General features: G+C 41.1%; 2 protein-coding genes and 1 long non-coding RNA gene across 3 annotated transcripts; 2 read left to right on the forward strand and 1 right to left on the reverse strand.

Annotated features, from left to right (window-relative positions):
- The first annotated feature begins 50,277 nt into the window (after positions 1-50,277).
- LOC126046157 (uncharacterized) lies at positions 50,278-77,149 on the forward strand. The gene is made up of 6 exons (XR_007508237.1): positions 50,278-50,545; positions 55,211-55,336; positions 66,203-66,325; positions 73,381-73,450; positions 75,072-75,151; positions 76,619-77,149. It is a non-coding gene; the product is annotated as an uncharacterized LOC126046157 (long non-coding RNA).
- Positions 77,150-80,799: 3,650 nt separating this feature from the next.
- HSF2 (heat shock transcription factor 2) lies at positions 80,800-97,733 on the forward strand. Its single transcript, XM_049818164.1, has 13 exons — positions 80,800-81,078; positions 84,641-84,749; positions 84,968-85,095; positions 85,903-86,027; positions 89,376-89,451; positions 90,617-90,678; positions 90,789-90,873; positions 91,718-91,866; positions 93,125-93,394; positions 93,931-94,036; positions 95,632-95,685; positions 96,306-96,390; positions 96,771-97,733. The coding sequence occupies exons 1-13, from the start codon at positions 80,902-80,904 to the stop codon at positions 97,058-97,060; spliced, it is 1,716 nt and encodes a 571-aa protein (XP_049674121.1). The 5' UTR covers positions 80,800-80,901; the 3' UTR covers positions 97,061-97,733.
- Positions 97,734-98,830: 1,097 nt separating this feature from the next.
- On the reverse strand, positions 98,831-116,835 carry SERINC1 (serine incorporator 1). The gene is made up of 10 exons (XM_049818166.1): positions 116,699-116,835; positions 110,736-110,897; positions 109,229-109,422; positions 105,319-105,398; positions 104,986-105,123; positions 103,839-104,008; positions 103,624-103,714; positions 102,345-102,486; positions 102,004-102,234; positions 98,831-100,438 (listed from the first exon to the last, which is right to left on the reverse strand). Exons 1-10 carry the CDS (start codon positions 116,735-116,737, stop codon positions 100,300-100,302), a joined length of 1,386 nt encoding a protein of 461 aa, XP_049674123.1. The 5' UTR covers positions 116,738-116,835; the 3' UTR covers positions 98,831-100,299.
- Between the last annotated feature and the right edge of the window lie 12,901 nt (positions 116,836-129,736).

A 129,736-nucleotide genomic window follows, 5' to 3' on the forward strand; every position in this document is an offset into this window, starting at 1 on the left:
AGACGTGAAACTAAAGATGAAAACCAGAGTAGACAAGGAATTTTTCTATTTCAGGCTCAGCTCATCCCCCAGAAAAATCAAAAAAACTCACCACAGGAACTTTGGTTTTCTATTTCCTACAAGTCTTGCATGGGAGCAATTAGCTTAAAGCATGTGACTCTGTACAGCACAATTCAAACAGCACAAAATATTGAAACTGAGAGCTAGCTTGCCATTCAGAAGACATATTCCAAAACCTTGTAGTTATAGTTTCTTGATATTTTTTTCCTTGTGTGAGGAGAAGGTGAGCTGCAGGAAGAATTGTGTTCAGATATTGTATTATTGTTAAAGTAGGTTTTCAGAACGACAGAGAATAGGAGAAGTAGCAAGGAGCGCACTTTCAGGAGTAAGCCAGACACATCCAGGGTACAGGGTTAATCTAAGAGACAATCTGTAAATGAAATTGTATTCATTTTCATCCAGGCAAGGGTAACGCAGGACTGTGCTGTTTCAAACAAAAATTAGAAATCTCTCAAGTAGGGAAATATTCTACAAATCCTATGTCATACACTTTTAGGACATCTGGAGATTCTTTGTTCTTTGCAATTCCCACTTCTCTCCTAAAGATCATTGTTAAAGTGTCAAATAAAAACTGCTGGCAAGCCCTAACCATTTCATAACAGATTGTGCTATCTTATATGATAATATCTTGTTAGGGTGTGAGACGACAAAAAACAATATGTGGAAAAACATTCAAATCAGAAAAGTCAATACAAAGCAGAATAAAAGTAGGAAAAGTACTCTCTTTGCTCATTTTCAGTGTCCAGACAAGTTCACGAGTTCCCAAAGGAAATGGCAGGAGCCTCCTTGTGCTGAACAAAGCACTGAAGAATACCCTGGGAGGAAGGAACAATCATGAACTGAAGGGAAGATAAACAGATGCCCAACAAAAAAATAAGTCCAGACCTTATTTTCTGCAACTTTTACAGCAACTCCCAAAATATAAGCATCCATGTCTTGGAATGAATAATAAAATAATTTAAAAAAAAAAAAAAAAGCTGCCAATCAACTTTCCAGATTTGGTAAGTTTTTTATATAATCTATATGTTTCAGCTGCTATGTTTCACTCACTGGTCCTTTAAATCATTTTGACACCAGCATGACTCTATTGAAACCAGCAGGGTTACAGCATAACAGAGCAGAGAATTAGGCCCACTAGTGTGATCGCTGGTTGCTAGACTGAAGTAAAAACAACTTTCTTTGAGCTTCACATAAGTTCTTTTAATCACTACACGGGCTGAACTAATCCAAGAGATGTCAGGCAATTCCTGCGCTTGGAGGACATCAAGTGAGCTGGATTTCTTTTTTTCCCCAGTCTGGGACATTACTGAACTAGCACGACAAATAGTCTGGACATCGTAATTCTCTGAAGACGCTTCTCATTCCACAGATGCGATTAGCAAACTAACAGAACGGTAAGCCAGGAAGAACCAGCCGGTCATCTAGTCTGCCCTTTCGCCAGCAAATTTCATCCAGTCTTTGAAGCTAGTAACTTGTATGTCTGATTAAAGCATTCCCTGTGTTTCAGTTAAAGCAGATTTTCCCAAATGATAAACAGATCTGAAGATTTTGAAAGAAATTCACTATTTCCCCAGTGGTTAACTTCATGTTTTAAATAATTATTTTTTTTTAAAAAAAAAAAAGGCTTTCCAGGAACATCAGTGCAAAGGGTAAATATAAATCTGGAAAATATGCCACATCCCAGATAACAGTTGCATCTGCCATTAATAGGCATTCAAGACGGCAACATCTAGAAAACTTAACTAATGGCTTTTACCCTTAGCGAGGAATGTTCTGCTGGAGTTGGGGCTCGAGATGCCTTCTTAGGACAGCACCAGGAGGCTTCACAGGACTGCAACTGCAAAAATCACAATTCTAATACAATCCCTGAAGAAACTTCTCACTTCCAGACTAAGTAATTCTCTGCAGCTGCTTGGGCTTCATGACACCAAAGAGTAACTTGCAGTTCCCAGAATTAAGTAGTTTGCTACAGCTGCTAACAGTCATTTGCAGGAATAGCCAGGGCTGAGAGATCCCCGACATTAAAATCTGTGTGTAGAGGTCATATCATTACACTGCTTGACTCAACTGTTCGGAAAAATGAGCATTTACTGTGCTATTTAACCCACTATTTCTCTGTAGATATCTAAAGACACTAAGCTGTTCCCGTTACAAAATGACAATGGACTTTTGTGCTTTTTACTTTTTCCAGGCAGTCTGTCTCCAGATGGCAGAAAGTGCAGCTAAAGACACTGAGTTTATTTGATTGCCAACGTGCTTCCAGTGCCCTGAAAATCTTTTGAAGGGGCGGGGGGGTTTGTGTCTTTTTTTTTCTTTAGGATAGAGACTGTAAAAAAGTGTTTACCTTTTTGACAAAACTGTTTTCATTTCATAAACTCAGCTATAGGAAAGCTGGGTTGCTAACAAAGAATATGTGATAGAAGGGAGATTGCCGCCCCTCACAATTGATCTGAACACTCACTATTACTGAACACAAGCAGGTTTCTCTTCTTCAGTTTGCATTTAATTATTGTGTAAAGTAATACCACAATATCCTTTGCAGTACCCCAGAACTCACTGGAGACTCACTAGCTCTACAAGCAGACCTGAGGATTTGTGGCTATGGGAGTGGTGACAAGTGGTTTAATGGGACTCCTATCACTAAACTGCTTAGCAAATCCCACTCCTTAAATTCTGGCCGTAGCCGTGATGTTGCTATGCTCTGTTTTGATTAAGGTGTAGCAGGCTACGTAAAAGCTAGGCTAAGGTTTTGCCAGGATTAAAGCAAAAATTCTGAAAAAGGTCCTAAGTCACCAAAGCACACAGCACTTTGTAGGGACTGATGTACCGCATTGATTTAAAGTCCCATAAAAGAAATTCAACCCAAATTTGCCATATTTACCTTGTTAAATAATGTGGGTTTAGGAGGGTCTACAGGAAAACTGCCACCAAAAAACCAGCTCAGGTTATACTGGTATTTCACAAATCACTGCAGTGCTGGTGCGTGTACTCACTTTTGGTGCCTCCGACAGAACGGTGTGAGCAGACGCAGATCGTCTACAGCACCAGATTTAAGAGCTGGGCCCTGGCTTGTTACCCTCAGAGAGAAACCCCACATATACAACCACGGCCAGCTTCTCCTGTGAGTCAAGGATGGAGCCAGCAGTGGCTGCCCATTCCGAGGCCCCAAGGCATGACCTTTCTGTTTGGCAGATCTGGGAATGGTGAAGGTCTTCGGGATCTTTTCCTGCTTTTCCCCTGCCGCACAGCTGTGAAAACAGCTGTAGTTGGGAAGGAGAAGCTCCGTCTCCTGGAAGATGGCTAATCGTAGTGTCTTTTGGAAGCCAGTTATGAAGAAACCGATGACATTGTTCAACTATACTTAGGGCCTTTTTATATTTTTGAAAGCTGAGGAGCTTTGGGGAGCAGCATGGCTTAGATGAGGCTTGCTGGGGCAGAAAATGGGTGACAGTGGGAGCTTGCTGGATTTGCAGCAGCAAGAGGCAGCAGCTTCCACCTGGGAAGGAGGGAAGGCCACCCCTGCCCTTGCCTCGCAGTGTAGAGCCCAAATCCCTTCTTGACTCTGCCACAGTCCTTCCTTCTCAGCTCCCACGGCCATTTCCAGTCTGAATTTTGGAGGATCATGGAATCACAGAATGGTTGAGGTTGGAAGGGACCTTCAGAGGTCATCTGGTCCAACCCCTGTGCTCAAGCAGGGCCACCTACAGCCGGTTGCCCAAGACCATGTCCCGGTGGCTTCCAAGGATGGAGACTCCACAACCTCCCTGGGCAACCTGTGCCAGTGCTCAGTCACCCTTACAATGAAAACGTGTTTCCCGATGCTCAGAGGGAACCTCCCGTGCTTCAGTTTGTGCCCAGTGCCTCTGGTCTCACTGGGCACCGCTGAAAAGAGCCCCTTTGCTGGACTCTCTCCAGTATGTCCATGTCTCTCCTGTACTGGGGAGCCCAGGACTGGACCCAGCACTCCAGGTGTGTCTCACCAGCGCCGAGCAGAAGGGAAGGATCATCTCTCCCTCGACCTGCTGGTGACACCCCTCCTAATGCAGGGTAAGAAAGGAAATGCCAAAGGGCCTTATCTTCACGCACAGAGAAACACTGATGAGCACAACATTGTTCAAAAGTCCTCCGGATTCTTCCTGCGCCTTTCGGCACATGTTTCATCATAATATCTTACAAAGGACTGCAGTCAAGAGCCTAAACTTCACAAAGCTGGGGCACCTTTTGTGTTCAAAAGATGACTCTCACTCTGCAAAATTAGCAACATGAATTTACTTTACTGGTAGCTGACTGACTCATAGGGCTGATAGTATCAGTCTCACTGATAATGCCACCCTACAGCTCAGTTTGAATATGGATTTTTTTAAATTTTTTTTTTTTTTTTTTTTTGCTTAGTTCTGTTTTAAAAAATTCTAAAGAACTGGGAAAAAATGGAAGTTATATGAAAAAAATTAATAACAATTATGGAAAAAGTCATCCTTACTTAAATCTTAAAAAGTCTCTGTTCTGATTTCGGACAGTGACTCAATTAATTTGAAATGCTGCATAATTTTTCTATTTGTCAAGACTTCAGGAAAAGAAGTGACATTTAAGCACCTTTCTAAAAGTATGGGGTTATATTGCAAACATTTACCTGCTAATATCATTACACGTCATCTGAGGATGATAAACAGACATATTTTACTAAGGAACCTTGACAAAATCATCATAATGTAATCCATAATATTCTCTAAAGGATGCTTTTATCTTTGCCCTTTGATTAACAGTAGGAGATTAGTGACTAATCTAATTTCAGAGTGAAATCAATATTCCTTTGCTTACAAAAGAGTCTCTGAAGGTTTTGTGGGGTTTCAGTCAATGAAGACCTTGCAATGGAAAAATATGGGCATCCGATAAAGAGGGGGGCCTGAGGTCCTTGCAACTGGCATGGAGAGCAAAGGGCCCCATGATAACCATTAGAAAAATCAGGAAAAGCAGAAAGAAAAAGAGATACCTTAGAGCCTTAAATACTTTTGGAAATTAGGTACTCGGACTCTGGATGAATTAACATGCCTAAACTTTCTGGATTTAGAAATTCCAAGATTTTCGAGATCAGCATTGAATATCGGTTTTCTAAGTAAAAATGAGCTTAGATTGCAATCTCAAAAAGAAACAAATTTGTAGAAGGCTGCTAGCCAGGTGAATGTGTTTGCACTGGTTCCTGTGATACATGTTACATTTTATACCAAAGATTAGAAAGAAACCACAGACAGATTGTGGCATGTGTAGTATCAGTTCACAGCAGGAACTAAAGATGAAAATCTCTAGAGTCAAAGTTCATGACGAGCTCTAAGGATCCTTCCAGGTGTTTTCATGGAAATTGATACAATAGAGCACAGAGATGAAAGAGCAAATATATATTATTTTAAATCATAGCTTCAGGGCTTAAAGCTAAGCTCAGCAGGTACTAGGAGACCCAGCATGGATTTCAAAGCAAACATACATCTAAAGAAAGCAATTTTTCATTAGAGTCATATTTTACACTTCATTCACTTTTTGTTTTCTTTTTTCTCACAGCTTTCTCTTCATACACTATCACAATCTTTTATACTCCTACTTCTTGTTTAAAAAAAATGTTACAGAAAATGACAAAATGTATTTTTGCTTGTGTTTGTGGCCTTCTCATTTATTGTTTCCTCACTATGTGCAGAGTTCAGGCATAATTCCACTCACAACTAGGCAAGCCAACAGCTCACACTCTGCATTTACAAAAGTAATAGTGATGTAACAGTAACAATTAATGCAAAATTTCCTATGATGTCAGATGCATTCTATGAAAAAGAGAGCGAAGAGACAAGTCCCACTTACACTTAAGTCCTGCCATGGCATTCTAGAGAAAACAGCATTTTGAACACTCTAGTTCAGTGGTGATAAGAGGACAGGAGTTCTGTCATATTCTGATAGCCATATGTGCAAAAATAATGCATTCATCAGGAACTTTGAGAGAATATATACTTAATCTTTTCTGTGATGGCCTGCTCCCTACTATCTGAAAAAAGCAAGTGGAATCTGAGAGCCACTTGCACCATTTCTCACACTTCTAGACACACAACCAGATTTATATATGAAAAATTCTCCAAAAGCACAATATGCACTTTACATGGTCGGGGAGATGACTGTCACGTTTGGGTTGGTAAGCTCTTGCTTGTGTGTGCAGGCAAAGATTTTATAGACAATATCTGGAGAAATGTAATTATGGTTCAATTCGCTTTCAGAGAGCACTTTATTGATACTTTTGGATAACCCACTCCATGTCTTAGATCACTGTAAATGACTTCCAAGATACTTGATGGTTTTCATATGCATGGGTAGTATCTGTGTATCATTTGTGTTACAGACCTTTGTATTACATAGAAGAGACACACAGCCTGTAGCACTGTTTACAAATAAATATACAAAGTAGATTTTTAAAAAAAAATATATCAGCTCTTTCTTTTTCTGTTATCAAAAAGGGAACAAATAACATTCATTTCACCTGAATACTTTAATACAATCCAGTCCTTTGTTCAGTTACCAGCAAAACCACTTTACAACAGTTCCCTGGAATTTATAGATTTTTCCATTCGCAAGTAAACTTTTAAAAGTTGTTAAAAAAACTTCAAATAATTAGGAATTGAATGCCTAAGAGAAAAACTTCTTTGAAAACACACTGAGGACAGAAACTATGATTTTATCAGACTCTCCCCTGGGTTTCTGCTACCCTGGATGCCAGAACTACAGCCACAGAAAGAGTAATATCAGGAAACATCAACTTTGCAATAGGGAACATAGAGCAGTCCTTTCCAATTCCAGTTTTATATGAATAGAGCACCAATATGGGGAATTTTTATTCACGCACAGGACTCAATATAGAATTAACTTTTTGTGCTCTAGTTGAATTCCAAGGGTGCTTCCACTACCATATTCTGCTTCAAATAATTGCAAAGCAATGATACACATAAAAGATTACTTGGATGTAAGCAAAGAAATGTATAGAAACACATTGGCAAAGAAATTTATAGAAACACATTGATTGCCCCCAGATGGATGCTAACTCTGTTGTGGCATACCATAATACTGCACACTGATTAGCAAATGCATCTATCTACCGGGTGAATTCCATATAGGACTATATGAGAAATCATGGAATAAAAGTAGAATGCATGCTTTACTTCTAACAGCAATAGAGCTAGTGGTATTTTGGATGAGAGGGAGCAAGACAGATTTTGAGGAGAAAGGAAGAGGGAAAAATATGAAAATTATTTGGTTTAGGTTCAGAAAGCAAGCAAGAAATCAAAAACAGATACACAAGCATGAACTAGATATTTATCGTCATTATTATTGCATACTACAATGCTCCACATTTCTTAAAACCTTTCAGACACAGATTCTGAAGCGTTAACAGCCTTTCAGGAATTAATGAAGGTGAAAGGCAAGGCCACTGGAAGGAAAATTGAGTTGTACAGCAGTTATGGGATTTATCAAAGGTCAGGCACTGAATTGGTGACATGTGGAAATAAAAGCATGAAATTTCCATTCCAGCACCCTCATCTCACTACTATACTTCATATAAAAGTTTTGCTGCTTCTCATGGACATTCTGGCAGAAGCTGAGGGACTTAATAGAGCAAAGCAGTACAATCTGCTGGGTTTTTTTTAAATTGTATTTGCCTGCCTCACCATTATTTTTTTTTTAGGAAACAAGATTGAGTAAAATTCCCTGTAAAAATGTTCTTGCTTCAATGTCAGCTGGACAACTATACACTATGGATCCTTTAGCCATGCAATCAGTATGACCAAGCAAAGTAGAATCTATCAAAATAAGAGATACCCAAAACAACTTTTGTCCCCCCTTGTGAAACTATCTTCAATATACATACACATAAACTTAGATACAGATTTAGATAGCTATAGATCTGTTTTTAAGTTCAACGTTGGTTAAATTATTGTCTGTCTCCACTAAGCCTGTCTGTCTCACTGGTCATTCTCCCACTAATGACCCCCTTTAAGGTCCTGAGCTGAATTTGAAAAATAAAAACAAGTTTAAGTAAGTCACACAAATTGAGCTACTCGTGATGCCATGTAACATGAGCACCGTCGCAGCCATATTTAACACAATAAACAAGGTCTGTTGGGATATAGTGCTGAGCAATCCAACCACATTAGCCATTTCTGCTGACTGCTGCTGACTGGGAGCACTGGACCACAGAGTTACCCCACGGGTCTGCATGTGAGCAAGAGAAGCTGCATTCATACGCTGAGAACAGTGGATAGCTGTAGCTGGCAGGAAGACAGTCAATGGTAAGGGTCAGGAATAAAAACCTCAAAATGCGCCACGTGTCTCGGAGGTTCACAGAATCATCAAAACTTTTTCATGATTAAGTGAGCCAGATCAGTCCCCTAATTGCCTGTGGTTTGTCTGGCATCATTTTCACATGTGCCATGATTGCTTTGTAAGAAGTTACCCATTTGAAAAGCTAACCCCTTTATTAGGGGGCAAGCCTACACCACATATTATAAAAGCACACGGAACAAACAGAATCAATTTTCATCCTTTCAATGAAGTCTAAATGGCCTTCCCCTCTTGAACTGTTCACATTAAACAGCAAGCACAAGGGATTGTCATTTGCTCTCTGTATGTTGCCAGGGCAATCTCCAGGAATTTCTTGCTGTATATCAAAGACCTATGTTGCATGCACTAACATGTGTCTGAATTTTTTAAAAAATGTAAAAAGGTTAATTGTCTGCAAGACTAATGCATTGTGGTTAATTTAAACACCCAGTGCCTGCTGGGTCCCCATTAGAGGGTATGCCACAATCGTGATAGATAATATTGACTGCAATTTCCACACCCAGGATTCTGGCTGAATCTAATTTGCTGTGTGCTTCTACAGCAATGAACTGCCAAATTGTAGTGAGAGACTTAGTGGCATATCTATCAGGTGTATCACAAGCAGTCTTGCATTCAGCTGCCAGTAATGTATGTCAGCAGACGTCATATTCTCAGTCTACTGTGCCTTATTGCCATTTAAATAGGTCTTGTATGTGTCATTATAATGCTTAACTGCCTTCATACAGCGTTTGGAGATCCACAGGAGGAAAGGCCATGTGTCTTCAGGAGCGCTCTGCACAAGCAAAAGGCCCATTGCGTGGTCACCCGTGATTGCAGGGGATGAGTTCTATGACCCGAAGCATCCCTGGGACTTCCACACACTTCTGGAAAAATGTAATCTTTACTGTTAGCTTCACCAGGGAATCTGGGGATGCTGTTACTAAAAGGTAATGCAAAGCGGTGGTGGATGGCTTAGCCACAGTCCTAGATTTTTAGAAAAAGCAGCTAATGCTGTAAAATGATGCTTCAGAAATCAGTAATGGTTAGTCAGCTGAATTCTGAGCTCACTGATACTCCAAGTAACTCCAGTAAATTAATGAATTTACACTTGTCCCAGCAAATGAGACCAGCACCAGGCCCCTTTAACAGCGCAGGTCCCCAGCTGGTGTTATTGTCGTAGCTCTGTAATTATCAGTATCGGTTGATGTTCTGACTGTCTGTAGCTCGAGTCATAATGCTAGTGTGTTGACAACTCTTTATCATCCAAATAATTTAGCTGATCAAGACAAACTATTGATCCACTCATACTCGTCTTTATTGCTTCTTAGGGTGCAATCTTTATTTTGACTGGTGAGTGGAAATCAGTGGCATATTCCGATTAGTGACATCGCCACTGATGTCAATAATGACATCAGTGGCGATGTCGCTGATAGGGATACACGTGGTATGCCACATACTCTTAGCTCAGCAAAGAACTGCTTCTTATAAACACACATCTTTACCTTGCGCCTTCTCTCAGTTGGATTTTCAAGTTGTAACGATGGAGCTTCACGCAATCAGGAATATTTACTGTGGTCTGTCATCCCTGCAAGCTTACAGGCAAGGTGTTCTGCTTCAAAAAAAAAAAGAAAAAAAAATTTATTTTGGTTACTTGGATTACTGCCTGGACAGGAAAGGATGAAACTGATGTCAGGGAACCGGATGAGTAATAGAATAATTTTGAACAGTGATCTGAGCTGCTAAGAGGATGACACTTGAGAGGTCAGAGGCACAAAACATTTTCCACTTTCTTTCCTTCTGAACTCAGAGCTTCAAGCGTAAGCTGCGTGTGATTCAGTCTTGTCGAGCTGGCATGGTCAGCGCAGCTATTGTTTAGATCTATTCAGCCATTATGAAGGTCTTCAGCACTGCCATTTCAAGGGGAAAAAAAAAAAAAATTAAAGATCAAAAAAGCAAACGCGGAGAGATGTATTACAGCTAGAGAAACTCTTTCATATACCATGGTGCTGTTACAGACACAGATTTACCAGACAGGCTAAGAAACCATTAGCTCCCCAGCCTGCCCGCAGCAGCGCAGCCTGCACCGCACAGCTCCCCCCTCCCTTGCATGCAGCGAAGAGCTGCAGTCAGGGCTGTCCCAGCGTGACGTGGATGTTGAATCATTATTTATGCTACGGTGATAATGACAGTCCTTCTCGGTGCGGATGGGGAACCGTCCCCCCCGCCCCCGTGTTAGTCCCCGGCCAAATGATGGTGAGACGCTTCCTGTCCACGAAGTCTACAGCCGAACTGGTAGGGCAGAAAAAAAGGTTTGTGGGTGACCCTGTTGTTTTCTTTCCTCCAAACCGGGAAACTGGGGCACCCAGCCCTGAAAGAGGTGGCCTGAATTCACAAGAGAAGTCTATGAGAGGAGGGAGAGCCAGTGGCATCTCAGTCCCCAGGCACTTTGATCACAAACCCATCTTCAAACAGAAGTTTGTAAAATTGACGACTCTTTACCCAAGTAGAGCTGGCCGAGGTAATAACTCTATCCAGGATAACGAGGGCATATACAGACCCCTCCACCCTCGACAATGCTGAGCAGCCAAAATCCAAAGAGCACTAGAGAGTACAGCACAGCTGAAAGGGGACCCCAAATGTACAGAAAACGAGTGTCCCCCCAGAGGGTTTGTCACAGCAGGCATGCCATAACACGGGACCAGGGGCAAGAGGACTTCTCTAACAGTATTACCACGGCATGAAAATGCAAATAGCAAAAGCGTTCAGTTACTCTGCTTCTATTACAGCACATTGCAAGTTAACTGTAGACAACAATTAGTAGACTTTCTGGGGATGCTGCATCTCACATTGAAAGCTCTTTGCTCCAGAAAGCAAGCCCAGCATACGTCTTCATTTGCTTAGCTCAAAGTGTGTCTAATGTAGAAAACCTAGACAACGTCAGGATTAAGCCACAACGCAGGCAAACGGGACTGAAACTTTCTATTGAAGTAAGATGCTGCCACCTTCGGACCAAACTGAGGATTAGCAGAAGCCCCATGGAAGTAAAATGCACTCTGGAAAACTGCAAATCAGAAGAAAAAGCAAGAAACAATGAACGTGTCGATGCCATGTCAATAATACCCTGAGGTTTTTCTGATAAAACATATACCTTTGAATTGTAAGAAAGAGATTAAAATAAATTATGACCGTGCTTACTCGAGAGCTTAACGCACATATTAGTTTTTACTATTTTGTACAACGCTCTTTTCTTATAAATAAAGGCTTATAAAATGCTTTAGAATAAGCATGTGTAGGTTCTGCGCGTTGCTACTTGGCATTGAGAGGTCTTTCTCTTGCAGTGAAAGACAATAGAAATGAGACAGGGAATTACAGAAAACTAGAAATTAGCTGTTCAGATCAGATTTGGGCTAACACATGGTGCTCGGTGTGTTTTATTGCTCATTACAAAGACAGCATGGATTTCTTAAGAGCTGTAACTTACATGAGCAAGATAAAGGAGAAGAAAAATTTAAAATAATTCTTTCCTCAAATCAACCATGGGAAAAGGTGGTTTTTTCTTTTCACCCTCACCTCTGAGAAAATCCCTGGTATCTGTGCAAATTTTAGGGATCTGGCAGAAACTTGGAACTATCCATGAGAAAGCAAGCCTTTTCCCTCAGCTTTGAGATTTTAGTGCCCTTCTCTGCCAGCTTCTTGGCAGTGTGACTACACTGGAGTCAGGATCTCAGCAGCTCACCAGCCAAAACCTTACAGAGCCATCTGTGAGATGAGCTTCTGAAAAGTGGAGAGGGCATACAGCAAACTTAAGGAAGCCTCCGGATATATTTACTTTGTTAAGTATTTGCACAGATGTGGGATGTCTGTGTGCACTCTCTACATGGTAGCCTAGAGAACTCTTGCAGTTCAGGACAGCAGAAAGATGATCGTGCCACAGGTAAGGCTGTCACCCTGTGCAAACCAAGCAAAAAATAAGCAATCAAGGTGGTGGTGGTGTATATCGACAGAGGCCAGCTGAATGCTACAGGTGGTCAGGACCTCAGAGTCCACAAGATGGTACTCACAGCACTGTCCAAAAAGGACCTGCTGCATAAATCCCAAGCGCTGCTGCTTCCCAACAGCAGTCAGGGCATGGTTCTTGGCTGTAAGATCAAAGCATGCCGTTCTGTGGTTCAGCACAGAGGGCAGTCTGCGCCTTCCGAAGAAACACAGCCAAGTTCCAATACAGGATTTCTTTCTGAAAATCAGAAAAATATCTGCAGCCTCACAGGCAAGGCTTTGAGAAAAAAAAAAAAAATATGCTTTTATTATAAATATATTTTTAAAATACAGTATTTCTTGTTAGCAGGATTTCTTAATGATGACTCTAACTTGTTCTCAGACTTCAGTTATGCTGAAAAAAAAGTTAGCATAGCAAAGATCAGGCTGCATGAAAGTCTGCACCAGTCTTTTTATGTGCAGAAACACATCAAAGGGCTTCAAGGGGTTTAATAATGGAACTATGACAGCCTGAAGAATAAACAGAATTTGAGTGGACAGATGCACAGGACTTAGAGCTTAATCTAGGAGTCTGCAACTTGCTGAAAAGAGCCAATGTTAAAGTAATTATGCATTTAAAACAATTACTATTTATTCTTCAAAGAGTCATACTCAAGTGAAGTAACCCATTTTAAATTATTTCTGGTAATCGCATTGCATCCCCAAATTATATGTCTACATACTCTTTGAACTAGGCTTTCCAAAAAAAACCCCACCCCTGTATTTTTGCTTAAAGTTTACCCCCCATCTTGAATACTTCCCCTCTAGCTTATCATTTCCTGCAAGTGTAATATAGACTGTTAAGCCTGAGTAAATACCACCGATTTTAGTTTCTGCATCTAGGACAGAAGCCAGTTTAACAATGAACAATTGCAAATGCCCAGATTGTTCACTTACCATTGACTTTTGATAATCTGGGAAATTCTATAAAAGCATCAAGGCATTTCTACTAAAATTGCGGTAGCTCACCAACACATAATTGCACATAGCAAAATGACTGAACACAAACTTATGAGGGATCATTGTTCTGCTTCAGACAGCATACAATAGCTTTCCATTCGGGAACCTCCACATACAAAATCTGATTTAAAATAACCCCCAGAGCATCCACCGTTTCTACTGAGATGCAATCACATAATTCTTGTGTTGCAGAACCTAGGGAGCAAACTCCATCATCTATACCTTGTACTCACTAGCTGGGACAGTAGTGAAAATTTTACTTCCAAGTGTAATTGACACAGTTAATGATCAGTTTGTGGGGAAATTTCCAGTGCTACACTTAAAAATACAACCTGCTCACATCTCTATACAGAGGCTAATTTTAAACTAGCAAGCTGTAATATTGCTGGCAGTGTAACTGCGGCAGAGCAGGCTCAGTACAGACTCTCCTCCATGGAACTAGGGTCATTTTGGGCAGCTGATTTACGCCAGGATCCAGCTTAATTGCCACCTATGCTGCTCGCAGTACCCACTGCTAGCTAGTTGGCAGCTGGCTCAAATGAGGCTACATGAGCTGCAGTCCCGCTAGGAGTTTCATATTCGCAGTGAACGCAGTGCGGACTCTAAATTCAATGGTTCGGTTTGCTGCAGACAGGACACCGCTCCTCCAGGACTGCCTTGCGTCCACCAGACCTACTCGTTCTACCCACAGAGTAACTCCTCTCCCTCTCCACGCCTTGTCACACTGCCCGTCCTCTTTTGTTCCACCTTGAGACTATGTCTGAGGCTAGATTTATCTCACACGGGCATGTGCTAGCTAAACTAGTTGTCTCTTCTACCTATGTCTTCTACCATATCAAAAGAGAAACATCCACAACTCCAGAGAGGGAATGTTGCATCCACCTCAGACCCTATCTCAGGGGAGGAAGACCTCCCCGTTGAAGAGTAGCTTCCACAACACAGAAGGGCTCTGAAGCAAGATTAAAGAGACTTACTTTTGTATCATTTTTATTATTGCTTCCTGAAGTAAGGACAGAATTCCCTTGCCTGTAGAGAGACCACAGATGAGTTGCTTAGACTAGTTCTCTGGAGCTGAACTCAGTTGCCTAAATATCGGCATCCAGCGAGATTTGAGTTGCTGCGGGGTATCTGTCTAACACATCCTATGGCTTTGGCAGATATGACAGAAGACATGCAAGAAGCCTGCTCCATTCTGGTTTGGTAGCCAGCAGCCACGCTGGATACCATCACAAATTGCTCAGAAGCCTACACTTATGCAACTGAAGGGAGTCTCTGCTGTTTAGGCATCTAGAGTTAGTTATGACTACTCCCACGCTTATTTTCTAAGAGCACGTCTTCACTATTGAAAGAGTGTGTGATTTCCATTTTCTGGGTAACTAAAGCCTGTGAACTATCTATCCTACAGCAAAACCACAGTCAGAAATGCGTACTTCCATTTTAGTGTGGGTAAGCCTGCTGTGTCGTGGACCTCACAGTAAAACCAGAATTACTGGGTTTTGCTTGTTGCAACCTCTGAATAGGTAGATAAGATACTTTATTTACCTTGGGTAAAAAACATGGAAATGAGCTTTAAGTATTTACTGGACATCTTATGAGCTACTTGTATGTTAGTTTGTGGTCTGTTACAGACTTTAATTAGCATGGGCATAAAGCTTAAATATCTGAAGACCTGACAGCACATAGACCTCTTTAGGAGCTGGTAACCCTTATTAGAAGTGATTTCCTTAAGTAATTTCCTAATTTGAAATACTTCAAGGTCAACCTATTTCCTAAGTTCCTTAAAATTTCCTCATAAATGTTGTGGGTGGCATCTCAAGCCATGTGCAGCTTTTTAAGTAAGGGAAGTTCAAGCAGTCCTTTACTACATTCCGTAACACTATCAGCCATGCAATATTTAGGGGCCTTTTCTGTGAATAAGGAAATACTATTTTAGTACATTTTCCCATCAGTCTACTACTTTAATTCACTCCTCCTCTTGAAAGCACCTAGAAATAACTCAGCATCACCCCTGTCTTTATCCTGCGGTAAAAATATATGATACATACTGCCTGAGGAATTATGGACGGGATAGACGGCTATTCTAATTCTTCTTGTACAGCCGGCTCCTTTTCTTGGCCACTCGATTTTCTCTCAAGAAGAAGTCATCCATCTTCCAGGTCTTCCCTGGGTTAAAAAGCTCAGTCTGACCGAGCTGCTCCTGCAGTCACCCCAAGCGTGGTCAGTCGCCAGCACCCCAGTCCAGGACGAAGGGATCTCCCCAGCACCTGGACGTCTTGGTGTCCCATTCCAGCTTCAGGTGTCCAGCGAGCTCGGTGGGTCATACTAGCAAACGTGTCCTCCTGCCTGAAGCCACCTCTGACCCTGGAACAACATGGCTTTGCCAACACTTCAGGCAAGCGGGCTGTGGCTTTTCTAGTTCTTTATAACTCAGATTCCTCTCTCTCAACAACTCCTTGAGATGATCCTTCCTGTGCTGTTTATAATTCTTTTTTTTCCGTTCTGTCTTTTCCTTCTGCCTTCTGGAAAAGGATGCAAGAAAACAGGCATTTTTCTCTCGCTTTTTCTTTCAGCAATACTGGTTTTTATTAGTATGATTTTTTTTTTCTGTTAGTCAGCCAGTACCCATTAACATAGCCTAAACTCTCTGCTTCCACATCCTAGTTTTATGCGGAGTCCAGAGCTAACCCACTCTGTGGAAAAGGTGTGAAGGGTCTGTCCAGGTCCTGAGGACACCCCCAGGCGGGCCTGTCCCTGCTCAGCCCCCCAGGGCTCCCCCATCCTGCCCACAGCCCAGAACCCCATTTTAGCCCCCACGCCATCCACTTTTGCCCCAGTGATGCTGCAGCAGGGCTGGTCTCCAGCTCTCCACTGCCCTGGCCGGTGGTGAGCCCACCGATGGGCCACCCCCTCCTTCTTCCTCAGGGTGATGGTGAGAGTTGAGCATCTCGGAGGTAGGGGCTGGCCCAGGAGACCCTGCAGGTGAGGGTGCCAGCAAACACCTTCCAGGCAAGCAGTGCAAACACAACTGCTTCTTCTCCTTTGGTACCATGTCACACCAGGGTTTTTTCCATACTTTCCAGCTTTTGACTGACGGACCAGGAATTGAGCGGAATTTCCTTTTCTCTAGTAAACTACTATCATTGACATTCTCCAGACAATCGAGGTCCACCATGTAGACTGTTATTTAAGGGGATGTTTGGAACACGCACAGTTAGTTGTATCTCAAATAAAGGTGGCTATATTGGTCTACCTAGACACAGCCTAGCTCAGTGTAGCTCCGTGTCCCACCTCTAACTGATCAATGATGAAATCTAGGAAAGGGCTACAAGGAAGAAGTATTCAGAGATACTTATCTTGCAGCTTGTGAAAACAGGTACCTTAGGACACCATAAGCCAGAAGTTGTACGCACATCTTTGCCCCTAACACCTCTAGGGGAATTTTTTTTACATTAATTCATCCAGTTGGTTTCTGAATCCATTTGTATTTTTGTCCTCCACAATATTCTGAGTTCCAAGATATGACTGTACATTGCAAGAAGCACTTTTGCCTGCCTTTAAGCTAGGTCTAGTGGTTCACTGTTGTCCTAGGAACTCATAGCTAGGATGCAAACTGCCTCCAGTTCTTCTCAGCTTGGTCTACATCAAGGACCGATGCTATTTATGCTGTGTTTGAGACTCAGCACCTAATATAGCATCCCACTTCAGAGGAACTCTGTTCTTGCTAAAGCAAAAAATACTGAATTTTCAGATTGAAACATCAATTTTACATTATACTGTCTTCCTGTCAGAGGCATGAGTTCATATCTACTGCCATGGAAACATGTAGAAACTGGGACATGATAAGCAACAAACACGACTTCTGTCCTCAAAAATTAGTCTCTCCCATAACATCTCATGTATTAACACACTGTACGTACATTGGAGAAGGGAGTAAAGGAAGAGCCCTAAAATCACATACATGTAGAAAACCTCTTATTCAAATACATAAGCAGATGCAGACCAAAATTAATTCATAAATACAGACTGAAAACCTGCAGACAAGGAAGGCTATAAGGATGAGTAATATGCAAACACACTCTGTGAAAATATTACTAAAACTGCTATCTCTACCGCAAATAAATGAAGTCCTTATTGTCCCAAGAAATAAGTAACATGCTAATTCAACGATTTCCAAAAAATGTAATGTTAGGATTGCAGTTTAAGAACAGTTGTTCCTGTTGCATCTATGATTTTGGACATGAAAGGACTTTTTTCTCCTAGTATGAAAATGTGCAATGATGTGGTACTCTAGAGCACCTGTTTATAATTCAGCTTCTCTCCAACAGTGCTCACTTAGCAAGGATATTGTGCTCTTATTATCACTATTTCAGCCCTGTTATTTAGTCATTGATTAAGCATCTTTTGGGCTCATTTCCATAATTGTATAACAAGAAGAAATCTGTACAAGTATCAATACCATGTCAAGTGAAGCTAAAAGTTTTTGCAGAGCATACCAATATCCTTTGCACAAAACCAAGAAATCTGCACTTGACTGTCAGCTGAAGCAAACATTATGGCTTCTGCAGACTTGTCTCCTCTCGCCGCCTAAAGGAAAGCAGTCTTGAGTTGCTCAGTTCAGCATTTCTGCTAATATCTTGTTTTGTCTCAACAAAAAGTGTGCATGAGGGTTCAGCCAAGCTTATTTCATATGGCAAGTGAAGTTCAGAACAATCCATGTACAAAAAACCCTTTGCTCCAAGCCCAGTAAGTGGTGCAGGTCAGTTCCTGTCATTATATCTAAAATATTTTAAAGGACGACAAATAATCTTGCTCTGTGAGACAGATAACAAAATCTTCATCTGTCTGACATCCACAAGACATATACTATACCCTTTGAAGTGGTGAGAAGGACGAACTCCTGGAATAGTTCACAAATGGGACTGGGTAATGGTTCCATAGGGTACCACTGTGAGATTAGGTTGGGAGGCTGGGAATGCCATTGCATCCTCAGAGTGCCCAGAGTGCTGGCTGAATAGCACTTGATGCCTCATTTCCTCCCTTGGTAAAAAGAGAGATGCCTTGGAGGTGCACCTGAACTAGGTATAAAACGTGCTGCAGTTCAAAAAAACGCAAGCGCACAACCTCTATTTTAAACTAAGGGAAAGACTGGGGTTTACAGTCAACTTTTCAGGGCTTAGAAAACTCTTTTAGAAGTTTAACTATAAACAACTTTCCTTTTGTAAAAAACAACTTTTTAAATCCAAACCATCTCAATTCCCATTTAATAAAGTTATTTTTCTGCAGAATTCTTCTGGAAAAAAATATTTTAATGGACATATATTAAGAGACAAAAACATGCATTCTAGTCACTTTACAGTCAGCTTTTAGACAAGGCAATTTCCATGTTTTTACAAGCACAGACTTTTGAAACAAATGCATTGTGATGACTCTAAGAATGGAATATAGCTGTATCAGTTATACAATATGTATTGTGAAAGGTGCTTTAACCAGAAGGTTAGAGGTTCCTGTTGCCCATACCGAGTGATCTTCTTTTGCTTGGATTTATAAGGCAGATGAATGAGAATGATTTATGAACAGAACCTTTTCTTTTTTTCTACTCCCGTCTGCTTGTATGCTCGTGCTTGTGTCACACCCAGCTTGACACGCCGAGTCATCCCAGGCCAGAATTAGCTTTTCAGGGTTTCTTAGCAAAAATTGAACCCCGTCATCTGAAGCTGAGTTGCTTGGAATAGCACCTTGAGCCTTGGCAGGTGAGAGGTGAAACAAGTTTGTCAGGGAACTCTAAGAAACTGGGCTCGTGATCCTGCCGTTACCGGTTGGAGAATAATGAATGTTCCCCCAAAGCAGCTGACACCGTTGGCTGACATGAGCAAGTTTGATTCTCCCTGTCTCTCACACAGATAAGCTCAGTTAGGGATCCACAGCCGTCTTGTCAAGACCCTGCTGTCGTAGGTGATTGACTGCTTTGCCTCCATCCAGAGCTGGCCCTGCCTCTTGCTCCCATAGGAGGTAGCCAAAGAGCTACCACTCCCTAAACGCCAAGCGGTGCCCTCTGTCCCTTATCCATTCTTATAGTAAAAGCAAAACGAAACAAAACCATTGCCTGTCTCTTTACAAGAAGTTTTTTTTACTGTAAACAATAATAAAAAAACATCAGTTTGTAGATACTGTGCTTGTTAGCGTATACTCTGCCACATTTTACTGCCATACTGCCATACTATACTTTGGTGCCATACACCAAACCTGTTTATTGGCTATTCCTTTTGGGGGGGATCAAAGCAGTTTCAGAGTAAGAAAAAGGCTCCAGGTCATTAATTTGAACATGGGAACAATTATTTATTCTTAAACACATTTCAGAACCACTCACTTCAAGCTGATTGTTCCATCACAATGCAGACATTCAAAATAGCATATACCATATCAGACATGCCAGAAGCATCTTCACTCAACTTCTTTATGGAAGACAGAGAAATCAGCTGCCCTGATGGTTTAAAACTCAGCAGAAGGAAGATACACTTGAGGGACCTGGAGAACAGGTGGGCCTCCCTGTGATTTCAGCTTGAGCAAGTTGGTGTGAAGTGCACAACATCTGCCCGACTGACCTTGAATGAAATACTTGGATAAACCGCCAAAAGCTTGGAGATACCATTTTCTACTTTGTCTGTAAAAATATTCCAAATGCCAAGAGAGAAGCTGTCAATAACACCACCTTTCTCTGGGCCACTGTTTATGAAGTCGGTGAAAAAAACACAAAGCAGTTTTTATGCACAGTAGCTGTGGTGCAAGCATATTCCAGTCTCCTGTCAATAATAGCACCTGCACAGCCACCACAAGCAGAGGTGACATTGAGAATTTGGGTAGATTATAGATGTATAATTAAATGCAATGTAAATAAAACAGTCCTTCGGCTGCATGGCCAGCTGTATCCATTCACACACTCAAGCATACTGAAATCACAACTCACAGGAGTTTTCCAAAGTCACAAGCATGTTGCTCTGGAAGGAGAAGATTGTAACTGGGTTCTGCTGCACATGCAATGAAAGAACCAAATGACAGAAATAACCAAACTGTTAAGTAAAAAAAATAACTAAAGTTCTTCAACACTATCTCGTTGTTCCATAAAACTTTTAAACTATATTATGAACTAAAGAACATAATTTAGGAAACATCTTAAATTTTTCCTTGCAGTTTGCTTTCCGAGAACATAAGCTTTACAAAATTACTCCACGGGATTTGAGAGAGAAGAATGAATACCAACATTATCAGGAACAGTATTGATTTTTTTCTCTATAGTCAAATAGTAAGCACAAGTGATTGTATTAATTATAAACTGATATTATGCTGTTATCTCGGCTGAACAGATCAGAGCTCAGCCCATGAGCATATATCTACCAACCTGGTAGATATACAGTTACTGAAAGCACATTCTAGATCAATTACTTTGATCAACGATCCAAAACCTGAGTAATTAAATCATTATCTACCTGAAGCCGCAGTCATACAGCAGTCTGGGAGAGCAATCTCATCTCTGTGAGAAGCATCAGCAAGGAAACAGCTACAGGTGATACCTCTGGATCCCCTTCTACACCTGGATCAAAACACTCCACTCAGAGGCACTGCTTGTCACTTGAATTAATCTCACACACTCAGAACTGGAGTTACACACACGATAATTAGAATTAGAGTCCTTCAGAGGATGCATGCATTTGATGACTGCTCTAACATTATTTTTTTTAGAGCAATTAAACGTCTGACTTTTAAAGTGGATTCTCGGTTTTATTTCCATTTCCTACAACAAATGAATCAAATCACTGACAAGTTAACAACTCTCTTTACTCCTCGTTGTGCTTTGTTTGACTTACTGTGTTTTAATTGCTCTGACTAAGCGAAAGGACCTTTTGATTTTGTTTCAGCCCAGCAAAACTAAAAATTAACCGCCATTGGTTTCTTTTGCTTACACCAGCTTTAACTCTGTAGTCAATATGTGCTTAAAAAGTGAAGTAGGTGGGCCAGATGCTTTCCTCCAAACACTTTTCAGGAGTGCCACACTGCTGTTGTAGGAATGCCAGATGAATGCTCTTTGAAAGTTTTTGTTCTGAATCTGTAACAAGGCACAGCAATGGCTCCTTTCCAGCAACTCCCTATCGTATTCCATTCTGACAGCCATCTTCCAGCTATATCTACAGCTAGGATCTATAACTTGAATGAGAGGAAAAGAACAAAAAATATGCTAAAAGATTAATGATCTTTGGAACTATATGACTGCAATCCCAGCTTCAGTCACCATAAACAGAAACACATGAACACAATCAATATATCATGTTGGCCCAGTCACTGAATATGCTTTCTATAAACTTCAGAAGAATAGCATTCGGCTAACTTGGGCCTATAAAGCACCACCCTGAAAATCAACTACAGCATACCCAAGAATCTTCTCAGAAATGCCCCTTATGATGCAGAACTTCACCCCCAGTTATCTGCTCCCAGAAAAAGTGTAGTAAATGTTCTTCGCTTGAGCAAAGAATTATTGCAAACTCAGTTTTGCAAGTATGACTGCACTGGCTGACATGTCTGAGGGATGCACGCTTGTCCCATTTTCCATACAGTCTGTCCTCACAGAGAAACTGTGTGCAGTACCTGATAATGCTGGATACCTGGAGCACCTCGGAGTAGCCCACAAACAACTTCCCAGATGTCTACATTGACCCCAGCGCCTGCGCTTTTGAGATGTCGAGTAAGTACCCAACCTAGAGTGCAATCTGAACCAGTAAAGGCATGATGCAGGGTAACCTGAGCTGCCTTTTATGCTAAAATTTAAATCTTTTGTATTCTTGGCACTTTAAGCTGTAGGTGAGATATCTGTCCCAGCTGGCACTTCATGTCTTCCCTCTTCTAGAACCAGTGAGTCCAGCAGGAAGGATTCAGCCAGTGTTGCCAAGATTTTTGTTCTGTCCAGACCGAAGCATGTGAGGAGCATGCATCAGCCTGGGCTGAGGATCTGAGAAGGACCTCAACTTTCATCCAGATTAGTCAGGAGTGAACGTGCTCCCCACAGACCATGGCTTCACAGGTAGCAATGAGCCTATCTAAGGAGGCTGCAACCTTGTTCCTTTTCTGGGCTGTCTTCCTCCTCTCCTCTGCTCCCAGCCATGAAGACCCACTGTCCCCTGCACAGGCTGTGGCATCCACTGGACCCTGCCATGACGTGATCTAACTCATTAAGACAAACGGCCATGTTTATCTGCCATATTAGTAAGGTAAGTTGTCTCACATGAGACCCAGAGCTAGAACAAGGTAGGCAACGCGAGGCTAAAACAGAAAGCTACAAAAAAGGGAAGTAGGAGGGGAAGGAGACCTTTCCTATTTCAGTGGTGATGAGCTAGTAAATGAGTACAGTCTGTACAGCTGTAGCCGCTGAGTCCAAGTCTAGGTCCGCAACTCACAACTCTGAACTTGTAGTTAAAGCAGAGGCTTTTCTCCAAATTTCTGGTCTGTTGGGCTAAGAGATATGAATGGTGATGGAATTTAAACCCATTTATTAACATCCAACACTAAAAGATTTCCCAGGTAAGCCTTCTCTGTGCTTGATAAATGCCTGTGTTCATGCACCACAGATAAAACTAAGTTTCATCATGTAACTCCAAAATAAAAACCCAGTGGAGAGAGTATAGTGTTTATACTTCAGAGGCAGTTTAAAATACAAAAATGTACTTATTATGGAATACCCAAAGACCACCCCCATCTCAGGAAAAGAAAGTGGCAAATGAAGCTTCAGAGAGGGTGTTCAACAGTCTGAATCCGTCAAAACTGCACCACAAATGCATAAGCATCAGAGCTCATATTTAAAATTCAAAGCACACAAGTGCGTATGAAGCTCTATCATCCTCCCCAGTATACACCCAGACTACAGACCTTTTGTTAGTAAAAGCAATAAAATTGCCTTGCTGACATGAACATACTAGGAAATTCTGAAGTATGTTTTAGCAATCGGAGATTTTTTTTCTCATCAAAGTTCTCCCTGCATAAAAGGCTTCTGACATGCAAGAGAAAAAGAAAACCTAATTAAATTGTATGGGAAGTCAGAACAATAGCTGGCCTGATTATTTCCAGTTAATCCTGCCCAGGAACTCACAGGCAAGGTGAACATACACAAACAAATCCATGTTGTGGATAGCTGCTTTTACTTAAAACAGAGGCAAATAACACAATAGAATTAGGTGGCATTCTCATCCTGCTATGAAAACAAATAGTTATGCTGCATGCCCTTCAAACTTGCTCTTTCCCGTGACTCACCTTTTCTGTTAACTTAAACACTGAAACTCAAACTTTCTCCCAATGCTTGGTGGTTCCCATACCTCTCCTGTTAAGATTTCTCCACCACTGTGCTCGGTCCTCTTTGTCCTTGGACCCCTTTTAGCTCCAAAATGGGAGTTACACAAACACAGTGGTCTGATTTCATTCAGAAATAAAATCATGCGTCTTTATATCAACACATTCTAGGCAACTGTAACCTTACCAGATGCTAACTCTGCATTGTTCAAGATGAACCAAATTGCAAAGTCTTTTTAAATCAAGTTCCTAAAGAGATAGCTCAGTCAAGATATGCAAAATCAATAAGGCCACACATTCAGCCTTGCAACAGGTCAACTTCTGAGCTCCCTCCTCTTTTTTCCATATCTTGCTGAAAATGGACTAGTGTCCACCCAGGATGGGAAGCAGGGCTCTACACTGTTCCTTATCTGTCCAGGAAACAGGCATTTCTACCAAGTAAAGCTCATGACGACAGAGAATAAAATCCACCTAAAAGTGTATTGACATCTTGCCTTATACATCTTCCCAAAAGATTATAAATTACTCTTGTAATGGCACCCCACCCCAGGCTTCAGTAAGAATTAGCAACCTGAAAGAAAGGTGAGTTTGCTATGCTGCAGCAGAGCTTACCCCAGGGGAAGTATGTCCCTTTTTGCTGTGGGGTGATACCTCAATCCTGTCTGCTGCTGCTATTAGTGCAGAAAGAACATTAAGCACTCTGTACTTTACAGTAGAACATTTTTCTCTGGTAGTTGTTACCTGTTACATGGAAAAATCCTGTGTGATTTGAATTTGTACACAAAGCAATATGCCCAAGCTGTGTGGGCTTAGGTATCTTATTTTAGTTTCATGTGCATGAGACTAGGCAAATAGGAATTAAGCTAGGGGAAATTTCCACAGAGCTTTCTATCCTGCAAGTGCTGTCACCAAGAATACCTGACGAGTACTCAGCTGGGAACTGAACCTACAATTAGAAAGAGACATGAAGTAGTCATTTCTCAAAAAAATCAAATAGTATAGAAATATTTCTATAGTTTCTGTTAATCATGTTGCATTCACTTCCACACAACTGCTCACAATACCAATATAGTAGGCAGACCACATAAAAGAAAAGATAATTTGACTTTTCTTTCTTATTGGATTTAATTCTTAAACATTTTCAATGTTTCCACTGTAATCGATCTAAAGATTAAGCATTTCCAGCAGCGATAACTTTTAATACTTGTAAGAGCAGGTTGGATTGAATGCAGTTTAGAGATATATGTAGGGTTTATCAACACACCTGCTTGAGGAGTGATATGAAAAGCTTCGTATATTGTTCTCAGGTTTAGCTGCTCAGTGTGTTGAGTACGTTCTCCCTACCCTGGTGCATCTCGGATCACTGCCTGCTGAGGCTTTCCTTGAACACTCTCTGAACCAAGTTGTGAGAGACACATTGCTGGAGAGGAACTGCTCTGAAGAAGGTTTTTTCCCCTTGTTTATTGACTGGAAAATAAAGAGGGATACCGGTGACCTAACATCTTCATAGGACCACTTGCCTTCATTCTATTTTAAAATAAAATTACTGTAGACTGTAATTGACACACAGAGAAAAAAATGACAACCGTTTACAAAAGAGTTACTTCAGCGATTTTTTACCATTAGTGATTTTTAATAAAAGCAAGATCCTAGGGGTATGACTGAAATTACATGCAATGGCTCTGGTTTGCTCTTCTCTAGAGAACAGAGGATTGCTTCAAAGCAAAAGAAGGAAAGTATTTGGCCAGCATGCCAAAGGAAGGTGCTATGAGAAAAGTTAGTGAAAAGAATTTTTTAAAAAATCCTGGCAGCATTACCTGTGCTAAAACTTAAGGAAAAGCCATAGATACATACTGTTTGTAGGAACTGTATAGTGCTATTTTCCTGGGATATAATCATAGAGGTTTTTCCTTTTCTTATGATGATTTTGTCTCAATGGTTCCCCATATCTACAAACTCTTCTAGTTTTGCAAGTGTTTATGAGACTACTACCTTCAAATCCTGTTCATTTAAGTAAAATCATGACTGGAAAAGTCAAATACACAGTTTCAAGAAGACAGTCTGAACATCAAAATGAATACATTAATGAACAAATGAATGTAATCAAACTGACATTAGGAATATTTACTGTTTTCTTTCCATTATGAAAACTATGGCCCCAAATTCTTGTAACTAAAAATTAGAAATTAGTAGACTTGTTCCTATAACAATTAGAGTATTTTTTCTGTATACAAAATGATCATGACTTAAAATCTGTTAGCTTTTTCCTTTGTAGGCATGGTTTATCCCATTTGTAAAGAAACATTCATGGGTTTCTTGCATGTAGACCAACAAGGTTTCTTATATCAGACTTCTAAGCTGTCACATTTCCAAATATTAATGAATTATTCTGAGTTATATGAAGGGAATGAGGAGGAGGGCATATTATTGCCTTCAAATTTTTATATATGGAGTCATACTAACAAAGACATAGGTGAATCAGTCTTACAAAAAGTTTATAAACTGTTTCAAATACTCCTGCAATCATGTTTTGTATCTATCTGGTATATACTCAGAAGACGATTTTGTGGCAGAACTTAAAGAATTTATTGGGGTTTTTTAGGCTACCTGATCTAATTCAAATGTATATTTTTTTATTTCTGAGTAAGATGATAATATCTCACAGAAAACTGTGCCTAGTGCAATCAAAGGGTACCAACCAGGTACACTGACTTGGTCTTTTCAGCCTGTAAAGAGACAGTGGAGATAGAGATATGACAAATATCTGAATAATCCTGAAGCATGGCAGGAAGACAGTGAACAGGGAACAATTTTTCACTGTGCCTCATATGACAGGAACTAGTAAAGATCAAGCCACAGGTACAAACAAGTAAAGGGAGATCCTTTCTCTCACATAGTATAAAATTGTGAAATTCATTGTCACAGGATATTGTGGGTGGGAAGAAAAATCCATCAAGGGCTATTCAACACTAAGATATCTCCAGCACAGGAAACCTCTGAGCCATAGATCACTAGAACCTGAAAACTGGGAAGGAGGAATACAGTATCATAGGACTGTATAGCTGATTATTCTTCAATAGGCATCTGCTACAGCCACTGCCAAAAAGCAGATGCTCCTTGATAGGATAGACAGGTCCTTAATCTGAACAAGTGCAAACCCCTTTATGCCATCATATATAATGTAAATGAAAATACATTAACTATATCATCACATATTTCCCCTTTCTGCATATATATATACGCACATATATATGCACATGTATTTATGTATGTATATACGTATACACATTAATGCAAAAGTGATTGCCATGATTTTCTTTGGTTCCAGGTACCCTTTTAGCAGCAAATAATAATATAAACTGCTGCCTTGGGAAAGCCTTAGCAGTCTATTGGTATGAGGACACTGTAAACTCGTATGAACCGTGCCACTGAGACTCATGTTGCAGAGATTCACATTACAGAGACTCCTGAACTAGCAGAAACTGCAACTTCAATAATGTTTTTTGACAGTTTATTTTTGTGTAATGCCCCAGATTAAAAGCAAAGAAAAACAACACACCACAAACAAAAACTGAAAAGAAACCAGCCCAAATTCCAGCATGCAGTTCCATAATTAGACCCACATGTGCCTTTTGCAAGGCTGGAAACTCACTCTTCCCTACAGACATCCGTCACTAACCAGCTCCTTGAGGCATAATCTGGAGCATCCTTGTCATTACTGCTTCAGTTTCCTCAGGTCTCCCAATCCCTGTCTCTTTGTCCAGGGAGTCAGCTGGCTCTAAGCCTTGCTCGGTCACCTTGTTCCAAGAAGTGTGCCTTTTCCCAGTCCCTCTCCTTTGCTAAATGTCTTCTGGTCTGGATGTCATCTTACAGACTTCAGACTTCCACTTACAGACATCTTTCCCCAAGCTCCCAAACCCAGCACCTTTTTCCAAAATATGCCTTGCCTGCAATCTTACTTGCCCTTTCTCCTCCACTCCCAGCCTGTCCCAGTCAGTTTTGCTCTCCACTTCTTGTTAATCAGGCTTTTGCCTGATCCCATCAGTTTTATCTCTTCCTTGTCTCTTCCTTACACAAGATTTTTATCTCCATTTTGCATTTAAATCAGGTAACGTTCTTCTGCAGATTTCCTCAGTAGGTCTATGCAGCCACAGTTTCCCTCTTTTTGCTGTATGAACCAGCTGGGAAAATCCTTTTCTCCCCCAAAGCAAACTTCTGTTTAATGAGGAAATACTTATCCAAAATAATTAACAACATTAGTACACAGCAGTTTTATGACCCAACAGTGAACCTCTGGGTAGGATATAGCTTTTTGTTCTTTTTGTTGACGGTTTTTGGTCTCAGACTGTCTTTGTGCTCATTTTGCATGCGTAGCCAACCATGTGTCATCTTGGGCCACTGCTCAAGAGGCTTGTGTCTTCCACTTTTGTAAACTTCCTCAAATTCTCCTTCTGGTACTGACTGATAACAGCCATGGCTCTGGCCATGGATTTGGAGACCACATCTATCTTGGAGAGTTTGAAATCATTTTCCCTCAGGACCTTCACCACATGGCATTGAGCCTGTTCCAGCTGCTGGTCATCCAGTTGCACCAGCGGCTCCTCTTCATCCTTCCCTTGTAGATGTCAGGCCTTGATCTTTGCCGTGATGGTGGCAGCAACGTGGCTCCAAGCACAAGAAGCAGATGCCAAGCAAGAAGAGGACTCGTAGATCTGGGTTCATCCTCTCAAGCCCAGGCTGTTAGCTGGTGAGACCTGCTCACCACCCCAACAGAGGAAGAGAAGCAGTACAGTCAGTGACCACATAAACGTAGGGATTTTACATTGCTGCATATCTGAACAAAGGGTAAGCAAAGACTTCTGACTTCATTAAATACATTTTCCCCAACCACATTCTCAACAGTAGCTAAAATATTTTGATGGGATTTTCTACTCATGCACACACAGCATCAGCCTGTCATTGAAAATTAGTCTAGCAAAATTTTCCAGGTGACAGAGTTTTATCTGATGGGCAATTAATGGCTTTAGCAGTTGCACCTATAGTAAAATTAGCTGCTAATTTTTTTTTGCTTAACTTTTGCAAAAGATGTGCAATCTGCCACACACAACCCAAAGTTACACTGAAACGGACACTAGTAGACAGCTAACAGCTCTGCACACCCAATTAAATATTGAAAAATCATCAGCTTAGTCAAAGGTAAAGTGATGATAGCAAAGGGAAAGGTTTTCTGCATTGTTCTGCAGGGAGTACATCCATTAGACTTTCTGTATCATGAGATATTTACGTTTAATGTTGTATATCTCCATATTTTCTCCACCAGCTGCACACCTAAAAGAGATGATGCTTCCCTGCTTTCTCTGCAGGTCTCCCCCAGGCATGGAAAGGGATGAGGGAGGCCAAGAGGAGGAAGCAGTAATATGCAAGTCAGTCTAGGACAGCAGCCGGGACTAGATGAGTGCACGTCATCCCTTTTCCTGTTCTGGGGAGCTTCCCAGAACAGAAAAGATGCTCTATGACTCCAGAATGGACTTTTCAGCTAAAAGAGCATCTAAAGTTGGCTCTGCTGAGAAGAGTGACACGTACCACAGACTGCCAAAACTCCCACAGAGGACTCCTGTCTCCACTGTAGAGACAATTTGCTGTCCAAACTTTTTTCAGCTAAGAAAAAAAGAGGGTGGGGTTTTTTCCTTCTTTTCTTTGGGGGTGGGGGCAAGGGGTGTTTAATGAATTTTCTTAGTGACCAAATTTGCAGTACTAATGTCTCTCACCATGTTCTTAATCTAATGAAAACTAAATCAACTATTAATCTTTACATTATCTTACAGTTCAGATTTGCTAAAGGCCATGAACTATGCACAGCTAAAAAGCTTCACTGCAAGGGAAACTATCATCACAGATATTTCACAATAAGCTGGAGCATTTTCTTCTTCCTTATTTTCCTTTTACTCCAGGTTATTAGAAAATATGAAACTGTTAAGAGGAATGTAGTAAGAGCAGCCAGCACATTCTGTTCACTTGCCCTTTAATCTTTCTGCTGTAATGCTAGTGTGATAATTGATACCAATTATTTTCATAATTCTGTCTGCAATTCTGTATGTATTAAGCAGATTAATCTAGTCTGCAAGAGAAAATAGTGCTGTATCTGATAATCTCCAAGGTAGACTCTTCTTTATCAGCAGTGTTTTTGCAGATTTCTGTCCTTGCCTTGGTAGGCAAGTTAAAAACACTGTGAAAAAGTAGTGTCCTATCCAGAGAACATGAATTATACATAACAAAACTGAGCAACTAAAATGCATTTATTGAAATAACCATAGACACACTGAATTCTCATTTCCAACCTGGAACTCTGGAGTTCCAGAGTGGTATGCAGATATACAATTGCAGTCTTACAGGAATGCTCTCAGTTTCAGTCCCACATCACCTTTTTCAAAGTAAGCCTTTGTTTGCAAAGATGACCTGTAAAAATTGATTCCACAGCATTTTAAAGGATTAGCAACTTGCCTAAATGAATCATCTTTAAAATATTTAACAGATTCCAGTAACTAGAGAATGTTAAGAGGACACAACAAAGGAATACAAAATATATAAAATCAGTGTTGAACGTATGTCTTTACTCTTTTTTTACTTCTGCATATCATTCCTATCTTTAATTATAAGAGCATAGAACGATAGATCTGTGTTGCACTCTCTTGCAATTAGCCACACATGGATAATCTATTTTAGCACACATATTGCTTTGTATATGCCATGCTAGACCACAAAAGCTATTTATATGATATGTAAGTATAAATTGCATTTACACAATATGCTACAAATTAAGGATAACAATGAGAAAAGTAGTAAATATCTGCTAGCATATTAGGCCAACAAAATACTCAGCCAAGAGTTGTCTAGATGGAAAGTTATATGCTTTTATTTAAGGTTTGCATTTAATTTAGTTAAACTGATACAAAAAGCTATACAAAAGCTCATTTCAGTTTACACAAGGCTTATCTCTGTTTGGTTTCTAACATTTAGAAATAAGCTTAAAACTAAAGAGAGTTTGATCTTAAGCTAAAGAAAGTTTAGCTCTCACTTTTTTCTCTCCCTTATTTTAGAAAGTAAGCGCTGTGTAATGAGCTTTATAGCCATCCTCCTTGTTCTACAGAATAACTGTAAAGACTTTGCTAGATAGTGTGCTATAAACATGAGTGAGGACAGAAAAAAAAGCATGCATTTTACAATTACTGCCCAGTAAATACAGTGTAAGGCATGCAAAAAGGTGCACAAGAAGCACAGATCCTAAAGAGTTAATTTGATTTTAAAATTGCAGCACAGTTTACAATCCAAATTAGTTTTTGTAACATGGGTACAAGTTACAATTTATTTCATTTTTTCTTCTAAAACATGTTGACATCTAAGAGCACCAGATGACTACATACTACACACTGTATAATCCACTGTATAATTTTCAGCTACCTCAGATTTGAAAGTGTATTGAAACAATAAATACTGAAATCAAATCTTTTAAAATGTACTCAACCAACAAGAAAATAAGTGAAAGGGTTTAAGCTCATCTAAAATATGAACAGTCCATTACTAATTCCAATATTCACAGCTATTTACATTTTAAAATTAATCAACAAACACATATACATACACACCATATACACATAAAGCACGACAGAAGAATTCAAAAGGATGCTGTACGAACTTCCATCTACATACAAAAAGGGGGAGAAATGCTGTGCAAAGTTAAAATCTTCAAGTAGTTACCATTTTTTAAATGAAGATTTTAACTTAGTTAATCCTCAGCTTTATAATTTCTTTTGCCTGTTAAACAAAATACTGGCATCACATCATTTTATTTGTTAACCTTTTGAAAACCCCAGCTTCCAGGTGAGAAGAGACTTCCAGAGCGACAGTAGAAAAAGTTTAAGAGGAGGCTGGTTTAGAAAGTCTTGCAAATATTCTGATTTCTTCCTCTGTTAAGCATGCAAATACGCTGCCTAAAGCCTTCCCCTTCCAGCCCTGTTCCTCCTAGGAAAACATGTGAAGTCAAATATGTGCAGGCTAGTACAATCGGAAGATATAATTCCCAAGGGCCATTCTCACCTGCCAAGTACTGTGAAGCATTTTCTTAGAGAGAAACTTGTCTGGAGCAAGTAAAAAGGAAAACAAACATATTCTCAGAGGAGATCTATTTGCCTATTAACACTCGCTACTGCTCAAGATATTCTCTCAGCTGTTATTCCAAGCTTTCTGCCCACCCCGCCAGAGAGCTCTGCATTTCTGGGTTTGTGGCACCTGCCTCAGTAAGAATCAAAGTGAATCTGGTGGCACACAGTTGAAAATCAAAACTCTACTCAAGGTCCGGGACAGCAAGTCCACTGCCAGGGAGCCCTCAGTCTCACCTGAACTCACAAGGCACACTCCTGTGAGAACAAAGGGAATGGTCTGATCTTTAACAGGTCTTTCCAGCTTCAGCTCTGTGTTGTCAGACTTGGCCAAGGTCGCTGAGGTCTCATTCAGACTCAGATCTGAATGCAGAAGTCCCACGAGTTCAGCATTAATAGCCCTGAATGCTCAAGTTTTCCCACTGCTGATTTCTGAGGTACAAAGTAGATATCTAAATAAGGATCTACATACAAATCTCAGGCTGTATCTACAAAACAGCCAAATAAAGGTAATTTAATTGTAATGCAGGTGCAATGAGCTCAGTTGTAAAACATGAGAAAATTATATGCAAAGAAGTTATAAAAACCTGTGGGTGTATTAGCTCAGATTTCTTTCCTGTCAGATCTCAAAACTGAAATGGGATTGTCAAAGGAAACATTAGTGAAATCATCAGCAATCCTTTCCTCACATACTAAATAGAGAAATTAAGAACATGCTTTTCAGGCTAGGGCTCAGTGTTGCCTAGTGGATGAGGCATAGGACTGAAACAACTTCTGTTAGTGGTCATAAAAATATCCCACTGCAAAGATGTCAACTCTAGTGCCCTGGCAAGACTCAAGTTTGGATAATTATGGTATTCTGTTTTCCTAAAACTTTGTTTCCTTCACAGCGATACCGTGGATTTCCTATCCTACAGTGCTGTATAGTGTCACTCCAAGTCCCTTAGCATTTTTTTTAGCAGTATGTTCACTTTAATAATGTACAGAGTACTGCCAAAAATGTTTATAGATCTTAATAATGTTATACCAGCATGTTTTTTAATGAACTCCTGTATCCAGAGGCATCTTCCCACAGCACCAAAACCTATGACAAAAAATTCCAGGCTTGGACATTTCCTCTCCTGGGAAGGGGTTGGGGCTACAGTCATTCATCTCCTATGAGTCCCTCCCCCAAGCCCTGGGAACTCTGTTCATGAAAATCCAGCACAAGGTTGGTACTAGAATTTTCCAAGTATCTCGTGATCCTACTTGATGATAAGCACTATACACAGGATAATCTGTGCTATGGGATGTGGGGTTCAGGATAGACCAGAAGTTATAGGCTCCATTTTCTTCATTTTTACCTTTGATAGCAATGGCAGGAATGCAGATATTTTCTGTTGCAGTGTGAACAAACTTTTGCGGTGTTGTTTTAAAGGACACAGTCTTAAAAATATTCATGGCATGGGCAATCAGCCTGTGCTGGTGATTTCAGTGTTGCTGCCACCCACAGAGATGCTCTGGCTGTCGCACTACTCGGAGAGCAGGAATAACTACTCGGAGAGCAGGAATAACAGGTTGCGCAGCCAAGCTGCTTCTGCCAGATCCAAAGCCAGCCACAGACTTTGATAAGCATTCAGTCAGGATTTTAGTGTTTACATTGTATTTTCCTTCTGCTGCACTGTTGAGGGATAATTGTGTTTGTATTTATCCTAATGATGTGATTATGCGTTGCATTTGCCCTTTTCCTGTGATGTCAAAGGAGCTAATGGCATCCCCTCAGGATTAAACAAAGCAGTAAGCAAATCTCAAACCCGTATAGCTACTTCTCTGGGAATAAACATATCCAAAAGAGATGGGTAGAAAAATGCAAGAGGCCAAGCATCCTATTTCCTGTAGTGGAAATAAGGAAATTTTATGCATGTAGGGTTTGGTGAAGAGGGCTTTTGAGGGTGGAGGGGTTCCAATTTTACATAGAAATTTAAAATTAGTTTATATGTTTATATAGATAATAAAACAGTAATGTTTTTAAAGACCAAACATGTGTAATTTTTTAAAAATAAAACCACTATCACTAGCTATATTTGCAAATTCTAAAAGTTTATTGTGGATTTTCACCTGAAAAAGCACTACTTAAAAATCAACAGTCTTCCTTAGCTTGGAAGTCTTAAAATCAAATCTAAATCTGCACGAAGCTGACTAAATAACATCGACCGGACTCTCCTTTTTCTTTTCCATATCAAGTGAATCAGACTTAGTATTTTCATAATACAGGATAACAGGATTGCCTATTAAAAGGATTTTCATTGCCTTGCCTTCACATCAAGGCAGCACAGCATAACTGAACAGCTTCACAATTGAGGGTTTGGGGTTTTTTTAAATTAATGGCTATTCCATTTTTTTATTTTTTCAAGTGAACGGAAATTGACCTTCATTGTCTCTTTAGTCAATCCAGCTCAGAATCAAAGAGCAAGTTAATTATAACCATTTAAAACTTAACAGTTGAAGCCTTTTGATGTAATATCGCATTCATTTCTAATTAACTGTACATATGTCTTGCCAAGTTATCCAATAACTCTTGAGGTCTGTCAGCATAAAACCTTAATAAAAGCACGAACACTTCAGGATGAAGATTAGACAATCCTTATATAAGAAGGAACAGAAGGTGACAGGGAACAAGACTGAGTATATGAAGAAATCTCTGCCTAACTGCTTTCCCTGATGTTCTTTAAAATGTGGCTCCTGCTGCTGCTGCTGCATAGCGGCTCAGTGTCCTGGAAGTCTGGGTTGTCAATTTTAGTTTTATAACTAAAACCGAAATACAAGTAGCTGTATATTTCAGCCTTTTCAATGACCCATTGTGTAAAGTTTTAATTTGGTCAAGCATAAACATTTTCTTTCTGTGGCTATTTATGGCCCCTGTCCTGGAACCTGGTCATCAAAATCAGTGAAAGCCATCCCAGCAGCTCGGTGGAGTAAGCTGAAGTCAAGGAGAAGCTGTCCCTCTCCCAGTGAAACTCTTCTCTCCAGTGACCGGATTCACTGAGTGTGGAGTCTGAGTTGGGCTGTGGGCTTTGGAATAAGGATCCAGCAGTGTGCTAGGAGAGTTTGCAATCTTAATTTTGTTTCTCTGAAAATGAAGCCACGCTGTTTCTTAGTTCATTGAGTTTATCACTATCATCATTTATTTTTAACACCTTTACTGCCCAAAATAACTCCTCTCAAAAAAAGACTTCACAACATGGTCCTAAATATGATTTTCATTCCATATGGCTCTTAAGATGGCAACGTTCTAAACAGTAGGGCTCAGAAAAAGATCCAAAGTCACAGTGTGCCTGCTTTCTTCAGAGCTGCTTCTATCACCCAAGTGATAGATTTGTTTAGGGTTTTTTCACTTGGTGTGGGAAGGATAGGAGTGGTTCGATTCTCCACTCTGCTTCTTCAACTTTAAACCCACTATCAGGTAAGGTGGGCAGAATGAAACCAAACCAAGCACTGTCCTCGGAGCTCTGTTCACCCCGCTGGGCACACCCACCCACAGCTGAGGAATATAAAATGGAGTGTAATCTCTCTGCTCACAGTAGTGAAACTTGGGGGATAAAGGTTATCCATAAATCAGGGTAAGAGCGATTGTCATGTGGAGGAGTACAGAAACCAGAACCAAATGGCCGGAAACCCTTTGGAAAGAGTGGATGAAGATCTGGGGAAGGATGCTGGCAAGACCAAAACATCAAGATCAGGGGAGAAGCAGCTGTGCTGATTTTACTTAATTATAATTTAAATGTTATTTGGCAGTTACTCTGGGAGAAAAGTTTACAACACAGCCCTGAGGAAGGTCCAGGACAACTGAAAAAAAAGTTGTGAATCCACATTATTCTGAGGGATGTAATTTATTATGGGTTATTGTTACCTTGGGAAGGATGAACATTAATATGTACTGGATAACTAGAGGAGTCAGGAAAAGAAGCAAGACTGGGGAGACAGTAGGCACCACTGGAGGACATCCGTAAATTACATTTTCATTTATGAAAGTGTGACACATCATGAGTCACGCTACTGCACATTCTTCTCTGCTGAACTCCATTGAGATCAGTGAGGAGACAGGAGCAAAGAAATGTCAATCACACTCAAAGTATGTTTTCCATATTTTTCCCCAGAAAGAGGCTTCCCTTATTTTATTTATTGATAATCTGTTGAACTCAGTAGATAGGTGCAGTATTATATTTTTTTTCACTTCACTGGATTTTTTGCCCCACTGAAAATTTGTAACCAGTAAGCGTATTCCTGCCAAGGTCTGGGAAGAATCAGACAGAAGGACTTCTGTTGCATAATTCTGTATCCAGTTAGACTTAAAATAAAAGCATATAATTGACCACAAAAACTAGTTCTGTCCTCATAAAATCTTTCCAAAAAATACTGAAAGGAAATTATGTCACTGAGAAAATTTTGTATTCAAATGTTTTTGTTTAGCTTCACATCACAGCCAGCTAGCTGTCATGAAAGTGCTTTTATATTTACAATGTTTCTCAGCATGAATGATCCCAAAATGTTTTGTTGTTTTGGTTTTTTTTTTTCAATTGCGAAAATATTCACCACTGAAATGCAGCCCCTTTGGCTTGGAAGAAGGCAGGCAGCTAAACAAATGGGATATGAAAAGGCCATGCAACTATAAAATGAAGTAAATTATGGCCAGTGCTTACAAGCAAAGCTCTGCACCATAAAAGTGTGACCAAAACAATTTTAATATCCATACGCTGTTTCTATTTTGAGGGTCTCCACTGAGTGGGTTGTTCAGCCTGGAGAAGAGAAGGCTCCAGGGAGACCTTAGAGCAGCCTTCCAGTACTTGAAAAGGGGGTTACAAGAAAGCTGGAGAGGGACTCTTTTATCAGGGAGTGTAGTGATAGGATGAGGGGTGATGGTTTTAAACTCAATGAGGATAGATTTAGATTAGCTGTAAGGAAGAAGTTCTTCCCTGTGAGGGTGGTGAGGCACTGGGACAGGTTGCCCAGAGAGGCTGTGGCTGCCCCATCCCTGGCAGTGTTCAAGGCCAGGCTGGATGGGGTTTGGAGCAACCTGGTCTGGTGGAAGGTGTCCCTGCCCATGGCCGGGGGGGGGTGGAACTAGGTGATCTTTTAAGGTCTTGTCCAACCCAAACCTTTCTATGATTCTGTGATGATTCTATGATTCTATGAGTGAAGTCCTCACTGAAACAAAACTTAATATTCACCTGGGAAACTAGAAACTGTTGGTCTAGGGTTCTGGGATATAGGAAACCTAATTTATCAGCCTTTAACCTCTCATTGTTCTTGCCCTAACCAGATGTAAGCTGAATCTGGGATAAACTAAAATGTAATTCTCCAACTTGTACTACCTGTAGTACAAGAAATTATTATAATTCAGCAGCATGTTGGCCATTTCCTCTGTGTAACTATACTAGGTATCTGGCAAATGAATGGTATAGTTTAGCTCTCATGGGTCTGAGACACTAATGGCTGAATCTGTAGGACTTTTAGGTTCTTCCCACTCTTTCAGCTTGGACAACAGCATCCAACATACAAATGCTTCATGTATGACCTATAGCCCTTCAAAGACATATCTATATTAGTTTTGTTCTTGCTTCTAATAGATTTAAATCTCTACCAGAAATTGTCCTCTCAACATGAGTAGAAAAGCAGTGCCTATTATTTTCAATGTCCGGGTTTAGCCCAGTCTACCTTAAAGGACTGGCTATAGATACATCAATCACTTTTGAAATGTGATGGCCAGTTTACCAAGCAACTAAAAGCTCCTTCTAGTAAGCACTACATGAAATCCCACTCAGGGATTCACTACCAAAACCAAGCAGACGTCAGCAGCTTGCATGATCAGAAACTTTCTGCACGGAAACAAGCTCTACACAAAAATGCAACAGCTGCTCATTATGAAAACCTGAAAGATTCCGATGACAGGACTGAAAATCCAAAACAAAAGAAACTTGCATTGGAAAGGAGTTATCTAGACAGTCATTTATATTTAACGAATGTGAAAACTCCATTTTGTACCAAAATAGCTCTAGGATGCTCCTTTAAGTCCTAGTCTTTTTAAGCCAATAAAAGACAAAGCTGAGAAAGGAAGCCTGGGGTCCAAACATCTGCTATCACACCCTGCCATATTATTCATTTCAGAAATGCAATCTGAAGCAGTGTGGGTTTTGGTCTGTCTTACTTGTCCTAGCAGGTTATTCCAGAGCATCAGGCTCTGACGGTGGGAGGCCGCCTTCTCCGTTCCAGGACGAGTCTATCTGTGCTCCTCCACAGCCTTTGGCACTCATCTTACGCATTTTTTCCCCTTCTTAATATTTACTGCTCTATTGTCTTTATAGGCAATGTAAACATTCCCTCTTGCCCTTTTTCTGCCTGAGCAGTGATCCTCACTTTTTGTCTTTGGAGTTATTTCTGCTCCCACTTACACCAGTGCAAGTCACAGGCATCACCCCTGAAGAGAAGAGAACCATGACACTTCAAAACTGAGAGGAAACCCAAGTGTCTGGTCTTCCAAAAACCCATGTAGGGTTTTTTTGGAACAACCAAAAGAGGTACAATGGCATGAAATGGATGCTGTGATCTCCAAGGAGTCTGTTAACTAGAAAACAGCTTCCGTGACAGGACACGGCCCCATTTGGGACAGCATTCATCTCACCAACCTGTAAACACTGGCATTAGGCCCCTCAGTATCTAATACAATGTGTACACATGGTGTACACAGCAAGGTTTTGGTAGTGGGGGGCTGGAGGGGACCTCTGTGAGGAGATGCCAGGGCTGCCCTGTGCCGGACACGGCCGGTTCCAGCCGGTTCCATCCACAGGGCACGGCTGAGGCCCGCAGCCAAGATGGCGGCGCCTTAGGGAAAGCGTGTGTGAGGAAGGGCAGACACTGCTGGAGTGAGAGGAGGGAACATGAGGGAAATGGCAGACGAGGAGGAGACTGGGGGAAACAGCAGACAGAGCACTATGGTTAGGGGAGGAGAAGGCACTCCATGGCACGGCACATACTGCCAAAGGGGCTGCAGCCGGTGGGAGACCCACACCTGAGTGTAGCAGAAGAGCGAGGAGGAAGGAGCAGCAGAAGAAAACCACCATGTCCTGACCGCAACTGCCTCCTGCACCACTCGCTGCCTTGCTGAAAGGACTGAGTGTGACCTGAAGCAATAATGGGAGTCTGGACCGAAGCTGAGCCTGGGAACGAGGGAGGACAGGTCTTTTAAATGTCTTTTTTATGTGTTTCCCAATACCCAAATCAGTACTCAAATATTGAGATTAATCGGTAAATTATTGCCCTGCCTTTATTCCGACCCACACTCTTCTCACTATCTTGTTCTTCCTATTTTCTCTCCCCATCCTGCTGCTGGGACAGTGAGCACGCGGCTGTGTGGGTATTCGGCCACGTGCTGAGGCCAACCCTATACACATAAACAAGATGCGCTTCTGAGTTAAAACAAATTTCTCTGATCATCTTTCAGAAAGTCCAGTTGAAGATCTAAACATTTCATCTTTACCTACTTATTTGCATCTGCCTTTAAAGAGCCTGGAGGAGAACAGTTTCTGCCTTCTACAAAAGTAAATGAGAGGACCCCCAGCAACCAGGATTCATCAAAGTCTCTGTTTTGGGCACCGAGAGTTACACACCTAGCAAGGGAGTCTCCTTACCCAGGTAACAGAAAGAAAGGAAAGCTCAGAAAACAGAAGAACCTAAAGGTAATATTACTTATTCAAAATTGTAAGCAGAAAATGTCCAAGTTAGCAATACTGCTCCAGAATGACTCCCACTGAAGTGTCCATCAGATCAAAGACACCACAGATCAAAAAGATCTGGCAGATAAGATGAGAAAAGGCAAAGCTAGCAATCCCCAGAATAAGAAAGAGGAAGAAAAAAAAAAGGGGGGGGGGGAGGAAATACCCTTGAAATTATGTTCATGTAAGTTACATCTTTTCAAATCTGCTTGGCTTTATAGAATTGCTTCTAAGATGCCAGCAGAGCAGGCTGCTGCATCATGTCAGCAGTTATTCCTGAGAAGAAAATAAAAAATATATCTTTTGGAAAAATCTTTATGGAAAATAAAAAATGCCTGTCTTTAAGAAGGAGATAAAGGTTCAAGTCGACATAACTTCAGTTCTGTTTCAGAAATCAAACAAAATTTGATAATAAATAAGTACCTAGAAGAAAAGGAGGAGAGTGGCAGTTTGTCAAGACCACATTGTTTCAAATCATTCTAGTTTCCTTCTAGGGCAATGTAATAACTGACTTCAGCAAAGCCTCTGTTTCTTGCTTGCTCCTACCAAATATACTGTAGATGAAACGTCCATAGGATGGAAGAGCATTGGTAAATAACCATATCTAGTGTGGCACTGAGAGACTGGAAAGATGTAGCAACTAAAGTTCTGTAAGGGTCTTCCCTGGATGCAATACATTCAGTATTTAAATTAACCACCTGATTGATACAATACAGAGTACACTTAATACAATACTGGCAACACAAACTGGAAGGGATTGCAACCATGTTAGAGGACAAAATAACACTTAAAAAATTATCTTGTTCAGGCAAAGTAAAATGATTCTCAGGTATGAAAAATGCAAAAAAAAATTTCTTTGAAACAGAGAATAGGGAGCTGCTTGCTAAGTCGCAGTTCTGCTGAAACTGACTAGAAGGTTATAAAGAATTACAGGCTAAACAGGAGCCAACATCATGCTGTTGCCATAATAAATAAATAAAAAAAGGCAAACAACACACTAGACTTCTAATTAGGATTACAGATTCTAAGATTTATAAAGGGATCCTTCTGTTCTGTCCAACATCAATAAGAGCTTTGGTATAAAGTACAGCTCTTGACTATAATTCAAGGAAGATGCAGAACAACCAGACAAGTGTAGAGCAGAGCAACAAGAACAATGAGAGCTAGAAAACACCCTTGACTAGGGAAGATGGACAAAATTAGAAGAGAAACTGAGGGCAGACATAGTAAATCTTTCAAAAGCAGAATAAACTGAAATAAACAGAAAAGGATTAGGTTATTCTCTAAAGTCATTTTAGATGCCCTAACATATACCACTTAGCCTCAGCTGCCTGTCCAGGACAGCATCCTGTAGGACTTGTTCCAAACAGGCCAAGCCTCCAGAGATGCCATAGGGCATCTAAAATGTCACTAGGCACCTTTGACAACAATCTTTCCTATGTGAGAGAAGATGACTGGCATATAGATTATGCTGTAGGCAACAGACCTAAAGGCTAAGTTAATATCGGGCAGTGTGCCTTCTCCCTATGCTCCATTCACTTTGGGAATGACTCGTTTCATCCAAAAGTCTTATGTCTGAAAGAAATTAGATTACTTGCACTCTAGAAGTGTTTACCTGCCTCCATGCTCCACAAGGGGAGAGTGACTAAGGCAGGTGTAGGTGTGTGTACTGTAAATATCTACAGTTACATGAGATCAATTTCCTCTCATTGTACAAATATTAATTCCCAGGTCATTCAATATTTTCACTCCATCACAAGTAATGGTCTTGATTCAAGAAATACAGCCTGAAGTTCTATGACCTGTGCTAAAAAGGTCAGATCATAAATCCACTCTTTATTTTTATAACATACTCTGTATGAGCAACCCCTACCCTTCTGTACAGTGTTCCACTAAACTTCCTGAAGTCTGATAGGAATCACCATTGCATACTACAGAGGTCATAAATCATGAAAACAGCATGCTTGCTCCAAAGGTAATATAATTTCTCAAAACAAAAGAAAGGGAAATTTTAGCTGTTACTCATTCCACAGAGAAGTCAACAACTGCACTGTAATATGGTTATGCTTGGTATTTTATCTCTATATTGTGTTTTAAGCCTCGTTGTCAAACACTTTCAAGATCAAATGAAGACCATATATCAGCCTCAGTAAAAGGCAAAATGTTTTCTGTCTCTGAAAATGGACAAATTCATCCACAGTGATTGGCCATCCACCTAGCAAGAAATAATCCAAAGTATTCCCAATTGGTATCTTTTAGCTTCATCTTCGTCTTGACAGAGGGAAGAGAATATAGAAAAGAAAAAAACCCGTTGTTTCTCTGCAGAAATTTGTTTTCAGCTTTTCCATCTTGCTTGTTTACTCTGTATCAGACAGTGTATAAATGAAAGAATGGTGAGACAATTGCCGTGACTTTTTTCTCATCTTCTGGCAATTCCAGAAAATAAAGCCTGGTACAACTGGCAAACGCCAACTGCTACTGGCAACAACTTCTTCAACAAAGTTCTCAAAATAGTCTGTATAAAAAATTAGTTTTCTGTGACCCTGATTTGCTTAAATAGGACTTTGGTAATAAAATAATTGCCTTTATTTTCTGGAAACTTTCACTGTCTTTTAGCAGCACAATGCAATGCATCTCTGGAATGGACTTAACTATAGACTTGTCCTGGGTATGTGTTTGTAAGCTATCAACTGGCTTCGTTCTTTTATTCCTTGAGGAGTCTTTGGCAGACTTATTTATGAAGGAAATAAATTGCTGTTGAGCTTCCATCCTCAGTTTCTGACATGTTAAATGGGGAAGTTTACGATATTTTTGATGAACCTTGTAGCACAAATACAAGCAAAGGATGCAAGCAAAGAAATGAAGTGAAATTGAATGGATTATGCATGCAAACCCCTACCAAATGTGCAGTAAAGAGACTCAAGATCTTCTAGACCTTCAGACCCTAACTTGAATTTTGCATTTCCACTCTCTACGTGATCCTATAGGCAGTCTGATATTCTGAGATAACTTGTGTCTAACTCAGAAAGCATCTGAAATGTTCACACCATCATTTACAAAAGGTCACATCATATGATGGAAAAATTAATGTAAAAATAATTGTGTGTACTAGTTTCTGTTCTTCATTTATATCTCTTGGGTATCTACAGATCTGAGCACAGCCACAAACCAGGTAGAGTTTTTGCAATACTCTGGTTGAACAAAGCTCAGTGTGAAACTGTATAATAAGCAATGGTAACTGAAGCAAAACTGATTTCACTCACATGGATTCTCTCACACCCACAAGATCATGTCCTAGTAGTCTGGCCAGGGTCACTTCAGTGACAAGGAGGACAAGGGACACCAGCTATTCATCACATCACCTGTCTTCTTAGACTGGCAACCATGTGCTGGTTTTCTGATGTGCCTTTTGTACCTGTTAGGGCTTGACAGGAATGGTGATATTTTGCCTTTTCCATCCTGTAACACCTCTGCAAGTCATTAGGTAACACTGCCGATTTCCTCATTATTCTTTGGACTCCATTTCCACGTGTAGCCTGTCCTTTATTTTAGCCTGTCCTTCATTTTCCTTGTTGGGATGTCTTGAGAAGGTGGAAGTAAATGTGCTCTGTTCTTTACCAGCTGCTAATCTGGATGCCATCAACACATGCCATTCTTTTATCCCTTCTTCTTGTTTGTTTTTTAAATTAATTTTTCTGGTACGTTCATATCTAGACATTCTCACTCATGTCAGTCTTAACATTTCTATTATATACCTCTACATTCTTAACGTTGAAAAGCAGTAGGAAAAAGTAAAGACAAGTAATCTTATTAGCCCTTTCCCTGTTTATCCATGAAACAGCAGGCCAAAATCCTTTCCTCACCTGAATGCATAATTCAGAGAGCACACTACAGCATAAAAACAAATAAACAAAAAAAATTGAATGACAGGATCAAAATAAGAGCTAAAATGCAGTTCCATTTCATATACAGAAATTCTTTTGACACTAAGAAGAAAGCACAGAGGTGGTAATTCTGAAATTTTCATCACAATCACTAATTGAACAGCAATTCAAAATCTAGGATAAAGGAAAGCAATTTAAACAATAAAATATGAATTACATTGATCAGCATGTTTCTATAAAAGGCACTGCCACTCAATCAGCATGACTGTAACAAAACCACATTTAATATGAACCCCACCACTTGCCTGATATGCCAAAACAGCATAGGGCAAGCACATACATCCAACAAATTCAGGATACCTTGGCTAATTTTGGTACTTTTGATACTGCCACAGAAAATGTAATGAGCACAGAGTCTTGAAAGATGCTTTTTCTCCTTGTGGCTGGTAATTCACTGCATCTCACAATTGCCCAAGTGCATTATGATACGAGTGCCCCTACTCCTGCACATCAGAACAATAGCCATTTTCAAAGGCAACAAAAGAATGATGGACAAATGGTCTAGTATGAACTAACAAATCTTTAAAGGCTTTTGCCCTGTCCTCCATTCACTGTTTTGGAAAGGAGCTTTTGTGTTATCCCTGTGGCTTAGTTACAGTGCATGCACCACTTCAGCATCTAGAAATCTTCAAAGATATTCACAATCTGTCATTTAAGGGAAGGAATGGTGGTTTTTAAAGTAAGCTATTTTTCAAGCTGTGACATATTTGAGATAATTATGCCATCTATTTCATAAGCCTAACGGTGGAGGTTTCAAAACAGCCCATATTGTTAGTGTTCTTCCCCCTTCCCACTGAAATGGTAGAACAGGACTAGAGAAAGTTCTACATATTGGAGCAGCAGAGGGAGAAAAGGTGGTAATTCTGGGAAAGTAGGGGAAAATGTCTGCTGGGTTAGGGTGTCCTCTATCATAAAAAACCTACTGGGGAGCCTTGTTGCAAGTGTTTATATCCCAGCAGAGAGGAGAATAGGGATTGTTTGATGGAGAGAAACCTACCTCCTCTCAGGGTGAAGGAGGAAAATAAAGGCCCAGCAAGCCCTGTACCACTGTAAGCTGCTTTCTCCACCATAGTCTGAAGTCCTAAGAAAACAAGACCTGACTGCCCAAACAGCCTCAAAGGTCCCAGCACCCAGGAACATGGTGTAGCTTCCAATGCCTGGTGCAGCTCTTTACTCTTCTTGATCATTACTATAGAAGATTCAGGTATTGTCCATCATTTTTTGCACCCATATGCACCAAGAGTGCACTGATACGAGGCACATGGGTTAACCTTTGTAGAACATTATAAGCAAAAAATGACTAGAGAAAACACAAGCATTGAGAAACTCTCCTATTTTTAAAAAAGACTTGTTGAGGCATAAAACTGTAGAATCAGAATCTAAATTTCAGATGTTATCTAAAAATTAGATCTTATAAAAAATTTATTTGAATACCAAAACTCAAATCAGGAGCAGGCACGTGGTCTTCAAAGGCACACTCTTAGTACTCCTTTATTCCTCACATGGATGGGTATCTCTGGTTACTTGAAATGACAGCTGGCATTCACGTGGAAGGAAGGAGTTTCTTTTTTCACTATTACCTCATTGTATATACAAAAACGTTGTTCTGAGATATGATGTGATTTGACATGAAGTGAAGCAATGGTAAAAAGAATTTTTAAAGGTTTCTTTCAGCTTGGGTGATTCCTGTCAACTTACAAAACCGCCACAGAGCAAAAATGTTTTCTGAATAATTAGCAGGTTAATTACCCATAAGCAGTGAGTAATTTGTATTACCTATGTGGTTAGCTCACCACACTAAGACCCATGCTGATTGCACATGTCTGTGTTGCCTCACAAATTAAAAGATCAACCCTGCAAGGCACTGTCTGTCCTCCAGTCCTATTGTTCCAACAGTGCACAACACCTAATCCAAAAGAGATTCCTAAGGGATGACAAATGTGTGGTGCATTTCAGATTGGATGCCCTAGGACGATGTACTTCAGAAAATAAAACAGCCAAGAAAAGCACAGAACAGAAAGAGACAAATCTAAGGAAGTGAGCCCCACCAGAAATATTTGTTGTTCTGGTTATAATAATTTTCCTTTATTGTCTGTTCAGTATTCATCAAATGACAGGAATTATCTCCTGTTGGAGGAGCTGGGATAAACATTACTGCAGGACCAACTACTGCTGCTGATCGTACACACACCCACATGCCTTGTCTGCACCCACCCCATCCTGGGACTCTTGGAGAAATTTCTCGTTTTGCCCAGAAACACGTACCAAGGGTTGCCCTCAGCTTTCTTTCGTACATGCCTGTGGTTTTCAGTCATGCAAAGACTTCCACGTGCAATTTGCAGGTAAGCAGAGTTGGCTACTCCTTATTAAATAGACCTTTCTGATTAAATTTGGAGAAATTTGTGGAGTTTTACTCTGTTGACCACAGTGAAACCAAGCCTTCCCTTGACTTCACTGTATTCCCAAGCCCCAGGAGAATCCATGGGCCCATTTGGTGCTCACCCTGACCCAAAACAGACGCAGCACAGCACTGCACCGAGACACATGCCAGGAAGGGAGTGGGTCCACAGCCTGTCCCCGCTGCACCCAACCAGGCAGAGTACCAAGGACAAAGTGCCTCCCAGGGTGCTAGAATGTGGTGAGTTTGAGACCCGTCCTTACCACCCAGCCACCCCCTCTCACCAGGCTGTGCAGCCTACCCAGCATCTCACAAACGAGCCACTGCTTCAAATAGATTTCCTTTCAATTTAATAAAGTATTGAGGTGAGCTACAGGACAACCTGTCTCTGGACTTTGTCTCAACTGGAAATTGCAATGCTAAAAAAGAAAATTATCAGTCAGCCACAACGACTCAGAAGTGAGTTCCCACTTTTTGGTATCCAAAAGCTGTAAGTAAGCATCGGAATGCCAAGCAACCTTGGCTGCCAAGGGAACTATGTGTGAATGAGACAGGAAGAAGAAAAAGTATCCTGAACTATGTAGAAATTTTACACTACGGTCCAAAGGATACATGGCTGGATGAATAATCATCTTTTATTTAATATCAAGGAACAGATACTCTTTTACAGTAGGCATGAAATAACGCCAGCTCCTTCCATTTTCTGCAAACTGTGCACAAATCTCTTCCAGTAGAAAGTTTTGCTTTGTTGTCTCACCAAAATTCTGAAAGGCTTACAAGGGCTTGCTTTCCCAAAGGCCTTGATAACTGTTGGCAGACAGAGCTATGACTTTAGTGCTACAGATCCTACAACATGGCAATTACTATATGCTACATACAGGTAAAATAAAAATTATAAGCTGTGATAGAGTATAAACATAAGCTGTCATTAGATTAGTGCTTGCGTAAGATGGTGCTCCAGATAGTGAGCAAACCAATATCCAACATGCCGCAATTCTTTGAGTCAACAATTGCTTAAAGATGGGGTTTTAACTCCATTTCTGAACAGATTAGCTTCTGGGTGTTCCAACAAGACCTTTAAATGTTATTTGAACATAGATTTATGGGTGATTCATTTACCAGAAATTAAGCGTGTGAATTCTTCTTAGTTGCAAATCATCAATATGTGGTCTGTTGAATACATGTGCCTCCCTATACTCAAAAGCTGTGGGCAGAATGTTTTCACTGGTATTTGAAATGTTTCTTAAAAGCTGCGATTTTGACCACTGGAATAACGTTAGCACCACCTAGAGGCACACGTTAAAACCACGCTTACATTTTTCCCAAAAAGATTTTAATTTGAAAATGTCTGTAAATTATGCCTCTTCAGTTTAAGGAGTTTCCCTTCGGCCTACGGTTTTGAGGGCTATTTCTGATACAAAACTGTACTCCAACGTCTTCATCCAACATGAGATTTTTAATTGCAAAAAAGTATGTTTTCTTTCCTTATCTTCTGCTTTGAAAGAAAGAAACCTAGAAAGAAAATCAATTTAAATTTATTTTCACATAATTAAAATGGACAAAATCTCCTTCAGCAATGAAAGAACAGACAAAAAGCACAAATGGTTCTGGTTTATTGTCTTTAAACAAATTAACAAATTCCGTTAAAACTGCAATCTTAGTACATCTGATTTTGAGCACAGCTGATCAGATCTGCCTTTTAAGTGAGCTCACTCCCTCAGAATATTCCCACATATAATCAACTTCAGCATCTCCTTAAGGCTCAGAAATACTTTGCCTGTTTGCCACTATCTGTTTCTTGGCCCATATCATGTCAGCAACTCCCAGTCATCCTGTGTTAGTCTAGTATATCTAGGTCCTTCATCTCCTACCAATGAGTTCTGCATTTATAGGAGAGTTTTGCAGTTGATCCCTCAATACACGACTTTGCATTGCCTTTTTTTTTTTTTCCTCATGCCACGAAATGACAGGAATCATCTCCTGCTGGAGGAGCTGGGACAAACATTACTGCAGGAGCAGCCACTGCTGCTGACTGTACATATGCCTGCATGCCTCATCTGCACCCATCTCTTCCTAGGACTCTTGGGGAAACTTCTCATTTTGCCCAGAGACATGTTCCCAGAGTTCCCCACAGCTCTCTTTAGTACATGCCTGTGGTTTTCAGTCATGCAAAGACTTTCTATCACTCCATTTTTCAAAACTACCTAATTTTTCTAGTGCAATTTTTTCTCATTTTCTTGTACAATATTCCAGTTTATCCTCTCAAAAGTTTCTAAATTTTTTGTCAGAAATGTCATTAACAGATGCCTTACAAGTTTTTATTCTCATCTCTGAATAGTTTCCTACATTTCTTAAAACATACCCTTTTGAAGACAAAGCCTTGAATACTTGTCTGTTTCTTACTGTACTTTAATGGAATAAATTCATAGTTACTACATCCAGCTTTCCTACAGCACCCTAACTGCTTTTTTAAAAGCTTGTTTAATAAAATACACTATTCTTCTCAGATCAGAGACTCTTTGATGAAGTCTGTTAACTTTCACTAGGAACAACTGTGTTCTACTGTTATTAATATAATTTTGCCCTCCAGCCTATACAGGGAAATGAAATCCAGCCATCATGACTAAGCACTTCATAGAATTTATCTTTCTAATAATATTATGTACTCAAGACACACCTAACCAAATGAGAGGCAAAGTTTTCAGCAGATACCCAATATGATATGACAGAGCCTCTTTTATTATTTTTTTTTTCTGCAAGGAGAGTTTGAAGCGCCTCAGTTCTTTTTCTCTTCCTTTAAAGTCTGCCACCACTTCAGTATACAGTAGTATCTCACCATTACACAGCACCTTTATTCCTGACTTCCTTGAACAGCAAAACATTTTTGTGTCTCGTGATGTTATTCTCTGCCATGATTTAATATTTTACTATTGCTGTTCCACTGTTTTATTTCTTTGAGATCCAGGTTTATATCTTACTGTGATTGTTTCTAGTCCTTTGCATTAGTATGAAAACACATCAGTTTGGGTTTTTTTCTAATCTCATCCCACATCCCAACACTGCATTACGTATACATTCTTTCATTACACATATCACTGACTGCTGTTGTTGGAAGCCTCTGTCTCTGCCTTCGTGTGCTAGCACTTTCCTGAATTGACTTAAGCAGGAATACACATGTTAGATAGTTAAATATTTCTTCCAGGCCCCAGGAAATAGAGATTTTATTTAAATAAAGATGTGAATGTGATAGTAGGATTCTCGATGGGTGAAAAATTAATTCATAGAAGCATGGAGGTCATCCAGTCCAATCGCTCTCCTTACTTCACCGTCACTGTGGACACATCCACCAGCTGTGCTCTGCAAAAACAAAACCAGGTGCGTGCATCCTCACTTCCAGATAAAGCTTAAGGACTGAAATGCCTAGTTGCCATAGATGGGTGCTGTTTTCTGCCATACGCAAGCATTTAAATTCAGGAAAACGGTGGCACGGACAGTTTTCCCGCTGGCTGGATTGCATCTCTTTGCTTAGCACGGAGGTTGTGCCATTGTCACTCACAAACGTTTACTCTTTAACCTCGACAGGCGAGCCTTAGCTCCGCTGCATGGCAGGACGCTGACGGGTGACACCATCTGCCTGTCCACTTCTCCGTGCGACACCACCGAGCCGAAAGAAGAGCCAGGTGCTTCCCCCGGCCCCCGAACTCTCCGACAACCCGCCGGGAGCTGAGCCTCGGCAGTGAAGGTTGGAGGCCAGGCCTCAGGCCGGGGCTCCTTCTCCCCTCCTCACGGGCCTCAGGCCACCCCACGGCCAAGTGCCCCCTCGCCGACCGAGCCCAGCGTGGGGCCTGGCCGACAGCCTGCCTCGGGCAGCCGACAAGAGTGAAGCCTCGTGCCAGTCATCCTCCAGGATTCTCCTGCCTTGGCTTTTTTTTCCGCCGAGCGCTCACCGACAGCCAGGCGCCGAGATGGTACCGGCCTCTCAAGCAGCACACGCGGGCAGGCAGAAAAGGGGTAACCTGACGGGAGCGCAGTGGCAGGTGAGGGGAACAAGACAAACAGCCAGCTGGGAGAGGGCACAGTAAAGGCTTCTTTCAATGGGAAACTAAGGAAACCCCAGCACCTACATGCGCCTGCGGGCAGGCGGCGAGGCGGGAACGCCCGCCCGGGCCCTGAGGAGCGGCGGAGGTGTGTCCCGCCCCCCGCCCCGCCACGGGCGCTTTCCGCCATCTTGGTTAAGGGCAACGCCTGCCCTCTGCCGGGAATGAGCGAGGAGGCCGGTGTCACCGGACTTCCGCCCCGGGCCAAGATGTCCGCCTCCTCCCGCTCCTTTCCGTCGAGCTCTCGGAACCCTGCCCTGCTCCTCCGCCTGGCGGCGATGGTGCGGGAGGCCACCCAGGCGCGGCGTGGAGGCGGCGGGCGGTAGCGGCGTAGCCCTGCCCCAGCTCCTCGGCGGGCTGTGGGCTCTGCTGGGGGATCCCCAAGCCAGCGGGCTCAGCGCCGGGGCCGCAGCGAGCGGCGCCCCCCGCGCCGTGCCGCGGTGGTGCCGCCATCTCTTCCCGCCCCCGTGAGGTGAGGTGAGGTGAGGGGGGCTCGGCCGAGGCGGCGCCTCCTGGGTGAGGGGAGAGCTGGGGCTTCGGCCTCTCTGCCCCAAGTTAAACTGCTGTTTCTGCCAGCCTGTGGGGTCTCAATAACTCGAAACGCTGTCAGGTAGCGGCTGCCTTCTGCTTAGCTGCGGGGCAGCGGGGGGGGGGAGCTCGGCGCGGGTTCTCTGGTACCCCGGTGCTGGTGAGGAAGCCTTCGTCTGCCTTGCGCCTAGATTGCTGATGGCTGACAGGAGAGTGGTCCCCGGTGGTGACACCTGGCTGGGCTGGAACAGTCGGCGGAGTTTCACGGCGATTTGGGTACGTACGTAGGAGGGCCTGGTGTTAATCCTTAACCAGCCTGCTGTGAGGATCGGCTGTAGTTTAGGATGTGTTGCCCCAAATCAAGAAAGGAAGGCTGTGCAAGAATACCACAGTATTTAATAACACCTGTCCTCAGGTAACGCTATGGATTCTGTATATTCCTGTGTTTCAGAATAAATGAACGCTTTGAGGCATCACGGAGAGTAGCTAAAGCATCCCTAGCAATGACCTAGTGTTTCTGACTGAGGCTCACAAAAACAGCTTGGGAAAGATGTGTGCTGCCTTTTCTTGTCGATTTTATTCCACTCTTGAAACAGAATTGAAATAAATAAATTACTTTAATTAACATGGAAACAAGACAGCCTCTGCTGAGGCTGCTGCTTACTTTCAGGTGAAGTGTCGATTTAAGTAATAATGCCACATTGATTATTCTTTTTAAAAAAATTAAATACTGTTTTCTAATGCCTTAAATAGCTAAAGGGCTCTGTGTGTTCTTGTGTGATTTCTTTAGGTAAAAAAATGGAAGTGAGGCAATTTGGTGGGTGGTGGTAGGGAGCTGGTTGGTTTCAGCTGTGTCTTGACAAATCAACTATAATGCAGACATGGAGGCTTAAGTACTAGGGAAGATATGCAGCAATTGGTACTTTTTTAATGTAGATCTTTCTGTCTTTCTCAATCTGGTGGGGTTTTTTGGGGTTGGTTTTTTTTTTTTTGGAACTTCCCTAGGGTCAACAGTATTAAAGGCTTCTGTGGCTGATCTGTTCTGCTGGCAGTCATGGGAACGGCTGATCTGTAAAGGTCCTATGCCTTTATGAAGTCTATACAGTGTGTGTCTGTCTTCGCTCCCGTGACACCTGAAGAAGGCTAGGGTCCTCCAAATCTTATAAAATTTAGTGCCTTAAAGGAAGAGAAAGTCACAGGTTACTTGTACCACCCAAGAAAGGAATTCAGCTGCTTAACTGTTGCAAGAGGCAGTAGTCAATTGGGTGGTCATCCAGAGCACACTGGTCAGGCTTCCAGTGTCTCACTGCCTTCAAGTTGGGTGCAGCACATCTTGCCTGTAACCCAGGTGGATAGATAAGGAAAACCAGGGGCTGGGCAGCAATTGTGGCAAAGTACAGGGGACAGAGGAAGAGTAGGAACCTGCAGAGGAGCTCCTTGTAAGAAGCCTCATCAGGAAAAGCATGGAGTCCTCTTGATCTGTTCAATGCGTGGGTTGGCTCACTTGCGATACGGTGAAGAGGCTTCGTATGCTTGTGAGGCAAAGTTCTTTTTGCAGCACATATGACTTGAACGGCGGTACAGAATGGAAAGCCTCAGCTGACGGTCCTCTTGGGAAGGACTATAACCATCATGTTTTATTTACATGAAGCCTGTGACTTACAGGTTCGCATTATGCTTAGGTTGTTGAATGATAAACTGACAGTTGTGGCTGAAGACAACTTTTTAATCCATGCCTGGCAGGAATGTGACAACTGTTATCAGTAAATAATCTCACTGTGGTTTATCACTGGTTTGTTAATTAAATGCATTACATTGGGTTTGTGCATTTATTCTTTTAGGATAGTATTGGAATTTATGGTTCACTGAGCCAGACTTCACACAGAGCACTTGCTGCTCATGCTCCAAGAAACTTGATAGCTGCTTGTGAGAGCTTTTATGGTGCTTTAGATATCAGGGTTTAAGACTTTTGATTCTTCTCTGTATAATTAAAAAAATAGAAAACCTGTGAAGTATGAGAGATTCCTATTTGTTTGTCTTCTGAGACAGAGTGAGTGAGGAGTTGTATTGGGTTTGCATGGCAAGGTTTTGTTAGCAGGGGGGCTACAGGGGTGCCTTCTGTGAGAAGCTGCTAGAAACTTCCCCTACGTCCAACAGAGCCAATGCCAGCCGGCTCCAAGTCAGACCTGCTGCTGGCCAAGGCCAAGCCCATCAGTGACAGTGGTAGCACCTCTGGGAGAACAGATGTAAGAAGGAGGGGGAGAAACTGTGCAACAAACTGCACCCGGAGAGGAGTCAGAATATGTGAGAGAAATAACCCCGCAGACACCCAGGTCAGTGAAGAAGGAGGGGAGGAGGTTGTCATGGATGGAGTGACACACTTCACTTATAAGAGAGAATAGCAATATGTTTATTGATATAAAGCAACGATTTAACAAAGTTTGATAGTAAATGCAACAGTGCTTTAACAAGATTGGATGGCAGGGTTCACTTGTTAGTTCATAGAGGACAGGGTCAGACAAAACTGTCAGGGAGACCTTCCTGTTGAGTCATGAGGTTCAGAGCAGACCCCCTTGCATTCTAAACGCCTTCTCAGAGAGGAGTCTAGATGCAGCTGGATCCGGACTTAGTCCCAGACTTGGTCAACAATTTATGTCTAAAGATTATATGTGCACAATCAATCCTTTATATCACTTAGCTAAGATTTCAAAGTTTAGCATGCTACTAATCACCGAGAACCTGTTGCAGCAAGGAATCTCTCAACCTCAAGGAGTAACCTTGAGAGGCATCCCTACTCAAGGAGGCATCCTGGTGTGTGCAGCCCCCTGCCATGCGGGAGAGGTCAGGGGGCCCTGGGCTGTCCACTAATTTACCGAGTAAGACAACTGATTTGTATTTACATACTGACTACAGGTGTTAGTTTCTTCCAAATTCAACTTGAGTTGCACACTGACCAGCATTGTGGTTAGGTGGGCACATTGTTCAAATTAGCCCTTGGCTATTGTATTGTTATCTGTCTCCCCCAAATCCACTTTGAGCCGGATGCAGCCAGCATGACCAGGCACACCTGTTATGAGAGCTGCTTGTGGTTATTGCTTGAGCAGGGTTATGGGAAATACAGATCAGGTTTGGAGGGTAGTACACTGCCACAGAGGTGCTCCAGGCACTGGAGCAGAGATTCCCCTGCAGCCCGTGGTGATGAAGACCATGGTGAGGCAGGCTGTCCCCCTGCAGCCCATGGAGGTCCACAGTGGAGCAGATCTCCACCTGCAGCCTGTGGGAGGGACCCCACACCAGAGCAGATGGGTGCCCAAAGGAGGCTGTGACCCCGTGGGAAGCCCATGCTGGAGCAGGCTCCTGGCAGGACCTGCGGATCTGTGGAGAGAGGAGCCCACGCTGGAGCAGGTTTTCTGGCAGGACTTGTGACCCCGCAGGGGACCCGCGCTGGAGCAGTCTGTGCCTGAAGGACTGCAGCCTGGAAAAGGGACCCACGCTGGAGCAGTTTGTGAAGGACTGCAGCCTGTGGGAAGGATCCAAGTTGGAGAAGTTTGTGGAGGACTGTCTCCTGTTGGAGGGACCCCATGCTGGAGCAGGGGAAGAGTGTGATGAGTCCTGTTTCTGAGGAGTGAGCGAGCAGCTTCGTAGTGCTTTGTTGCTGGCTGGGCTTAAACCATGACAGGAGTGTATCTCTGTATATATGGCTAGATTGTGTGGGGTTTATTTGATTCAATAACTTTCAGAATTGTCACTTTGAACTCAAAAGTTAGGCTGGCTATTTCTGATCAGGTGATAGTTAAAAAATAAGGGCCAATCTTCTTTGTCTTTACAGACTTCTGTGTGCTGGAGGGGAATAGTCAAAAGTATTTAGATGTAATTTTTTTCATTTTTAAGAGGCTATTTAGTTGTACACTGCTGATGAAGGCTTCTCTGACGAACAGGTATTTCATAGAATGCTGCCATCGAGTTACTCTGATTCCAGAAACCATACCATGTGGTGGCAGAAGTATTGTGTAGGTTTAAATAATATTAACAGTTTTCCATTAAAATAAGTGAAATAAGGAATTTCAATTCTGAAAGAGCTGTGGAAAAGAATTTGTCATTCATTAATAAAATGCTAGAGTTGTGAAGTCCTGAGTCAGTAAAAGCTTTTTGGCTTTTAAAATGTTAATTTTATGGCTTATTCTGGAAATGAAATGTGTTTGGGGCCCCTCAGTGGATCTTTTAAGTAAGATGCCTGGTACAAGTTAGTGGTGTTTACAAGTTCTTGTCTGATGTGGTGTTGTGGTAGTTTCAGTGCAGCATGTAAATATGCAGCTAATATGACAAGTATAGAACATTATGATCTGTAACAGATCTGCTGGATAAATGTGAATCCTCTCTTTAAAGAGAGATGGACAAGTTGCCTAGAATGTCCTTTTATTGACATCTCTTCGAATCTTTATTCCATGACTCCTTTCTCTTTCATGCATGTATTTTTTTCTTCATTCGTAGTTTTGGGGTTGCAGTGTGTGTTTGTGGTGGTTTGGGGTTTTTTTTAGAACAGTGTCTCCCAAATGAGCTTCAGGGACCAGAGTTAACTTTCCTATCATTTCCCTATTTGTGATGACAGGATCAGTTAAAGCTTCATCTCTTAGACCTCTCAAGAACCTGCTTGGCTCCTCTTAGTGACAGAAGCAGCCCCTGAGAGCACTCTGACCTGCAGCCAGGTGCTGTTAATGAGCTGAGAAGCAGACAGGTGAGTCACAAGTGAAGTGACTTGATGTACATTTTCCTGACCCTGCACTGCCTTCCACGGTCTGCCAGCTGCGCAGGAAAGCTGCTTAGGGAGCTAAGAGTCAGTTATCACTCTTTGACTTTTTGAGTCAAATAGTCTGCTGTGAGAATATGCTTAAAAAGACAATACAATAAAAAAGGTTAGTGATGGTAGTAAGTACCTGTGTGAAGATTTGAAATGATCGAGCTGAATTACAAAATCATGGTAAATTTATACTGAAGTTCCTACAAAAGCCTTAACTGATATGCTTACTGACTTGATTTGTTCTTGAAGTACGTGCATCATGACTCTTGGTTGCGTTACTGATTAAGTTTAAAAAACAGATCTTCAATTTTGTGCACTCCTTCCACTTTCTGTACATAATAGTTCTAGAACAGTCGAAGACTCCCAGGATGCCCCAGTATTTATTGTCCGACTCCCTTGCATGGGAAGGAACATAGCCAAAGCACTCAGTGCTTCCACACCATCGTTCTCAATCGGAGCACTAAATCAAAGTAGAAGTGATCATCTAGAATTGGAGTATAGTGTCCAGAAGACTGAAAGCACAGCCTAGTAATTTAACACGCACATTGAAAAGGCGAGAATTAGTTTGCTTTTGTCTTTTAAGAAATCATGACCTGCCCCAAGAGAAATTTTTCATGGGAATGACTATTGGATTGAATGGTGATTGATACTTCTTTTTTTTTTTAAGAAACTAAAATGTACAAGCCTAAACCTGTTCTTGTGACTCAAAAGACTGAAAACAGAGTATGTTTGTTAAAACAGATCTCAAATAAAGGCTTAAATTGTTGGATTAGCGGTGTGCCATTCTGGGTATTTGTAATACTAGCTCAGCAATTCCACTGGCAGGAAGAGCAACATGTTGTTTGGAAAGCTGTGCTAAGCTTTCTGACAAGGGCAGAGCAAGAATGAAAATACATAATTTAGCTCAATTTTGTAAATTGCTTAGCATTATTTAAAAATTTATATTACTTCGGTATTTCAAATAATTTCTATTAATGAAGAGTTATTAAAATCTGTCTTCTCTGCCCTGCCTTCCATATATGTTAGTCTTAACCTAGCTACCTCCTCTGCTTCTCTCTGTTCCTCTGAGTTGGTTTGGGATTTTTTTCCCTGTGTAAAAATCAAGCTCATGCATGCTGAAATCTGGGATTTTGGAATTTGTAAAAGTCTGTCCCCATAGCCCTAAAAATACATTGGGTCGCCTTAGTTGCATTTCTATCAGATTTGCTGTAGTTGTATCTGCTTGACTGTCTTTTCTGATATAGTATCTCAGACCGCAGCCGCAGGGGGTGGTTAGAAGCAAAGGCAGGATTAATCTTTTTAGCTTCAAAGCCCAGTACTTAAAGCATACATACCCTTGGTTTGAGAAGTACTTGCTTTGGTCTTAAGGTTTGAGTTGTGAACCTGTCAATCAGATGATTGTTCCTCTTATTTTTCTGCAGGAAAATGTAGTCTTTCCTGACTTACAGTACACCATGTCTACTGTCTAATTTATTAATGCATTATAGGTCACTTTGCATCTGATGAGATCTGTCTTATCAATTCTCTGAATTTATTTTTATCTTGTTTTTTATCCTGGTGTTCCCCTTTTGAAAGATTGTAACTTCATCATTTTATGATCATTCATCAGAGTTTCCTTCCACTTTAGTCTTCCTAGCTAGTTTTTCTTTGTTGGTTAGAGTGAAATTTAGAAGCATCTCATAAATAATGTAAGCTGTAAGTCAACCCAGCAAAACTGTTTCACTAACTTTTTAATAGGTAAGTTCCAAGAACCTGCTGTCGTTCTGTTTTCTTTTTGCACAAATCGTCTGAGTAATCAGTCTGTCACATCCTAGTGAAAAAACCTGTTCCAAATATTATGACAAGTTTCATAAATATTTTTAGTTATCCTAAGACAGCAACAAAGTTTTAGTCTTTAGCTGTGTGTTTTTTGCACTCAACTACTCCTGCCCTTAATTCTTACATTCATCTTAGCTTAACAGGAAGAAAAAAATCATCGTTATGCTTGGTACTTCAGTGGCAGCCATCAGAAACAGCTATAAAAACTTTAAGATAAACTGAAAAAAAAATTGTACTTACTGAAAAATAAGATTTTGGGGGAGGAAGAAGGTGTGTGTATGTTTACATTACCCAATATAAGCTCTTCTGATTTTTGCAGAATACAATTCTCATCAATTCCTCTTTTAATTTCTTGAACTTTCTCCTCTTACTGTTTTCTGTTCCCAGATAATATTCTGTTAAGTTTTTTTTGCCATGAACTGCTGTCCTTTTCAGTTCCTCAGTTGCAAGTTTGTTGTTTTTTTTCTTGGCTGGAGGAAGGGTGTGTAGGGGAGTTGTTCTTTTCGAAGAATTGAGTTATTTAGTCATTAACTTGTATGTATTAGAGACTTTGTGTTTATAGTAGTTTCTCAGTGGGTATCTGCGTATGCGTAGTGCAGTTTACTTGAACTGAGCATCTGGGCAGTATCTACTTAGGGAAGCTGAGAATATAGCCCAAAGGTTTTACAGAGGCATGTTTTTGTTAGTTGGGAGGTGGATGGAGGGTGTTTGGTTTTTTCACGCGGGGGCTTTGTCCAAACTTGGAAACCTTAATTATCATTTAAACTTTAGAGTATTTGTAAAGGACCTTCAAATTATGAAGGCAAAAGATTTCTTTCTCTCCTTCCCCCTCTATCCCTACCTCCCAGTCCCATTTTGGGGAAAAACTTGAGTCTGTTTTTTTCACAGAAGGTCATAAGAACTTTGGTCACATCCATGTCCAGTTCTGGCAGCTGAACATACTGTTGTCCTTGCCAAATGCAAGTCTTAACTGTTTTGTTTTGCCTTCTTATTTAGACACAGAGATGTCACTTAACTCAAACTTTGTCTTTGTTTTTCATTTTAAATGACTTTCATAAAGCTACACAATATGAGTTGGGCTTTGCTAAGCAAGAACAATGTGGTTCTGGCAAGCACCAACATCCCTTTTTCAAAAAAGGACAGGAAAAGTTGCTGTGGAAGATAAAAAGGAAAGTAAGTAACTTTAAGTTTCTAGGTAAAAATATCCTGAGTTTGTTCATCAGTTTTAAATATTCTACTTAGTCAGGATATCTCACAGATCACTGATAAGGATGTGTTCTAGTCTTGGACTCTTGTTTGGTCATATTTATCCCATAAGGTATGAGAGCCTTTTATCAAATGTTGTTGGAGAGCATCAGTTAGTATTGCCACTATTAAGTTATTCTGGTTGCAGACAGTATGACTACAGCTTTGGCAGTCCTCAGTATTTGCACTGTGGTACAAGACAACTTTCCGTGGTGAGCAAGCTAATACATTATCTTCAATTAAAAAATGTCAAAAGACTCAAAGGCACAAACTGTACTGTCTCAGAAGGCACAATTGGGCATGATCCTGAAAAGCTGGCAGTTCTTACAAATCTCACATCTGTGTCTAAAGAGCTGTATAAGCAGCACTCTCATTTTGGAATTTAAATATCCCATTTCAGTTAATGTGAATGTTAGCAGTGCACAAGCTTGCTTGTTCTGGTTCTTCAGTCTCATTTTCCTTCTCCTATTCTGTCACCCGACGCGAAGGGGACAGAGATTCTTTTAGGGATCCTGGCCAGAATGATGATGGCACTAACCTGTAGTCCCAACTAAAACTCTATTTTCTCAACAGGGTATTATGATTAGTATAGCACAGAATTTATGATTGGAACGGCACAGGATTTCTGCAGGCAGAATCAGTGTAGTACAACTTACAAGTAGTGTCATACAGAATTCATAATACAACTTACAGTTTCTACTCGCCTCAACCCTCTTCAGGTTGGGTCCGATCTTAATACGTGGTTTGCCGTATCAACACAACAATCATAATCTAGGCCTGAAAACCGTACAAAAGAACTCAAGCCACTGCCTCAATCCCGGGAAGAAGCAGGCCACAGTGGAGGTGTCCCTGGTCCCCGGGGGGTCACAGGTCTCGCTGTCGAGCAGCAGTTCGGGTCCAAGTTCCCCACGTGGGACTTGTAACCACTTGATTTTACAGACAGTGCTCTGTGCACAGTTACGCTTGCCTCAGGGTCATCAACAGCACTTGGCTGGCCGCGTGCCCGGGACCTTCAAGGCCGGCGAGGCAGGGAGTAATCGGCCTGGGGCCCAGGAGCCTTGAGGCCGGTAGGGAGGGGAAGAAGAAATCTGTTTGGTTGGTCTATTTGGTTCACGGGACCTTCAGGGCCTGATAATGAGGAGAAAGGGAATGGATATGTGACCCGCTCAGTCACAGAGAATGGCTGCTTGCCGTGCTTGCCGTTAGTTATGCTGACCACATTACCAGCGGTCGGGAGCAGGGGGTACTGGTCACATACGCCTGCTTCTTTCCTTTTCATGAAGCTTTCGAGAATGTGTGGGAGATGCTAAATAAAAGAACTTCTTAAGCAGTCGTTTTGTCTCTTTCTCACTGCTTTTATTCAGTGTTCTATTTTGTTTGTTTTACCTTGTAACATTTACCTTGTATAGAAATTGGTAAGCATAATCCAGAGATCGGCAAGGTGTTAGCAATTGTTCATCAGGTTCAAGGAAAACAGGACGTAATGAATTCCACGCTTAAAACAGTATGTCGAATCCTTCTAAAGCTAGTATGTATCAAGACCCTGAGCATGTGGGTTCTTTCCTGGTTTGTGGGTGGGAGGTTTTTGTTTTGTTTTCTGTACCACCATCCTCAACAGTCAGAATCCTTCTTTGTTTGGGTACTGTTGGGAAACAGTCATTCCAGTTTTCCTCTTGATTGTGGAGAACTATCCCATTATGCAATTGTGTATCTGTCAGTTGCAACAGGGGCCTGCTTAATGGGTTGGACTGATCTGATGATGCAATGTGGTAGCCAACAGTCTGCTATGTGCTGCATTTCATAGGCTGGGCCACTGTATCTGTGTGATGTAAAGCATTGTCATTTTTTAACAGTGTTGAGCCGCATTCCCAAATAATGTCCTTAGGATCCCAGTGCTCACCAAATTAATAATAATTTTCTTTGTGTTCATGCATCTAGCAGGGTAGGCAGTTGAAGAAATAAGCTATCTGCTAAACTGAGGAACTCAAGTTTGAAAATTAAATCTCAAGTCACCTTCTAGCATGGGATAAATTACCTTTTGGTTGTGCGTGGCTTCCTGAATCTGGAATAATTAGCTTAGACATCATATTTTTAGATGCCTGAAGGTGGCTGAAATATAGTATGCCTGGAGCACCTTATGCTTGTTGCAGAGTTACTCAGTTACGTCTGATGCGCAGTTGTGTTACGAGAACACATTTAAATCCTGTATTGTAAAAGAAAGTTGGGAAACTTAAATTGCCTAACATGTTCTTGTGCAACTTGAGGCTTTTCTAATAGAACTCCTGGTGGTGAAAGCCAAGGAGCCAGCTGAAGACTGGTACCTCACTGAGACCTTTTCAGGGCTTTTGAGTACTTTCTTGAAGAGTTGACCTTTAAAGCTAATTCAGGAGGCTGTCAAGGCAAGTAGCTTGGATGCACGTAATCTTTGCTTCTCCAGGTGAAGTACTGTCTCTTTTCATCTGTTCAGGATGGATTTTTAGCTAACTTTTCTTTCTCACGTTGCTTGTTTTTTTCTAAGAGAAACAGCTCCTGTAATACAGGACCTCCTTTTAATAAATACCACTGTGATAACTAAGTTCTGCTCTGTTCCCAGGGATTGAATTTCCTCCTGCTGCCTTTTTCCATAGCATTGCATTACAGACTTAAAATAAGCAAGTAGGGTGCTGCTCCCTCAGTCTAGGGAGTTCCCTGAATGTACTGTCATCCTGTACATGAGGGCTTTTTGCTTGTTTGGTATTGCTTCTTTGCTGCTTATGACATTTTAATGAAGTGCTGTAACAGTCTTGAGAGATTATGTATTATGATGGTACATGACTCTTGCTAAACCAGTATCCTGATTTTTCACTATCATCTCTTTGCAGAGACTGCATGTGATATAATAATATATATCAGATGAGGCTTGTGGAGGAAGGTAATTATCTTTTATTAGACTCGCTTATAATGGGACAGGGTGCCACACAAGCTTTTGGTCACACAGTGACCTCAAAAGTCTTATGTGCCCAGATGCATGTCGGGTCTTTTTTTGAGCTATATGAGTCTAATAAAAGGTATTACCTCTCCAAAGAAACATTGCCTGACTTGCAGCCTTCACGATCTAAAGATGCACCAACACGGCAACCGTTACCGAGGCTGACCAGCATGCTCTTCTGTCTACTGTTTCCAGTTCCCCCCTCTCTTGTTTGCCATACGCACTTTTCTTTTCAGGTCTAGGGGTTTTATATTCAAGATGTGATGAAGTCCTCTTTAATCAATGTGGTCTTTTCTTTAAGTAAATTGTGAAACAAAATTTAATTTGTCTGAACTGAAATGGAAAAGTTCACTTTGCAGGTACTCTGGTATCTTTCAACATCACTGTAGAGCATGTTTTTAATAGATGAGACCCAGGTTTATAACTGTGGGAACCTAAAGATCATCCATGCTTCGGGTATAAGCATGTGTAATTTATCACTATGTCATATTTGTTTGCTTTAAAACTTACCTGTGTTCATGAGCAACTCAGTGCTTCATGGGATGACATTTATTGTTGCCTTTCAGTTACTAAGTGAAGGATACTAGAAACTTGTTTCTGATGCCTACTTTATGCAGGATGTATTTCCTGCTTGATATAATAACTGAACTTAAAAGCAGTTTAACTAATAAGGTGTTAGGATGTGTCACTAATGATCTCTTCACTTGCCGTTTTATCTCCATAGATCTTCTCTGTTTTCATGTAAATAGGTTTTACTTCATGATGAAGGAAGCATTTGATGATAGTTTTGAGGAGTTTAGTGTTACTTACAAAATCCCAGTTTCCCCTCACCCTTTTTCTGTCAACGTTGGGCTTTTTTAAGCTCTATTGAAATATTTCCCTTGAATTTTCTGGGGGTGCGGCGGGACCCTTTGGAAGGAAGTTATTGATCTTAAGCAAATGAGGCATCGACAGCCACTGAGTGATGCTAAAACATACAATTTTAGATAGTTTAAAATTGTGTGATTATGTCCAGCTTACTTATGTAGCTCTGACACTGAGGAGTGTACTGGTGTCCACCTGTCATTGCCAGCTGTATGGACTTCTAAGACCTATTTTGGTTTAAATAAATAAGAATATCTAGCAGTGGTTTATATCACTACTCTTTAGAATTCCTTACTTATACCTGGTTACTCTGAGGTATTTGAGATGGAATATTAAATGTCTTTCCTCCTCTCATAAATGAGTGTGTGTGTGTGTGTATATATAAATAGTATCAATATGACATATCTGTCTAGGCAGCTAAGTGATCAAGAGGATGGAGCCAGCAAGGCTCCTTTGCCAGGGGTGTTTGCTGTGATGGTTTTTATACTGCTAACGATCCCTGTATTACATCTGTTCCATTAGCAATAAAAAGTTTTGTGCTGGCAATGTAATGGCTAATGGCTTTCCAGAATGTACATTGATTTTTTTTTTTATTTTTTTTTTAATGTGGTCCAATTAGTTACTGAGAAAATTGCTTCTTTTTTTAAGAGCAGAAAACATAGCCATAGTGCCCCAACATGTATAAATTTGCATAAACTGTGTGCACTTACTTTTCTAGCAAAACATACAAACACTCCCCAAGTCTTCTAATCATTATATGAAGAAGCCGGATTTCAGCGTGCTTTCAATGTTATTGAAATTAAGAAACTTTAGCAATTAATAGAATAATGGGGAATTATTTGCTATCCTTCTAGCTGTAGCCTTCTCTAAATACTAGAGGTTTTTATTATGGCTCATTAATATCATATGATACATTAAATGAATTTTGGTCAGTTACCTGTAGATTATCCTTACCTTCACTGGGTATCAGTACTCTGACTCTTCCTTCACTGCACAACCTCTTCAAGTTATTTTTTTTATCCTTAACCTTAGGAAAGAGGAATTTAATAGAATTATTGCCACATCATAGTTCTGAGGTTTTTGTCTTACAATTATAAACAATAACTCTGATGTGTTGCTTGTATTGATTATAAATGAACATCTAGAGTTAGGCTGATGTCGGAAGGATTATTTTTGATTAACTTCTGAGTCCAAGTGATCTGTTCTCCAGTTCATGCTCTCCTCCCTCCCAAATGTTGCATTACAGTCTTACAGTGAAACTCGAGGCCTGCCACAAAAGCAGTAAGTGAAACAGATGGTAAAACTTAACTTTCTGAGAACAACTGACCAGGTGTTTTCCTGCATTGATCTGTGTCTTTAAAATGGTATCTCCTATAGGTTTCTCTCAGAATTTTAGTTTCTTTTTGTCAGATCCAGTCCAAGAAATGCTTTCTCTCTTGATATTGAAGTAATCTGAATGTGAGAGTAGTGGGGTTTTCTTCCCTTGGCAAAGTACACACATAACATGATAAGCAATTACTTGAAGAAAAGGCCTTTTGATTACAAATCATGAATTTGCTCCATAGCTATTTGAATGATTTAAATTTTATACTTCCATACAAAGGCTTGTAAATGAGGAAAACCTTTTTCGGAACTTTTTTAACATAATAAACTTTGTAGGTTTTGAAATCTATATCTGAATCTGTTTCTAGCCTCTTTCTGAATGGAACTCCTGGAAAATTCATGATGGCTGAGAATATACACATAGCACATTTGCAAAATTAGCAGATTTAGGTTTGTTTTTACCAGCTATCTTTTGCAGGTCTCTTAAAAGTAATTAATGATCCACGCACTTGAGACAGTGGTTGAAAACAGCCAGTCTCAAATTCCCATAAAATTTCTCATATCTCCCTCCTCCCCCCCCTCGCGCCATGTTCTTAGACAATAACTGTTCTACCACGAACCCTAAGAACTTACAGCTCTTCTCTAGAGTAACTGGTGGTATTCAGCACATATTTGCTCTGTCATGGATGGAGCTACGTTCAGTCTACACTTGAATTCATAGCTTATGGTGATGTTACAATGAGCATAGTAGTTAATTAGTATAGAGTCAGTACTAGTCAGCACTTTCTAAGGGTGTAGAGAAAAGAATTCCCTTAGAGATTTTTCATTTTCCCCTGAGCTCTAACTCTCACTAGTTTTTTAGCTTGGTAATAATCATCATCACTTTTCATGGTCTTAAAACAATACTAGTGCAGATAATGGAGTTTTTACAGTGTGTTTGTTTTTCTTATTACCAATGTGAAATGTAAATAATTTTATATGAATGAAGTAATGTATACAGCTGAAAAGTATGGAGTAACTTTTGGGACCTCACTGTAAGAGTGCTCTTGCCCCATTCTGCATAGTACCAGTGCAGTTTTTGGGTAGTCTTAATGTTTTGGGGGGGTTTAAATTTAAAATAAATAAATAAATAATCTTTAACTGGATCAGTTCTGATGTAGTCTGATGTGTATTTTTCAGGGTCAAATATCTGATTTAAAAAAGCATAATTCTTCATGGCATTCTGAAATTGTGCCTTAGGTGACAGTAATTCTTACTACTTACATATGGTCATTCTAAATTGCTGTTCTTGAGAATATGTTTATTTTTAAGCATTCAAGTTAATATCATGCAGCATTTCAATGGCATTTGTTCAGTCTTGAGACAAAGAACCTCGAAGTGGTAGAAAAATATTTTAGTACTCATACTATACTGTTAGCACAGCAATCTCAATATGTGGAAATTGAGGAGTTAGCTTTTTTTATTAGACTTATTTGGAAAATATTCACTTCCCAAAAGATATACTACACTAAGTATTGCTATGCTACTTAATGCTTTATGTGAAACATTGAGAAAGAATGTTGTGTAACTTGAGTTTAATTTTTTATATACTAGTTGTATAGGGCTGTAATTTAGCAAGCAAGGACAGAATGTACTTAAATGAAAACATCTTTTTTTATATATTCTTAGGATTGTTACCTGGGATTATTCGGTTCCCTAATGCATTTTAAAGTGCAAAATTTGTTTTCTGGATTAGTTTGAAAAGCTTTATTTACTCAAAACTTATGGTACAATTAAAGTATTGATTGAAATGGAGTTTGGAGCCTTCAGAGGTGAGAGGGGTTTGAGGGACTGTATAAAAATAGTGTGCCTTGCTGAAAGAGTAGAAAAATTAACTTGGTGGCCTCACAGCCCTAGTCATCAGAGGACCGTGTTCCTTTCCATGACAGCTGTTAAGCTGTTGCTGCTCAAGATGTTTGGATAATGAGGTTGACAGTTTGCCTACAAAGGTTCCCATAAAAACACTAAACAACTAAGAGGACAAAAATTATTGAGTTAAATGTAGTGATTATGATCAAAACGTCATGGAAAATTAACTTTTCTCTTGGAAAGGAAATTTGACAAATTCAATGTATCAGATTTCTGAATTTGAAAATACAGTGTTAGGAAGCCTATTTTTGATCCTTGGTGGTGGTGATCAACTAATCCATGTTATCAATGGCTGAAGTTCAAAGCCTTCATATACTGTGTAATATCTACACTTAGAATGAGCAAACTACTGGAGATCCATCTACTCTGTCCCTTTAGCAATGCTGAAGCAAAGGCATCTTAGAGGTTATTAATTACAGTCACTAGGTATCCTCATTTCCCTGTTTGTACCTCTAGCAGTCTTCTCCCTCACATTCTTTGAATAACCTAAACTTAACTTGGATAAGTTCTTGTGTAATAAATTAAATAGGATCATATAGTTTTATTTTTATTTTGTTTTACAGTGAATAAGGAGTTAATTATTTCAAAGAAAATGGCAGCTTGGTGTAGGGCAAAGGTTTTTTTGCCTACAAGCAACCACTAAGTTGCCTTTTTTTTTTCTTTTTTTTTTCTTTCAGAGTTTGGAAAAATCAGAGCGATGGGACAGGAAGCAGAAACAAAGTTGAAGCTGCAGATGGTGGCCTCAATCAATGAAGAGTTGGAGCAGATGCATCTTGGACATAGAAAAGGATGGTTGAAGAGTAAGAGCAGAGCATTTAATTTTAAGGGGAAAACAGTATCAGAATTCATAAATCTTATCTAAGCAAGGAAAAAGGCTGATCTTGGAGTTGAGCATTGTTCGTCTCTGTGTAATGAGGGGACAGCTTTGCTGTAAGCAAGTCAAACTACTATCTTTCCTTGTTGTTTCCCGTTTGCCTTCAGCTGTGTCTGAAGTTGTTCTGGTTCATGGCAGTTGGTTCAGCATGTTCTAGCTTGTGATCATAGCTGTTTTGTGTTAGCTGTTTTTGAACTAAAAAATGGGTCAAGTAGTAGGAGAATGAAGGAGTATTATGTGGGGCAGGAGGGTATGTTGGGAAGGGTTAGTAGGCATTCCATGTATTTGCATGTGGGAAAAGAGGAATGAGATTGCATGGAAAAAGTGTGCCACCCCATTTCCCTGTCTGGCCTACTCCTACTCGTGAGTTAAGAATGAATGGAGTTATTAAAAGCTCTATTCACATACAAGGGGGTTGGGAGCAGTCCCTTATGTTGACAGGAACAGGGGTGAGAAAAGGGACCCTTTTTCTGTCTCTGTGGAGACTTCTTCCTTACAGGCCTGCTGATTCCTTTTCACTTGGCAGGTTATGAGTTGAAAAGTGAGTCTTTGGGTTTTCTGTTTGTTTGGGTTTTTTGTTTGTGTTGGAAGTGGAGTTAAAGCAGAAGCAGGCAGTAGTGAGGGGAAAGTGTTCAGTGAATGTAAGCTATTGTCATCCAACAGTTGCTCCGAATGAGTTCAGACACGTGTATTTTAGTTCTTGCTGTTGACTGTGAATGGAGGTCTGCCATGCACAAAAGCAAAGGCTTCAGAATGGCAGCTTGGGTTCAGCATTGGTCTGAGGTGGGAACATTTTTGTTTCAGCTCCCTTTCTGATAAGAGGGCAAATGCCAATTCTTAGTGCAACTCCTCTGTTGCATTAAGAACAAATGTTCTAGTTAGGTTTTTAAAAGGGAATTGAAGTAATATTCAGCATCTGGGTATACCAGAATGAACACACACTGTGGACTCTGAAACTTTCATCTGGGATGCTAATGAAATATTTCTTCTGGAACAAAACAAAGACATATGAAGTCATTGTTTGCTGCTTTGAATCAACTGTAGTTCTTTCAGACAGTTCAGTAATACTTGAGACCTGTCAGGTAAAATCTAACAAACTTGAACCATGCATCTTTTGGTTTAAATATGCCTTTCTAGAATATGCTTAAGAGTGTTTTAATCCTTGACATATGTTTTTGCTGATGTCACATTACCTCACAGACTCAACTGCAGGATGGCAATTTACTGAAGGCTTTTAATATGGATTAAGTCTACTGCATTTCCCTCCATGTTTTCTGATGGGCTGGAGTTAGAGCTGTTGAGCAAAGATGCCCTGTTTTGACTCCATGCTTTAACTACTTTGCTACAAAGCAAAAGACCAACTAAGTCAGTAGGAAGACCTTGGTTGTGTTTTGACACCAAGAGAACAGAAAATCAAGAAAATGTAGTGATTGCCATCTGCATACTCCTGTAATTGGACCTGATTACCCTAACAGTATGAGTTACCACTTCAACAAGGCTGAGATTGAGAAGCTTGTCTGCCAGTGCTGAAGAATTGAGAGTGTAACTAACTGGTTTCACATCTCTGCTGCAGGGTATGTGAAGCTACCACCATTTTATAAACAAAGTTAAAATTAGATTAAGATTTGAACAAGGCTGTGGTGTCATTAAATTATGAGTTTTTCACCCAGTACCATGCTACAGTCAGTAGACCTTGTCTATCGTGTGGCAGTTTGAAGTGTTTATATTCCTTAAAAGACTTAGCTCTCCTAAGTCTCCTTAGGCTTCTCCCCAGTTCCAAGATCAATGACTCATTCTAAGAAATAATCTATTCATGGTTGCTATCTTCAGTTTAAAGTTATGGAAAAAATTGCTTGTTTGTTGACTATTCACTATGCGCACACACAGAGGCACCCATGTTCTTGCACCCATGTTGCCTGTGGCTTCCAAAAATGCTGAAAATGAACATTACGTGACTTGAAATTACATGGGTTTGTGATAACAAAGAATTTTACTTACAAGAAAATACTTTGCTTTAGTAAAGACCTTCTCCCTTTTTTACTGCTCTGCTCATACAGCTTGAGAGAGAATGTGCATCTGCATAGTAGTACTAATACAGAGATTAAAGCAGAACTTAGTCTGTAGAAAGAGACTACAACTGAGGTGCAAGACAAGTCAGTCATTTAGGAAAAAATAGTCATGGGCTATACACAAACCAAAATTTGCTTCACCACTTGTATTTCAACTCCTGTCTGTCATGGTTAGTAACTTTAACAAGGAAAACTTTAACTGGGTATATGTTATCCTAAGGTTTGTGTAAAATGAAAGAAACTACATTGCATAAAATACAAGTTTTATCTAACAGTGAAGCATGTGGCTTACTGAAGTCACCTTCAGGGTTTTTTTAGTAGGTCTGAACTTTTGCCATCATTAGCTTTTATTGGAACGCTTCTAAATAACACTATTTGCTCTTGCACAGCATATGGTGTGTTAATGCTTTCTTTTTATTTTTAGTATGCCAGAACTATGTGTTCCTCCCTACAGCATGAGCTGGCTTTCCTTGTTCACATTCCTTGCAGTCCATCTGCCTATAAATGTTTTTAGAGTACATTGAATGATGATGCTAAGATACTAATGTGTTAAGTCATTAACAATAAAAATCAAACATAAAATTTTGTGGTGTATTTGGCCCGAACACATTCCACTACCACCCCAAAATCAAGTAGCCTCTGTTTTTTAAGTAAAATCTTATTTGGAAGCTTTTAATCTGAAATCAGCATTTGTCACATTTGTTGAGAGCATCTTTGGGAGCAAATCTGAAATTTTCTCATGTAGAATGCCTAGTGTTTTGTGGAGAGGAAAGATCAAAAGATTACTTGTGATTAGGACAGGCAGTGTAAAACAAGTTATCTCAGATGTGGGGTGAATCTGAGTGTTTTTTCCAAGTCATTGTGAAATGAAGGAGCCTGAAAGAGGATACGTGCCTGTTAGACGCAATTCAACTAGTAAATTATGTTTTCTGAGAGGTGGGTGATTTTTTCATTGGATAATCCTCATCTAAAATAAAACTATTGTTTTGGGATGTTGTGGTATAAAACACTGTGTATTTGCAAAGCAGCAGAGGTTGCCACCTCTTCTTGCTTTACTTTAGTGGTTATTGATCTAAAAATACTAACAAACTTAGTTGCCTGTAGTTCACCAAGTTGTATTTTTCACAGTGGGCTCCTCAGGATTGTTGAGTGTACTTTAGAAGTAATGCTTCCTCTGGCAGAGCCTTGAATTTACACTGCTGTTAAGCAAGAGTCCCAGATCTTGTGATCCCACAGTGGAAAAAGGGAAAACAGGTGGTAGGGCTAGACCTAATGGTTCTTTCCATTTTCACCAGTGCTCTGACAGCTTGCCCTAGGAAGCTTTCTCTTTAGAAAAGAGATAAAATAGTAAATAGAACTGGCCAGGCATACACAGTGCCTGTCAGCCTCTGACTTCTGCCATCTGCAGAATAAATCCTTGGGTTTAAGAGTTGGTCCTTCCCTCCTCGTTTATGCATCAACAAACAATTTTATTCTTTGCTTAAAAAAAAAAAAAAATCTTATCAATATGTGGCATGCTTCATTCAGTAATGCTGTAGTTAAATGTGTTGTCTGTCAACGCCTATGTATAACTTGAAAAGAAAATCTTGAGTAAACAGTTGATTCATAGCAATACCTCTGTATTCTTCACCAGTTCCAGATCAGTATCTAAATAGTAGAGCAACATACACCCACAGTCTTGTATGTAGTAATACTTCTGTATTTAATATCAGCATTTTCTAACACAGTTCATTTTTTCCCCAGGGTACAAAAGGGTTTAAGGTGAGTTGGTATAGACAGCTTTGTACAAGTAAATGGCCATATTGTTCTCATTAACAGCTGCTCAGGGATGAGCAGAAACCACCATATCACTGGCACAAACCTAGATTGCATCAAGAAGGAAGGAACATGCAGAACTGATGCTGCTTCATCTGGATTAGCAAGGCAGATATGAAGTCAGAACCCGTCAACACTCAAATGAGCATTGTATCCAGGTTTGGATCTTCTTTGGCAATATGCTTGGGAAAGTAAGTCTTAAATACCTGCACATAACATGCCACTTCTGGAATGTCAGTATCCCAGATTTGGTGGGTTAACCAAACTCTTTTGTAAAAGCATGTCTGTCTACCCCCCTTTATATTAATTTCCTCTGTGATGCAGCCTTTTCTTCAAACCCTCGTGCTAGTGAATAAGTATAGTAGTGTCTAGCTTATATGACTTATCTCAAATGGGTACTTAAAGGGTTAGGCTCTGATTAAAATCCCACAGATTCTATACTTTAGGTAGTAGGGTGACTCAAAATGCCTTTGTCAGATGTCTTTAACCTCTCCAGCTGTCCTGTCAGTGAGGATGAGTCAGAAGCTGGAGTCCTACAACTAACGCTCACTAAATCTGGAAGGCTCAACTGTTAGCATAAATTATTTGGCAGCTTGGGGTAGGATGTGGATTGGTGCATTACTGAGGTGACAGCAGCCTTTCTGGAGTGCTGCCGCATCTTTCAGAGAGGAGAGGAAAGTCTCTTGGTCCTTTGTTTTATTCTACACTGACAGTGAAAACAGTATTTTCCAGGACAACTGAGCTGATTGTAGTATTCATGGGAACTTCTCAAGCTGGTTGTATGGTGAACACTTTGTTCACTTTCTCTGCAGAAACACTAAGTCTGGTACTGGAGTGAAGGTGCTGAACTTGCAGTGCATGTGTGATACAGGAGGTGACTGGTCTGCAGTCCCCCTGAGTCTGAAAGAAAGCAGGTGGCTAGCCCAGTCAGAAAGGTCTCCATTAAGACTTGAGCATCCCTCCTGTTTAGTAGAAATATATACGGTGTACATGCAAACTAAGTTCATGTGTTCAGTCCTGATGGACCCACACCTCTGTCACCCCACACGAAGGGGACAGAGAGGTTCTTTTAGGGATCCTGGCCAGAACGATGATGGCACTAACCTGTAGTCACAACTAAAACTCTATTTTCTCAACAGGGTATTATGATTAGTATAGCACAGAATTTATGATTGGAACGGCACAGGATTTCTGCAGGCAGAATCAGTGTAGTACAACTTACAAGTAGTGTCATACAGAATTCATAATACAACTTACAGTTTCTACTCCCCTCGACCCTCTTCAGGTTGGGTCCGATCTTAATACGTGATTTGCCGTATCAACACAACAATCATAATCTAGGCTTGAAAACCGTACAAAAGAACTCAAGCCACTGCCTCAATCCCGGGAAGAAGCAGGCCACAGTGGAGGTGTCCCTGGTCCCCGGGGGGTCACAGGTCTCGCTGTCGAGCAGCAGTTCGGGTCCAAGTTCCCCACGTGGGACTTGTAACCACTTGATTTTACAGACAGTGCTCTGTGCACAGTTACGCTTGCCTCAGGGTCATCAACAGCACTTGGCTGGCCGCGTGCCCGGGACCTTCAAGGCCGGCGAGGCAGGGAGTAATCGGCCTGGGGCCCAGAAGCCTTGAGGCCGGTAGGGAGGGGAAGAAGAAATCTGTTTGGTTGGTCTATTTGGTTCACGGGACCTTCAGGGCCTGATAATGAGGAGAAAGGGAATGGATATGTGACCCGCTCAGTCACAGAGAATGGCTGCTTGCCGTGCTTGCCGTTAGTTATGCTGACCACATTACCAGCGGTCGGGAGCAGGGGGTTCCAGCCATACACCTGATGCTGGTTTTGGTCACGCTGTTCTATGGATGTTAAGTAGAAACACCCCTCCTCACAATGATGATAAAAAAAGACTTCACAGAAAGTTATCCTGTGCAAACCATGGTTAGAGCCTGTATGTCATATTTGTGGCCTTCACTGCCTTTGAGCCTTCAAAAGGAGAGCTCTGTGCTGATCTGGCAACTGCATACACAGCACAAGAGAAGAGTGGTTTTTCTCTTTTTAAGTTACATCATCTTGATTTAGCCATAGTTACAAACTGCTACTGTCAGGTTATAGGTGGTTTGGGTTTCCTTTTTCTGGAGAAACTCCACAGATCTAACAGTAAGGTTTTGTAAATTTTAAATGAAATCTTGTCATTTTAGGTCTATAGGCATAGAGGAACATTGTTTTTCCTGTATTTTGTTGAATGGTTACCTTGGCTGCATGTTTGAGTACATTTGTGTTTTGGTTTTGCTTTTAGTATATTGTTAAAACTACTACACAAACAATGCTTTCATTTTACTTCCACAGTCTCTCCTACAGGCTTCAACAGAAGTGCAGACAGGAAACAAGATTTAGTCCTAGCCTTATAATGCCATTTTAGTTGTCCTCTTAAAAATACAGCTTTTACAGTGGTAATCATAAAATTTTCAACTGGTTTTGGAGATTTTTTTTTTTAACCTAGCTGGATTTGGAGTACTCTGCTGAATCGTTGTGAAAAGAAACTAGTCTGTATAATAAAGTTACTAAGCCTGAGATCTGCTTTAGTCACGGTCAGAATAAAACAAACTGCAATAATAATGTTCAAGTTTACTAACTAGGAAAGAGTATCTTAACAAAGCAAGATTTTGAAAAGTTAGGGAAACTGGCAAGCTAAAAGGGCAGAAAATCTTTTGAGTGTAAAGGCTTGCTAAGGAGACAGTTAATGGGATTGGATAAATCTCTTAAAAAATTAACCTTTCTTCTGGCCTCAGAACAGATGCAACTTTCCTGGAAATGGTAGGGGAGGCATGTAAGAAAGTGAAAGTAAGGCAGCACACCAGTGGTATTTTAGGACTGAGCAAGGGTACGCTCTATAGAAAGTATCCCTCATGTTTTCCGCAACTTAATGTGTTTTCTAAAATTAGTGGAAGAGTTGCTGTGTGTTTGGTTTTAATTCCTATGTTTGTTTTCACTGTTGGAAAAAACTTGAAGAAAACTGGTCTAAAAGTATGGGTTTTTCCTTGCCTGAAATTATGCACTGTGTTATCACACACAGCTTACACCCAGGTTTACCTTCTCTTTCCAGAATACAGCCATCTAATACAGATTGGGTACTCAGACATTGGAGTAGAAGCTGTGAAAATCAAGAACATGTAGTAAGAAAAAATACTGTATTCTTCTGCCTGCTGTTTATTTACATAGAGATTTCTTATAACCCAGGGCTGTTATTGTTTCTAATACTTTCGTTTTCTTGTTGACATAGATTTTGTTTTGGCACTTGTCTGTGTTGATCAGGAAAATACTAAACCACTTGGAATATGGTTTAACCTATGCTTCATCTGATGATTTCAAGTATTTGAAAACAGAATTGTCTTGCTTTTTATTGTACTTTACTCCTCTTCATAAATCCTTCACTGGGAGGAGAGAATCTCGAGCTATAATATGCCCTAACTCAAGATTCCTAGCTCTTCTTCCTAGCACTCCTAGACCATTCTTTCAGCTGGGATGATGCAACTGCTTTTGCAACTGAATTACCTGAGCTGGATTATAGAAGTGGTACAGCTTAAAAACTTACTTTCTCCCAAGTGTTTAAAGAATTTGTGTGTGTGTGTCTGTTTTTAGTTAATTTGGGGGTTTTTAACCCAATTTGCCTTGATCTCATAGTTATTGCAGCATAGTACTGGAGGTGGCACAGCAGGGAGGGAGTGGAAAGGATTGAATAACATGGCATTGTAGGGGAAGGGAGGGAGGGGAAAATGTTGCCAAACTAGAGCCTTTTATGCCCTGAGGTTGCTTGCAGTCTTCTCTCTGTATGTTTTTGAAGGAGCAGGACCTAGCTGAAGAGAACTAGAGGACAGCAGTTTCTGAACAGTAACATGGGGGAAAAAGCTTTGTTTCTTCGGGGGGGGGGGATGATTATGGTTATGGGGCTGCTTTAGTAATATAACTAGTAAATCTGCAAGTGGAATGTCCTAGTGGTCCTCTATGTGTGTGACTGGCTTGGTAAAAGAAGAATTAAGCATACAGCTTTAGAGTACAGATTCTGGTTCATGATACTTGTCACTAATACAGAGCACCATAGCCTAAGACCTGTTCCTCAGCACTGAGTGATAGACCTTAATGATGAGTAGGGAATTGAAAAAAATATTAATTTGTTATTTGTAATGTCCCTAAAGGAGGTGACTTTGGGATATGATCGTAGCTCTTACCTAGAGTAGGAGAGAGGAAGAAGTGGTACATTGCTGAGACTACATTAAAGTTTCAGGATAAGGCAGCAAACACTTGCAAACCACAGACAGAATCTGCCTGAACTGTGAAGTCCATATGCTCTGTCTGTATTTAGTTCTTAATCTGCAAAATACAGAAGACTACCAGTTGCAGCTTTGTCTTTTTTTTTTTTTTTTTTTCCCAAACGTACACCTTCCAGCATAATGGCCAATTTGTGTGGGAAACAATAAGCAGCCTAGCAAGGAAAAAACGTTGATGCAAATTCAAAAATAGCTTGATTACATTTTACTACTAAACAAAGGTGATGACAGCTGCAATTGCAATTGCAGCATAGATAGCATTTCAGTCGCTAGCTGTCCACTGAACTATGGTGTGTGGCTGCTACAGCAGTAGTTTTAACCAAACTGGGAAGAAAATAGCAGAATCCCATGAAAACTACAGCAAGTTGTTATTTTCCATAGTATCTCTCACAGTACAGGTAAACTAGTAATTTGTGTCACGTTTTTTGGAAATCAAGTGATTTTCTTTTCCTTTTATAAAAACTTACAGGAATCTGAACGAGCAATGAATGAACAACAGTGGATTAGACACAGACTTGGAGGGTAACAGTTTCACCTGTTCAGATTCAGGTAAATTAGACTGACATTAAGCAGTTTGGTTTGATCTATTTTCAGTCTGAGGGTTTTCCAGTTTAAACTGGCTGCAGAGAGTTGTTAAGTGGTCATTAGCGTGGGAACAGGTATGACACGACAGGCTCCACAACCACAGAGCAGGTGTGTTTTGTCCATTCATATCATATCTCTGAATGACCTTAAGAAGCAGACTAATGTAATCTAATTTATTCTTGAAAATAAACTTGATTTTAAAATTTAATAAGAACACCGATAATTCCACATGTCAAATATACGGTTAAAGCTGCTTATTGGTACTTTGTGAAGAATTTCTACTATGCTTTGTGCTTTTGATAAGAGTAAACCAATGCAAGGGATGTTCTTTGAAGAATTGCCAGAATTGAGCTGGCAGAACACTTATTTTATGGACATCCTAATGTTTGGAATGTGAAATAGCTTGAAATGGAGGCCTTTGAATAACTAAATCATGGATGTAGCATATGCTTGCTAAACTAGCTTCAGGTTAGATAAAAGCTTATTTTCATGCCTTACTTGGTTTGATTTATGAGCCCTTCATTGCCATAATGTTCATAACTCCTATGTTATGAAATCCTTCTTGAGAAACAAAATCTTGAGAAAATTGTGCTAACAGTTTGTTGTATCTACTTTTCATTTTGGAATAAAACAATGTTAAGTGTGGATGACCAAATGAACCCAAACGCTTAGGGTTTTTACCACAGGAATTGTTTTTCCACAGATACCAACACATGGCCACAGCAAACTGCTCTAAAGCTTCTATAAAGTTTTCTGCCAGGCATGCTGCCCATGAAGCCTCCTTGCCTTTTATCCCAAATCTACCATCCTTCCAAAAGCTTTAATAAAAAGATTAACTTTGCAGAAAGCCTGAAGATCAGATAAGAAATGGGTTTAGACTCAGGTTTATTGGGGGGGGGGGGGGGGCTCCTTTTTAAAGGCAGGGTAGGGGGTGGGTTACGGCTTCAAGCATTTAAAGACTGGATTTTTTTAATGAAACTGACTGCATTTAATTGAATTCTATCTTAGCTTGTTTAAAATACACATTTTCCAAGGTTGTAACTCTCTTCCTCATAGTATGAGAAAATAATCTTTTAAGATAACGCCAAGCATTTTCATGGAGCATAGAAGGTCTTGTCTAACTGGGAAAAGCCTAAATCAAGTATTCCTCATACATAAGCAAATAAGAAATGGATACCTCTTCCGTTCTGTTTCTATAGCAAGCTATCTTGAAGGGTTAGTAGTAAATATGAATGTAGGTCTGCGTTCTTCTTTCAAGAAAAAAGCTATTGATCATGAATGAAAGTGGGTTTCAGTTATCATTGCTTAATTTTAAATATGCTGTGGGGAACAGTTATCATAACTTAATTTCAAAACTTACTGCCAGTCTTTATTGTATCATTGTCTATTAGATATCCGGTGTGCTGACTGTGCCATCTGGTTTTCCTGCAGGGCATGTGGAGAAGAGAAGGAAAATTAATCACTTAGCCATCCAAAAAACTGAACAGGACTTGAATCAGATGCACAAGGACAGCGTAAAACTAACTGAAAGAATATTGGCTTTGGAAGAACAATCTCTTCAGAAGCTCTGTGAAATGTCGTCTACCTTGCCTACTCTAGCCAGTTTCATCATGGAACACAGCAATCTCAAAGGCTGTCCCTGGTTCAAGGAGGATTTCTTTAAAGCTAGGCCTCTTAGGGCCACTTTTAATTCAAGGAGATCCTAGTATGTGTGGAGTTGGGACTCCTAGGAACACTTCCAGTTATTTAAATGGCGTAACACCTTTCTTAAAGGTGGAAGGCTTGCATCAAATTCGGCTGTGAAGTGCTGTGCAGTGTTTGATACTACAGACATTCCAGGATGGTTTGTTTACTTGTGGCATTCTGTGCTTGTTCAGGGGCAACATATGTGCAAGCTCAGTGACTGATTTGTCTTTTGCTTTCATAGGGATCAATACAGACAAATCAATAAAGATAACTGGATCTGAAACGCAAATGAGAGTTTCAGGATGACTCTGTCATTCTTTACTACCTTATCATTGCCAGAACCTTCAAATGTCATGCATTTCAGTCAGGACAAATAGCGGTCACAAAGAGAGGAGAGTATTGCCTTGAAATCTGTCACCCTACCTTTGGCTCCCTTGTCATCTTCAGTTGCTTCTTTTGCATTGTGCTGTTTGTCTTAAGGAAAATCTGTAGACTGGTATCCCCTGGGGAGTTGACTTAGGCTTTACTTGGGGTCTGATGTGACAGGAATTCACGCAGACTGCACTTCAAACTTACAAGAGCCGTAGCAGCAGCCTGCAAGGAAAGCTTGACCTGTGCTGTATATTCCACTATGGTGGAAGAAAATAGGAAGTGAGGGAAGATAGGTGAAGTTCATATCCGAATAGTATTGTTACATGAGGGCTGTTTTGTGACCTCTGCAAGTATGCTGTAGAACAAAGAATCCCCATCCCAGATTATTTTTCTTAAACCACATCAAAGCTGGACTATCAGTGTCCGAAGCTCCTTGAAGAGAGCATGGGACTGCTGTGGGGCTTGCCTGCTGCTCTAGCATGAGAAGAAGAGACCAGTGGTGGTTGTGGTTCTAAGCATATGTGATGTCAAAATAAACAGGTAGTGATATGAACGGATACCTAGCTTTATTCCCTTGGCTTTCTGCCCATATTTGAGGTGCCGCTACCTATATAGCCTCTCTGTAAAGAAACCTGTAAGAAAGAGTACTGCGCTTGAGATGTTCTCTGTTGGTAGTGCTCTCTTAGTCCTCAAACACTAGATCCTAGTTGGAACTCCTGTATGTGGGAGGACTGTGGGTCCTAGGGAAGGGGAACGAGGCTGGGGAGGAACAGCATCTGCTGGGGCTCCAGGGCTTAGTTGAGGGATACGAGAAGACATCTATTCTTTCTGAATTCCCAACATTTCACAATACCCAAAAAGTTTTACAGTGTTATGGTTTTCTGGTGAGGGCAGGGTGAGGACTGTATTTTGAAAGATTTAAATAGCTTGACCTGTCTCAGAACTGATAATTACCAGATTTCTGCAAGCTGAATGGAGGAAAATTTCACTGCAGAGTGGAAAAAGATGATTTGATAGCACTGCTCATGAAGATACTGGGAAGTCAAATAGCCCCAGGTTAAAGACTGGCGAGTTCCACAATTGCTGACTTGTAAAATAACTTAACAGGAAGCTTTATGAACATGGGCAAGCAATTACCTTTTGCTCAGATCTTGTAGGATAATAAAAACTAATTGAAGGGTTACTTAAAATGTTAGTGATGTACAACTCATGTTAAGTATTAAATTCATAACTTCCAGTTCCTAAGCCTTAAGGCTTCAGAAGAAAATTTTTTCCCTAAACTGAGGTTAAGAAAGAAAATAAGGTTAAAAGACTTACCTCAACTCTGAGACTTTGGAAATCAAGTTATACGATGGTCTTTCTCACCAAGATGATGTTCAATCTACTAGCGAAATGGAAAAAAATTAAGTGCATGGTTCCACTTCTGTCTGAGCAAAAGATACCGATACAGCATTTTACCTTTTGAAATAAGTCGACATTTACAAGCACAATTTGAAATATTGTCCAGCTGTTCTGCAAATCAACTCCTATTTTCAAAGGTATGTTGTAAACAAGAAATGTAAGATGGAGAGCGGTACTGTGTCCGGACTAAATCACAACCATATTCTCTCTGCTTATCTAGCATTTGTAGCTAGATCAATGGAACCTGGTAGGAGCTTGCTGCATGCGCATCAGGATGAAAAATTACTTGGACAATTACTGTAAACTTGTGCTTAAATTTAAAAGACATTCTTTTAAGTTTTATCATTCCAAATACTGTCCCTGAAAAAATAAGCCATGAGCTTAGTAACCGTGACTTCTCCTCTCAGGAATGATCTAGTGAATGTCAGTCAGCGAGTTTGTTACAGGCCGTTGTAGCCTTCTAATGCAATGAGAAAAGAGAAGCTGTGTGATATACAGCTTGAAATGGAAATATTTAAATTCTTTTTCCTGCATGCTACCAGGCTAAAGGTTCTCAATTTATTTCCTGTGCCACTGTGCTTTATTCTCACTGCAAACTGAAGCAGATCAAGCTGACCTTGATTCTTTGAGACTTTTGTGAGAGCTCTCAACAAAACCTCAGTAACGCTGTCAATTGATGAGGATTTGTTGTGAAAATACTAGTTTTAGTTCCATAGAACAATTTATTAAAAAATATTTGTCATTAAGTTTGTGATTAAGTTTTGCAAAATACTGGGCAGAGTATGGAAAGAAATTATTTTTATTGCTTTTTACCATTTATTAGCCTGTTTTCCTAGAGATATCCTTTTGATTTAAATCAGTTTGTTTTCAGAGCCTCTGTAGCCAACAGGTCTGAAATCTAAACACAACTTGCCTTGGCGAGAGGTCTCCCCTGGGACTGCCTGACTTTTTTTTCTAGAGAGTTAGCTTGGATGCTTCTGTTGCACATATGCTTATGTTATTACATGTTTTCTTATATCATGTCTATAATGATTTACCATGCTATGTGTGCCCATGTTTTCCAGCTGCCTTGCTATTTCTTAACCTTTCTACCAGACCTTTCTGAAAACACAGGATTGGGTAGTCTTCAAAAAGGCACGTTCTCTGCACCTGTAAGTTGCTGCTGAGACCTTGCCGGCCTGTTCTGCTGCCCTCCCTGGATCCCAGTCACAGGCAAGAGCAGGCTGCTGAGAGAGAACTGGCAGCAGAAACTGACTCTTTCAACTGGCTTTGAAAAACCCGAACAATTTTGTACGTATTTTCATTGAAACCGTCATCAAACTCGGGAACTTGAAAATTCTTTTTTATTACAACCCTGAGAACCTTGAGGACGACATGGGGCAGCTCCAGCTTTGCCTACATTGGCAAGTAACTTTCTATTTTGGCAAGCAGTTCGTCAAAGGGAACGGTGCTGAGGCTTTTTGTTCGGTGGTGCTTCAGCTCTAGGCAGTCTCCCTCTCGCTACCGGTTTGACGCTCTCTAAAGGGAAGGCGTCACGTTATCTTTCTTCAGCTGAGGGGCTCCCCAAGGAAGCAATGCTGTCGGTAACGTTTCCTACAGCCGCCGTTAAGGAGGTGTTAATCCTGTCACGGCTGTAAGTGCTGGGCCGCGGCGGGGAGGAGGTTGAGGGACACCTCAGCCGGAGCGGTCGCAGCTGCTGCAGCCCTCTGCGTCCCCTGAGCAGCGGGCTTGATCCTGGGGTACCCAGTACCTGCAGTTACGGTGGCCTGCTCATCCCTGCGTGACTTCTGTGAGGAGGGAGGCGAGCCCTTCCCCGCCAACCCCCCCCTGCTCCCCTCACCCTCCGCCATCTCCCTCAGACTCCCGCCACGCGCCCGGCGCCCCGGCGGGAACCGGCGCCCCGCCCCGCCCCACCCCCTTGGCCCCGCCCGCAGGAGAGACTCGCGCTCCCATTGGCCCTGACCCCTCTATATTTGCATGGGCGGCACCCACCTCTCTCTCTCTCTCTCTCTCTCTCAATCCCCCCCCCCCAGGCACCGCCCCTGTTGTGACACGTGAGGGCGGCGCACGTGCGGCAAAAACGCTAGGGCTTGGGCTGGGCGGCGCGCAGGCGCACCCGCGGCGGGCCGCTGCGCATGCGCATGTGGGGGCGGGACAAGGCAAGGCCGGCCTGCTTCCTCCTCCTCCTCCTCCTCCTCCTCCCTCTTCTCCCTGCGCCCCTCCCCCGGCCAGACGGCGGAGGCTCCCGAGCGACAATGAAGCAGCAGCAGCAGCAACCGCAGCAGCAGCCCCAGCCGCCGCCGCAGCAGCAGCAGCAGCCCCCTCAGCCCCAACCGCCGCCTTCCGCCAGCGCGGGGGTCCCGGCTTTCCTCAGCAAACTGTGGGCGCTGGTGGGCGAAGCCCCCAGTAACCAGCTCATCACCTGGAGCCAGGTGCGAGGGGAGGGGGAAGGGGGGGAAGGGGGGGGGGGGCGCGCGCGAGCTCAGCCGTGGCGGTTGAGCCGCCCCGCCCGCGTGCGCGGGGTGGCGGGAGCTGCTGCTCTACCCCCCCCCCCCCCACACACACACAGACAGACGAAAACCGCCTTCCTCAGGGCAGCCGGGGCCTGCTAGGGGAAGAAGGCCGGGAAGGAGGGAGCCGTGGGCCTCGGCTACGCGTGGGGAGAACGGAAGAACCGGGCCCGGCCCCCTCGGTTTGGTCAGGTTTCCCCTCAGCCGTCCTCCCCCGGGGAGCGACACCCCCACCCCTTCTCAGCTACCGGGCCGTCGTAGCTCTCTACCCGCCCGGGTGAAGGGCTGCTGGGGAAAGGCCGGTTCGTTTATCCGGCCCTCAGCCGCCGCCTGCGTTTCTGGTTGTGGGGAGGTGGGCAGTGCGAGCGGCGGTGGTCGCGTCCCCTAGCTGGAGCTCCCGACCGAGCAGGCTGGGGGGTTCCCCGGGAGGCGGGCGTCCCTGAGCCGGGGGGGGGGTGGGGTGCTCTGACACGCAGTTTTTATTAAAGCCGAAGTATGGGGAACGCAGAGCTGCGGTGGGAGATTTTTTTTTTTTTTCCACCGCGGGTCGGCGAGTTCGTAAATAACAGGGCTCGCCGTCGGGGGAGCCGGCTGTGTGTGGGGGGGTGCTGCGCGACAGCGTCCTTCTCTGGGGTATAAAAGAAGATGGGGGAAGCCGGGGTGTTAGCATCTGCCGTACGCCAAACAAAGGGGACACCGGTCCGGATGGGGCGGCCTTGAATGGCGGGGCTGGCCGGGGTCGGGGGGGGGGGGGGGACCGGGCTCATGGGCAGGCGGCCACGTGGGGCGACAACTGTCGCGCTCGGGTGGCGTCGTTCCGGAGTGCGGGGGCAGCTGCTGGGGCGGGCACCCCCCACCCACCCACCCCCCGTGTCCCCATTAACACCCCCAACCCCGGGACCCCCACCCCCCCCCACCCCAGTGCTGTGCCTCTGGTAACCGAAGTCCTTGTCCTGGGAACTGCCGGTTAAAGGTGTGCAGTGGCCGTGTTGGTTTACATCTACTTTAATTGTTTGTTGTTGTTTTTTTAAATGGAAAACCGGAGTTGGGTGTCCTTTCATCTTGAATCCTTTATATTCAAATGCAGGCTGTTGTAGTGAAGAATGAAGAAGTGTTATCAGAGGACAAACTTTATAAGTATCTTAAAATACTGGAAGGCAGGGAGTAACCACCCCCTTACAATGTAATGAAGGGCTGGCACGTTTGCTTCAGTAAGCATCGCTAACTCCTGTGATCAATGCAGGGGGGGTTAATAATTTAATTTTTCTCTACATCTTAGATGTTTTAAAAATATATTTTAAAATTCCTGCTCTCAAACTGTATTGGCCTCTTCACGTGGTGTTGAGGTGGCAGCTCTCAGCTGATTCAATTTTAAATGCTCAAGCGATGATAAAATGTCTTCTTAAAGATTTTATTGATAATGAGTTACCAGTAACTTCAGCCAAAACTTCCTGAAGCAGGGAGCAAGTAGATTCAGCAGATTACAGCAGCTTTCCTACTAATTTTTTTTAGTTTTTACTTTTTTTTGTGGAAGAGAGATGAAGGGCTATGTGAAGACTCAGATGTTATGTTGTCTTGCTTAAGAAGCGCCATTTTTGCCACCTTATGCTTTTAATGGAGACTTTCAAATTCATCGCTTACGTTTATCTCGTAAGCACACCAAGGCTATTATTAGGTATCCTTGTATTATTTTCCTAATTAAAAATAAAGGCTAATTGTTTGAGATCCTGCAAGGCTGTTTGTGGAAGGAAGATCCACTGATCACCGTTGACGTTATCAGCATTCAGCAGTTCTTGTGTGGGGGAAGGTATTGTGATCACTTAGTACACAAGGGATGACATCTTTTAAAACTACGCTGTGTCAATATTATGGGGTACAGAAAGCGTACCAAGTGTAACAGGAGGAAGAGTACAGTTACTGTAACGTTTCACTTTCCTCCTGTACAAATCCATATCCTTACACTGTAAGGATAAAAACCATCTGAAACCAGACAGCCAAATTTTGACTCCCTGCTTACATACCTCAGCGAAGCCAAGGGTACGTGTTGTCTGAGGAAACGCGTACAAGGAGTGCCAAGTGAAGTCCTTGGGAGATTGCTGTGTGCTGCATTCAGTAACGCTAGGACTTGAAAACGGTATTTAGCTATGTAGTAATGCTCCAGTGAGTTCAGGCCAGGCCTTATCATCTGTACAGCTTTGCTGTAAACGACTGCCAGGGCAACAAGAACTGGTAGATGTGTTTCCCAGATTTTTCTGCGCTAGGCCTGTACAATGTCAAAGTGACAATAAAGTGAGGCGCTGCATGAAAGCTGTCTGTTGGCATCACAGGTCACTGTAGTGCTGCTTGTTTGAGTACCTTCAGCTGGTGAGTTTCATTAATGCATTGTCTACGATGATCTGTTCCTGCCCTTTCCTTTGCTTCCCCTTTCCCTTCCACTGACTGATTCTCAGCAGGATGTAGGTAGGCATTGCTGGCAAGTTTTCATCTTCTACCCTCCTCTCAGTCTTAAGCTTCTAACTCTTCCACTGGCGAGCCATTTATAAATCCTGTTTCTGACAATCCTTGCTAGTTTGTCGGAAACAGGTTCTTGGGCAAAGATCTTCACGTGGTCTCGTGGTTGGTTCTTCAAGCTTCTTGGGATCATAGAACTGTTGGCATTTGGGAGTAAGAAATAAACGCAACTTGTTGAACTAAAGGGCCTTGAAGAAGATGCAGTATCTGTGTTGATGTTCATCAAAGACGATAGGCTTCTCATTAAATACAGTGTGAGAGTACCGTGGATGTACAGACAAAACCTAAACCATTTTGAAGTAGCTAATTTGGATTCTGCCAATTGCTTGTCCTTTAGTTAATGGAGCACAGCCACTGAAGAACAAAGAGCTGAGCCTTCTATTTTTGTCAAAGCCTGTGGATGAAATAAAAGATCAGTCCTCCCTCACAATTGGCATCCCAGGAGGAGGATGTTGCCTTGGGTGGTTACCTTTTTGGTAACTCCAAAACCCAGTGGACACCCTCAGCTCTTTGACAGCTCCATCTGCTCTACAAGTCCTATCAAACTAATAATGCTTTTATACTGGAACGCAGAAGGGGCTCTTGGCTGGTTGTTGGGTTTATTTCCCTTGCACAGTCTCGTTCTTTGTTAGCTTCCTTCCCCATACTTTGAAGCTACATAGGAAATCAGTAGTATTGTCCTGTAGTGAAACTGTGGTAGTTGTTGTTGTTAAACAGCTCCTTTCTTGAGGAAGCACTGAGTAACCATAGAGGTGTTGCCCTTCAGACATGGATAGCGATGTAAATTGATGATACTCTGTTGCTTTGCGACCTCGGGGCCTGTATACTTTTTGTTGTGGAAAATTGTAGGCAAGCAGATCCGTTACATACTGCATGCACAAAGGAAACATTCCTATCTGGTGATTAATTCTAAAAGCCCAGCATGTTTCCTACAATGGTCTTTAAGTAGCTTAATGTGTCTCTTTCATTTTAGAATGGCCAGAGTTTCTTGGTGTTGGATGAACAGAGATTTGCAAAAGAGATTCTTCCCAAGTACTTCAAGCACAACAACATGGCAAGCTTTGTCAGACAGTTAAACATGTGTAAGTTCTTGGCTTTTTGCTTTCTAACATAGTTCTAGATCCTGTACATGTTTAGTTATAGACAATTTCTGTTGAGCAGTGGCCCTGTGTTCTCTGCAACTAGGATACTTTCTCATCCTCGAAACTGGTAACAGGATAGTTGGAACAGCGTAGCTTGAATTTCTTAATGTGGGTTTTGAGAGTTTGGTGGTTGTTTTTTTTTCTTTTTTTTTTTAAAGATGGCTTCCGTAAAGTTGTTCATGTTGAATCTGGGATTGTCAAACTGGAGCGAGATGGTCCCGTAGAGTTTCAGCACCCATATTTTAAGCAGGGCCGGGAGGACTTGTTGGAACACATTAAAAGGAAGGTTAGTGAAAACTCAGTATGTGGAAAACCTGTACTAGTAAGTATGAATGAATAGCAAAGTTCATGTCAAGTTTAATTGCAGGATTGCAAGTGCAAGTAAGTTTGGAGTTTGGGGAAGCAAACTGCACTGCTCTTGTATACATCTTGACTTGTTTAAAGATATTTTGGTGGATTTGACTAGGCTCCTTTATCTAACCTGCTTTGCTGGTATAGTAAGTTTCACAGGTGGCAAAAATGAGCGAGTTATGCAAATATGACACTTTGCAAATGGGCACTAGAAGAAGTGCAGAGTGTGCTTTGACTTTACCATCAGCATTATAACAGTCTGCTTGTTATATGTAGCTTGTTTCGGAAGAAAGCTACTGTAAGCATTAAACTTTCCACCAAAGAGAACAGGCGGCAAACCTATAAATGTATTTGTTATGCCACTAAAATGTGATTCCTAAATGTGCTCTGCTGTTACTGTGAGTCAGGTGAATACAGATATTGAATAGAAATGTGGCAAGCTAAACTGGTGAGAGGGATGTACTTAATAACATTGGGTTACTGTGAAGCAGTGATGAAGTAGAGCACTTAGGAGAATGCCTGAAGAATACGAATGTACACAAATGTTTCTAACAACTAAAGCTTATGTGATAACAGCTGTAAGAGGAAATTTCTATGTGTTTTTTATTCGATGCTTGGTTTATTATTAGCTTAAAGGCATAGTTTGTCAGCACTAGAAGAAAATACACTTGATCACCAAAAGAAAATAATAGTTAACAATGAGTAAAGGAAAGTGTTGTTTCTGGATTCTAATCTTTTAAAGGTTTCTTCTTCAAGACCTGAAGAAAACAAGATACGTCAGGAAGATATCTCCAAAATAATAAGTAGTGCTCAAAAGGTGCAAATTAAACAAGAGACTATTGAATCTCGATTGTCTGCTTTGAAGAGGTAAGTTGCTCCATCAGCAACTGATCCCTAAAATTGAGTAATTCTGATAATAGTTATTGGACAAAGACCTAATTTTAGGTGTCTCTTGATTTTTCTATTGCCTAACTTGAAATACTGCTTTAGGAAAATAAATTTCAATAAAAGGATTGCATTAAAAATTGAATATTCTGATATGGCTAAAAATAATAGGCAATGTTGGTGTTTGAAGAAGTGTCTTGTAGTGGGCAATTAAATAACACCTTTAATAATAGTTCCAAGACACTGCTGAGGCTGAATATTCAACTCGGCTCTTAGCATAAAGTATGCTGGTTTACATCTTCAAGTTTGACGTAGTTTACTGCATTTAGTTTGAGGTGGAGTTTGGTTTGTGCAAATTGCTTATAATACTTTCTTACTACAATTAATGTCTGTGCTCATTGCTTTTTATTTTCCTGTTGTTGTCGTCTTCATTTCCCTACTGCTAAAAATTGCAGGAGGGATAACGCCTATGAAAGTCTGTTTAGAAATCTAATTTGGAAATTCCTTAGCTTCCTCAGTGACAGAGGTACAGCATCTAAAATACAAATGTAAATAGAGTATTTTTAGAATTGCATTATTACCTAGTTAGTAATTGCAATTTATTCTCAACAATGAGAGATGTGTTTCACAAATTACTTAATCCTTTAGAGTATGTAGATACAGACAGGATATATGAGCATAAGCTCATGCACTGTAAGTCACAGCACCTCAGCAGTAACTCTGTCTCAGGACTCCTTATGTTGAGAATGTACCTCTGTGGCAGAGGCCACTGATTAGTTCAAGTTTTAAGAAGCAAATGCTGTCATTTCTAGTCTTTGGTTCTAATTACTTGAGTGGTAGAACATTCAGAGGTAAACTTACTTTGTCTAATAAGAGTCTTAATTAGAATCTAGCCAGTCTAGAGTAAAGATGTTCATATTCACTTTTTTCAAATCATAGACGAATTTGGGTTGGAAAGAACCTCAGAACACTGTCAGGTCTAAACCGCTGCCTGGAGCAGGGCTGACTTTGGCTGAAAGGATGTCTAGTTGCTAATGACCTGACAGTTCGTAGAGATGAGAAGATAGAATGGTTGGTCTTTGACATCCATATTGTTGTCGCATGAGTTTAAAATGATTGAGGTAGAAACTGGAGCTAAATCAGAAGACCTAGTCTTACAAAACATGTTAATAAAGCTGGTGAGAGAATTGAGAAAGTTCAGAATCTCTGATCTCAGTTGTTAAATTTGTGATGGAGCTGTACTCTTAAATTGTATGCGGGACGTAGAAGCAGTTTGAGGAATAAGTAACAAGCTTCGTCACACTGCATATAAACAGCTATTTCTGAAAGCTTAGCTTAAGGTTTCTTAAAAACCCAAACACCAGTGAAAAATATAAAGAAAGGCTTGTGGGTCGAGACAAGGACAGGGAGGGATCACTTGCCACTTATGGTTACGGGCAAAACCCAGAGAGTTAACCGGGGAGGGGGGGGGAGATCAATTTAACTTACTACCAATCAGATCAAAACAAGAATACTGAGAAGTAAAAACCAAACCTTAGAACCCCTTTCCCCACCCCTGTGTTCTTCCTGGGCTTAACTTTACTCCCAAATTGTCTACCTACCCTCCTCCAGCGGCACAGGGGGACAGGGAATGGGGGTTGGGGTCAGTTCATCACACCTTGTCTCTGCCGCTCCTTCCTCCTCAGGGGGAGGAATCCTCACTGTTCCCCTGCTCCACTGTGGGGTTCCTCTCATGGGAGACAGCCCTTCATGAACTTCTCCAATGTGAGTCCTTCCCACGGCTGCAGTCCTTCAGGCACAGACTGCTCCAGTGTGGGCTTTCCCATGGAGTCACTGCCATCCTGGGGGGCCTCTGCTCCCCCGCTCCCCTCCATGGGCTGGGGGGGGGGACAGCTATCTACCTCTTAATATGCTTTCTGATGCTCTTAATATGCTTTATGATGTTGGAAACAACGAGGTTCATGGATATGGTAGCAACGGCCACTTTACAGCAGTTTTTATACTGTCTCAGTAACTGAACTTCTGTGAGTACCAGAACAACCAGGGTTTGTAGAACAGTGTTTCATGAAAGCTGCCATCTCTGCTGTGCTCCTATTTTTTAGCATCTAACATTAGCTCCCTTTACTGGAGCTAATACAGGCAACTGTTAGGTTGACCTACAGCTGCGTGTGTGACTTGAGAGCTTGTTCTGTAAAGATGCTTTCAAGATGGATGTACTGTTGCTGACAGGTGGCTTGCATCTAGCAAGAGGTGTGTGAGGGAGGACAAACAGGCTTGATATAAATGAACAGCTCTGTTTTTTAGTGGTGAGAGGAAACTACATCTTATGCTGTTTGGTCCTTTGCTGCTACCAGAAACCAGTTGTATGCTTGATTTATTATTTTCTTTTATTATTTAATTCCTTAGGATTTAATTACTAGAAGGAAGAGGAGAAGGTAACTTTGTTATAGGAAAGGAAATAAAACAGTTAATTTTTAAATGCTGAGTGTATGTGCAATAAGTATGGCCAAATTTGATTCTGGTTTTTATTTTGTTATTTTTTTAAGGGGGCGGGAAATTCTCTGCAGGCTATTTGTTGTGTTTGGGTCTCCATTTTGTAATTATTTGCCAAAGCTGCTAAATGTGTGACTTTCTTTTTCTCTCTCCCCCACCTCCCCAGTCTAAAAACACATTTCAAAGAGCTTTAATGAAGCCAACTAGTCTTTAACAAAAGTGATTAATTGTCGTGTTTTAACCCCAGCCAGCAACTAAGCACCACGCAGCTGCTCACTCGTTCCTCCCCCCTCCCAGTGGGATGGGGAAGAGAATTGAAAAAAAGAAGTAAAATTCATGGGTTGAGATAAGAACAGTTTAGTAACTAAAGTAAAATAAAATAATATTATAATAATAATAATTGTAATGAAAAGGAATAAATAAAAAAAGAAAGATAACATCCAAGAAAAGACAAGTGATACACAGTGCAATTGCTCACCACCCGTTGACCGATGCCTGAGCAGCGATCCACCCCTCCTGGCCAACTCCCCCCAGTGTATATACTGAGTGTGACTCCTATTGTATGGAATATCCCTTTGGCTAGTTCAGGTCAGTGATCCTGGCCATGTTCTCTTCCAGCTTCCTGTGCACCTGCTTGCTGGCAGAGCATGGGAAACTGGAAAAGCCTCAACTTAGGATAAGCACTACTTAGCAACAACTAAAACATCAGTGTGTTATCAACATTGTTCTCACCTTAAATCCAAAACCCACTTTACCAGTTACTAAGAACCAGGACATTAATGTACATATTTTAAAACTTAGTTTTAGTTTGACTTTTAAATCATCCTTTTCAAACAGGGAGAATGAATCCCTTTGGAGGGAAGTGGCAGAACTGAGAGCAAAACACTTGCAACAACAGCAAGTTATTCGGAAGGTAAGGCTTCATTCAAGTGTCTTATGTGAATGAGTGAGTGAGTGCTTATGAATGAGGACTACTGTGCCACATGTTACCTTGCTTTGTCCTCGCTTTTTTTTTGTACTGTGTGAAATGTCTTTAATAGAACAAACAACAGGGTGGTGTATGGTGAATAAATCTTTGTGAAACATTCAGTGTATTTCACCTCATAAGCAGAAGGCCAAACTCTTGTAAACGTTTTCAAAGAAAGAGGTTCAAGAGCATTGTACATCATTCATTAAGGTACCCTTAAAATGGTCTATCCATTTTTTATTACTTCAGGAACCAGATGACTAATACTCTGTGTTGGATGATCTCAGGAGAAACTCTTTTCTCACTGCAAGAATTACAAAGTTCCGTATTGGAAATTCACTACTGTCCCACTCAACTGACCCACTGACTGTATATTTCTGAAGTTATTGGAAGGATAGATTATTGACTGGAACCCACTGATAATACGTTAACTTAGCTTGGTTTAACAGCTAGATTTATGATCTACCAAAACTGATGTAAATGCAAAGAGTTTACAGATTTTATTTTTTTTATGTATCAGAAATAGCAACACTGAAAGCAGCCTTGTAGCAGAGACTCTTACTGGTTGGTTTTTTTCAGTTTGTTCAAGGCAGATACAATACATTTACTCCTTAAATTAAAAAAGAAAGTCCAACATTTCAAAAGGAAAGGCAACTGATGAATACTGTTAAATGTACACGTCATTTTTTCTGAATCTGTCAAAAATATCTTTCACCAGAACCAGTATTTACAGGTACAGGTTATGTACAGAGTGAACATCCCTGTGTGCCTTCTGTTATAGCTTATTAGAATTCTTGTAACAGTTTGAGTTACTGGATGTTTTTCTGTGTACTGTATGATATAGTGTAGAAGTCTACTCTTACTGCCAGCTATGTGAAAAGCCTCTCCTAGACAACTGAATAGCTATTCTTTTTAGATATTACCAGCAGTGTTTTCTATTCTACCATGATTTTCTGAACAATTCTATATGAGATTTACTACGCGAAAATAAGTGTTCTGCTGTTTACGCGTAGATTTTATTATTGAAGTCTTCTGCTATAAGGTATCTTGGTACTCTGAGAGAAACAATTATGGAGTACAGTGACTAACAATAGTGTTCTTTTCCTTATAGATTGTACAATTTATCGTTACCTTGGTGCAGAATAACCAACTAGTGAGCCTAAAACGCAAGAGGTAAATATGGCCTTGAAGACTTGCTGGCCAGTCAATATACTGACATGTTTTGTTGACTAAAACCAAAGAATTAGTTTTGAGATGGCTTTCTTCCTTTATTTCTGATTTAGGCCTCTACTTCTGAACACTAATGGACCTCCAAAGTCGAATGTATTTCAACAAATTGTGAAAGAACCAGCTGACAGTAACCACCATGTAAGTTTTGTGTTATGTGTACTCTTTGTTATGATGAAGGAAGCAGTAGAGGGGGGCAGACAGATCAAGTAGCTTGTCATATGGGGAATAAAACACAGCTGTGTACGTAGAGCTATTAACTTTTAGAACTGATATGCCATGTTGTGTTTCCTTCAGAAGACAAGTGTGTTGATTGATAATCACCATTCACTTCTCAATATAAGCATGTATAAGCCAGTTACCTGTGTATTAAATACAGCTTGATGCGATCATACTGAAGGCAGTTTGCTTTTAATAGCCGTGCTGTTAGAAATAGCACGTGTGTTGTGTTATCTCTAGGAGTTAGGCACCCCTAGCCCCATACAGGGACATGCACCCAGCGTGCTGCTCTGCAAGGCAGCGTCCAACCCAGCAAAATCATGTCAAGTTGCCGTGCTGTTTGAATGTGTCATGCCACTGAAAGTTATTTTCTGCTGTCCAAGTAATGGTTGGTGGGGAAATTATTAGAATGAGTGCTGTAACATGGTACTAGAATTAATAGCTTTATAACAAAGTACTATTTAAACAGCAGTCGCTCTTTTACTATTTTTAGTTCTTGTGTAGTCCTTTTGTCACAGCTTTTTTGTTGATTTTGCTGACAGTGCTAGTATATTTTTATTTCTATGCCTGTAGTATTTGCCAAACTTTTTTTCTGTAGCTGCTCTTCTCATTTTTTCTATTAAATGTAGATCAATACAAACAGCTTATAATCTCTGAGGTGTAGGAAGGCTCTTGCACCTCTCTAGAATTGAAGTATTGTAAGATACAATGATAACTGTCAGAATGCTGGAGCTCCTTGTCCTTCTCTTTTTAAAATAATTTTCAGGTACCTCTCAACAGAAATGAGGGCTTAAAACAAAGGGAACAGATTTCAGATGACATCATTATTTATGATGTCACTGAGGATGTGGGTGATGAAGAAAATCTTCCCATTACACCAGAAGCAAATGAAGATACCACTTCAGATTCTTCCAAGTAAGAAGTCTCTAGAAGTCTATGTAGATAATTGGCTTTCAGTGTTGTGTAATATGCAATAATTCAGATGTCTTGGATAATTTTTTTAATGAAGCGGTCAGAATTATTCAGTACTCCTGCACATATAGAAGCTTCATCTGTGAATTCACACTAGGTTCTGATTTATTGACCTCTGGATTTGTTCCAAATAGTTAAATGGCTGTTGGAGTTTTAATATGCTGAGGATAGAAACTAGGGAGAAGTAATCAGTATTACTGCACTCTCGTTAAATACACTACTTGTCCAAAGACAGAGTAACTGATGTCATCTTGGTTATAAATACGGACAGGAATGACTTCCCTTGTTTTTACAGATTTTTATGGAGAATAATTTGCATGTGGTGTTTGTTGAGTGTTGGTGTGGTCTTTGAACTTTAAGCCAGTTAATTTTAGTGGATTTTTTTTTCAGTCCCAAGTGTTTTGTGACTATGTTCTTTCCTGTCTGTACTATAGAAGTAGTTCATCTTTCAGCCCTGAGCAGTTGAAACTTGGTCCAGGGATTGAGATGCAACTCTCTTCCTGAGTTGCATTGCATTAATAGGGCCTGTATTATGTCTCAAGGAATAAAACATAGATATTTCTAGCTTATACTTGAACTAGTACCGTTGTTCAGCTGAATATCTGGGAATGCATTCTCTAATAGAAAAGCTTCATGAAGATAAGGCTGTGATAGAGAGGCAGCACAACTAACAGCTACTAAGGGTTAAGAAAACCAGAATATGGATGAAATCAAATTATTTGAGACCCTTTCTTGGTTTTTAGGTTGCCTTCCTGGTATACATAACAAGGTTAAATAACTACAACGCTGTCAATGGAGATAGTTTGTTTTGGATGCTCCAGAGTTGATTCTGTTTGTGTATTGTCTGTCTAGTTTGATGACCTCCTATACTTTGGTCCACTTTGTACATACTTTACACTTATATGTGAGCTTATAGTTGTTCTAATGCAAGAAGTATCAGTGTTCACGTATCTCTTTAGTTGTTGTTATTGTGGTCTAGCACAACAGCATCTGCTAGCTGAGCTGCATTAACTGTGTTGAGCATTGCAGCACCATATCAATGGAACATAAAACATTTAGAGTATCTTGCTGTGTTTTGTATTAAAAAGCAGTAGGAAAGTTTATAGTAGCTTGACTAAAATGAGAAGTAACTAAACCTGTGGAATAGTACCGGTTCAAATGAGTGTATGAAATGCTGTAATTCATTTGTCTCCTATTAAAGCTGTAGCCATTCTCCTGATATTGTAATTGTGGAAGATGATAATGAAGAAGAATATGCCCCTGTCATTCAAGGGGATAAAATCACAGAATCGGTTGCTGTCCCAGTTGGTGATCCCATTGGCCCTGTTGGTGACAGTACAAGCCCACTCATGTCAAGTGCTGTACAGCTGAATAACCAGTCCACTTTGACTGCAGAAGATCCGGTCTCAATGATGGATTCCATACTCAATGAGAATGGAGTAATTTCACAGAATATAAATCTTCTTGGAAAGTGAGTAGCCCAGTCTTTTAGGTTTTTTTCAAGTATTGGAACGGATTGTTTGACTGAAGTAAAAAGAACTGAATAATAGTTTCTATTGAGGACTTTAAATTTATAGGTCACCTTTATTCTAGCCAATTTCTAAAGAGCCTTCTATTTTAAGTATTTTAAGCTGGGAGCTTTGATTTTTTTCACTGTGAAGCAAGTGAGTCAGGGTGCATAATCTGACAGTGTAATGTTGTGGATATCATTGTTTAAGCTGTCAGGATTTATCTGCGTAGCTTCTGCAGGTGGATGAGGCTCATTAGGGTTCCCTGGATGCAAGAATCGCTTCTCTGCTGATGTCGTGTCACAATGTTACGTTGATGTGATAAAAATGCTCTGTTTCGGAGCATTTTTTTCCAGAGGTTGTTTCTAATGAAAAACTTACTTCATTCTCGTTCTGGTAAAGATTTTTAGATGCACGTAGTACATCTGCATAGAGCTTAATTGTGGATTTCTCCACCTTTTGTTGAGGGATACAGTAATAAATACTGTTTGTCTTCTAGGGTTGAACTTCTGGATTATCTTGACAGTATTGACTGCAGTTTAGAGGACTTCCAAGCTATGTTATCAGGACGACAGTTCAGCATAGATCCAGATCTCCTGGTCGATGTAATTTTCACTGTTTATTTTAAGTATTTTTGGTAATAAGCTACAGAAGATATTTGTGAGGGTTGTTACTGTTTAAAATAGATTTAAAACACAACAGACTTTTTCTTTCTTTCCTTTAAAAAAGGAAAGTTATAAATATTTGTGAATGTTTTTCTGGGACACTGGTATAATTCTCAGTGCTACACCACTGCTCAAGCGAATGCTTAAGTTGTTGATTGAAGAATGGCTTTCTTAATGAAATAATGCTTATATTTGTTGTTACATGAACTCAGACACCAATTAGATTAATACTGTTTTTTTCTAATAGCCCAGCACGTCATGGGTGGTCATCTCAATGAACTGGGGTTAAGAAGGTTCTTGGCGTTTATTTTACAAGTTTCCCTGACATTTCAGGTTATTTCTTAAGATCATGTGTATGTTCTCAATTTCTCTTCAGATCTCTGTTGAGTAGAGTGGTCTAGGTTGGAACGGACCTGTGCAGGTCATCTAGTCCAGCCCCTTGCTCAAAGCAGGGCCAGCTTGAAAGTTGGATCATGTCACTCGGGACCTTGTTGACTCAAATTCTGAAATCTCCAAAGATGGGGGTTCCACAGCCTCTCGGGTGCCTGTTCCAGTGCTCGACTCTTCTTTGTTAAGAATTCCCTTATGTCAGTCACAGTTTTTCACTGCTGCAGCTTGTAGCTCTTGCCTCTTGTCCTTTGTCCACCTCTGTGGCTTTTGCCTTCTCCGCAACCAACACCTCTTTAGAAGCAGTGGAAGAGTGCAGTTATCCTCCCTTGTCTGCCCTCTCCAGACAAGACTAGCCAAGCTCCCTCAGCCTCTTGTACGTCCTAAGCCCCCAAACGTCTGTGGCCCTCCACACACCCTCTAGTTTGAACACTCTCATGCTGGGAAGCCTAAAACTGGACGCTTTTTTCCCAGGTGGCCTCAGGTGCTGTGTGGAGAAACGATCGCTTCCAGTGACCTCCTGGCTGTGCTTTGCCCGTAGCAGAGCGTGCCTCCCTGTAGCAAGGCCATGCTGCTGGCTGGTGGTAGGGTGTTGTCTACCATGACTCCCAGGTCCCTCTCTGAGGAGCTGCTCCCGATCCATGTGTTCCCTAACCTGGGCCAGTGTGTGAGGTAGTTGTGTCCTAAATGCGTATGGCTGTTGAACCAGAGTGCCAGTCGCCCTCTTCCACCTTGCTGAGATCCCTCTTAACAACAGCTCTGCTCTCCCACATACTGATGACTCCTTCCAGTTTGGTGTCACTTGCAAACTTGATCAGGGTGTGTTCTTCCTTACTGTACCCCGAATTCTCTGTGCAGCAACGTAAGAAGGAATCATTTCAAGACTGCGGCAAACTGTGTTAGTCTTAATTTAGACGTAATGCAGTTGTTTCCTTTGTGACCAAGGTTTGTGGAATTCCAAACCTTTACGCTCCTAAGCTAGGTTTTCTTTGCAGAAGTGGTAACTACCTGTCAATAAACTCTAATCCTGTTAGAGGGTGAAAACATGGAAGTACAGGAATAATTCTCTCACAGGCAGATGTGATGTTCTGGTATTCTTAATAGCACCATCGAGATACCTAAAACTTGATGTGTTTTGTCTTATTCAGCTTTTTACAAGCTCCGTGCAGATGAATCCCACAGATCATATCACTAATACCAAAGTAAGTCTTAAATCCATTGCTCAATGTACACAGTAGTGAGAGATGCAAACCTTATTCATCCTTTACTGTTTTCTTTTCTGGTGTAATAGCACTTTTTTCATGCTCTGGCTTTGAAGACTTCCATGAGAATAGAAAGGCTGCAGCTGAATTCATCCTGTTTGTTAGGTTTTAAACAGAAAAGGGAAAAGCACACTAATTAATTATGTCCTTTAAAACTCATATTACATTAAGGCCGATACCTTAACATTGTACCAGTCTCTTGATTTTTGTGTCCCCTAAGATTTTAGTACTTGCAAACATGGTGCACACGTTGTCAGAATGGTTTCATCTGTATTGTCTGGTGGGAAAAGAAACACGAGAATAAGCAGCAGAGCAAAGATCTAGCACTTTGAACTTGTCCTGTTCATTCATGAGCACTGCATTTGGTTCTTGCTTGAGTCAGCCTGTGTTTCCATTTCATGTTTTCTCAGCCAAGGTCTGTTAGTGTGGGTAACTGATACCACTGCATCCCTTCACAAATAAAAATTTGATATTTTTTTTTAATAGTTGGTCAGCTGTGTTCTGGTGGCATTGGAAAAGGCTTTAAGCATGTGTTTTTAAGATTTTGCTTTTGTTTCCAGATGGAGACAAAGGGAATAGAAACTACCAAGAATAATGCTGGTCCAGCGGCTTCACAGGAAACACAAGTTTTTAAGCCCAAATCAGGTTAGTTGTAGTGCTTTGTTGAAACAGTTTAACAGTTGAACAAGCCTTGTTCTAAAAACTATCTTAGTTATTTGCTCTTTGTCTGGTTTTGTGTCAAGCTAATAAGTATATAACCAAAAGAAAATACTTGACTGCGTTTCCCTTTCAGGTTTTTGGCACTGCACCAGGTGCAGAGAAACTGATGTTTTTGCAGGAGAATCTGAATAAACAATGTTATGTGTGAACATAACAATTCTTCACTCACTCATTTAAAACAAACAGCTATAATGTTTTTTATTAACTATTCTTTAAATAAATTCTGTGGGTTGGATTGTGTTTTTTCCATCTGCATGTAGAAAGGCCTGTGAACTGATGATGTTCTGGGAATTTTTTCCCCCCAGATAAGCAGCTCATCCAGTACACTGCGTTTCCACTCCTTGCATTCCTCGATGGGAACCCAGGCTCCATCCTCGAGAGCGGGAGCTTCGTGGCTGAAACTCCTTCCTCTGTTGACAAACCCCTGGAAGTGGACGAGCTCCTGGAGAGCAGCCTGGATCCTGAGCCCACCCAGAGCAAGCTGGTGCGGCTGGAGCCGCTGACAGAGGCGGAAGCGAGCGAAGCCACGCTGTTCTATCTATGTGAACTTGCCCCGGCACCCATGGACACAGACATGCCGTTCTTGGATAACTAACGTAATGGGGACTCTGTATATAGTCATGAAGATGAACTATTTATTTAGAATATTGTTTGGTATATGAGTTTTTTGTAAATCACTGTTTTATGTAACCAGATAATGTGGAATCTAAAATAACCTTTCCTATGCTACTCCCTACAAGCAGTCGTTTTAACTGCGTGGTGAGACAAGCTGTTAGGCAGGGTGGGCAATACCGAGTGGGACTGTTCGTGTAACAGTTACTGCTGTTAGATACTTGGTATTACACATATCGCTACTACCCCAGGTAATGGAACACTTGTTAATAGTAAGCTCTGATTTATGATTTCTTATACTTCTGGTCTTACATATGATGACGTAAACTAGTAGTGTATGGTTAGGGAGCACTGACTTTCTGTATCTTGGGTTTTTTCTATTTTTTACAACATTTTGTTTAACAAACATGAGGCTTTTTTGGGGTGGGGGGGACCAGGACCTGATGTAGGCTTTTTTTTTCCCTGCTTGAACTGGGAACAAAGTGCCTGTACCTTGCTCAATCTTGGTTCTGCCTTACTTTCACTTCAGTGGAAGTGCTCACACATAGCACAAACTTGGGGAAAAAAGTTCTTTACAGCCACCAGGCCCCTCGACTGCATGAGTGCTTTTAACTTGGACCATCTACTCTGATAAAATAAATGTTACTTAAGTGTGATACTTGTTGTCCCTTATTCCCTGTGCAAGGTGGGTGTGGAGCCAACAGCCCGTATTTTTCATGCCTGAGTAGCTGCCCAAGCAGGTCTGCTTCTATGCATGTTTATTGCAAACTAGTGTGGAGATAATGAAACTTGAAGGTTTATTTATAAGCCTCCAAAACAAGTGGCTAATGCAGCAAACCATGTTTTCCTTTAATAGCACACAAGGGAATATCTTCTCCTTTGTTTTCTTACTGAAAACTGTGGCAGATGCCTGTAGCTTTCCTTCCCCTGGCTGAGCTCTGCCCCTACTCAAAAGGTGCCTTTCTGTTATTGTGTTTACTGAAGTCTTCCCTGTTTATTCAGGTCAACATGCTGTTGCTGTAGCAGTGGGGTTACTGCCACACCAGGTGAAGGTGCAGCTGACACACTGTAAATCGTCTCGCCCTGAGCTGAGTCAATATAAACAAATGGTAAGGTAAGCTGTAACTGAAGATAAAAGCATTCTTCCCTCTCGGCCCTCAAAGCTGTAGCTGGGGAGTTCCAAGAAGCTCCAGTGTGCAAGATGTTCCAATGATGGGACAAAGTCGATTTTAGTAACTTCATGCATACAGCAGGAAAAACACCTTCCACAACTCTGGCACTGCATTCAAAATCAACTTTTCTTTTTTTTAAAGGCATAGTCTGGCCACTTGTACAACGAGCTGAAGCCGTAGACACAGCTGTCCGTTCATCTTCCCAATTCAGCACCTCGTCATTTCTTACAGGATTCAGGAACTGCTGTGTTAAAACTGGTGTTCAGGTTTCACCCAAACTTAAGCACAGGTGCAGTACAAGGTGGCAGCAGCAGTTGCTGAAGGAGGAGTGCAGTTCATGTTTTCAGAGAGCTGGGCGCAAAGGGCAGAGGGAGGAGAACTATCCAAAAACTTCTTCCAGGGGTTACGTGTGGTCTCCCATGGAGCCAGGAACCCCCTGCCTGCCTTGCAGGGGTGCACATGCTACTTCTCAGACAGCGAGTGCTATGAAACATCCCAGGAGCAGAAGATGAGCTGCAATATCAAACCCTGTGCTACCCACACGGGGCAGTAGTACAACACACCAAAAGTCATGGCACATCTTCATTCAAATTTATTTATTAGTAAGGTAATAACATGTTCCAAATTATTACAAGCCTTTACTAATCCTTCCATTACCATCTCAAGTTTGACTGACATGTCAGGCTTCTGGAGTAAATGTCAAGGTTTAGGTGCAGAATTAAAATAAAAGCTTAGAGAATAATTAGCAACAGGATAAACACCACAGTAACAGATCAGCCTGACATCTGCCGAAGGCTCTCGGGTCACTCCCAGTCAGGCTGCTCTAGTCTCAAGTTGTAGCAAGTAACAGAGAGATATAAATAATGCAGCTTACATACTTCAATTACAAAGCAGCAAGCACAAAAGCATTTAAGATTTCATAACTGCACAGGAACTATACTGTATTTTAATCAAACAGATTAATGTCCCGTCTCCGCCTAGAGTTAGACTTTCTAGGCTCAAGTCCATCTCTGGCCATGGACAACAAAGAAAATACCTAATATATTAAATGATTTCAAATTTAGAGCCCCAAATATATTAAACACTTTTGTGGAAGCCTCAGTTAATGCAAGCCTCCTTTAGTTACTGTAATTTTTCCTCTGCTGCTTTTTTAACCACAATACTCAAAAAATTCCTCTAAAGGGCTTACACAGTTTTCACCACTCGGCTCCTTGCAAACTCTGTGATTGTAGCTTAGCCAAGAAAGTGGCACACAAAACGGCAATAAATTACAGCACAGCTATCCCATTTAAACTACTTTAAACAAACAAAAAAATAATAATACATAGATGTAAGTTGTAAACAGGTGCCTTAAAAACATGCTTCTGAGCATCTGGTATGAGGATGTTTCTCCCCAGGGTGTCTGTCCTCCCGTCTGCCACAGGACACGTCAGACCCAACAGCACCAAGGAGGACATTGGCTCCTCTGCAGCTTCAGGTGCAGGTTTCCCCACTTAACATATGTGCTAAAGGTATTGCTGCCCTCGGTGCAGGAAAAGGGCGGGCTGCTGGTGCCAACATGCTGCAAGAGGTTCAGTGAACTCCAACAAGCAGAGTTTTAAGTCTAACAACGCTCACTCCAGACTTAATTTGGAATCAAGGCAACAGGGATCAAAGGCAGCCCCTCCTTTGCTTGCAAAGCCTGATCTAATACTGTTTTGTTACCCTAATTAACGCTTGCGCTTTCTTTCCTACAACTATTTAATACAATTGAGGGGAAAAAAACCTACTTCCAAAAGGTCCTGATCTTGCATCTAATGCTCCCGAAGCTCCTATGAAAACCACCATTACAGCAATTGTCACTGAGCTCAGCTAGAAAAAGTCATTAGTGAAATGACAAGAGACATGATTCAAGGTAATCATGCAGAATAAAGCAGGGTATATACTACATGGACAGCACACGCACACATGCGCGTGCACACACATATTTACAACTGCACTATTATCTGGAATACTGTTTGTTTCATGGACACGGTGAAGCTAACGCAGTCTCCCTAGAGCACAGCACAGCTTAGTCAAAGTCGCGGTTTGTGAGAACCAGCGGGGCAACCAGAGTCCACACGTAGAGCACGATGCCAATCCAGCTGGAAGATATCTTCACCCAGACAGATGGCCATTTGCTGGTCATTGTCTCGTAAGAAGAATCTGGACTGTTAAAGAAGGAAAAAATAAAAAGATAAATTTGCAATTTTTGTTTCAATATGACATACTCATCATAGTAAGCCACTCTTCAACAGTATTTTTACAGATCATTTTCACTTCTCCTCCACCCCTCAGAGGACATCTTTACCCTTCTTCCAGGCAGTTCACACCAATCTGTACAAGAACACCATTTGTAAGTTGGTGTCACAGGAAGGTGGAAAGCAACAGCAGCCCAGAAAAATAGTAAGAGAAGCTGTCAAGAAGCAGAAATAATTACAAGGAATCTCTAAGCAAATCTGTGGAAAGGCAGGAACTGGATAGCATTTATAGATGCAAATAATGCACTTTACCTTGCCAAAAGACAACACCTAGAAGAATTAACAATCTTGACCCATATTGACCCAAGCAGGGCCACAAATCAAATCCACAGCAGGACTATTAAGAATTACTTTTGAAGGAAACACCTTTCTAGTATTGCTATTTTGATACAAATTGTCCTTTAACGAATTATTAGAGACCCTAATGTGTATTTTTAAATTCTGAAGAATACCTGCTCAGGCTGTTAATAACAATTCACACACAGGAGAACTATTTTATTGTGAGGGTTTTTTCAGGGAGCAGACACCCTCATCTCCTTCCACCAGGCCCCATCACAGACTGGCTGAGGTCAGAAGGGACCTCTGAAGGTCATCTGGTCCAACCCCCCTGCTCAAGGCGGGACACCTACAGCCAGCTAACCAGGACTATGCCCAAACGGCTTCAGAATACCTCCACGGATGGAAGCTCCACAACCTCCCTGGGCAACCTGTGCCAGTGCTCAGTCACCCTTACAATGAAAACGTGTTTCCCGATGCTCAGAGGGAACCTCCCGTGCTTCAGTTCGTGCCCGTTGCCTCTGGTCCTGTCACTGGGCACCGCTGAAAGGAGCCTGCCTCCATCCTTTTTACATCCTCCCTTCAGGTATTTATTTATATGCATTGACGAGATCCCCCAGAGCCTTCTCGTCTCCAGGCTGACCAGTCCCAACTCTCTCAGCCTCTCCTCATGTAGCAGATGCTCCAGCCCCTTCACCATCTTTGTGGCCCTTTGCTGGACTCTCTCCAGTATGTCCATGTCTCTCCTGTACTGGGGAGCCCAGGACTGGACCCAGCACTCCAGGTGTGTCTCACCAGCACCGAGCAGAGGGGAAGGATCATCTCTCCCTCAACCTGCTGATACAACATGTCCTATCTCTCCTTTTTCCATCTCTCTGCACCAGACATGGGCCTGGTGTTTACTTATCTTTAATTACAGAATTTAAGACTCTATCCTGCTCGCTTCAGCAGGACATATTTCAGGAGTCCAGTAAATCATGAGACTTATCCTAGAAAACATGACAGGCACCTGTGAACGAGGTTGGCTAGTCCAATTTTCAAATACAATTCACTTAATACAGATCAAACAGTATACTTCCCTTAAGAAGTCCCACTGAAGACCTACATTCCTCACGGCACACAACTTATGCCTCCTTGTCCAGCAAAAGATAGCATCTTGTATGCTCGTCATTAGCACAATGTATCATCAAATGTAATACCTGTACCAGTTGGTAAGTGTCATCATGATATATAGCGATGCCAGGAAAAGCATGAAATGAAAGAAGGAGTAACTGTAAGTAACTCCATCCCTCTCATTATCTATGGCTCGGTGAACATCGTCTCCATCATCAAGGGAGCCGTCACTCCTGGGCATTCCATCCTCTATCAGTGTAGATTCATCACTGGTCAGCATCAGCTTGTTAACTTGGCTGTTGTTGGATGTTCGGATGCTGTATTTGACAGGAAAGGACACAGCATAGTTACCCAAATAAATACAATTTACTCTCTAACAATGAGAAGTAATATAAGTTAATAGGAAATTTTTTTAAAGGAATCTTACCTCGAATAGAGAACACACAGCAAAAACAAAACCAGTCCCACAATTCCTTGTGCATCCCACCACTGAACTACCTGACCTTGGGTTGGAACGGTGGTGCTATTGTAACCAATGATGCTCAGCAAACTTGGGTTACAGCGCCTATCTGTGGGAGAAGTTACATTAGAACTTACATAAAACAAGAACAGAACAAATATTTAATAGTACATTTCCATGCTGAATGCACAGTAATAGAAAGGAACTTTGTGACTGTGACAGTCATGAAGTAAAAAAGCTTTGAATCTAATTTTAGCCTATCAAGTCTCTCTAAAGCAGGGAACTGACAGTATGTGGCATAAAAATCTGTCTCTTTGACCACATAAAAGGATTTTAAACTTATATAAGATATGCATCAACTGCTTTACCGTTCCACCTCATATAAGATGATGCAACAAAATAAAAATGCTCTGCATATTAAGCCTTAGAAATTCTACCACTAGAAAACAAGTTTGACAAGCATATACTCTATAGATAGGGTACCAGCATCATCCCAGAGTTGGAAAAGAATGCTACAAAGTCACTTTTGTATTATCAATGGTTCCCAACCCACAGCATCCACTGGTAACAAAGATGAAACAGCTGAAAGTAGTAGACAATCTTACTTCCCCATAATTCCATAATCACTGCAGCAATTAAATATGACTCATACATATGCTGTTACACAGAAGCACAGAAGATTGTCTGTGATTAAGATTAAAAAGCCAGAGACCCAATTAAAACCACCAAAATCAATATTTGACAGTTTATTTCAATCGTGAGAATTACTGAATTTATTTTTTTTTAGAGATGCTCAGCTGTTTTCAAACACAAAAAACATTGAATACATTTATTAGTACTTTTTTTTAAATCCTCACTTTGGAAAAATATCATCAGTAGCATCTCAGTCACCAGGTAAGAAACTTGAAACTTGGTAGGGAGATGAACCTTCCAGACACCTTGGAAGAGTTGTGGTAATATGCAAAATCTAAGCTTTAGAATACTGGAATCCCGCCAATAATAGGTAGAAGTTCTTCCATACGATAGATATAAGAGAAAATGAAAACCACATTATCTTTGGAAGAACTATTTCTTTGGTATTATTACAGAAAGTTGGGGTGGGGGAAGAGAACACAAACTAATGAGTCCTGCCTCTAACTTGCATGCATTACAGCACCCCATTCTAATATTGCCTTGCAAAAAGGTGAAGATAGAATTTACTGCTGAACTGGTTACCCAAAAAGCCATATATTGCTACTATACTTACCTGGTTCATTGGTCATAGCTGACCAAGTCAAATACATTGTATAAACTGTGATCACAGAAGACTGCAGCAAACCAGATCTTGGCTGAGATTCCTATACAAAGTAGTCATAGAACAGCAAAGTTAAGGAAGTAAAAGTCTTGGGCACAATTATATTATAGGTTTCTGGGACTTATAACACAAGAAAACCCTAAAAGGTAATAGAATTAAAACTATACCTGAATCTTCGGCAGAATTGACATTACGGAAGCACCAATACACAGCAGCATGTTAACACTGATGAATGTCTTGTTTTCAGAACAACCTTCTGGATGAGTGTAATAAACATAAAACAAGACAATAGCTACTAGAGACAGTAGATAATTGACAGCTGTAGCTGACAGCAGAGCTGTGAAGAGAGACAAAAACAGAGTTTAAACCGGTTAATAATGGAGAGTATTAAAATTGAAGTAATATTGCATGATTATCAGCTTTTGGATACAGTATACAATGACCATTTGAGAGCAGCTCTGGGCACTGAAATGTAAAGGAAGAAAGTTCTTCTCAATACTCTGAGGTGTTAAAAAGAAAGAACACAATAAATGGGAAGCCTGAAGCCATACTTGATTCTCCAGTCCTCCCACAGCAACCAAGAACAAGTATGAAGGAATACAGTTATACTACATACACTTTGGCTAAAAGCTTAAAAAAGAAACTGAAGAACTACTTCTCCAACAGAAGGAAAAACAAAATCTCATTTCCAAATTCCTTCTTATTAAAAACATTGAAGAGTTAAGTGCCATTGCACGAAGACAGGCCGTGCTGTCTTTTGAAACGCTTAAAATATCACATCTGAAATGCTTTATTAACATTAGCATATCATTTCTCCAGTGTGATGACTTGTACTCTCCTTCACTATCTTGGCCTTTCACTCGCCATATACTTTCAAAGAATGACCAACCGGCAGACAGAAAGAAAACAATTACTGGGGATGCTTATGCTCAATATGAAGCAGTAACAGGCTAGTTAGTTTTTAGTCCGTGCTAAGGTGTAACAAAACCTGTGGATGAAAAAAAAAAAAAACAAAACCCCAACCCAAAACCCTACAATTGCCACTTCTCTGCTATCATAAACTGATGCCCTGCTCCCAGGGATTAGATCTTCTTACTCAGAGGCTGCTGCTCCCCTCCCTGCCCCCCTCCCCTTATTTAACTTGACATCAAAAGGACAGCAAGACAACAGAGCTGAACTACACCATCTGAGAAAAATTATACTCATGCACCAAGCAGCCCTTCTGCACTATGGTAAAATGCACTACTCAGTGAATAACTTATTTAACATAATGCACAATGAAACTGAAAACTTGATTGTAGTACAGTCCTTTACCTGCATACCAGCACCTTGAGTTTCCTTCCTCCATTTTTTCAACCCAAGATTCATTCCAGGAGTGAGCGAAGTCAATAAGCAAGACCAGCTGAATAAGAATAAAGCAGAATGCTCCAGCCATACCTACATAAAACCACACTAAAAAAGAAATAAAACAAAACCAGTTCAGAACCATAGATAGTTTACCACCCTGTCTTAATGTCCCCAGACACAGAAAAGTGCTATAGTTACACAGCTACAATTAAAACTGTAAGACAACAGCATGCACTTAAGTTTTGTTTTAAAACCAGTTATGATTGTACCATGATACAGTGGAAGACAATACTCCCTTACCAGTTGTAAATGGTCCCTCTGGTATGAAGAAAGCTCCAACACTAATTGCGAGTGCTGTTGCAAATTTAAAGAACCAGAATCTAAAGGGAAATAACAAAAAAAAAAAAAAAAAAAAAAAAAAAAGTCAGGCAACTGCTGAAGTCTGATCTAATTCACAGAACTTGAAAGTACAAAAAAAAATGCTCATCCTTAAGAGTTGTTTTTTTAATTCACTCAACTCACTTCCTTTGAAGTAGGATACAAATCTTACCTTATCTGCCCAAGATTTTTGTTCTCCAGAAAATTATGCTTAAACTGTGCTAGACTGACACAGAGTTTGATGCATTTCCTGGAGATAGCTCACTTGTGTTACAAATGAAGCCAGGGTGGAATATAATTGAGTTGTGGGGTTTGGGGAGTTTTTTAAGGTTTTTAACTAGAGCAGTGAGATTATTGAACTGCCCGGACATCAGAAAAAATGGTTTAAAAAAATCCCTACCTGTTTTTAGTACCAAAACCAAAAAGGTAGAAGATCTGGTTGGTGCCTACAATGACAGAAAACATTATGCTGGAGCTCCCTACCAATCTTGATTCTTTTCCTACAAGAGAGAGATGTACAAAAGCCTAGATTCTTCCCACCCTAACTTCAGACTCTTTAGGCCTACATCTGATGAGGATTTATCACAACAACAAAAGCCAAGGATTTATCCTTCACAGAAAGGACACAATCAAATTCTAAGTTCCTGTTCCAGTTCAGTAGCACTCTTGGTTTTTTTTCCAGTAAAAGATACACACTCATGGACAAACAAAACAGATCACACGTTTCCTAAAAATCAGACAAGGAAATATCTTCCACGAAAGATTCCCCAAACTCACCTCAAATACAGACTGTGTACAAATATACCCTGCATAGGGAACTTCACAGCAAGAAGTTATGCCAACAAAACTGTAAGAAGGTGAAGACTATTTTTTCCGATCACAGTGACAAGCAGCTCCAAATATAGGCACAGTACCATCTACATGTACTTCAAAACTGAATATAGCACAAAGGCATGTACCACAGCCCTGTGATGTCAAATACTTGCACGGTTTTCAAGTTTTATATCCCTTTCCATTTCTTTCCCATACTTTAAACAAGTTTAATTTCTCCTTCTGGCTGTTACAATCAGGTGATGGTGACCAGAGGAATGAATTCCAGTTCTATGGAGAGGAACTGTGTCAGATGACACAAGTGCAGAATATGGGAAAAATGGTCTAATTCACTGGGATATAGCGAAGTGTCTAAATGCACTTTGAAAGCTGAATTAACTTACAACACTTATGGTGTAACACATACCCCACTAAAACTAGTTTTTGAACCCACATGTGGGATTTTATATTTTTTTAATCAATGTCATTCTCAATTATAGAAATAAGAACAGATTCAAGTTTATATAAATTTCATCTCTAATTCCAGACTTTAAGGGATCTAAACACTCTACCCATATAATGTGCATGAGAGTCAAAAACAATTCTGAAGTAATACCTACAGTTGCTATGCATTCTGTGCAAGCCACGAGCAATCCTATGAATACAAGTTATTTTTTTTCTATTATTATTAACCTGAGGCAAGAAACCATTCTGACTGCTGTTACAAAAGCAAAGAAGGTGAACATTGGCAGTACACCACATTACTGGGCTTAATTTGCATGCAAGTATGAAAAAGTTAGTACACATACATGGCAAAACCTAATATTCTGAATATTTCAAACCACTGACAGGAAGATTACATTGCAAAGTATTACTGAGGATACATACAATTGCAAAAACCAAAAGCCATGGGTTTCATAAAGCTACCTGTAATGCATATTATTGAAGCAACTAGTTATTATAGAAGTGTTGGAAGTAACATTATTAAATATTTTACCACTAACAGGTAACAAGTATCATCTTTCCTTTTATACTAGTGCTGACACTAGATTGACTAAGAAGAGTAAACTGCAAGGGGTTGCATAAATAGTAATAAAATTTGTACTGGAGAGCACAACTCCAGATAATGGTATCAAGAAGATCCCAAACACTTAAGGAGTGGTTTTAGGTAAAAAGACTCTACGTCATATAAAAGGTGTCTTTTATTGTCAAAAAAAATCACCCCACAAAGCATTGATATAGAATGTACCTGAACCATTTTCTTCTTGCTTGTAAGAAGTATGCTCTCCTGAACAAAGCAGGGCAGAGCGAAAGGCTGAACTGAGTTACTGCTGTTAATGCATCCTAATACTGTAGCCAGACTCTTTTTCTTTAGACCAAACCAAACAAAAGTAGTCAACAAAGCAATATTCTGCTCAGTCTTAATTATTTTCTTTTCTCCTTGTCCTGGTTTCAGCTGGGATAGAGTTAATTTTCTTTCTAATAGCTGGTACCATGTTATGTTTTGGATTTAGGATGAGGATAATGCTGATAACACACTGATGTTTTCAGTTGTTGCTAAGCAGTGTTTAGACCAAGGGTTTTACAGCTTCTTGAGCCCTGCCAGCAAGAAGGCTGGAGGGGCACAGCAAGCTGAGAGGGGACACAGCCAGGGCAGCTGACCCCAACTGGCCAAAGGGGTATTCCACACCATGTGACATCATGCCCAGTATATAAACTGGGGGAAGTTGGCTGGGGCGGCAGATCACTGCTCAGGAACTAACTGGGTATCAGTTGGCGAGTGGTGAGCAATTGCATTGTGCATCGCTTGTTTTGTATACTCCAATCCTTTTTTTATTACTGTCATTTTATTATTGTTACTATTATCATTATTAGTTTCTTCCTTTCTGTTCTTCTAAACTGTTCGTATCTCAACCCACGAGTTTTACTTTTTTTCCCCCCCCCAATTCTCTCCCCCATGGTACTGGTTACAGGGGGAAGTGAGTGGGCAGCTGTGTGGTGCTTAGTTGCTGGCTGGGGTTAAACGACGACACCCCTAGAGAAATCAGTTGAAGTTTTTTCTCAGTTTATGCTAAACATGTTTAATGTTATTATACTGAATATGAAATAAAATTACTTCTTCATTTTTATAGCTTAGCTGTTCATAGCTTCCGTTAAATACAATCATCTTGAAAAAGTAGTTGTCTAAGCAATCAGTGTGACCAGCAAGACTAGGCACCATAAATGGTTTTATGTTTTTTAGTGCCATCCCTTATTACAAACATTTATATCTTCTTAGTTCAAGAAGCTACATTACACATAGGCTGAGCCTGGATGAAAACTACCAGTTGTACCAACCTGCAAGCTAAAATTTCACTATTATCTTCCATCTGATAAACCTAACTATAATGAAATGCCGAAGAAAAATTTACTGGGAAGCTCAGAAACTAAATACATAACTCACTCTTCTTTATGCAGGGAGGAGACTGAAGAAAACATAGCAGAGGGGGAAGAGATATGTTATGTATCTATATCAATATATAGATAACTGTGATAATCTTTAAAATAAAACTGTTCAGAAAAGAGCAAACCCTTACAAACATCAAAGCTAAGAGGAATGTAATACCTAGAGAACAGATGAGGCTTTTTAATATTTCTCTTTGTTGAAAAAAAAAAAAAAAAAAAAAATCTCAGTGCAGTGAAACTTAGTACCATTATCCAGCTCTGAATTTTGTCATCTTTGGACAAAAGCAGAACCTCTAATCTTGGGAAACCTCTGGAGAGGTTATGCATTGCCATAGTTCAGGCTCTGAAAAGTGACAGCCATGTGTATCTTTTCCTCTTATAAAAATTAATCTGCTGTGTCTAAGAACTTTAATAACTTCGAATACCCTCTACTGCAACAACGCTCCTCTAGCTACTATGAAAAGTGTTTGTGGAACAGTAAATTTGACCAGCATGCTCAGCCAGGGGCTTTATTTTCACAGTAGCTCTATCTCATATGCAGACACCACCCATCTCTGTTCTCGTTTCTGTATCTTACCCATTGTGTACCGCTGCTCTTGGGTCGTTGCTGCTCTTCACTTTGATCATCAATAAGGAGAAAAGAAGGAAGAACATTGCCATACCAAAGCACACACGGTACACAGCTTTGTAACCAACTAGTACGTCGCAATTCACGTGGCCATGCACACCAGGAATAGTTGTTCCCATTCCTCCATCACAAAATCCAGGAATCTGTGATAAATACAAGGCATACTTCAGTGATCTGTAAAGGGCTCCTGTGAGTAAATATGTATTAGCTATTTATTAATATACAACTCATTAATATTGTAACGTTATGCAACTATTAACATAGCTAGAATATATGATACTCAACAGCTGTATTGTTAGTTCTAGTCCAAGCAGAATATTAAACACACTCAAGGAAAAAAAACCCACAGGCAAATTCTAAACAAAGCCAAAAATAAATCTTATTAACAGTAGTGGGTTGTTGTTTTGTTGGGGTTTTTTTGATGTTGTTAGGAATTTCAGAACTTCTCAAAGAAATGCAATTTTCACTTGCTGATCTGAATCAGGAGATAAATTAAAAATAATGGGATTTGGTACATTTGACTTGACAGTTACTATCAAGTTCATGCAATAGCTAGGAGAAGGCAGCCTGCTTACATCTTTTTAAAACAGAAACAGCCTCCCCAAAAAAGTAACATCACAATCAATTACAAGTATCTGTAACTTCCATATGAAACAGCTGAGAATATCCTTTCCAGTTATTACCAGGACATGAGCAACACCTTTCCGAAGTCAAATCATACTCCAGAAGGCTGTAATTTTCTTTCCTAGGTGACTAACATGGCTCTCACTGAAGCTTTAATGTGGTTACCATACCACACTGAAATAAACATTTACAGATGAATGAATCATTTGGGGGGGGAGAAAAATCAAAAGCATGCCTAACAGAAGTTACTATCTACTAGAAAAAAAAAAATTAAAGATAGCACAACAAAGACTAACAGAACCAAAGCACATGCAAACCAACTTCAGTGAATCTATAAGCTCTTCTATAACTCAAATTATTATCCCATAATTTTACAGACTACCGTATCTTCATAACTAATAAACTGTAAAATCGTACAATTAATAAACTGTATGGAATTTTAACTAGGACAGCACAATGAAACTAGAAGTCACCTTAGATTGTGGTTATTTTTCACTCTTTTATTAACAACAATCAAAATCTATCAAGTGCCACAAATACAAGTATCTCAATGATACACAGTTTATAACTCCATATACGTACATTATATTTTCTGCTCTGAGCTATTAAAGAAGAGGCACAACTTTATTTCTAAATAGTGCTTTTCATCTATGCAGTGATTGTCCCAGGAGTTCTTTGTTTATTTGACCTACAGTCAAATTAATGGTGACTGTGAAGCACAGGTGGCAGCACAATTACAAATTTCCACACAAACCCCATGCTTTCAAGATGTCATTTACAATTTTCTGTGCCATTTGTTCTACCAAACATGTTAGCAAAGAAGTAACCTGACCTTCTTCAGCTGCTCTTCCATGCCTGGTATTAACATCACACAGGCAACACTCACGCCAAGAAGTAAAAAGAACGCATAAATCAGGCGAGTTATGGTGGAGTTGTTTCCACTGGGGCAGCATCGGCAGAGCAGGCACGGGGCACTTCCACATAAGCATGGTACCTGACAGAGACAGAAAATGAAACAGATTCTTTAAAAAGTTTTGCATTGCTAGGTTTCAGTATTTAATCAGGCTGTGTAGATCATCAGAAGTTATGATGGAAAATGACTCATCCTATGCATCCCATCACTAGTGTAGACTAAGCCACTGCAACATGTTACAGAGCCTGCCAACAATCTTAGCAGCGTTTCCTAACACACCACTGTACGGTGAAATTAGTGCTATGTCAAAAGTAATCATTTATCCATTCAGAGGAAATAAAGACTGGATTCAGGCTCATGTGTTCTCTCGGATTTAATTTAATTTCAGCTAAATGAGATGCAAGGATTGCTTTTAGTTAACAACTACATCCTCCTTTCCACAGCTGCAGAGATTAAATAAATATACCACAGAAAAAAAAAATATGAGCACAACTGCCATCTAGGTACACTTTCAGCATCTGGCAGAGTTGGACCACAATCCTCACTGGGGCCATGAACATTACTGGAGCACAAACAATACGTAAAATACCCTAAAGCTTAGGTTGCAAATTATTGCATATTTAGCAGCTACTCACATATCACATAACTCTGTTAGCTGGCAAAGACAACTTATGCAATGTAAAAGCTACAAATCTCAACAACAAAGCAAACACACAGTACACCTATTATCATTGCTACCAAATATCAACAGTAAAAGTGAATAGGAATGCTGTACAGTTGCAGTACTACAAGGGAAGAAAACAGGACAAAGTTTACCTGTATGTAATTCTTAAACAGAAAATTGTGGGAAGAAGGAAAGGGAGCAGATAGTGCCAATTCACCGGGGGGGGGGGGGGGGGGGGAAGGGGGGAGGGAGCAGGAAACTTACTTCACCCCTTTGCAATTTTCTGCTACTTGCCAAGTGACAACAATTCAGGAAGCGAAAGAAGGGCAAAGTTCCACATGTAAACATAAGCCAAAACAGGAAAGGTACAGTCAAAATGTTTTGGGTTGTTGTTTTGTTGTTTGTTTGTTTTTTTTAATTTACAAATAAATTATTCTGCCTAGAAGACATGGGAAATCCCAGTGAGCAGTGAACAGCTAGGTTTTGGAGGCCACATATTTTTCAGCTAAAGTAAAGTTACCAAGCGAGCGCTGCCTTATCTGAGCTACAACAGACCACGCAACCTCTGACAAAGATACTGAATGGCAGCAAAACCCAGCTTCTCCTTCAGCACCCACGCAGGGACACTTCCACCACCTGACGAAAGCCACAGGCGTTAATTACCGCAGGAAAGACACCCAGTCAGTCACATAAGAACATGACTAGTTACATGGCCACATGACCAGTGCATGTCAATCATCCAGTAGGACTGGCATGTGTCAAAGAGTTGTTTAAGTGTAGTCATATGACAAACTAAAATGGCACCAGTCTGCTGCTACCAGGAAGACCCCAGGGCTTGCAGGGAGGAGCAGACAGACTGCCACGACGCTCTCGGCAGCCTCCTGAGAAGCCCTCAGGAAAAGGCTCAGATTATCTGTTCTTACAGGTTCAGCCAGACCCACACACTGGACCCACAAACTGGGTCTTTTAAATAATTTCCTCGTGTTCTTTTTGTACTTTTGATCCTTTCCAACAACGGAGAAGCCAAGAATTTTCACTCTATGCTACAGTAAAAGATATTATATTGCCCTTTTTAACCTCCTCCTCCACTCAGTATCATTACAGCACAAGGAGTATGAAGGTGTTGATTCCCTGAGAGGTTTCACCTTGATATAAGAAGAAATTTTTCACAGTGAAAACAATCACTCACTGCAACAACCTCCCCAAGGGCATGGCAGAGCCCCCATCACCGGAGGTTTTCAAGACACGACTGGACAGGGTGCTAGATCATCTCATCTAGGCTCCCTTCCCACAAAAGGTTGGACCAGATGATTGTTCAAGGCTGTTCTATGGCTGCAAGCAACTACATTAGGGGCATCTACGCTTAGTAAGCAGGAAATGTATAGCAAATATTGGCTTAGAATGCATCAGGATTTTATAGTACTAATGCATTACATTATTTCCTCCACACATACAAATAACCCTTCTAGTGAAGAATATTTCTATTCTCTGTTCAAAAAAATTACTTTCTTGAACTAATTCTGTCTGCATTAATATTTTTAAAGGTACAGTTGAACAAAAGGTTGAATTCGGCAGAGTAGAACATAAGCCTAGGCTCATCTGCTGCAGCAAATCTGGTGCAAGGACCGTCTGGCACAAAAGTGACTTCTCTGGAGAATCCCAGTGTTAAATTGTTTGTTAAATACCTAAGTAATTCAAGCAGCCTCCTCCTGCGTGCATCAGGGAGAACACAGGAATGCGTGTTTCTAGAGACAGGGGAGGCTTGCAGTGGCTGAAATAAAGATGACTGTCTTCCCCCCACTGGGAAACAACGTGCCTCTATACCTCCTTTAAGTGTCTGAGCTCCAACACTAGCTTTTAAAACGTTTTGTCCCCAAACGGCTCATCCTTACAAGCTGTGCTCATGCGCATCTCTGAACAAGAGCCCTATTGATTGTTAATACTATTTATACAAGTCGGCCATTTCTACAAGGAATCACACTACAGTCTAATTCCCTCTTTCTTTTAGCAAGGCAGAATAAAATATATACCATTCCAATAAAATATTATTATTGTACTACAGGCAAAAACACTTCTAACAAGTAACAGACTTCAAAAAGAACAGAGAGCAAAGAACATTTGGCCCATGAAATCGAGTTTACCAGCAGAGGAGACAAGGACAGTTTGTGTCACTTTCTTCCTAAATTCAGAACTCGCCTCCTTCAAAAAAAATACTACAGGGCGAACAGTAAGTTACTACTACACAGATCAAAGCTTAACATTAACTCCCCAGGGGAAGCCCAGCTTAGTCAGAGATGCAGACAAAGAGTTACCCTGCAATGAGTTTTGAGCTTGCTTTCTTAAGGAAGCTGGGACAACAGTCACTAAGTCACAACCGCATAAACCTATTGCCATCCAGGAACTTTCGGACCTACCAACCAGCTCGCATCCCTGCACATTTTTGAGAAAAATGAACAACTCGGTGTTCACTGAGGCAACATAAGAAAAGATGACCCACACACCTATTCTGGGAGCAGCCAGCTGGGCAGACAAGTTAATTCATGCCTGCTAAACCAGTCATTTCATTCTCTAGGGCAGTGGAAATTGCAGGAGCAACACATAACAGGATGAGTATTGCAGGAGAGAGGATGGGAGGGAAAACCCCACAAAACCACTGAATGTCATGTGTTATTGCCCCTGATGCACACAGAACAAGTTTTTCGTATCAAATGTAATCTTCTTACTGGGCTAATGACTAAATAATTACATACTAAATTCAGTATTTGCAAAAACACTAAGCCCCCCGCTGGGCCTAGTCAGGTTTTAGCTACATCATCCCTACTCATATGCTTAAAGGAACCGATTCAATCAAGATCTTTGCCTTGATACAGAGTATTAAAGTGAGCAAAACAGCAGCTGAGCTATTTCAGAGAACAATGCAGTAGAGGCAAGACCCAGCAGAGTGAAAACGGCACTGCCTGACCTATCTAGGTCGTTAGGATCAGAAGACTTTTGGTGAGATGACAGTGCTCTTAAGGCCTTCCCCCACACCCCACCTCCCTCTACAACAGTCTCATCTTCGCTCTTAAAAACACTAAGCAGAAACACTGCCCGATCAGGGTAGAGTAGGGCAGAGCCACAACCAGCAAGTAACACCACACAAAAAATCCAGACGAAATAAAGGTACGAGGCCAGATGCCGAGGTCATTTACCCAGAGCAGCTCTGCATGGCACAACACGTGGCCTTGCAGAGAAGTTCCACAGCTAAAGCAACGCCTGCAGCAGCATCTTCCCTGACAAAAGGAGTATGTTTCCTGGCCATGGCACAGTCTGCGCTAGCACAAACTCTGCTACATCTGGCCCCCCCTGCTACCTCACCCTCACAGTTTGTTTCTCTTTTAGAGCCACAAACAGTGTTTATACTGACATAGCCTTAGAGACCAGCACAGACAAATTTCTCCGGTAAGAACTGTTGTATAGGCTTTAAGTGCTGATTAGCTGTGGTTTTAAATCTGGAAAGAAAATCAACACTTTAAAGCCATCAGGGGAAAAAAAACCCCACCCAAATACAAAAAACCTGATTTGTTGCGGCACTTTAAAGGAAGGGGTGGGGGTTAGTAACCCACAGTAAATCTGGCTTAATCATGATTACATGCTCATGTAAATCATTTTGTCTAAAAGACCATTAGCTGAATTTCTCTGTACAGAAACAAATACTCAAAACCAAGAGCAAGAATACAGGGATTCTTCATGCACTACAAACACCAGTCAGTCATCAGAAAGGCTGTTTATGCACTTGAAAACGCAGTATATATTAACTCAAATATTTGAATTAAAACCTATAGTTATACTGTCGCTTAGTATTTGACAATAATTTAAAATGTTAATGTTAACTATATTCACCTAGTAATTAAAGCCTAACTGGCTAATCCATTAAGTAGTGTTTAAAATGTTAATTAAAGCAAAATGAACGCTGACAGTACTTTGTTAACAGGATACTATCAGTGTTCTAGTCACTTATTTACATGAGTATCTGCCTGGAAGCTTAGCTCACACAAATTTACCAATTCTAGGATCACTTCCTAGAACTTGTACAGGAGATTAAGGATCATCTCTCTAATTAAATATCATTCTGTACTAGGGGAACCAAAGTCCATATATTTTGATAGCATAAAAAATAGGGGCTTAAATCAATATGAGGTTTTGTTAGACCACAACGTCGTGTGTATGAACTGCTTAAATATACGTAATTTCATTTAAACCAAGTATGGTACAATATTTTTGGTATAGAAAATTCAGGTTTTCACAATCCCACTGACATTTTTAAGGCAAATGTCTCAAGATTCACAATCCACCTGACTGCGTCTATTTGCATGGGGACTAAGCTTGGAAAGACATATCACCACTTAAGGATAAAACAACAATGCCTGAACCAAGGGACTGCCATGCAGGATCTCTACCAACTTCTCTGCGTAGTGCCAACAGTTTTCAAACCACCTCAAACTCCTCTTTCCCACTAAGGAAAAAAAAACAACAAAAAAAAAACACCTGACGATGCTCAGCATGGTGGTGACGCACTGCGCGGTGGGAAAACGATGGCTCGATAAGACAAAGATGCTACAAAGGGCGGAGCTGCTCAAGACAAAGCCGTAAGAAAGAGAAATTAAATACAATCATCAGGATCAGGGAAACACGCGAGGTTTGTTCCTCCCCCCCCGAAAAAAACGCCGAACTTCAAAGCATTTAATTAGGTTTTGACTCCTTTACAGGCTCGGGAGGGGGAATTTCGGCGGAGACAGCGTCACCTCCCACACCAGAACGCGGATTCAGCGGCGGCCAAGCAGCGCGACAGGCCGCCCTGCCTGAACGAGCACGAAGCTCCCCATCGCCCAGCGGATCCCTGGGGACCCCCGGAGAAGCCCGAGAAGGAGGGGGGGGGAGACACGACCGCGGCGGGGGAGCTCCCCAGGGCCGTCCTCCTCCTCCTCCTCTTTCTCCTCCGGCCCGGCGGGGAGCAGAGCCCTGTCCCGCAGGACCGGCGGCCCACTCGGGGAGGCGGCCTGCAGCCCCCCCGCGCTGGAGGAGGCGGGCAGGCAGCGCCACAGACGCCCCCCGGCAGACAAAAGGGCCCGGGGAGGCGACGGGCGAGGCCCGGGGAGGGGAGGGGTGGGGGAGAGTCCCGTCAGCGGCCTGCGACGGGCAAGGAGGGTCAGGGAACCGCCGGCCGTCCCCACCTTACCCAGCTCGCCATGGAGCAGAGGCCCAGGACGCTGCCCATGGTCCGCGGCGGGCCCCAGCTCCGGCTCCTCAAGATGGAAGCGCGGCGGCGGCAGCGGGCTCGCGGCGGGGTTGTTTACTGCTCCCGCCGCCGCTTCCGGCTTGCTCTGACGGCAGCGGGCGGCGTCACTTCCGGCGGCGGCCGCGGCCTAGGCCGGTTGTAGGGCTACGTAAAGCTGGGTGCAAATTTTCACCGCATCAAGTTTTCACCTCGGGTGCCCTGTTCGGTTTTGGGCCCCTCGCTGCAGGAAAGACGTTGAGGGGCTGGAGCGTGTCCGGAGAAGGGCGACCGAGCTGGTGAGGGGCCTGGAGCACAAGTCTTGTGAGGAGCGGCTGAGGGAACTGGGGCTGTTTAGTCTGGAGAAAAGGAGGCTGAGGGGAGACCTGATCGCTCTCTGCAACTGCCTGAAAGGAGGGTTGTAGCGAGATTAGTACTGGTCTGTTCTATCAAGTAACTAGTGATAGGACGAGAGGAAATGGCCTCAAGCTGCACCAGGGGAGGTTTAGGTTGCACATGAGGAAAAATTTCTACACCAAAAGGGTTGTCAGGCACTGGAACAGGCTGCCCAGGGAAGTGGCGGTGTCACCATCCCTGGAGGTGTTCAAAAAGCACGTAGATAAGACACTTCACGACATGTGTTAGTGGGCACGGTTGACAGTTGGACTCGATGATCTCAAGGTCTTTTCCAACCTAAACGATTCTATGGTTCTATAAATCTCGTTAGGGACAGCGTTTCTTACTAATGAAGAGGGTTGAGCCTGCAGGACCTTTTAGCTGTGGTGGTGGTGGTGGTGCTGCTGTGTAGAAGATGAACGTAGTCCGAAAAAGTCCAGAAAAGAGTCCAAAAAAGAAAAAGTATTGCTTAAAAAATCTTTATAAAACAGTGGGACAATCAAGGAACAGAAAACGTACATTTTAATAATAGAGACATCATAATACCAAGGGTACTGTCTCAGCTGAAAAATACAGCCATTTCATTTGTTAAATGTGTCTTGACCCAAAAGTAGGCACTTAAGAAGGATAAATAATTAAATTGAATTTTTAAATAAAATACTTAGCGGTGTGAGGCAGGGCATTTCCTATGCAGTTTTATATCATTTTACAAGTTAAGAAACATTTTTTACTCTCACAGGTTTGTTTTCTTACATAAGGCCGTGATTGCGGTACTACATAGTGAGCTACTGCTCAGATTGCACTCATCTATGAATGTTGCTAAACCTATCATTTATAATTGATTTTAAAGGCAGTCCTATTTTCAGAAATCAAACATGAAAAGAAAAGCCTAAGAAGGAACTTTGCAGGCTGAAGGTTTAAGGCTGCGATTTTTGTCCAGTGATAAAAAAGAGAATGGGAATAATTAACAAAATGGTTATGGCTATTAGTTTGAAAGGAAAGTACACAGAATTAGTGGACATTGAATGCTGAACTGAAACAAAATGCAGCATGCCCATCCTTACCAAAAGGTTAAGAAAGCTTTGGAAAGTCTCTATAAAAGTAAAAATGTTGCTTAAGTGAAAGTACTTGAGAGTGGGAGATGGGATCGACTGTTAGTTAGGGTGCCTGTGCTCCTTGGCTAAATAGCCTGCTCGCCAGTGGCCACCAGGCTCTCCTTGGTCTGTTGCCAATAAGCACGTCTTAGTCCTGCACTGAGACAGCGGTCGAAGTGCGGATGAGCTCTGATCTGAGCGTGGGGTCTGAGCCTGAGCCGTCTGGCCCCACAAGACTCTCTGTAGTGTAGTGGGACCTTCCTCCTGTGTTAGGCAGAGTAATGGAAGTGGATTTGCTTCTGTGGCAAGAAGGAGAAAAGACATGGGGAGAGGAAGGCAGCGAGCGCTCCTCTCTCCTGCTCCTTATCACTGGGGCACAAGGCTGGCAGGGGCAGTGAATGAGGATTTGGTACCTGTGTCCGATATCTCCTCAGAAGGGCAACGGGAGGGCAGGGGGTGGGGAAAAATGTTGGAGTCCTTTTAGTTCGGCCAGTAGATCCACAGCAGTAATTCTTAATGATCACTTTTGAGCCAGTAAAGTGTGCTGTGTTCATCTTCTACACAGCACCACCACGGTAGGTCCTGCAGGCTCACATCAGCTCACAGCTAACAGTGGCTTGCTTCATGTGATGAATTCACAGTCTTTCAGAACAGGAATCCATTCCGTCTCCTCTGTGAAGCCCTTACTCTTTTCCAAAGATGAGTTTTCGTTAGTTACTGATTTTTTTCTGCTTCACTATTCCTGCAGTCTTCACAGTGCGCTCTTTTTCCTTACAAAAACTTCTGACAGCCAAGGCAGACTATTTCTGTCCAGACCAACTTGATCTCTTTCAAAGTATTAAATCACATCATTGTTCTCTGATTCTTTCATTCTCTCTGCTGGCTCACATTCTCTCTGGAGCATCTACTGTGGAAAGACACTGAAGCATTATGTACACTTCACTGAACCAAGTCCTCCTCCTCCTTCATCACGCGTCTTTTCTAAGAAATTGTAAGAGAGAAACTGTCTGTTACAGGAATTTCTCTTCTGGAGTTTTATTTCACTTTCAAGTCATACAGCTTGCCTGACAGCTTCAAATCATATTGTGAAATCTCGGTTGAGTAGAAACTAGCAGTTCCTCAAAATTGTTCTTTGGGAATTTGGAGGTCTGTTTTGGCTGTTCATACACTGCTGTGGAAATGTTTAGGTCTTTGCTTACCTTTGGCCATCATAGTAAATACTTTCCTTTGTACTGGAGTTTCTTTTAACTATTTGTTGTCAGTCCACTTGCCACTGGAAAAGCCTCTTGCAGCATTGCTGGGTTTGAGTCCATCCTTTATTTTCATTGCAGTGCTTCAGTTTTATTCAGTTTGAAGGGGGGTGGAATCCTTCATACCCAGATATGTTTCTCAGGTAGCTTCCCCACTGTGATCTTCTTCCCTGTAAGCCTCTTGAGTTTGTACAGATGTGAAAATCATACTTGTCCATTATTTGAGTAGCTCTCTGAATTTGTTTTAGAAAATAACAGGACCCAAATAGCTGAAGTAACTTTCTGGGTTTTTTTCTCCTTTGTGTTAGGGAGCTTCTTGCTAAAAACTGCCTTTTTGTCAGATGTGTATTGGAAAGTGAGGCTTTTCCAGACTAGAGACTTATGGTCTGCATAAGCAACTTCCATCAGCTCCTTCACTGAACACCAGGTCTGCAGAGAGCCCAGAGCTGCATTGTGGGAGATCCCAAACACAGCTACACACATTTTAACCTGCAGCAGAAAAGCCCTGGTGACCATTTTGTCTCTTGAGGTCGTGTCCTCAGACCACTGAGAGAAAGGGTGAGCTAGACAGAACAAGATACATTAAACAGGCTTATGATTTAGGCAAGGCTTTTCGAAATCCATAGTTTTCTGTTAGTGGTTCAACACACTGGTAAACAGCATGAGAAGGAAAATCCTGAAAATCGCTCTGGATGGTGTTGTGGTTTAACCCCAGCCGGCAACTAAGCACCATGCAGCCACCCAGTAATTGAGTTACTGTTCATTGCATTTGTTGTTTGAAGGAACAAGCAAGTAGGAGGCTGGGAACACAGTGCAAATACTATACTGCCTGGCGTACACAGAATAAACCCTATGGCTTGCAGGAAACACCAGGTACACATACGGTGAGCATGCGTGTAGCATGTGCACCGTACACCCAGCAGTTCTCCATGTAGTTAGGCAGTGCATGTGTATGTGTTAGGAATGTGCACCACGTAAGCAGAATTTAAAACGTTTTGTGAAAAGTGTTGAGTCTGACGTTTTATGTCCGCCTCCAGTTGCGCAGAAGCCCTGAGCGTGTTTCTCCGGGACCAAGGCATTGCTTTTTGAAGCATTGAGCCCTAGGGTATAGCAGCACAGACTTTTCACCATGGATAGACTACCTTACATCCACAAATCTCAGAAAAATATAACAGCACCTCCAGGCCTTCCCAGACAAGATTCCCAAGCACACATACAAAAAAAGAGAACACATGTAAGGGAATAAAAGAGCAAATAAAAGGTGGCTGCAATGGAGCCTCTCTCATCTTTGTGCTATGATGCCAAAATCATACCAAGCATCGGCATGAAATTCGGAGGAAGCAAAATGTTCAGCTTTCAAAACTGAAGGAGGTAACCGAAGAAGGCTTTTGTTCTCTCAACATGGCGATGTATCTGAAGATCATCTCCCCCAGAGGGCAGTGCAACTTAAAGAATGGAAATGTCTCCCAGGCGGCATTTAAATGGAAATTGGCAATTTGAAGATGTGTTTTTTTATCTCAAGAGTTAACAGAAAAATAGTCTACAGGGATGTATTTTCTGGAATAAATCTGTGTACACAGTACGACTCTACCTTTCACTCACTTTAAGCCATATTTAAGTGAAACCTACAAAAATCCCTTTTTTTGCCCCTGATCCTCTAAATGAAAAGTAATATTGAAATAATGTCTGTGATAACAGATTACGATATCCAGGGTTATAGCTCTATTGTGAGAGAGAAGTGGAGTACAAAAGAATAAAATTCTTGTTTCTGATGGACTGTGCAAAGACTCGTAATAGAGATATCTGAAATTAAATGGAATTCAGAGGCCATATATTTTAAGGACTGACCTCGACACAAATCTAATACCGATTCAGATAAATAGATAGGACTATAGAATAAACGTTTATCTTCCTCTTACAAGTTTTTTTTGTTCTAACAATACCCATTCCTGTAGATCAAAATCAAATGATGCAATGGATTTAAATGCTAAAGCATTATTATGTATGTTCATGAAATTATGTTTTGTCATATTGGAAGATACATTACTGAATAGAAATTGATGAACAACGTACATTTTTTTGTAAATATGTATGGTTTTAATCCTTCTTTAGAAAAGTGAATAATCTGAAACTTTTAAACAGCTACTGTCATGAAGCAAAGAACAAAAAAACATCAGATTGTGTCAAATTGCTGTCACTCCATTCGTGGCAACAGAAGCTTAAATGCAGATTGGGTCAAGATTGTTACTAACGTTCCTATTAAGCCCCATCACAGTCATTGCAAGTGAGAGAGGAAAATTAATTTCTACCTCTGTTACTGTTATTGTTTGCTTGGAAAAAATGCTCGCTAAGGGTAAATTAACAAGACAGTTCCACACCACTACATAATGCTCTATGTTCTTAACAGGAAAAGACAGAAATATGTGCAATAAAATCAAACCCCTTCAATCTGTATAGTGTGGTATGGTTCAGTGTTTCTAAATAATTGGCATTTTGGAGACTGCTGCTAGCTTTGTATCAATGTATGATGGATGCCTTTAAAACGCAATACTGACAACTTTCATTCTATTCCCATCTTGCCTAGCAGTCCAACCGTGAGAAGCTTTGTGTTTGTATTGTTCATCCTCGGGATGTGTCTAAAGAAACCTGTGGAATTCATCAAGGAATGATTTTTTTTCCTCTTATTTTTGTCAGCCAGTCAGATTTTAGAGGACCTGGGTCCATCTGTGTCTTCAACATCATCTGGTCTTGTGTATCGGAGGGCTCACCCAGGTGTCTGAGAGGACCTGAGGACACATAACTGGCACTGCGTTGGGCTGCCTTCAGTCTCAAGCCTCAGCGACCAGAGACCTGGTCGCAGTGGCTTTGCCGAAGGCAGCTTTCGGCACAGGTTTGGCGGGAGGCTTGTGCTCAGGGTTCCCTGGGTGCACGCTGGCCGGCTGCGACTCCTCTGGTGCCCTGGTCCCCTGCCCATGAATAAACACTGATCAACAGCCTAATGGGAACAGGGAGAGAAAATGCTGTGAAAGCTGCTCCTGTGCATCTTTCATGCGTGTTCAGTGTTAAATGGTAACCTGCCTCTCCTCACTGGATTTTTTTTGTTTTTTCTTTTGCAGGTAGGCAGGGCTTCCTTGGCTTTTACTCTGAGCAAATTTACCAAAAAGTGGTTCAGGACTGAAAGCCATCTCATTATATATATGTAAAAGTTATCCTCATAGGTACAGACACACACAGAGTATTTGTTGCTTCTCATTTTAATCATGTAGATGTATGTATGTGTGTAATTACATATCTGCATGTTGCACACTGATGTACATATACATGTACACAAAAACATACCTGTATGCATTAATATGTTACTTGAAATGAACTGCTGTGGATCTTTATACTGTACCAGCACTTCCAATGAATTTGCTGGCACTTTACTCTTCATTTCAACACTGTAGATACACAGCCATTTGGGTTTTACTTATTTCTTGTTATTAGTAATGGCTAATTTGGAGCCAAATAATTTTCCTGGATTTTTATAAATGCCTCTTAACTTCTATGTGAAATCTACCTCTGGGCCAGAACCTTAACTGGCACAGCATCGCCTCCCTCCACTGAATTTGGTGGAGGTGTATGTGCCCTAACATTAACTAAAAAGATGATGATTTTTATATATATAGTGGGTAGCACATATAATTAATTAAATGAGCTGTAACATTTTTGTTAATTTCATCTCTTTTGACAAATACGTGTAACTACTGTCTCATCTAAAAATAGACCAAGAAAGGGAGATATTTATATCTCAGGATTAACAGGCAAGTTCTAAATGAGACAGTTTAATTCTAAATGGCCTCAGAGTTTTATACCTCATAGTTAAGGCCCAGATTAGAAGATGATAGTGGTCTGGACAGTATCTGCTCAACCCCTTCTGGATAGCAGTATCTGGAGCCAGCTGATTATTGAAATAAGTATTTTTAAATAACTCTTAAAATACATACGTACACACACACAAAAAGCAAAACTGTTACAGAAAGTTGATAGAGAAGATAATTTAAATTTTTTTGTGTCTGCAGAGATGTTATTGGAGCTATGCTGATATACATCACCTGTTACTTGTCTGTATTATTAATGACCTTCCTTTCATTTTCAAAGGCAATGAGGACTTATTTCCCTCAGTTAGAAGTTTCAGCTAAGCAAAAGGTTTGCCAGTCAGGAGTGGCAATACAGAGGTTCTAATCTTCTTAAAATGTAATCATGAGGAGGTTGTGGGATTTTAGTATTTGCTCCATAAAACACTTACCTGTTGCAGCAACATGAAAGCCACAGGCAGTGATCATTTTGCCGTTAGGACTGGTATTTCAGGCACTATGGCCAATTTCAAATAAATTAATAACTTTGGTGGGACCAGATGCTGTTCATCGGCTATTTTAAACAAATTAAAACATGAAATTGCTGAACCACTAGCTGTTATTTAACTGGCTCTGGCAGTTGTCCCAGAAGACAGAGGGCAACAAATGCGATGCCAATTTTTCCAAAGGTTCCGGGGGCACCTGCACAACTCAGCCTCATGGGAACACATGCTTCACAAACCTAATAGCATTCTTTCAAAAAGTTAGTGAGCATATGAATAAGGGTGATTTGGCTTCTGCAGTGTACCTGGATTTCTAAAAAGCCTTACACAAGGGCCTCACTAAGAGCTTTCAAAGCAACTAATCAGTCATGAAATGACAAAAGAGGCTCCTTTTTCGATTAATAGCTACTAGCAAGATCCATCAAGGGCTATTAAACTAATTGTCCTGTTGCAACCTCTATTCAGAAAAGCCTTAAAATGGTAATTGCTGGAACCCGGATGGCAAAGCCATCACCACCTGCTCGTCCTTCACTTACACCCTTTCCTGAAGCGTTTGCTATTGGCCTCTGTCAGGGACATAATGCTGGGCAAGAAGACTTTTACTCTGACCTAGTGCAGCCTTTCCACTATTCTTAGCTAAGTGTCATATGCGCTGAGTAATAAAAAGTATCTATGTTTTCCTCAATTTAATGATAAAGGGGCTCTTCCTTACATAACTTAATAATTTTATTTAAAAATAGAGCAACCATTTTCACATCAATAGCTTCTTTTATGGAGGTTATCAAACTTAGAAAATTTGAGCCATTGGGCAGTGCAGAAATCTATCATTCCTTTTGTTTTTAGGAGATTTTGAAGAAAGGAACGCAGTTCCTGCAGTTTAATGAGTTGTGATGAGACCTCCTCTGCAGAGTCCTGGGAGACCGGCAGGGACACATGTTGGCTGTAATCCTTGAACCCAAGAGCTGCCCTTGTGCAGGGATATCGGAGGCAGAATTTGTACAGGTGTGCTGGACATGGCTACGCTTTAGCAACTCGCACGGCCACAAGCACCGAAGTACTGAATACGAGGAAAGTTTGGACTACAGCATGAACTGTGCATCTGTATAAGCTCACGTAAGAGGGTACAACACTATTCAAGTCAACTTTTGTAAATGTAAGCATTCTCCCTCACTGTAACTTCTTTCCCAGCATGACCACATATATGTCAGTGGCAGGTTCAGGTGCAGAAGCAAACAGGCCTGTCCCTTTTAACAAAGCTGTTAGGAGGGAAGATTTATGTCTGTGTACTAAATGGATAAATTGCTCTCAGTCTGTTAAGCTGTCGGTATGATCTCTCAGCAAGCTGGAATGGTTCACTGCTGGTTTTTGGAGTGGAACAAATTGCCTGTGTGCAAGTATGGCCTAATAGTAAAAGACACCACAGATATACTGATCAATACATTCAAGAAAGTAAATCAGTGTTTATTTTCAGAATCCTTTGACTTTATGGGGAACCAGTTTTTAAACAGAGAAAAAGAATAGACGTTTTCAGAGATGAATGCCTAAATTAATATGTAAATAAGTCCTCTGCAGTCCCATTAACTTCAGCTGAACTTGCTGATTCTCTGGACTTCCAGCTAGCAGACTATTCAGGCCACCCAGGAATCATGCCTAATTTTAGGTCCCCGTTTTCAAAAAAACCCTTGAGAGAATGCTTAAAGCCAGAATTAATTTTTAACAGTTGCTTATTTGTGATGATGGGCAACTTATTTTGCAGAATCTAAAGTTAAACTGATTTAGTACTATGAAAGAAAAACACCACATTGAACAACATAAGCCTCCTTCTGCCATTTTTCTTCTCTGGCTTGACAGGTTGGTTTGAAGAACAGTGGTTTTTCCCTGCTAAATCTGAGCTTCATCATTCATGGTATTCTGCACTGGAGTAATGGTATTGGAGCAGTTGCTTTATAATAATGATGGAAAAGCCACAGTCTAGAGGAAGCATTCAGAAGCACTGGTATTTCTATGACTGCTTTGGAATACGTTCAGCACTTATTTCCTCCTTATGCATATGAATTTACCCAAGCACAGCAAGGTTTTGTTGCATGCATCTGGTTCACTGCTCTGCATGTGGAAGTTGGTTATAATGAAAAACACAGGAATCTCAGTAATTTTCCTTATTTATTTAATAGAGACTTTCTGTCAAGTCACATCTAATTCCAAGGTGTTTAAGTGCTGTTGAGGGATCAGACCACAACCATTGTTTGATTTGCAGACAACAAAAGCCCGGCTGACGTGTGGGTGAAACTGGCAGATAACCTGGCTGCTCTGTGAAGCCTGGGTCCCGATGGCATGCCCTGTTCCCACTCATCTGAGCAGCAAGCTCACAAGGGCACACAAGGATGATGGCATCTCAGGTACTACATCATGACCTCTGACCACCTTTGATGGTTAAACATTGACCCACAAGACATTATCAGGAAAGATGTAAGTACTAGCAGGTGTTAGAAGTAAATGTATTTGAGGTATTTACTTCAATACAAATAAAGTATTTCTTGACTGAGGTCTACTGGATAATATTCTGGCCAATCGACAAGGCTTTGAACCAAGGAGGCTTTTGTTTCGAGGTGCTAACACTTCACTCTCCCATTTTTTTAACTGTTTGTAACAAGTTTTGTCTTTAGACTGTTGTTTTACCTGTATTTGTTTCCGTAACTGTGACAAATGATTCTTTTTCTTCTTGAAGGCTTTATGACAAGGAGGGACACTGGTCAAATATCACACAATGATCATGGTGTCAGGAAAAGTTTACATAGGCTGTTGTGAATCCAACATATCCTCTCTAGGATCCATTTCCTGTATATAAAAATTCTGATGTCTGAAAACAAGAGAGGGGGGTATTTAACCATGCAAGAGTTTAGGAGGGGTCTGTCTAGCACACTACCACAAATGTGGCAGTACATCTTATTCATTACTAATAGCTTCCTGATTTTCTTCCTGATCCCAGTTGCAGATCAGTTTATTGTAACCTAAGGCAGGAAGAAGAATCACTGTAATTTTATTTCTCTACTAGCACAAGATTTTGTACTTTTTTCAAACAAGTGCAACTGAATTTTTGCTATTTCATCTGTCTCACATAAGTGAATTACAAACATTGATTTTATAAGTCACTGATGATCTGTTACATAAATATTGCCTGCTCTAGGCTTGCTTTCTTAGGTTTTCCAGGCTTTCCAAGCATATTATTATGGCAAATTTGCGTGATACGTTCTCTACATTTTGTATAAATAAGTTACTTTATATGGATATCTTTTCAGATCCAGACTGAAAAATATTTTTCTTATCTTGTCTCTTGACTTTCACAGCAGCTTAACTTCTGTCCTAGAAAACATCTGTCTCCAATGACAACATGTGCCATAGGCAATGTGTGGCAACCATAGAGAAAAAGTGTTCATCTAAAGGAAATGCTACCTGACCTCCCTCCTTCTCGGGGCTGTCAGGGCTGTAGCCTGTGGTGACTCCCAGCTCCTCTGGCTCTCCAGAACCTGCAGCAGTCAGCAGCATGGTCAGGACAGCTTCTGCCAGCTCCTCATTGCACTCTCTTCTTACATCTTACCGCAGTTTGTCCGGACTGTTTGACGCTACCATGACACGAAACTTACAATGCTGAACTAGATTAACTCTTATTTTGACTCTAGGGCTAAAGCTAGGACAGTCAGGCCTGGGTTGTGCTGTCTCCTGGTGGAGATTGGCACTGCGGTTTTCAGTAGCTTCCCACCATTTCTGGAGTGACCCCAGACCAGCTTTGTTTCTGGGCAAAGGAATTTGGTGAAAGCTGACCAAGTTGTGAATAGTGTTTGCCTGTCTCCACGTAGTAAACTTATTTCAGGTAGGCATGCAAGGTCTTGTAAAAAAGACAGTGAGATTTTCTGGAAGCTCTGAGCAGTGAATCAGAGCTTGGGGACAAAAATGTTGTTCTTGTCTACCCACCTGATAGCCAGGTAAGAAAAGCCAGCTCCAGGCTACTCAACAACAGAGGCAGATTTCAATCTCAATGCTCCAAGAAAAAGAATAAAATGTAATTTGACTTCTTTCCGGGGTGGTAAATTCTGTGACAGCAGTGTGTCAAGTGAGGCAGATGATACAACCGGTCTTTAGGAGGTCAGTGGCAGTTTCAGGGTGATGTGGATGGTGAAAGACAAGGTTCAAGTGCTGCTGGTCCAAGTGGTGCTGGGGGTGGATTAAAAATCACTATCCAGTGTCCCTCATACTGGGTAAATTAGAGGCCCAGAAATGCCCTCATCTGTCTCTTGCAACATGCCAAACTGAAGGCCACTCTAAAGCTTGCTTAATGCTTTCTTAAATGATGTGCCCTAGATAAACATCTGGTTGCCCAAGCTCTCCTGCGTAGTCAGCAAGCGGAAGATAGTTAACCCGCTGCTATTTTTCTCATTGCTTTAAGCACAGAGTCTGGGGGGGAGAGGGCTTTGGACTCTGGCATCTTGGTGACAGGACTCCAAGCCTCAGGACTGGAGACATGTTTCAGGAGGCGGACGAGCTCCTACCTGCGTGTATATCCTAACCCAGACGATGGAGATTGAAAGTGGAGAGCAGCCTGCAAGAGCACGATCCGTTGGGGTGAATCTGGACTTGCATATCCAAGCAGGCACGTTCTGGTGTCCCAGCATGTGTGACGTGGTTTGGGCCTATAAATATGCAGCATATCTTTGTATATAAAACAAAGACATTAATGCAAAAGAAATACGTTAAGCCCATGATGAATATTTTTATACCATGCTTATAAATTGAATTTACAGTGTTATGGTTTTATCCTTATCGGCTTAGCTAGTGACAGATGCCATTCTGGACCCCAGGTAACATCCCTAGCATTCCATTTAGTAGCAGATATTTTCAAATCCAAGCAGTATAAATGCTGATTCTTGCTGAGACTCATGTTTATACAACTGTTTATGCACATCTTTCTAAAGAGAGGGCCACAGATAGTCAAGCTTAGGAGGCTGGGAACCATTTTATAGATCACTCTGGCGTTCCCGTGTCAAGACTAGATATGCCATTAACTAAAAAGTTTGGAAAAATGTTTTTTCCCTATGTTTCAGTGTTTCAATTAAAAGTATTTTTTCTTTCTACCAGTCTTTCTTTGCCTTTAGGCTTCTATTAAAACAAACAAACAAACAAACCCAAACAAACAAACACCACCTCCACCAAGAAGTACCCCAAAACTTACATTTTTTGTATCATTTACAATTTTTCAGCAAAATTAGGAAATTTTCAGTGAAAATAAAGGTATAAACTAAGGATGTCATACTGCTTATCTTATGAAAGCTGAAAAGACAACAGCATAAGATGCAATAGTTGAAATCTCTGCCTTTGTATGCTTTATGTATTTAATATTGCCAGCATTAACATTTATATTCCGTGGCACTCACTAAATCAACATTCATAGAAAATTAGAAAAGGATTCATCATGAAACTGGTTGTAATTGATGAATTCCCTTTCCAATGAAAGGTTGGACCAGACAATCTTTTGAAGTCCTTTCCAAGTTGGGATGTTCCATGATTCTATGAATGATGTGCTAGTATTAGCTTACAGCCAAAACCATATTTCAACATTACAGTACCAGGCTTTTGCAGTATTTGTGGGTTTTGTTCTTTTTCACTTTCTGGTTCCAAATACTGTTCTCTCATGATCAAGTCAAATTGACCTAAATTAACTAAACTAAAAAAAAACCCAAACATATGGCAAACATATTATTCCTATATATTTATGTATTTCACATCTGTAGTGTAGTAGAGGAAATTCACATTCTGTTGTGTTGCATGAAACCAAAACAGAAACAATGTAAATCAATATTTAGCACTTGCCATACAGTAAGGACCACTTTGTCTTCCAGGTGAAGACTTACTTACAGGAGCAGCTGTATTG

This window comes from Accipiter gentilis, chromosome 15 (assembly GCF_929443795.1).
Source record: "Accipiter gentilis chromosome 15, bAccGen1.1, whole genome shotgun sequence".
Classification (NCBI taxonomy): domain Eukaryota; kingdom Metazoa; phylum Chordata; class Aves; order Accipitriformes; family Accipitridae; genus Astur; species Astur gentilis.

Bases quoted from the DNA above. Each gene is read 5' to 3' on its own strand.
- HSF2 (XM_049818164.1), top strand. From the start codon at position 80,902: ATGAAGCAGCAGCAGCAGCAACCGCAGCAGCAGCCCCAGCCGCCGCCG. The intron at 95,686-96,305 runs GTAAGTCTTAAA...TTTTGTTTCCAG, and splicing joins ATCATATCACTAATACCAAA to ATGGAGACAAAGGGAATAGA. The intron at 96,391-96,770 runs GTTAGTTGTAGT...TTTTCCCCCCAG, and splicing joins AGTTTTTAAGCCCAAATCAG to ATAAGCAGCTCATCCAGTAC.
- SERINC1 (XM_049818166.1), bottom strand. From the start codon at position 116,737: ATGGGCAGCGTCCTGGGCCTCTGCTCCATGGCGAGCTGG. The intron at 103,715-103,838 runs GTATAGTTTTAA...TACTTTGTATAG, and splicing joins CAATTCTGCCGAAGATTCAG to GAATCTCAGCCAAGATCTGG. The intron at 102,487-103,623 runs GTAAGTATAGTA...CTTCTCCCACAG, and splicing joins AGCTATGACCAATGAACCAG to ATAGGCGCTGTAACCCAAGT.